Source organism: Populus nigra, chromosome 6, assembly GCF_951802175.1.
Source record: "Populus nigra chromosome 6, ddPopNigr1.1, whole genome shotgun sequence".
NCBI lineage: Eukaryota > Viridiplantae > Streptophyta > Magnoliopsida > Malpighiales > Salicaceae > Populus > Populus nigra.
Genome location: NC_084857.1, coordinates 15,779,292 through 15,918,510, shown reverse-complemented (window position 1 = coordinate 15,918,510; position 139,219 = coordinate 15,779,292). Strand labels below are relative to the sequence as shown.

At 31.5% G+C, this 139,219-nt stretch overlaps 8 protein-coding genes and 1 long non-coding RNA gene across 23 annotated transcripts; 5 read left to right on the top strand and 4 right to left on the bottom strand.

Moving 5' to 3' along the window:
• Nucleotides 1–4,237: 4,237 nt before the first annotated feature.
• LOC133696431 (DExH-box ATP-dependent RNA helicase DExH15 chloroplastic) lies at nucleotides 4,238–10,575 on the top strand. Its single transcript, XM_062118614.1, has 8 exons — nucleotides 4,238–4,813; nucleotides 4,889–5,064; nucleotides 5,157–5,270; nucleotides 5,715–5,823; nucleotides 5,911–5,997; nucleotides 7,454–7,572; nucleotides 7,764–7,941; nucleotides 8,103–10,575. Exons 1-8 carry the CDS (start codon nucleotides 4,316–4,318, stop codon nucleotides 10,356–10,358), a joined length of 3,537 nt encoding a protein of 1,178 aa, XP_061974598.1. The 5' UTR covers nucleotides 4,238–4,315; the 3' UTR covers nucleotides 10,359–10,575.
• A 789-nt stretch (nucleotides 10,576–11,364) lies between these two features.
• Nucleotides 11,365–13,958, bottom strand: LOC133696432 (uncharacterized). Its single transcript, XM_062118615.1, has 4 exons — nucleotides 12,985–13,958; nucleotides 12,581–12,772; nucleotides 12,411–12,502; nucleotides 11,365–12,280 (listed from the first exon to the last, which is right to left on the bottom strand). The coding sequence occupies exons 1-4, from the start codon at nucleotides 13,759–13,761 to the stop codon at nucleotides 11,563–11,565; spliced, it is 1,779 nt and encodes a 592-aa protein (XP_061974599.1). The 5' UTR covers nucleotides 13,762–13,958; the 3' UTR covers nucleotides 11,365–11,562.
• A 3,978-nt stretch (nucleotides 13,959–17,936) lies between these two features.
• Nucleotides 17,937–28,217, bottom strand: LOC133695668 (paired amphipathic helix protein Sin3-like 4). Of its 3 annotated transcripts, none has more exons than XM_062117591.1 (24): nucleotides 28,186–28,217; nucleotides 27,495–27,697; nucleotides 26,945–27,112; nucleotides 26,641–26,827; nucleotides 26,453–26,551; nucleotides 26,135–26,299; nucleotides 25,714–26,056; nucleotides 24,667–24,803; nucleotides 24,006–24,081; nucleotides 23,893–23,922; nucleotides 23,413–23,693; nucleotides 23,168–23,322; nucleotides 22,734–22,861; nucleotides 22,359–22,613; nucleotides 21,289–21,975; nucleotides 21,064–21,155; nucleotides 19,884–20,525; nucleotides 19,685–19,785; nucleotides 19,462–19,600; nucleotides 19,213–19,365; nucleotides 18,946–19,109; nucleotides 18,772–18,871; nucleotides 18,462–18,633; nucleotides 17,937–18,215 (listed from the first exon to the last, which is right to left on the bottom strand). In XM_062117591.1, the coding sequence occupies exons 2-23, from the start codon at nucleotides 27,572–27,574 to the stop codon at nucleotides 18,490–18,492; spliced, it is 4,326 nt and encodes a 1,441-aa protein (XP_061973575.1). In that variant the 5' UTR covers nucleotides 27,575–27,697; nucleotides 28,186–28,217; the 3' UTR covers nucleotides 17,937–18,215; nucleotides 18,462–18,489. The 3 variants fall into 3 exon arrangements, with proteins under 3 accessions (XP_061973575.1, XP_061973574.1, XP_061973576.1); XM_062117590.1 differs by lacking the exon at nucleotides 28,186–28,217 and adding an exon at nucleotides 27,831–28,177; XM_062117592.1 differs by lacking the exon at nucleotides 28,186–28,217 and adding an exon at nucleotides 27,831–28,177 and having other exon boundaries at nucleotides 17,937–18,201.
• Nucleotides 28,218–49,141: 20,924 nt separating this feature from the next.
• On the top strand, nucleotides 49,142–53,270 carry LOC133697926 (TORTIFOLIA1-like protein 4). Of its 6 annotated transcripts, none has more exons than XR_009842955.1 (5): nucleotides 49,142–50,129; nucleotides 50,360–50,468; nucleotides 50,667–51,241; nucleotides 51,610–51,705; nucleotides 51,848–51,966. XR_009842955.1 is itself a non-coding variant. In XM_062120759.1 (5 exons), the coding sequence occupies exons 1-5, from the start codon at nucleotides 49,329–49,331 to the stop codon at nucleotides 51,854–51,856; spliced, it is 1,515 nt and encodes a 504-aa protein (XP_061976743.1). In that variant the 5' UTR covers nucleotides 49,142–49,328; the 3' UTR covers nucleotides 51,857–51,990. The 6 variants fall into 6 exon arrangements, 4 of the variants coding, with proteins under 4 accessions (XP_061976743.1, XP_061976741.1, XP_061976742.1 ...); XR_009842956.1 differs by having other exon boundaries at nucleotides 51,782–51,882; XM_062120759.1 differs by having other exon boundaries at nucleotides 51,685–51,705; nucleotides 51,848–51,990.
• Nucleotides 53,271–64,452: 11,182 nt separating this feature from the next.
• Nucleotides 64,453–66,584, top strand: LOC133696137 (glycosyltransferase family 92 protein RCOM_0530710-like). Its single transcript, XM_062118199.1, has one exon. It carries the CDS (start codon nucleotides 64,717–64,719, stop codon nucleotides 66,502–66,504), a length of 1,788 nt encoding a protein of 595 aa, XP_061974183.1. The 5' UTR covers nucleotides 64,453–64,716; the 3' UTR covers nucleotides 66,505–66,584.
• A 4,606-nt stretch (nucleotides 66,585–71,190) lies between these two features.
• Nucleotides 71,191–74,686, bottom strand: LOC133696903 (uncharacterized). 7 transcript variants are annotated; one of them, XR_009842760.1, is made up of 8 exons: nucleotides 74,446–74,686; nucleotides 74,225–74,324; nucleotides 74,022–74,147; nucleotides 73,724–73,902; nucleotides 73,490–73,584; nucleotides 72,415–72,484; nucleotides 72,103–72,254; nucleotides 71,191–71,491 (listed from the first exon to the last, which is right to left on the bottom strand). It is a non-coding gene; the product is annotated as an uncharacterized LOC133696903 (long non-coding RNA). The 7 variants fall into 7 exon arrangements; XR_009842756.1 differs by having other exon boundaries at nucleotides 74,022–74,324; XR_009842759.1 differs by lacking the exon at nucleotides 74,022–74,147 and having other exon boundaries at nucleotides 74,148–74,324.
• Nucleotides 74,687–90,784: 16,098 nt separating this feature from the next.
• LOC133697724 (transcription factor MYB1R1-like) lies at nucleotides 90,785–92,806 on the top strand. The gene is made up of 3 exons (XM_062120474.1): nucleotides 90,785–91,432; nucleotides 91,609–91,817; nucleotides 92,027–92,806. Exons 1-3 carry the CDS (start codon nucleotides 91,153–91,155, stop codon nucleotides 92,471–92,473), a joined length of 936 nt encoding a protein of 311 aa, XP_061976458.1. The 5' UTR covers nucleotides 90,785–91,152; the 3' UTR covers nucleotides 92,474–92,806.
• A 22,440-nt stretch (nucleotides 92,807–115,246) lies between these two features.
• LOC133697251 (uncharacterized) lies at nucleotides 115,247–118,668 on the top strand. 2 transcript variants are annotated; one of them, XM_062119705.1, is made up of 4 exons: nucleotides 115,247–115,432; nucleotides 115,575–115,692; nucleotides 115,953–116,246; nucleotides 117,793–118,314. In XM_062119705.1, the coding sequence occupies exons 1-4, from the start codon at nucleotides 115,341–115,343 to the stop codon at nucleotides 117,835–117,837; spliced, it is 549 nt and encodes a 182-aa protein (XP_061975689.1). In that variant the 5' UTR covers nucleotides 115,247–115,340; the 3' UTR covers nucleotides 117,838–118,314. The 2 variants fall into 2 exon arrangements, with proteins under 2 accessions (XP_061975689.1, XP_061975688.1); XM_062119704.1 differs by lacking the exon at nucleotides 117,793–118,314 and adding an exon at nucleotides 118,331–118,668 and having other exon boundaries at nucleotides 115,252–115,432.
• Nucleotides 118,669–119,011: 343 nt separating this feature from the next.
• LOC133697250 (serine/threonine-protein phosphatase PP2A catalytic subunit-like) lies at nucleotides 119,012–122,408 on the bottom strand. Its single transcript, XM_062119703.1, has 7 exons — nucleotides 121,740–122,408; nucleotides 121,160–121,274; nucleotides 120,432–120,540; nucleotides 120,269–120,346; nucleotides 119,609–119,800; nucleotides 119,335–119,504; nucleotides 119,012–119,242 (listed from the first exon to the last, which is right to left on the bottom strand). Exons 1-7 carry the CDS (start codon nucleotides 121,993–121,995, stop codon nucleotides 119,239–119,241), a joined length of 924 nt encoding a protein of 307 aa, XP_061975687.1. The 5' UTR covers nucleotides 121,996–122,408; the 3' UTR covers nucleotides 119,012–119,238.
• Nucleotides 122,409–139,219: the final 16,811 nt, after the last annotated feature.

The following is a 139,219-nucleotide window of genomic DNA, read 5'->3' as shown; positions in this document are numbered from 1 at the left end:
TATAATATTTTTTTGTGTGAAATAATATCTATTTTAAAAATAACAAATCATAATAAACATATAACGGAGATAATAAAGATAGATCATTAACAATAAAAAAGGAAATTACAAGGAAAGATCATTAACAATTAAATAGAAAAGAAAAGAAAAGAAAAGAAAATCTAGCCATGTGAGCCTAGGCATTAAAAATACATCACAAGTGCATAAGCTTTTCAACCCAACCGAAGCACTTGGGTCTATCTTTTTTTTTCTAATTTTTTAAAGGGATAGACTATTTTTTTTATAAAAACAAAAAAGACAACAAATAATTTGTTGCCTGCTTTATAAGGGGTTTAGTTTTTTTTCAATTTAAAATTTATTTTTGACCCAAAACACTTAAAAAACACTGTAATATCTTGATAAATTTATTCATAACTACCAAAAACTCAAATTAACAAAATAAATCTAAAGTCAAAATAATTCTCACGATTAGATCTACTTTCTCAAGCAAATAAAAGAAAAAAAAACACTTAGATTAAACAACCTTTATAAAATAGAACTCTTTGACATCAAAACGACACCTAGACTAGCCTATTGACCAATGCTACGCATAAACCAAACAAAAAAAAATCTAAGTATTTGTAACGTGTTTTTTAAAGAAATAAAAATATTTTATTCATGAATTTAAAATATGTTGTTTATTAGATGATATTTTTATCTAACTTTGAGAAGGAAACACATGGGATCAATCTAGGTTATTCCATGTTGACATGCGAAAGTTGAAAGTATAATCTTGGAAAAAACAAAATGGGAATCTAGATCTCAAATTAATTTAATGTTGAAGGATAAAATTGACAAAAACAAAATCCAATTTGTATTTAAAAAAAAAACAAGTGAACATGAGTCGACCAACCAAGCCCTCGATCTAAGTCATGCAAGCCATCAAATTCAATAAATATTTTATTTCATAGATTATTTTTCATCTAATAGATTTATAAAAAACAAAGCAAATGTGATAGTTTCTAATGAAATATTTTTTTTAAAAAAAAAACATGAAAGACGCGTGGGACTGGGATTGCAAAAGCAAATCATTGATAACCAGGGGTGAAACAACAATTTTTTTAATTTTAAGTTAATTAAAAAATAGGTCATTGATATTAACAGTGTGAAATTGCATTTTAAAAAAAATTAAGGTACTAAAAGTGCATTAAAAAAATTTATAAGATGTTTTGGCTTAATTTGTCATACTTGCGACACAATCCAAGTCACGAAACTAACCAAGTTCATTTTTTTTTCTACATCTAATAAAAAAGGGCCAAAAAATCCCAGCAACGCTAGACTATGGCTAGAGCACTAGGCCTCCGAAAGGAACAGCCAAGGTTTGTCTGCCTTAGGCCTACTTTTTTTTCATTCAATTGGACGAATGATCTGTCATCCATCTTTTTTTTATTTCTTTTAAAATATATAGACCACGCATCGCTCACTAAGACAAAACGATGCGTAGTCTTCTAACCCAAATTTCAGCCACTATAGTGGTGGTCAGAAAATCAAAGCTATTGGTTTTTAACCTGTCAAACTCATTTCTCCACCCATTTAAGCCAAAAAATAGTCTTAGAATATATAGAAACCAACTTAACAACTCAATAAACCTAAAAAACAGTTAAAATCACAAAATCAAACAGGGTAAATTTTATCTCTCTTGATTTAGATCTGTTTTTTAAGCAAAATCGAGGCTGAAAACAACTGTTATAAGACTCTTCTCACCAGATACAACTCATTAACACCAATTTCAACTACTTTGGTGGTTGAGATAGGTATAAATGGTGAATTTCTCTTTTTAAACCAGAATTCGGCGAGCTTCTCTCTCTCCTCTAACAAATAAGGGCTGAAAAATAAGGGAAATGAACTTTGGTACCAAAATTGAGTTTTTAAAAACTAAAGGGACCGATCACCTATAAATAAAAAAAAATAGGAGACTAAAGTAAATTTTTTGTTTAAAATTCAAATCCACTTTCATTTTGGTTCCTTTATTTTCATCCAACCCTTCCCACAAGAAAAACACATAGTCAAGTGCAAATTTGGGCTAAAAATGCTCAATTGTACAAAAACAAAGTTTAAGGACCAAATTTAAATTTTTATAAAAAATGATTATTTCAATCCATAGTGATTTTATGAAAGAGTGCACAACAAAGATAGCTACAGTGAAAACCCCACATGCATGTTTTAGCTTTATACTTAACTAGATCATTGGACCGTGTTGTATTATAGGTCAGATTAATTTTTTTAACGTAAAATAAATCAAAGTACTACTAATATTTTTTAATAAAAAATAATCATGAACTAGAAAATATGATGTACAATGGCTGATATCTTTTTTAAATATTGAGATGGTGACATATTATATGATATATTTTTTTATAAAAAAAATAAGACGATAATATATTGAATCGACCTGGGTTAACTTATCAAATCTATTACCTAAGTCATGAGATCGTAGCAGCCCTATAGAAAGCATATCAAAATAAATAATGAAATTCAATTCCTAATTAATCCAATATTAAAGGACATAATTGAAAAAATATTAAATAAAAAAAACAAATAAAACTACCTGAGTCAACTCAGGTTAATTTATTAAACCTACAACCCAAGTCATAAAACCAAGATAACCTCATAGAAAGTAAATAAAAAAAAATGAAGCAATTTCAACTAACTTAATGTTGAAGGATGAGATAAAAAAAAACAACCTAGGTTAACCCAGGCTATCTTGTTATACTCGCAACATAGATCATGAGATTGAGATAAATTCATAAAAAAAATTTTGAAACTCCAATTCCAATAGATGAAATGGTGAAACTTGAAATCGAGAAAAAAAAACACATGAGACTGAGATAAATCCAATGTAAGCAAATTGAAAACATTAATGAAGCATAATTTTCAAATAACCTAATATAACTAGGATAACTACACTAAAAGCAAAATGAAAAAACAATGAAACACAATTCTCAAACAATCTAGTATTAAAATATGAGTTTGAAAAGAAAATAAAAAAAATAAGATTGAGTTGTTGGAGGGTGAGGTTGAAAAAAAACTCAATTAAAAAGTGAACCTAAAAAATAAACTGAGTTAACTTGTGTTAGCTTGCCAAACTCGCGATCTAAATCAATAAAAAAATAAAAAAAATTATTAAGCATGATAAAAAAAAAATATTCAATTAAAACGAACCTAAAAAAATGAACAAAGTCAACCTTTGTTATGAAATCTGGATAACCTCATAAAAAAAAAGCTAAAAAATATTACGAAACCCAATTCTAAACCAACATAGTGTTGAATGATGAAATAAAAAAAATAGTTTAAAAAAGCAACAAAAAAAAAACTCGAGTCAACTCGGGTTAACTTGTGAAACTCGCGGCCTGAGTCATGAAATCAATATGAATTCATAGAAAGAAAATAAAAAAATTACAAAACCTCGCTTCCAACAAATCTAATATTGAAGGTTGAAATCGATAAAAAAAATTAAATTCATGAGACTGGTGTATAACCCAACATAAAAAATAAAAAATACAATTATCAAAATAACATAATATTAAATGATAAAATTAAAAATAAAATAAATATTGAATTTCTAAAAATGATAAAGAAAAAAAAAAGCACAAAACGCTATTATAGATAATAGATAGATATAAGCATAATAATTTATCCATATCATTTAGGGTTTTGTTAATATAACCATGATTAATATTATTACGACTCTCTCTTACCAATATTATTAAGGCTATTTTGCCACCATTCTTCTTTTTTACTTAATATTAAGTATATTTTAATTTTAACAAAAAATTATTTAAATCATCATGTATTCATGTTGTTATCATTATTGTTGTTGCTATAGTTTTTGTCTAACCATTATAATAGTTAGTAATATCATATGTGTTTGATAATGTAATGTAAAATGCTTTTTAAAAATATATTTTAATTAAAAATATATTAAATAATATTTTTTTTAATTTTTAATATTAATATATTAAAATCATAACAAAATTACATAAAAAAACATCAATTACTTAAAAAAAACATTTTGTCTAAACTTAATATTTGTAGCTACTAAAAGAGGAAGTAATAACCTGTAATTATATATATATATATATATATATATATATATATAGAGGATAAAGTTTGATTTAGAACATATTTTAATTTTAATTCGAAACATTAAAAACCAATTAAAAAAAATAAAATCTTAGAGACATTGCAATTTGGACTCTACGGTGGAAATGATAAACCGTGGAGAGAGCGAGCGAGAGAGGAGCAGCGTATCCAAACAAAACTACTCCCGCGCGCCATGAACAACACTCTCTCTATCCTTTCCTCTCCATACATTTCCAAATTCAACCCCTCCCTATTCCCTCCTCATCTTCCTCAAACCCTAGGATTCTACTGCCTTCAAAAACCCAAACCCAAACCCAAACCCAAACCGAGATCATTTAATTCATTTCGACTCCTTTCCTTCTCCAACTCCCCAAACTCTTTCATTCCGGCCGAGTCGCAACTCTCCGATGCAGACAACGACGAAGAAGAAGAGTACGAAGATGACGAAGACGACGACGAAGAGGAAGACGAAGCTGCTGATGAATACGACGATATTTTGGAGGCAATCGAAGAAGAAACAGAAACCGAAATATCGGTCGATGCGAGTAGTAGTGAAGTATCAAATTGGCGCAAGGAATCCAAGTGGCAGAGAGTTGAAAAGCTCTGTAACGAAGTTAAAGAGTTTGGAAATGAAATTATTGACGCTAATGAACTTGCTTCCATTTACGATTTCCGCATCGACAAATTTCAGGTTCTTCTTCTAGATTTTTTTTTAATTTTTTTTATGAAATTGGTGAAAATTAGCTATATATATTGTTTTTGGCAGCGGTTGGCGATAGAGGCGTTTTTGAAGGGATCCTCGGTAGTGGTATCGGCACCAACAAGCAGTGGAAAGACATTGATAGCTGAAGCTGCAGCAGTTGCTACTGTTGCTAGAGGAAGGAGGATTTTCTACACCACTCCTCTTAAGGCTTTATCCAACCAGAAATTTCGTGATTTTCGGTTTGTGATTTCCACTTCTTCAAATAATAACAAGATTGCTTTGTTTTGCTTATTCACTGATAAGTACTATTTCTCTGAAACTACACTTACAGGGAGACGTTTGGGGATGAGAATGTTGGTCTTCTCACAGGAGATTCTGCCATCAATAAAGATGCCCAAGTTTTGATTATGACAACAGAGATTTTGCGAAACATGTTGTATCAAAGGTATGTTTATTGTTTTATACTGTAATGGTTAAATATTTTGATCCTACCAACAGATGGTGTATGGAACAATGTTACTTTAATTTAGTACAGCTGGGAGTAACAGATTGATATCGAGGCATTGACATTTGCAGTAAGAAAACAAGATTTTATTTTAAATCGGTCCCGGTCCCAGTCTCAATTTCAACTATACTGTACATTGGAAGGATGATAATCGCCTTGCTTAGCTTTTATAAATTCATCAGTATCACGATGTTTAAGTTTAAAAGCAGATTAAGTTGCCAGCAATGATTTGTAGACCTGAATTTCTTTTACCTGGAAATTTGGTTTGTGTATAGAAAATCTATTATCCTTTTCCTCATGCAGTTATGACCCACGTACTTCTTTTGTTACTTCAATTTATCTTTTGAATTAAGTATATAAATGGTGGTTGGACTTCTCATGCAGCATTGGGATGGTTTCCTCTGGGAGTGGACTTTTCCATGTTGATGTGATTGTTTTGGATGAAGTTCATTTTCTAAGTGATATATCTCGTGGTACTGTATGGGAGGAGATAGTAAGTATAATTTATATTTCAGTATCTCATTTACAGACCAAAATTTCATCGCATCGCATAGTGTGATGGACATTGTTAACTTTTCAGATTATTTATTGCCCGAAAGAAGTTCAACTGATATGTTTATCAGCAACAGTCAAGAATCCAGATGAGCTGTCTGGGTGGATTCGTGAGGTACAGTTATTTATAAATGTCCACTACACTACCTTGTATGGAGCTGTCTAACAGACATGGCAGTTACACAGTAATGCTTGCAGGATAATTACTTGCCAGTAACAAGATGCTCCATTTGGCCCATTTATTATTCGTTCTTCTACTTTTAACAAACTATTTGTGGAACTATTGCTAAGGAATTTAATGAAATGCTAAGCTTATTCCACTTCCTCTTATTGAAGAACCTCACAGAACCAGAATTTACTTATCATCCAGAGTTTGACTTTGGGAGGTTCAGTTTTATTGTTTTAATATCTTGTTTTAATTTTACATCTCCCAGAAACTTTCATCTTAATTATTTAGTTGCTAATGATCTTTAATGAAAATACATTTAAATTGTTCTTGATATGGAATAGATCAGAACCATTCTCATTCCAGCTGAGGCCTTTGACATGTTCGATTTCCATGGATACCTAGTATAAAAATGGTGGAAAATTGTTGGCCAAAATATATTGATGAATGATCTAAGCCAACATTGGTTTATTTATTTATTTTTGTATCATATTTAAGCATCAACTATCTTTAAAAACAACACTTTATCATCCTTCTTTCATTTTATATTTTCTTCTGCTTTGCTTCCCACAGAGTCCAAGACCACAGAAATAGTGAAATATATTTTGTGATTGTTGGGCAGAAGGATCACACTGACTATCAATCTAAAATAATTTTGTGGGTGTGCTAATAGAGTGTAAATTTTTTGTCTTGGTTAAGGAAGATGCCTTTTGTGGTTAATGTGGATGCATAAGCCTGTTGCTGCAGATTGAGTTCCTAATGGTTTTCATACACTCCTACCTTTAGGGAACCAGAAGTGATGTCTTCAATGCATTTGTTGGCTTCCTTTAGACTCTTAGGTTTGCAAATTAAGAATCGAAGTGCATGCACTATGAATGGTGGATGAGATTACTAGCAATTTTTCTTGTTACTTGATCAGTTTGCATCCTTAGCATTTGTATTGGTTTTGGATAATTAACATTCTGAAGGATTGGCTTTATCCAGCAATATAAAAGATGAACACATACATGAATGCACCTGCACATGACATGTGCCCGTCATCCCAAGAACTCACCATTGATTTGATAAGCAGTTGTTTTAGATTTGATAATTACTTTGAAACCTGTTTATGGAAAAAGTTAAGGTATATTGGAGTGATATGTGTAAATTAAGAGTGCACAAAACTTCTACCATACCTCCCTTATCAGATGGATTGAAATAATGATATGCTTCCATTTATATGTGGACAAAACTTCTGGATGCATCTTTTCTCAATGGGATAAAAAATTGTGACATGCTTGAACTCAATTCTGCACATTAGTCGTGCCAGCCATGGCTTCTGTATTGTCTTGTTTGGTGACCTATGGAAATAATATTTTTCACAGTGAGAATGGTAAATTGATATTTATTTCAATTTACTTTCTAGGTTCATGGTGAAACTGAACTGGTGACATCATCAAGGCGTCCGGTTCCATTGACTTGGCACTTCTCTACCAGGCATTCTTTGTATCCTCTTCTTGATGAGAAAAGAAAGCACATGAATAGGTTTGTCTGTCTTCTGTCATCTTATTCATCCTGTCCCCGCCCAAAAAAAATTCTCTCTTCGTCTGAACTCCAAATTCAATTTATGTCGCAGTTGTGTTGATGATGGTTGCATAATGTTCTTGCATTTATATAAAGAATTCTTTGTGATGGAATGATACTAATTTCTGGTTTTGACTTATAATTTGGAACAGGAAGCTGTCGCTCAATTATCTACAACTTTCTGCTTCAAGAGTTAAATCTTACAAGGATGATGGGTCGAGAAGAAGGAATTCAAGAAAACGTGGAAGCAACATGGGCTTTGATAGTATTGGTAACATGTCTGAAGAACCCCTTTCGAAGAATGATATAAGCAGAATACGCCGTTCACAGGCAATTTATTTATCCATTGTTTCTCTGATAATGTGACACTTTTCTTTTTCTTTCCTTCTTTCCTTTTCTTCTGAGTATAGTAGTTTGTTAGAGCTGACTTATAACCTGTCCTCTAGAATGGAAAAGGAGTTTAGTCATCTAAAGAAAATCATGATTTTCAGGTGCCTCAAGTTGTTGATACACTAGCACAGCTTAAGGCAAGGGATATGCTGCCTGCAATTTGGTTTATTTTTAACAGAAGAGGATGTGATGCGGCTGTGCAGTACCTTGAAGGTTGCAGGCTCTTAGATGAGTGTGAGGCAAGTGAGGTTGAGCTGGCTTTGAAGAGGTTCAGTGTTCAGAATCCCGATGCTGTTAGGGAGACTGCTGTCAAAGGACTTCTAAGAGGGGTTGCTGCGCATCATGCAGGATGTCTCCCTCTATGGAAATCTTTTATTGAGGAACTGTTCCAGAGAGGACTTATTAAAGTTGTCTTTGCTACAGAAACACTAGCTGCTGGAATCAACATGCCTGCTAGGACAGCTGTTATCTCGTCTCTCAGCAGGAGGAGTAGTAGTGGACGAATCCCATTAAGCCCAAACGAGCTTCTTCAAATGGCTGGGCGAGCTGGTCGTAGAGGCATTGATGAAAGGGGCCATGTTGTGCTTGTTCAGGCTTCCAATGAAGGTGCGGAAGAGTGCTGCAAGCTTCTATTTGCTGGACTAGAACCTCTTGTATCACAGTTTACTGCTTCCTATGGGATGGTGCTGAATCTTCTTGCTGGTGCAAAAATTACTCGTAGATCAAACGAATCAAATGAAATGAAGGTTCTCCAGGCAGGGAGAACTTTGAAAGAAGCCAGGAAACTAGTTGAGAAAAGTTTTGGAACATATATTGGCAGCAATGTGATGCTTGCTTCAAAAGAGGAGCTAGCTAAAATACAGAAAGAGATTGAAATGCTGACCTCAGAAACCAGTGATGATGCTATAGATAGAAAGAGCAGGAAAATCCTATCTGATAGGCCATACAAGGAGATTGCAATTTTACAAGAACAATTGAGGGAAGAGAAACGCCTGCGGACTGAATTACGCAGAAAGATGGAAACAAAGAGATTAAATGCCCTGAAAATTTTATTGAAAGAGTTAGGAAATGATCGTTTACCTTTTTTGTGCTTGAAATACAAAGATTCTGAAGGAGTGGAACATTCAGTGCCTGCTGTTTATTTGGGGAATGCTGATTCATTTGATGGTTCAAAATTTAAAAACATGGTTTCTGACATTGATTCATTAGCACAGGCTGTTGCACCCATTGAGTCAAATGTAAGTGAAGTTGAAACTCATAAAGATGTTGAGCCATCTTATCATGTAGCTCTTGGTTCAGATAACTCTTGGTATCTGTTTACAGAAAAATGGATCAAAACTGTTTATAGGACAGGCCTTCCTAATGTTGCCTTATCTCTAGGGGATGATTTGCCACATGAAGTTATGTGGATGCTTCTTGATAGGGAGGAGAAGCAGTGGGAAAAGCTTGCTGAATCTGAACTTGGTGGTTTATGGTACATGGAAGGATCTCTTGAGACATGGTCGTGGAGCTTAAATGTGCCTGTTTTAAATAGTCTCTCTGAGATTGATGAGGTGTTACACATGTCACAAGTTTACCATGATGCAGTAGAAAGTTACAAGGATCAAAGAAACAAAGTTGCACGTTTGAAAAAAACGATAGCACGTACTGAAGGCTTTAAAGAATATAAGAGGATCCTAGACTGGAAGAATTTTACGGAGGATAAGATTAAACGCCTCAAGATGAGATCAAACCGTTTGAGTGAACGGCTGCAGGAAATCGAACCATCTGGTTGGAAAGAATTCTTAAAGATCAGCAATGTTGTGCATGAAAGCAGGGCCTTGGATATCAACACACAAGTAATATTTCCTCTTGGTGAAACCGCAGCTGCGATTCGAGGAGAAAATGAACTGTGGCTTGCAATGGTTCTTAGAAGTAGAATCCTTTTGGATTTGAAACCTGGACAACTCGCAGCTGTCTGTGCAAGTGTAGTTTCTGAAGGGATCAAAGTTCGTGCCTGGGAAAATAACAACTACATCTACGAACCTTCTTCCGCAGTAATCAATGTTATCAACATCTTAAATGAGCAGAGAAGTAACCTTTCGAAGCTTCAAGAAAAACATGGGGTAGAGATAACCTGTTGTTTGGATAGCCAATTTTCAGGTATGGTTGAAGCCTGGGCTGCAGGGCTCACATGGAAGGAGATGATGATGGATTGTGCAATGGATGATGGGGATTTAGCTCGCCTCCTGCGACGAACAATTGATATATTGGCTCAGATTCCTAAATTACCCGATATTGACCCAGTTTTGCAAAGCAATGCAAAGACAGCATCCAGCATCATGGACCGTCCACCAATAAGTGAACTGACTGGATAGGGCATATTCCTGGGAGAAATTCATAAATTCCACATGCTTGCTCCTTTAAGGTGAACGCTTACCAAGATATCTCTTATTTAATCTTCAATACAATTCTACTCAAGAATGATCTCTACCGTAGTCCTTGTTAGACAATACAAATTAATGAAAATCTTAACCGTACAGATTCTGGATTAATGGTAGCAAATTAGTGACCAGACGGCGGTGCATTTGAAAATTTCCAGAGCTGGTCTCGTTTTCTTTTTCTTTTTCTTTTTCTTTTTTTGATGAAGATCTAATCGATAAATATTAAATCGAAGCCCGCCCCTGCCATTAAGGATTTGGCTGTGTGAGTCTGGAAAAACAAAGTTCATATTGCAACCATGCTACTACAAGATCACTCTCCCTCAAAACATCAGTGAAACTCAACTGATTTCAGAGCCGAGACAAGACAAGCAATGGAATTGAAAGTGCTCTGCATTTTCAATGGCCTGTCACCTGAGTTAGAGGGAGACTACTGCGCTAGTTGAATAAGGTCCAATAGATCAATCTGCCGACTCTTCCAGCCAGTGTCATATCATTTCGACAAATTCTACCACAAAATATACAAAACGTTGGTCAACCTGTGTGTTCATCAGGGAAGCCGATTTGGCCAATCATGGGGGTGGAGCTGCAGCTCAACTGAGCATTTAGTAGTTCCCCGAACACACCTGCCTCTCTGAGGGAAAAAGGTTAAAGGGAGACTAGCTGGGGGGTTTTGTGTTTGTGTCTTTGGCTCCTATCGCGTAACCAAAAATCGAACCTATTTTAATACCATACACAAATAGAGGAAGTAAGAACTCTATTTCATGTTCCATGAAGATGCTGCTGCTGCTGTGTTTCATGGTATGCGAGTTATGTGGCTGATGAGATCGGGGATTCGATAATTTCTCCGTCCTCAACCCCCTCAAAATCAAAGCTCTTTTCTGCATCTGAATGCCGACGCAACGACCTTTTTTTTATCTGCTTTTAGCTGGATACATGCGTGGAAGTTCAATCAATGCACTATCATTTCCAAACAAAATGTCCCAAAAATCTGAACACGCACAGACACACAGTATATATTTTATACACACACACATACAAAACGAAAACGAGTTGGAATGCTATTTCCGATAGGGAAAGCCAACCAGAGAGGTTTCTGAATTCTTTATGATCAAAAGATCTAGATTCGACAGTAGCCCATCTAAGGATTCTTCACCTTGATCCTCAACTTCCGAGCAATCTGTGCTGCTTTTGGATGAACTGGCCGCTTACTGCAGTTAGACTGCTCTACCTCCACCCAGTTTATAACCTTCAATATTAGAGATTGAGGAACTTTCTTAGCATCCCCATCTGCTGTTGTTCCTTTAGATTTCTTCATTCCAGTTTCCAAAGCTTTCTCTAGGAAGTCCATGAACCAATTTCCAGCTTCATTTTCAATCTGCTTACCCAACCTAATTGTATTGCTTAAGCTGCAAGAGGAGGTTGGTCTCTTGTTTTCATCATTCTCAATTATAGCTTTAGGTGGCAGTTTTCCCTGTGGAGTTGATGGCCCTTTTCTTTCTGGAAAGGCCTTTTGATTAGCATTTGATCTTTGGAGTTTCTCGAAATTCATCGTCTGATCACTTCTTTCATTGAAGCTACCAATTGATTTGTACAATGCTGTTCTTCTTTTTGATGAGTTTAATGCAGGATTCCCACATTGGTCCATAGAATTGTGTACAATTTCATGTAAGATTGAGGAATTTTCTCCACGCTGTTCGATATTTGTGCTCTGACCAACTTCAGCAGCTGAAGTAGCTGCTTGAATGGACACTATATCAGTAACTGCTCTCACAATCTGGTGATGGAACTCCAGAAACTGGTCAAAACAGGTTGCTGGAGCATCTGGTCTCGCTGTTCTGCTCAAATTCAAGATCATCCTACACAGGTAGTCATCGTTTTGATGTTAGCAAAACTTAGTTTCAAACTTCCAAATCATGATAACGTGATTAAAACCGAAAGGAGCCAAAAAATGCACAAATACAAGGGATAGGAGAAGGGGTTTAGTACTTGAGAGGCCGAACTAAAGTTTCAGTGGCTGAGGCATCTCTTAGCGCCTGGAGGGCTATCTTCTGAGCCGTTTCTCGTTGCTGCACAGCTTCCTGTTAGCCACAAAAGGTTTAGCAAACAAGAGAAAGCAAAGAGAATCAAGATTTCATCTAGAGGAATCCAGAGTTCACCTTGCCTAATAGGTTCAACTTTCCTGGTAAATTCATGGCCAGCTCGGTACTGGTATCAGAGGCTGCATTACCATGCTGACACTGTATTTCTGAGATGGCCTTTAAATTGCAAGAGTTTTGTGCTTCTCCGCCCATTCCGAGAGAAGCTACCGCCCTTCTTAAACTCGGTGGGGGAGTTGAGCTTTTATTTTCCTACAGAAAACAAAAACAGCAGCATTCAATTATATTTATATTTATATTTATATTTTTATACAGAAGATTTATAGGGCAATGAAAAGCTTTGGTTCTTTCCAAAAGCTAATTACTATATTTATTGTCAAGCAACCATTTCAAGCTCATCAGTAACTTGATGAACCAAAAAATAATAATTCAATACTTAATAAATGAGAGGAAAATGCACCTACAGATGATTTGCAGGGGCTAATTGGAATTCTAGCTTCTCGTTCACAGACACTCTTGCTTCTTGGAAACTTGAAATTAGCAGAAGGTGCAGCACAACTTTTCCTAAGCAATGCAGGGCTCTCTCCCTTGTTGTCCACCATCTTAGCCAGCAATCCACCACCAGCAAAAGAACACCTAACCACCCCATTAGTGCCTCCATCTTTGGCAATTCTCCCTCTCACCACCGGGGAGACTGATTTCACACAACTTACAGCCAACCGCTGTTTCACCGGTGTGCACTGATTAAAATCCAAAGGAACTGGCTTTAAAACCATTGGAGATGAAACCCCATCTGCCCCATTTTGCCCTGTTCCCCAAGAACCTCTCCTTTGACCATAGGGTGGTTTTTGTTCACTTCTCTCTCCCTTTCCTCTAAGACCCATAAGGGGTTCAGGGGTTCCTAATAATGGGTGTCTCCCTGGAAGTGGTTTTGCCCCTTTGACAACAGGAACAGGAGATCCTGGCTCCAGTCTGTCAACGTAAATGAACTGACCTAGCTGCATTTTGTCGCTGAGAACATAATCATCTTGATCAGAGGGAAGACTGACATAGATGGAGTGCGAAGAATCTGATACTTTAATGAAGAATCCTTGTTTAGGCCACAGATTTTTCTCGTCGAGATCAGCTGGTACTATGTCAGTTACCTGCAAAACTGAACTCCGGTGCTCGCTGGTGGGTTTAGTCCCTGTATCCATCCCATTTAGTAGCTTCAACAGAATTCCAGGTGCCAAAGTTGCCATAAAGAATGAAAATTGGACAAGAACTCTATACTTCTTTTTCCTCCTTGTGTTCAACTCTGGGGTTGGAATTTTAGATTTTGAGGGAGCGGCTGTTGGGTAATTGAGTGGTGCTAACGGTAACTAGGTGGTGATGGTGGTAAAGATTACTTTTTAAAAAAATATTCAGATTTTTTTTAACGTTGCTGCAACGGTCCTATGTTGGTCTCTTTTTTGAATGATCCATCTGCTTCTCCTATTTTGCTTTTGATTTTAATAATGGAAAATAAAAAATAAATTGTAGATTTCATTCAAAACCACGCGGCTGGTCACGTAGTTGCTCCCTCCTTAGTTATTGCTGTATTTATTCGATTTTTTTTCATTACCTAACCTCACGCTCAATTAATTCAGATCTAAACTGATTCATGTTTAAAATAAAATAAAAAAAAACTTATTAATTCGGTAAAAAAACTTGACTCTATCTACTGATCCTGTCAAAACTTGACTTTCAACTAATTTATTTTAATTTTAATTTTTTTATTAAAATAATATTATTTTAATTTTTTTATAAATTTAATCTTTTTAACCCGTGAACTATATACCTTATCTGAATTAATAACCAAATTGAATTTCATAACTATGTCCCAAAGTTATCGGTTTTTTATTTGAATTTATTTTTCTCCATCAAGTAATTCAAGTGAATCTAACATTTTATTCACCATGTTATTAATTGATTTTTACCTAAAATACTAAAAATATTGCAATCAACTAGTTAGAATTAGAACTGAGAAAAATCACACGTCCTCTAATTTTAAAAATCTAAAAATAAGATAATATTATTTGGATAATATAATTTTTTGTGGTATTAACTAAATTTCTCTAAAAACAAATTGGATTGGTTTTGATAAGTATTATTATTGTTTTTTTTATATAATATTCACCTTTGTAAATGACCTTTGAATGAAATAATCCATTTTTTTAACACAAGTGACATCTGAGCCACTATTTTTAATATCTTTTATTTATAAAAAGAATAACAAAGAAAACATTTATTTGAAAATTAAATATGGTTCCAAAAGACATGAGTTTTTCATTGTACATTGCTTTGTTGTTTAACCTCTCATGCATTACTATGGATGGACTGCGTAAAATATTATGTTTTTTCAATTTGATTCTCAAATGTTTTTTGGCGATTTAGTTCTAATTAAAAACCAATTAATTTTGATTTTTTATGAAAAGATGAAATTGAAAGAAAAGTGACAAAAATGAAAAAGATTCCAAACATAGGCGTATGCTATAAAGTTTCATAAAAGATGCATTTTGATCCTTAAACTTTAAAAATCACATAAATTATACAATTTCAATATCTTAATATTTTTTCAATTCAATTTGCTACAAAAATTTATTTTTGTTATATTTTAGTCTCTAGTTGAGAGAGGAGAGAGAAAGAGAGATCACCGGATTTTGACGGTAGAGAGAGAAAAGTGTCATTAACATCGATTTAGGCTATCAAAACAGATAATATTTGTGTCATATAGTTCTATTTAATGAGGGGATATCATATTATGTGTTTTTTTTTTACCTTTAAAGTTCGTGAAAAAAAAATCTTGGATTGATTTTGTTTTTTGAAGCAGTTTTTTGAGGTCATAAATAGATTTATCATGATTCTTATGGTATTTTATAGGTGTTTAGGGTCAAAAATAGGTTGAGAAACAAGTTTTAGGGTAAAAACATTTAAGCCTTAATTTTTCTGGCCACCGTAATAACTAGAATTTGGGTAAACTAGATAACGCATCGTCTAATTTTTTTTTTCAAAAAAATTTGGAGCGTACACCCCAATTGCAAACAAAAAAAAATTAAGGGTTCAATCACGCGCATGGGTCATGCGGGCTGGCCTGGTTTGCGAGGCTACGCAACGCCTAGCCTTTGTCTTTTTTTTTTCTATTTTTTTAATTAATGATTTTTTATGGTTTTTCTCTAAATATTTTTAATTTATATTTAAATTATTACCCTTCTCTCTTTTATTTTATTTGAGGAACTTCTTTTAAATGACGATTATTTTTTTAGTTATACATTTAAATTTGAAGAGTTTTTTCTGATTCATCTGTAATTTTTTTTTTATCTTTGTATTGATGAACTTTATTTTTTTAAATAATTTTTTTTATGTGTAGATGTTGTTTTTTCCTTCTTATTTTATTCAATCAATTTAATTTGTCTCTATTTTTTTTATCGTTTACTTATATAAAAAATTATTTTAATAAACAAATTTAACAACCGAATAAATGTCTCGTCTTTCAAGATTAAATATCTTAATTTACACTTGTCTCTCGATTTTTAAAATTTTATTTTTAGGTATTGTTAATAATTTTTTATTGTTTATTTGGACATATAGTTGTCGATTTATTTAATTACATGTATGTATAATAATTGTTTTTTAATTTAAATTTTTTAAACTATAGAAATGCGTTGAAAAAATCTGTATATATAATTTTTTTTATAAAAAATAAAAATATCTAACCTCTAACAAAGAAGTGTAGGTAACATACCCTAAACGATGTCATGGATAGGATGCATCAAAACGACAATTATAATAGTTGATCGAGGGAAAAAAATGACCCAAAAGCTGTTGATCCAAGAATCATAAGAGTGAGTAAGGAAATAATATAGGCTCTGGCATTGGGCTTCGACTCTTCTGCGGACTTGGGCTCTAAAGAGGCATTTTAATATAAAAAGTAACCTAATTCATTTTTACAAGGCATCTGATTCTTCTCAATCTAGCACAGCCACACCCCCTCCCCTCCCTCTCCATGTTTCTCTCCTTTTCTTCCCCAGAAGGTTTACTATAGAATATAAAAATCATTAACTTGCTAATATCAAACTCTAGATTCTAAAAGTTGCAACCCGACGGCTTTATTTTCTTTGCCTGGTCTAGGTTTTTTCCCTTCTTTTTTTTTTTTTATCATTAAACCGGTCAAGTTTTCACCAACTCTTACCGTGTCTACCGGCTCAGAAGAATCTCAGGCCATGTTTGTTTCCCGGAATTCATTTTTCGGGAAACCATTTTCCAAACTTTCCTGTGTTTGTTTGCCATTAGAAAAGTTGGTCAACGGAAAACACTTTCCGGTCAACGGAAACACTTTCCGGTCAACGGAAACACTTTTCGGTCAACGGAAAACACTTTCCCGTCAAAGAAAAATTTGGTTTGATTTCTAGAAAAGTGTTTTCCTTTTTGGCTGTGTTTGTTTTCCGGAAAGTGGTTTCCGGGAAACTACTTTCCAAACTTTCTTGTGTTTGTTTGCTATTGAAAAAGTTGGTCAACGGAAAACACTTTCCAGTCAAAGGAAAATTTGGCTTGGTTTTCAGGAAAGTGTTTTTCCTGAAAAATTTGGGCGGAAAACACTTTTCGGAAGCTGTGAAAAATTTAGAAATGTCATTATTTGCTAATTATATCAAATTTGATCCTCAAACTTTTGATTGCTATATATAATTTGTTTTGAATATTTATTTTTCAATTTCATCTCTTAAAATTTAATTTTTATATTAAATTTGGTCCTTATTTTTATAATTGCTATTTGCTTTTTTCTTATCATTTTTTTATTGAAATTTTTTATCTATCAAATTTGGTCCTTATTCTTTTGATTTTTACTTATTTTATTTGAAATAATTTATAAAATGTTAATTATTATTATTTTAATTTCTTCACCTTTCATTTTTTTAATTTTTTAGATTTGATCTCTATTATTTTGATTATTATTTATTTTATTTGAGATAATTTATGAAATTATATTTTTTTTCAATTTCATTCTCATTCAACTTTTTAATTTGTAAGATTTGTTCCTTATTATTTTAATAAACTTGAAAAAATAAAATATTAATAAGTTATTTTCCAGCTCATTTTCCATAACATAACCAAACACTAGAAAATGTTTTCCAACTTATTTTTCATTACACTACCAAACATCGAAAAATACTTTCCCGGAATTTACTTTCCCGGAATTCACTTTCCAAAAAAAAACTACTTTCCTGTAAATAAACGGGGCCTCAAGCAGGTCAGCCAAATTCACATGGGAGTTTGACTGGCCAGACCGGGCTTGTTTCTATGTGGTCATCTTGGATGGCTGCCGAAGTAGAGAGCCGCCTTACGATGGGCAAGGCAAATTACAGCACGGTGACTACAAAGAGTGGAGCAGAAATCCAAGGGAGAGAAACAAGACTATAAAAATATTGATGAATGGAATGAACATATATCTCAGATATTACATCACGTCAGCCCTATATACATACATGATGGTGGCTCGAAAGGCCACAAGCTTACACTATACTACAATCTTGCAAAGCCATATCTCCATGATTCCTTATTCACTTGGTGAGACAGCTATGAGAACAGATCAAAGCTAATTTGGCCGCGCCCGCCGCCACAATTGCATTTTTGGCGACAGCCCGTGAAATGCATTCCAAAGCCAGCTGTGGAACAAAATCTGAGAGCAAGTGTTAGAGAGGAGGTTAAAAAAATTAAAAAAACAAAGAGGAAGGAAAGCATTAGAGAGGTTGTCTTTTCCTGTTCATTTTAAGGGTACAAATGGAGGAACTGGAATAATATTAACCAATAAATCAGACTGGACTGATCGTTAACTTCTAATCAGTGTGTGCAGGCTTATGTGCGAAGGTAATTTTGATTACTGTGACAAGCAATCGCAATCAGTTAAGCAAAGATTAGTACACACCATATCCACTCCGTTGCAGGAAGGCATGTTATTTGCTAGATAGCCATCTGTGAAACCGTTGTACTCTTTTCGAAATCTTTTCATGGTTGTGGCAGGAGCCATTCTGCTGCAAAGTTCTGCTTTTCCTTCCCGTTCGAAACAAAAAATCTTCTGTATCTAAAACATAGGATACCTACATGCACACATCAACAGTTGTTAAACAGAAGAAAGAAGAGATAACGAACAAGAAAGTATATAGTGGGTCTTGCTTAATTACAAGTAAATGAATACAAACAAGCAAAACTAAAACGCGGCTTTTAATGCAAGATACCTTAGATGAATTGCATGCAATTTTACACTCTAAACCATTGAAAACCCGAAAACCTTCCATGGCCTGGCACTCATCAGAATTTGCATTTCTACGTTTATTCCTGTAAACAGTGGTCTTTATTTAGCCAAAGGAGCTCATACAAAGCAGACAACTTTGTCCATTGGGTCCACGTACCTCTTCAGGAAAATCCCTGGCTTTTCTTTTTTGTCAGGAACAACTGGGAGGAAATCATTAAGCAGATAAGATGCAAAATTAGGATCCATGGAAACAGCAGTCACTTCAGGTTTATCATGTCCAAAGTCCATAAGCTGAATAGACAAGTGTGTTGGTGCGGAAGACTGCAGAGAAAATTGTGTTACAGTTGCAGCAAAATCAAGAAACCTTCAAACTCATAACAGTCCAATAAAAACAGACACAGAAGCAAAACCACTAGAGACCTACACATTCAATGCGATATATGTTCTCATCGTGAAGAAGCACTCGAGCATTTTCGTGATAAACAATATCCACAAGTCTTCCAGGTTTCCTTGATTTTTCATATCCATATAGTTGGAGCAACTTGTTGTCCATCTCATCTGCTGCTACCGTTTGGAGCTGAGGGAAATAAAGAACTATTTGGTGAGAGGACAAGGGCAAGAAAGGCAGAAAACTGGAGAATGAAAATGTTGAAGGAAATCCTATGCCTTTTACCTGTTTGACAAGCTTATATATTAGTTTGTCCAATGTGAATAGAACATATGACTGTGTCCCAATAATAGCTCGGCAATCATCCTCAAATTTTGTATTATCAGAAGAACCATCAAGTAAGTTGTAAAGTGCACTCATGAATCTGCAAAGACACACACACTTAAATTAATAAAAACTGATCAAGTTCAAGTTGACAGAACCTCTTAAATTTCTGAAACTATGGCACCTGGCATAGAGATCAGTAGGGCTAGTATCATTTGAAGCTCTCCATTTCCTTTCGGCAGATGATGAATTCACCTTTGCAGATTGTATTCTCTCGTATAATGTCTGTCAAATTAATAAACAGAGATACCATGTTAATAAAAGCAGTCTTGTAATTAAATAAAAATCCAGCCATATAAACAGAATTCAAAAACAAGCCTTACTTGGTGAAGCCTAAAAAGAACATAGAAGGAATCATTTCCGTAGAAAACCCGAGAAACTTTTTCTTTGTCATGCAATGAAGGAGGGACATGCTTTGCCAAAGGCTTCACATTTAGAAGAAATCGTTCTGAAAATGGTAACATTGTTCCATCTCCTTCAACATCATGGGCATCAGCCATTCCTTCGGCCTCACCTTCACTCTCAGCTTTAATATCATGCTCATCATGGTCACCATCTTCCTCGTGCTCTTCCCGAGAACAATCTTCACCATCTCCAGACTCACTTCCAGAAACATCACCATTCTCAGATGCATTCTCACTATCCTCTGTTGACCTTTGAGCACTTTCATCACCTTCATCATCAGCATCAGCATCATTCTCTCCTCCAGCCTCTCCACATCCTTCTCCCTGTCTGGCTTGATATTGCCTACTAACAGCACTGTCCTTCACCTTATGCGCTGCCTCCAAACCAGCTTCTCCATAAAATGCAAAATTATCCTCCTCAAAATCTCCATTTGGAGATAATTCACCCTCTTCTCTTTCAATTTTAAATTGTGCAGCGGATTCATCATTATATCTGTGATTCTTGATGACTCCTGTTGCTACCCCATTTGTGGATACAGCGGGTCTTGAAAACTCACCAGCCTGTTAGATCAGCAATAGATACACATTCATCTTTCATCTCAAGTTCACTAGAAAAGAAAATTCGATCAAATAAGAAACCCAACATGTTGTTCATTTAGTTGATGTTTAATTCTCAACAACCCTTAGCCATATCAGGCGATGCAGTCAATAGGAGTATTTTTCTATAACTTTAATTCAATTGCAAAACCAGTAAAAGATGCTTGTCAAGCAACCATCATAACTTATACTGCTGTGTCTGGGCAAATAATTCAGCTTAAGAATCTACCAATATGATACCGAGGCTACCGAGGCTAATGGCTTAAAATTCCAATTGACTGGTAAGTGGTCTATCAAGAACAACAACAACAAAGCCTCAATGCCCAACTAGTTTGGGTCCACTATGTGAATCCGTTTGCACTATTCTGCAAGATCACAAACCAAATCAGCTTCAAAACTGGAAGATTTAAGATCCTTCAATACCACTTCATCCATGCTCACACAGTCTAATCAAGAACAAGCTTAGGAAATTGATATAAACTAATATATGAAAGCACCATACCTCTGTTGAAGGTAATATTTCATTACTCGAACCTATTCCAAGCCCTCCCTCAACAGTGCCATTGCTTGGTCTTGAAGGAGTAGCACTAAGCCCTTGAAACAAAATGTTACATTTCAGAAATCTAGCCATCAATTTCAAAGAAAAGGAGGTGGGAACTAGCGATAGAAGAGAGAGAGATGTGAGGAAATAATGCAAATTAGATAAGATTGGAAGCATCCAACAAACCTGATTGTACAAGAGTTCGCCCATTACTTAACTCTCCAGTGGCAAGAGATACATTTGAATTTAGCAGCCGGTCATTGGAAGCAGCTTGTTTAGTGATCCCTGACAATTCTTCAGCTGCAGCTGCAGATGCAGCTGCATTAATCACCACCTTATCATGTTGAAGAGCACTTGTGGAAGTATCACTTTTGCGAGCTACATGATCTGCATCAGGAGGACCATTTTCTTTAATCCTGTTATCTCCATTTAGCATCCAAGCCCTGCTAGAACTTGATTGTTCAGGTGGGATACTTTCATCTCCATTTCTTGAAGAGTTTGAATGTTTGGAGTTTGTGACTGCAGCACCACCACCACTAGGGCTGCCTTCGCTCTCTCCACTTTTAGAAGACTGATTCTTAGCTTTTACAACATCTTCAGTGTCCTCGGCACCTTGAGGTCGAGACGGAACACCAAGCATGGGTTCTAAAAAGGTTGTCCAAATCTTCATCACTTTATCTAACTGTTCAGATGTACAAACTTCTCCACATGAATATTTGATGAGTTGATATAAGTCCTCATGAATGTCAGTATCTGGGTACTCAAATTCCAAATTTGGTATAATAGGTCGTCTGTTTCCAGCAGCAAAAGCAAGAAGCACATCATCTTCCTTGCGCTTATTCTCACTAATTTCTTTGATCTCCAACAGTAAGGCTGTAAAATATGTCATATATAAATCCATTATGTTTAATGTCGCTAATTTGGACATAAGAACTATTGGATAAATAATGTCTGTTCGATGAGTCCATTATGTTTAATGTAGCTATGGATTGGTATGCAGTCACAAATTAAAATAAATCCATGATTTTATGACCAAGGGTGATGTAAGTTGGATGTTTATTTCCTTAACTGACAAGTATGGGATGGAACAAAACAGCTTTAAAATTATTCAGGACTCGTCTCTAGTTTTTTGTGGTACTCAAACAGCAGAAAGATTATGGTCAGGGATCATAATTCTCATTCACGCCACGACATCAAAATATTTATGTCTTACTTAATCTGAATCCAAACATACCAAGATATCAACTAGCAAATACCTTTTGTGCTCGAGCTCTTTGTATCCTGCTGCTTGAAATAGAAGCTGCGATGATCGAGTGATTTGTGATAGTTTTTGGCATAAATTTCAGCCCAAACTTTGTTAAAGTCAGCACGACACCTTGCCCACTCTTCTTGTTTCTGCTTCAAGCGGGTTAATACAACTGGCAAAGCAAGAGAAGTGTTCTTCCTCAATACATCCATTACATCAAGCCCATGATCGCCATATAAACGTTCAATACACCTCAGATTCAGAGCTACACCAGAAGAAAGGACAATCTCATCAGAAAAAAAGAAGAGGAAAGAACCTAACAAACAAGAATAGGACAAATTACATATTCTAATAACTTGATCAAACACCAATCAGTGTGTATGACCTGTTAAGTGCTCATCAATACGAATGGGACTATCCATTTTGATGGTGTTATTGTTGATCTTTTCTAATAATTCTTCCACACGCTTGGTTGTTACATTCACAGATTCTAACAACATGTCCAGCTCAAACCTGAAAACAACAAGAAAAGTAAAACACTAGAATCTTTTAAAGCAATAATTTATGTAGAGGAGAAGGAAAAAGATTGAGCAAACAGTCTCAACTTCCTACAAGAGACATAACATTATGACAGAATGTTATATTTTGATGTTAATCACAAGAGGAAGGTCAGGAAAAAGTAGGGACTCCTAGAATTAATAAGTTAAAAGCCAATGCCTAAAGAGAATATATATTAGCTACAACAAAATAGCCTCAATTTTTGTTTTTCAAAAAATGGAGACATAAAACAGAATATCATCATCTGAGGCAAGCTCCAACCTGTCATCTTCACATCGAAACAAGCTCTCTTCATACTGGTTTTTTCGCATATGTTTAAAAGAGTAATCTTCACTTCCTGAAGTAACAGATACCCAATGATCATTCAATACTTCAGCTCCAAGCTCTGTCCTCTGACTTGCAGAAGGTATCATGTACTGCCATCATACAATAATTAAGTCACTCAGTGAACAGTACCTATTGAAAGTGCTAAAATCAACTTGTCAACAATATAAGAAGTTGCATACACTCTTTGGCAGAAGCCGATAACTGGGACTGCAGCGCTCACAGTTAGACAAGTCAAGTTCATTAATGGGTTTTGCTGTAAACTTATCCTTGCTGGAAAATAAAGACATCTTGTGACCTCCTGTGTCCTTATTTCCAAAGGTTACACTTTTGTCAAGCCTATCCCTTTCTCGGATTTCACGGTCTCTATCTTTAACCCCATCATCTCTCTCACGATCCCGATCTCTATCCCGGTCCTCTACTTTAACAGCTCTGGGTAAATTACCTTCATTCCACAGGGATTCTGGAATAAGAAGTTGGTAAGCATTAATCTGATTGCGACAAAGGTCAGATCATTTTAGAACTGAGCCAAACATGGTTGGTTCGGTAAAAGTTGAACTAAGACTGAATACAAGTCCTTAAAAAATCAAATTAAACCAAACAAAATGGTGAGAGGCTCTCATCCAGCCTAACAGTAATAAGAAGGAACATCCATTACTTACTTTTACTCACAACACCGGCAAGTAAACCCTCTGCAGGACAAAGTTTTGATTAGAAAGTGTCAATTATGAAATCTCCAAAGAAAGTAAAATAAATACTTGCTTCGTAAAGGTACCATTTTTTTCACAACGAGCCAAAAATTCATTGAAATCATCCATGAGATCAGGATATCTTCCAAGCAAATCACCCACCTGACATGACCAAAAGTTTCATACTTTACTAGTTCTATTCCAATAACTTTTATGATAAGATCTATTCAACAACATTGACTATAAGTATGTAGACATATAGACAGGACCGCCACTACTATTTATTTATACACAATATTGAAGTGCACTCAATTCAATTCTTGTACATTCAACAAGAAGAGACTTACAAATAAAGCACCAAACAAGGAACATGAAAAGCAAGTATCTAATTCCTATCAAACAAAAGTAAAGAGCCTTAGAGTGCCAAGTTGAAATTTTGCAAACCAAAAATGGCTCAGTCAAACCTCCAAAAACTCTATCCCTTACAGCTCAAATAGATCTTAATGTGAAGTTTCAGTTCCAAAATGCCAGAGTCCAAGGAGAGTAAACAAAAGCTACTTTAGAAGTAAAATTTAATTTCAAGTAGCCCATGTTCCATAGGGAACATAAATGATACACATACATGATTTGACATAAGCTCTTCTCATATTCAACAGTAATAACAGAAGCTAATTAATAAATTAGTATGTATCTCTTTCAGTTAATATTGGTTGTTGTGGAGCAATGCTAAATTACTATCAGCCATACCAAAGATTGCAACTCTGATCGTGTGATTATTTCTCTGGTGTAGAGATGAAGACACCTCAAAAATTCCTGGTAATTATCAGGATCGAGCAACGTCTCCTTGACCTTGTCGCAAAAGGCAAGCTCTTGACTTAACGCACCTGGCAAGACACGAACCAAGTCAACATAGCAGAGAATGAAAGGAAAAGGTAAGCAGCTCAAAATATAATATACAAAGGGGGTTGGAACTTGACAAAGGAAAAAGGAGCTTTCCCTGGTGAAGAAGAAAAATAAAAGATGCCGCAAACTCAATTCAAATGTGCTAAGAGCACTAGAGCCCATTAAGAAAATATAACTGATACCAGCAATGATGATCATATGAGTTTGAAGCAGTATATAAAGACATAAAGCATGATAAGAACCCAAAAAGAGATAGAGATGGTGTTTTATGCTGTAACATGCACAATAACGAAATGTTTTCATTCAATTGACAGTTGATAAAGCACCAGGTCAAGCAGCATCAGATAAAAAAACTAGGCCCTAAAAGTTCATTAAAAAGGGGAAAACCTTGACGTGATATTGGAATTTGAAACCACAATAATTTCTTTGACTAGGAATGTCATAAGCATATAACTTACACCAGAAAGCTAAAAGAATGTGTACAAATACAGAATAAAACAGTAGAAAATGTGCCATGTGAACTATAAGAAAAAAATGCCTCTCAGAAAGAAAGGTTTAATGAAAAGAAAAGAGCAGCCCAACAACCAAAGAACATAAAATGTGACTTCATGTGCAATAAAAAAAAAAACCCTTGCAAACATGAAACTAAAACTCAAATCGACAAATGTGGAAGTTGCAGATGCACAAAATATGATGCAATCGAAAATTGAGAGCTACAAGAATAGTAGACAGAAGTTCACCAGCAAAATTATAATTTCCAGTTACAGCCAAATAGCCACTACCCCCCAAAACAAAAATAAAAAGTGCTTTTTCTAGAATTTTCTTGATATAAAACTACAAAAACCAATCACATCTACAAGTGTAAAGTGCTGAAAAAAACTAGGAACTCACTTTTTACAGTATTTTTATCATCATAAGCGGATGAAACAGGATTCATTCCTCCAAAGGTCTCATCACCATCCCCACCTTGTTCAGCAACTGAATCTTCAACCCTAGGAGCAGATTTCCGCTTGTGAGGGAGTCGTTGCATGTTGAAGTCTCGATTGCCATCATGATCATAATCTCTATCATCCCGCTCACGTTCCCTCCTATCTCTATCTTCTCTCCTCTCCTTTTCTTTTTCAGCACGCCTGCGTTGATCCTTATCTGCTCTGATCATAGATCTATCATGGTCTGGATCGGGACGGTCGACACTGAAGTCACGATCAGCATGTGAAGCAGTAGCCCTTTCTTTCTGGCAATTGATAAAAAGCCAAACATTAGCTTGGTGATTAACTAAAAATTGAAAGAAATGAAAAGGGGAAGGAGGAACCTTGTCAGCATGCATCTGGCGCATTGTAGGCATGGCAGAGCTTCTATCACGAAGAGCAGGATTCCTACCAGTTGGAAAATGAGCACTGGCAGCAGCTGAAGAATCTGGAAGGAAATGAGTAAACTCCAAGAGCAGATCATGGTGGTCTCGAAAAAGTGAAGCCACCTGCAAAGAAGTAGTTCTATTAATCCTGCTTGAAATTCAAAGGTCCCAAAGACAGACAAAAAAAAAAGTTATAACTAAACATGGTAGAAACAGAAAATGAAGCATTCAAACAAAGGGAAGAGTATTGAGGTGAGCAGATACGACAGGTATTACCTCCTGGTAGACCTCACTGATGGACTTATTTTCCTTTCTGTACAGGTTCAGAATGTCTAAAAATGATTTGTAAACACGATCATCACCTTGAAACCTTGTCTGGAAAAACAAAATTCATAAGATTAAAACCCTTGGGACCAGAACAATAATCCCACCCTCCAGTTTGGCCGTGAAACAACATTTTGTACCTTAATTTTATTCACAAAATTAATTGCTTCTTCAAATTCAACTGGCTTTTTCTGTGGAGGCTGTTCATCTTCTAGTGGGAGAGTGATCTCATATCCTTTTGGCAAGAAGGTATTGAAACCCAAAATTAAGTCACGGTGCCCTTTAAATAACTCCTTCACCCTCGCTATGACACCTGCAGTGTCAATTCTACAGGAAAAATAAAAGGCAACAAGTAGAAAAATTTCGTCAAAACATATACACATTCTTTTAAAAAAATAAAATAAAATTAGAATGGAGCTCAATGCATGCACATCAACAACAAACCTTTGAGCTTTAAAATCCTTCATGACCTCAAGAAACTCGTCGTATTTTTCTCTGTTGTCTTGAAATATATCCTTGACAGCCTTGAGGTATGCCAAGGCATCATTTGTTGTAAGTTTCTGTCCTCCCCCGCCACCGCCACCTCCTCCGATCATCTGGGGTTGCCCAGAACTTCACAGCACAAAAATATATTTAAATTAATAACTTAATTGCAAGATTCCAGAACACATCCAACAGATCATCGCCCTCGCCCCCCAGATTCATTCACATAAAAGTTACACAAGTACAGTTACCAGTGCCTAAAATAGAATAATTACCTTTTTTTCTATCACATCCAAAACGAGAATGAAAGGGATTTCCAAGAAAATTTAGGAAGAAGAAAAGAAAAATACAATTACTGAATTAAACCTAAGAAAATTACTCATCATCAAAAAAAAAAAGAGACAGTGTTAACTAACAAGTGATGTAATTAATCAGGTTTAACATAAATTATTCCAGAATCAAGCTCTAAAACAACAGAAAATTAAAAAAAGAATAAAATAAAAACACTTACGTTTCGCCTTTAGTAGAAGAAGAGAGCACCGGCCTTTTAAGCTGAGACCCCATGTAAACATCATCTCTTGACCTCTTCATCTTTTTTTCCTCCTTTTTTTTATTTTCTATTTTTTTTTTACGAATAATAAAACTATCTCTCTCTTCAACAACAACAGCGACGAATCATGCCTTGAACAACTTCAATTGCAGACATGAAGAAACCTGCAATCAAAGAATCGGTAAGCAGATCTAACCGATATTTTACTTTAGAATCAAAATAAAACAACAGATTAAGATGATGATGATAACAACAAACAGCAACAACAACAACAGCAACAACAATAATATAGATCACCTTATCGAAACACCAAGTAATTTTTCCATTTTACTTCAATTCAAAGCAACTTATCAGAAAATAATTTTACAAACATTTAGATCGTTTATTTCTCGCTGCTGGATTAGCAAACACACTTTTTTTCAACAACAAAAAAATAGTTCTTTTCTTGTTTTGAATTTAAGAGAGACCAGAGAGCACGAAGCTCTATCTACACGAAGAAGAAGAAGAAGAAGAAGAAGAAGAAGAAGTCTTGATGTAAAACAGGAAGAGAATACGATAAATGGAGCACTGACTCTGTCTTATGAAAGAAAGAAGAAGAAAAAGGAAGAGAAGAGAAGAGAAGAGGGGGAAGAGGAGAAGAGAGGATGCATACATATACATACAGCAATGTTATGTTTATTTGTTGAAGAAGAAGAGGGGGAGAGTTTAGAATGTTGATATTAATAGAGGGTAAATCTCAAATAAGTCCCTTAATTATATAGTTTATCTCTAATTAGTCCTCAAACAATTTTTTTTTACCTCACTAGATCCCTCATGCTTTCCATATGGTATTTTTTTCGTGTAATATCGTGTTTTAAATTACGTCTGATTTAAAAAAAACATTACATATTTTTTATTTTTTTCAATCCAAACACGTAGATAAACATAATATAGTTTTATATGAGTAAATAAACAATAGGGGTACAATTGAGAAATAATATTATTTACAGACTCGAATGAGGTAAGCTCCATAATTAGGGGACTTTGTTTTTACCCTAATGTATATTATAACCCATAAATATGTTCCTAAAAAAAAAATCGCTTGCAAAATGCAGAAGAGAGGAAATATAAGAATTGGTTCGTAACCTGGAGATAAAAGTCATTTAGATGAGTTTACAGGTGATAGCCGGTTTGTTTTACCCCACTACCCCTCCACGTACCTGCTAGGGCTTTCGTTCAACTTCAGAAGAGTAAAGTAAGGATTAGACAGTCATGTTCTTATATATGTAGGGGCAATTTGGGCAATTTAGCGAAACATGGTAGAGAGAGGGCTGAAATTGAAACTTAAGAGCGAAAGGGTGGTTATGTGTTTATCAGTTTATCTTGTCATGTGATTCCAAATCTGGGGGCTTTTCAGGAGGTCCGAATGAATCAGTTTTCTAATTAAATTACAAATTTGCAATTCCGGCCAAATTATTGGATTTTACTTTACAGTTAGTTTGATTTTTTTTCTGGTCTAGTAAGTCAACATCTATTTAAGTTAAAAAAATATAAAATAAAAATAATCTCAAGTAAAACTCAATAAAAATCAATTATTAATTTGTTGATTTTTTTTTATAAAACCCAAAATTGATTTGATAAGTCTATCCAAAACCCGATTAATCCAAGAACAAGCTATTTTAGTTTAAAAAGGTCAAAAAAAAATTATTGTTAAAAACTCAATCAATTTAAGGTAAAACTCAACACTAAACTTATTAATGTTTTTTATTTTTTAAATCAAAATAAATATTGTTTAGATATTTTTTTAATTGAAAAAAAAAAACTTGTGTTAATCCCACTTATCCTCCCAATAAGTAACCCAAAGCCTTACCGGATCAAGTTGACTTGGATTTTAAACTATGTTCTTTAGTAATTAAATATGAAGTAGAATCTACAAATTTTGCCCTAATTAGAAGACAGATTCATTGTGACGGTGGGGGGTCAGATGCAAGTGGAGAGATCCGTCTCGGGCTTTTACAGGATTTAAACCGCTGAAAGAGCCCAGTCTAAGACATACAAGAATCTGAGCTCTTGCTTTTGGGTCACTGAAGTTGAACCTGAGGCTCAAAGGCCCCCTTCAGCCTTAGGTTATCTTTCTTTCAGGGCTAGGGGTTGCTTAATTCATTCTACAGGCGGCGATTTTTGAATTGACGTATGAGAGTAAATCTAAACACCATACATGGACTCATATCAAGCCCAAATCCATAATAACTAATTATAATTATATAGAAAAAAAAACTAAAAAAGTTAATATATTAATATTTTATTGTAGATTCACACAATAAAATTATTATTTTATCTTTAATTAAAAAATTAACAGAGTTTAAGTTTAATGCTAGAAAAGTTTTTTCTATATAACCCATTAGTTATTATTAAAGAGTAGATTGATGGGTATGCTTTTCATGGAGTTTTCTCGATCCAACAACTAAGTTATAGATTTGATTTGATTTTTATTAAAGCTAAATAATAAAAAATTATTATGTTTAGTTTTTTCAAATGATGTATATTTTGAAATTCATTTATGTGATAGTTCAAATAGATTCAAGTTTTTTTTTTTTTTTTTGTAAAAAAAATTTTATTTTACCATTTATTATTTTTATTTGCTGGAAATATTTGTATTTTTTTTTTTATTTCTATACAATCATTCAATTATAATTTAATTTTTACTTTGTTAACAAATAAGATCATCAAGACATTTTAGAAATATTATAAAGATATATTTTTATAATATTACAAGTATTAATCTTTTACATTGAATTATTTTTTTTTTCATTTTATTTATTATTAATATTTTATTTTCTAATCATATTATTAAATTTATTAGAATATTTTAAAACTTAACTTGGAATTAAATATTTTCCTCCATCTCAAGAAATCATCTGGAAACTCTCACCTCTCCAATCGAGGTTAATCTTTTTGTATTATTATTTGTTTGCGCTAAGTCGAAGTAGGGGAAGGGGCACAGTTGCAAGACTAGCCTCCGGCGAACTTTCTAACCCCGGCGAGCTGGGTTAAACTCTAAAAAAGGTATCTTCAATCAACAAAACGTAAGGCGTTTGCCATTCGACAGAAGAGAGAAATCAAGGGTTACAAAATAAAGAGAAGCCAAAGATGCGTCGTAGATGAGTCGGGATTCACTCTCAACTAATAAAGATCTCTCTTACCAGTGGATCTCCTCATGCCCGTGAAGCGACCCAACGAAAGTTATCTGTTTGCTAGACTCTCCGCAAACAGTCAGGCTAACCCCCGTACCTCGTAGTTCTTTCTGTTGCTCGCGGTCCGTTTGGAAAGTAGGTTTTTTTAAAAAAATGGTTTTTTAATAAAATTAATTTTTTATATATATTTGATAGTATCATGAAAAATAATACGGAACAAATCTTACAAATTAAAAAGTTGAATGATAATAAAATTGAAAAAAAACTAATTTTATAAATTATCTCAAGTAAAATAAATAACAATCAACATAATAGAGATCAAATTTAATAAATAAAAAGTTGAAAGTAGATGAAATTAAAAAAATAATTATAATTTCATAAATTATTTCAAATAAAATAAATAACAATCAAAAGAATGATGATATATAAAAAAAATTCAATTAAGAAAATGATAAGAGAAAAGCAAATAAAAATAATAAAAATAAAGACTAGAGTTGACACAAAAATCAAATTAAATCAAATTTTAAGGGATGAAATTGAAAAAAATAATTCAAACAAAATATATAGTCATCAAAAGTTTGAGGACCAAATTTGATATAATCAGCAAATAACATGATCTTTTTAATTTTTTTATAACTTCTGAAAAGTGTTTTCTGCCCAAAATAAAAGAAAAACATTTTCTTGAAAACCAAACCAAATTTTTCTTTGACTGGAAAGTGTTTTCCGTTGACCAATTTTTCTAATGGCAAATAAACACATAAAAGTTTGAAATATAATTTTTAAAAAACCACTTTTCATGAAACAAACGAGACCTTAATCATAACTATTGGAACCCCAAACAGAAAGCTACTTATCTGGAAAGAGGAACAAAGCTTGGATTTTAAGTCCTAAGTCTTATGCTGCTAGCCGAAATTTTTTTTATGTTACAAAAAAATGATGTTTAAGTGATGATAATATTTTTAAAGAAATTAGAAGAATTTAGAAGCATTGGAATGAGTTAAAAAAATTCAGTTATTTTAATATAATTATATATATAAAAAACTAACAACAATAATAAAAAAAAAAGGCAATGACTAATAAAAAAATTGAATGCTTTTTATTATTATAAAAAGATATTCTTAAATATTATTAAAAAGTCTCAACTATCTTATTTATTAACAAATAAAAAATTAAATGAAAACGAGATAACCCCATAAAAAAATAAGAATATTGAAGTTCAATTATCGGCAATTGAAAAATAAATAAATAATTTTTTTCAAATGACAAAAAAACCTAACTTGAGTTAGCATGCTAAATTTATGGCCCAATTATGAGATCAAGATAATCCTATACAAAAAAAATTAAATAAAACAATGGAGATCATCTCTCACGCAAACTAAATAATAAAAGGCAAAATTGAAAATAAATCAATTAAAAAAAATAAAAAAGAAATCAACCCGAGTTTACTCAACTAACATATGATCTAAGATATAAGATTGGGATAACGCCATAAAAAAAAGGGACAAAATCTCAAAGCTGAAGGATCAATAACCTAATTTTAAATGATGAGATTAAAAATAAAATGAAGTTTTTTTAAAAAAAGACCGAGTCAAATTGGGCTAATCTTCAAAATCCATAACCCAAGTTAAGAAACCAAGTAACCCCATAGAAAGCAAACCTAAAAAAATCATGAAGCAAAATTTTTAACCATCCAGAATTAAAAAGCAAAAAAAATAACAATAAAAAAATGATGACCAAATCTGGTATAAAAATTAAATGAAATAAAACAATGAGGGATGAAATTAAAAAATAAAATAAAATAAATCAAGAAAAAAAGAATAATAAAAAGAATAAAGATCAAATCTGGAATAAAGAATAAATTAAATAAAATAATAAGAGATGAAATTAAAAAATAAACAAATCAAGAAAATGATTAAAAAATCCAAAAAATAGCAATAAAAAAATAAGGACCAAATATGGTTGATAAAAAAAATAAAGGAGGATAAAATTAAAAAAAAAATCCAATTGTATAAACTATATCAAATAAAATAAACAATAATAAAAAGAACATGGACCAAATTTCAAGGAAAAAACATTAAAGAGCTGTTTTAAAAAATTGAAGGGACATGCATGGAAATCAAGGGGGAGAGGGGAAAAAAGTAAAAAAAGAAGAAGTCACCAACACTAAACAAAAGGTTTGTTAGCCACTCGTGCCGTCAAGGGATAAAGGGGCCACCAAGTCAATTTGAACGCCACCTCGAAAACCATCATTTCGCCACCAGAAGATGCCCTACTCATTATCCAAATGGTGTGGGTGTCTCCCACACACGCCAACCACTTTTTAAAAATAATATTCTATATTTATTAAAATACAAAATTACTTCCTTTTCAACTTGATTATAACAAAAAAATTAACTTGAAAAAAAAAAACCTTGCACGCCAACTAAATAATTTTTTATTCCAAGGGCTATTGCCATTTCATTATGCTTACAAACGACGAAGAAGCCCCTGAATGCATGTTTAATAATTTTTTAATATGTAAAGACCAATTTGTCCCAAACAATCTGGTAATAACTAATAAGTCGTGTGGAAAAGACTTTAATATTTTGTGTCCTAGTTCATAGTGTTTTATTAATCTCTTTTATGTTTTTGTTAAATGTTCTAAAAAAAGGATAAACTTCATCTACTTGCTAGATTTAGAAATTCAGCAATAATATCCATGAAATAAGAACTTAAAAGACATTCCTTGCTACTGTGGAAACCATGTTATTAAACCCAACTCAGCTAAGGTAGTTGACCCGGTGATTTAGTGATCTAAAGCATGATTCAAGTTCGGTTTTATTTCAAATTGTTTTAAACATTAACCCAACAAAATCTTAATAACTTAATGAATTGACCCAAAACATAGCATAAGGGAAGAAACCAATCTCTTTTGGGCTCAACCAAAAGAAATACCTAACCTCTTTAAGGCTCAATCAAGGGAAGAACTCGTCTTCCTAAAGCTTAACAAAAAAAAAGGCTCACTCATTTAGATTTTAGACACAACTATATTTTGGATCTTATTTTTTCTACACCCATTAAGTGTATAAAAGCCCTTTAAAGACTCACTATATTTTCATTGATATTAATGTCATATAAAAGATAATGTGTAAAAGTTCTTTAAGAGCCCATCATATTTCCATCGATATATATATATATATATATATATATATATATATATATATATATTCATCAACATTAATACATATGTCATGTATAGTTTTTCTTTTTAATACTATTAGGACAATATTATACTTTAGTTTTTTCTCTCCATAAAAAGATTTATTAGCTATAAATAGATCATAAATCCTTTAAACAAAGGGTTCGGAATTTCTATTTTTTACTATATATTTATTTTCAGAGTATTTCTATGTAATATTATTGTATTTTATCTTAAAAAGTCATTGACTTAATTATTGAAGAATCTTCAAATTCACCAAAAAAAATCTTTTATAAGTATTAAGCCCCCAACTCCAGCTACTTTAGTTAGGAAAAATGGATCAGATTACCAGAATCAAGAGAATAACTGATTATCCAAATATAATTCTTGCTCTCAAGCTACTTGAATTTTTCAGGATATCATCTATTTATATATAATTCAAAACAATCTATTAGATATTAAAAAACTATTACATAAAATAGCATATATACAAGTCCTGCACTTCCGGATTCAATGACTATCTCCAGAAGTGCAATTACTCACAAAACTGGGGATAAGAGCTAGAGAGAGTCCCTTCTATTTATTTATTTATTTTGGTTATTTTTACTTGGTTGGAATAAGAAAATCGACCTTCAAATACATCCAAAACCAGCCGATCGTTGTCCTGCAGTTCCCACGTTGGAATTATGAGCATTTTAGCCGATGATAACCATAGCCATAAATAAGCTTATAATGCTAGCCGGCATTAATTATTGTTTTTAGATGAACCGACGTTATATATATATAGTTACATTATTGACACATGCTATGTTGTGAGTTTGGTTAAAATTTTCTTGTACATTAAAAAAAATATTTGGAGGTCGTTAATTTTTTTTTCTTTCTAGAGGAAAAAAAATCTAAACTATATAGGGGTTAACTTTATAGATCGAAAAGCAACTTGAAAATCCATAAAAAGATGATTTGACTAAAAAAATTAAAATAATATTAAGATAACAACATTTTTTATTGACTTGGAAAAACCAGATTTAACATGTCGAATTCACAACCTAGATTATGAGACTATAATAACTTTATAAAAAGTAAATCAAAACAAATTATAAAGCATAATTCCAAACCAACCCAATATCAAAGGATGAAATTGAAAAAAAAAAAATTTTAAAAGCAACTTGGGTTAACTTGTCAAACCTGCTACCCAAGTCTTAAGACCCAGATAACCTTATAAAAAACAAATCATGAATTTCAATTCTCATTTCTCAATCAGCTCAATGTTAAAGGATAAAATTAAAAAAATAAATCAATTAAAAAAAACAACTCAAGTCAATTTTTCAACCTCATGACCTAGGTCAAGAAACCAAGACAACCTCAAAAAAAGAAAATTAAAATAATAACTTTATTTAACTCGAGTTAACTTGTCAAATATATGACTCTAGTCGCGAGACTAATATAACCCTATAGAGAGTGAATCAAAATAAATTATGAAACTCAATCCTCAATCAACCTTATCGAATCCAATGTTGAACTATGAAATTTATATATAAAAAAATTAATTAAAAAATGACACAAAAAATAAGTCTAGTAAACCCAAGTTAATTTGTTAAACATTATTTTTAGGTCATGAGGTTGTGATGACCTAATAAAAAGTAAATAAGAACAAATGATGAAACTTAATTTCCAGTCAAACACATTATTAGATGATGAAAGTGGGGGAAAAAGTCAATTAAAAAAATTAAATCAACCGAGTTAACCTGTCAAACTCGCGACCTAGGTTATAAAACGGGACAACCCAATAACAAGTAAATTCAATGTTGAAGTACTCATGATTTAGGTTATGAGATCAAGATAACTTCTTAAAAAAAAATAACCAGATTTAACCTGGGTAAAAATACCAAAACATGCAATCTTGATCTTGAGACCAAAATATTCTCATAAAAAACAAGTCAAAATAAATTATGAAACTAAATTCTCAATTGACCTAATATTGAATGATGAGATTAGAAAAACTTCAATTAAAAAAAAGAACACAAAATGATCCAAGTCAACTCGGGTTAACATATTAAGCAATATTCTTGGGTCATGAGGTCAAAAATAATAGGATATAAATCAATAAAACAAATTATAAAATCTAATTATAAATCAACCTAATATTAAAGAAAGCGATTGTAAAAAAAAATTAATTAAGAAAAATATATCCAAGTCAACCGAGTTAACCAACCAAACCTGTAATTCGTATAATGAGAGTGAAATAACCTAATAAAAAACAAATTTGATATTAAAAAATATAAAAAAAACATTAATTAAATTTTTGTTTTCTTAGGTGAGATGAGGTAACCCCTCCTTTTTCAGCTTTTTGTTAATATATGGTAGGAGTCGAGACAGCCCACACCTAAGAAATAGACGGCCCACCATAAAAATAATATGCAGTTATACCCTATAACTCAAAGACAAGTTCAACAGATACAAACACACAGAGCTTTAATAACAATCATCCAAATGATGGATACTGTTGAATGCCTCATTTTTTTCTTTTTAAATGTGTTTTGTAAAGGTTAATTCCTTGTTTTTCTCTGTGGGCTGGTTTCAGATTCATACATTCAAGTCCAACTACTATGCCTCTGAGATTTTTCAAAGACACAGACGGGTTCATATGGGATTGAATTAGCTGCTTATAAATAAAACCTAATTATTGTCTAGAATCACTCGTGTTAAATGTTTCGACTACTCTATTAAAATAGTTTTAAAAAAGAGAGGAAATTGTTTTCGAAAACAGTGTTTCTGGTTAATTCCAGATGCATGTAGAAAATGCCCAGGACACCCTCTCTTGTTTTATTCACGTCAAGTTAGCTGTCTTGGTGATCTCGGGACTTCTTGGATAAATAGAAAATTCTTTTTTTTTTCTTTCTCTTTTGATGATAAGAATTGGACTTGATCCAAAGCCCTCACTGTCTCTTCTGTGATCGAGTATTGCCTCAAAACCATCACAGCTCTCGGATTCCCCAACACGAACACATGAGGATAATAGATTGGACCAAAGGGTGGCAAGAGGGGTGGCGTCCCAGAAGGGAATGTTTTGTGTGATTGGCTACTATGGTTTCATTTCTGATCTGTAGCTACATAAACAATGCCCAGATCCTCTTGGCTTCGCTGCTCCCAATGCTCGAGCTTGCATGTGCTACTGTCGCCTGAGAGGGAGAACACCCATGAAACACATGCCGGAGAATTCGATGGTTTTGGTCACATTTCAGCCTCCTCATGCGAAGGCCAGGCAATCCAAGAACATGCTTATCAAATGAGGTCTGCCTCTCAGTCAAACAGCATAAAGACGGTTCTCTCTGGCCCCATATATCACACCCCTTCGTTGCTCATATCCATGTTGCAAATTATGCCATGGTTTTAAACATATGTTTGTAAGCTTGTTAGTTCTTGAATTTTTGAACTTGTGGAGGGCCATTCTCGGGGCTTAAATGCGGATAGGCAATTGTTTGTAGGTCCGCTCTCATTCCAAATTAGAGCGTGGAGTGAAATATATGGTACTTCTATGCAAATCAAAGCAGTGCGACTGATTTGAAGATAAATTGAACGATAAAAGTAACCGAGCAGCGTTATTGACGAGTTAACGAGTGTTATTTCATGCCGACCGTTGGCTATTAATGGATACAGTAGATTGAGTTTTGCTCTATAATTTAATTGTATTCAATTTAATTTTTTATATTTTATAAAATATAAATTCAATTCATTTAATTTTTTTTTGACATGAACTGATTGGATATATCGGCATGGATTAAAATTTTTTAATATTATAAATATTCTTGTGTATATTGATTATCTTATTCTTTGATAATCTTAAAAAAATATCGAGTTGCAACTGTTAGAACTAGATAAAATGCCTAAAATACATATATTATAAACAACATAAAAAATATTATAATTTTTATATAAAAACAAAATAAAATAAAAATAATAGTCAAATATTTTATCAAATAATTAGGATATAATATGATACAAAAATAAATTAACAAGAAGAGACTATAAAGTGCTTTTAGATTCGTCATTTAACTTAAAAAAATAAAAGTTTAGTCTAAAATCTTGAATTTTTATTTATTTTTATATAGTCTATTGGTTGTCAAATAAAAGATATTGAAATTTTAAAATACACTAACACTTTATCATATCAAATTTTAAGAGTAATAACTATAATTTATGTGAAAGTAGAGAAGAGAAAGAAAAAAAAAGATTAAAGAGAACGAGAAATTGTTATGATTGTAAAAAGAGAGAGAAAAAAAAATAAAAAGAGGAAAAAGAAAATATTATTTATATTAAGAATTTGGGTTACTTATGTTATGTTATATGAGTTGGAGTTGGACTGTCTTCAGTGAATTTTAAAAATTCCAACCAGTACCTATTTATTTTTAAATTTTTTTGATTTATTATTATTTATAATATTTAATTTTAACGGTCCAGTTAAATATTATAGATGCAGACACCCCTGCTATTTATACTGCCATACCACAGTATCGAGTCAATCAAACGAAGCCGTTTGGCACTTATGAAAAAGAATGGTTATTTATCTCTTTGCCAACCCTGTTTTGTCAAAACAATATGAATAAGTCGTAAAGTTTACTAATCACGCAATAAATAAATAAAATAAATTTTAATGCTTAGAAGAATATGATTTTATTTTAAAAAATAAAATAAACTAAAGTAGTACTTAAATTATTTTTTTTACAAAACGGGGGTTATAATTTAGGGTCTTTCAGGTCCCCCCCCTCTTCCCCGAGTGAAGTTTAGACTATCTTGACATTGAATTTGAATGCTATTATCTTTATTTAGAGCGTGTTTGGTATTGCGGTTGCTGTTGTAGTTGTGATTTTAAAAACATTGTTTTATAAAAAGTACTTTTAGTTGAGGTTGGGTTGGAAAAATATATGTTTGGTTAAAACTGTGGTTGAAATTGAAATTGAACAAAAAATAGTTTAATGTATTTGGTTAAAAAAATGCTTTTCAAATTGAGGTTATAAAATAATTAAAAAATATTTTTAATTTAAATATTGTAGATTTAACAACTATTATTACATCATGAAATAAATAATATTGATATCAAATTTTTTTTATTATTCCATTAAACTATATGCAATGTCATCACAACGAAATCTATCCAACAATGATTATATTTTTCATGGTTTTTTAAGCACGCAACAACAAAAACTGAATTTTTTATTACGTCATCAAGCGATACCCTTCTAATTTTTTGAATAAAACACAATTAAAATAAAAATAAAAACTGAATTTTTTTTAACTGGGTCGGACCTGACAATAACATAATTGGAATTGCGATCAAATTCAAATGCTACGTCATCATACAATATCCTTCTAATTTATGTAGTGTTATTAAATACTAGTTTTTCGAGTAAAACTCAATTTTTTTAAAAAAAAATTACAATTTCATTACGTACAAAATTCATTCGACAAGAACTACAATTTTCATAATTTTTTGAGTGTGCAATAAAATTACGTAAAATATTATAAGGAATAAAATTAAGATTACAATACGAGTAAATTTAATTCACCTTAAACTAATTTTTTAAAAAAACAATATTATTCATGTTCACGTGAACAATACGAGTGAAATCAATTAACTGCACCGGTTTTTCAAGAAAAAAAAAAACTAAACTTTTCGCCCTGTTTTTCACAAAAAAAAAATAAAATTGTTCACTAAAGTGAACAATGCAACAATGGAGCATGGCTCCACTGTGGAGCCATGCTCCATTGTTTTGCTTTTTCCCCTATGAGAAGCAGCAAAACGGTGCTTCTCGTAGACATGCGATTCAGCTGACATTTTGATGGGTCTTACCATCAAAAAACAATTTTTTCTTCTTAACCAAACGGCATTTGGTGTGGCTACGGGTGAACCTCACTCGCAGCCATGTCACCAAACACCCTCTTAGAATGAGGTGATGGAAAAAATAAATAAAGAGTTAAATTGTTATTATTTTTATTATAAAGTAGATCATGTTCATTTAAATCAAATCTAATAATTTAGATTTAATGAATATAATGATTATATATATATATATATATATATATATATATATATATAATAAATTCAATCCACATCTTGATAAAAAAATAAAAAAAAAATAAAAATAAATACCATTTCTCTAAGAATTAATGACAAAATTGAAACTCATAACCAAAAGAGTTAACAAGTTTTCTATCACAAGTATTTGATATTGTGGTGTAATGTATTTTTTAAAAGTGTTTTTTAATAAAAAATACATTAAAATAATGTTTTCTTGTAATTTTTTTATATATTAACATATTAATACCAAAAAAATAATTTTAAAAAATAGAAATTATCACATTTGTAGTCATTAACATGAACTAAGGTTGTGTTTAGGAACACGGTGCAAACCGCGTTCCTTTAAATTTTGATTTTTTTTATTTTTTTTAATTATTTTCATATCTTTTTGATGTGTTGTTGTCAAAAATATTTTTAAAAAAATAATTTTTTTTTATTTTAATATATTTCTAAATAAAAAATATTTTAAATCGCAAATTATTATCATAATTCTAAACAAGCCTAAACCTTGTTGAAAAAAACTACTATAACTCAAAAATAAAAATTACTATTCATTATAATAATGGAGTGACAAGTTTGGCCAACTCACTCAAAATACAAAGCTTTTTATAAGAGGCGATCGGTCTTTTTAAGGGATTTATAGGTAATTATTTATTTAATTAGAAGTAGCTTGGTCTTTTCATACCTTTTAGCACATTAGAACTATTTGAATGCCCTATATCCGGGTTTAGGGGCTCTTTAATTTTTATAATAATAGTGTAGTGACTATGAAGTCCTTAGAATTTAATTTTTTTTAACCTTCTCTTCTAGGGTTTATTGGTATTTTCATCTTGATATTTTCATAATTTTTTTTTAGTTTTAGGGGCGAAAAAGTATTTTTATCCTTTTCCCTTCTCTCCACCTCAATCAATGTAATGCTCCTATAAAAAATCACAATAACCCTTTAATTTTTTTTTTGAGATTTAGTCTCTCTTATTTTAATTGCAATTCCTTTATCTCATTTAATTATTTCAAATTGAAAATTGTTTTTGTTTTCATCCCCCTTCAATTTTTTCATCTCTTAGATTTTGTTCTCTTTTTTTTTTTTAATTGTTAATCTTTATTTTTTTAGGTGATTTTCCAAGTTGATTTTGTTTTTGCAATTTCATCCTCCATCCTTTTTTTTAGGTTATTTTTATTTTTATTTTTCTTGATTGTTGTTTTTTTTTCTTTAACAACTTTTTGAATATATATATATATTTTTTATTTTATAATTCAACATTAAATTTACTAGTAATTAAACTTCTTTATTGAACTGGATATACAATTCATACATTGCAAAGTTAGAAGATTAACCCACTTATAGAAGACTTAATCGAGTTCACTTAGTTTTTCATATCATTAAATTAAAGTTGTTTTTTTTTATATTATTAAAATAACCAAACTTATTAAATCACTTGACTTAGTGATCCGAGTTTATGATTTTTCTTTAATTTCATTATTCAATGTTAAATTAGTTAAGAGTCAGGCTTTTTTGTTGAACCTAAGTCTAAGATTTCATGGGCTTTGAATTTAGAAGATTAACTCATTCTTAGAAGTTTCACATAGGTTTGCCTGATTTTTCATATTATTAAATTACAATTGCCTTTTTTTACATGTTATTAAATTAAATGATTTTATGAAATGCAAGCGACTCAATAATCCAAGTCTTAATCTTTTTTTTTAATTATATTTTTAGAAACACTTATGTTGACTTGACTGTTTTTTTTTACATTCGGTTAAAATTTTTCTAGCCTATAGGGTAATGCCGACTATCAATCTAGATTTACTTGTGTTATTTTTTAGATTCTTTTTTAGATTTAGTTTATTTTTAGCTTTTACTATTTGACCTTCTTAATTTGTTTTGGTATAGATTTCATAGGATTATTATATTCTCCTATTTTTAATAACAAGTTTTGCAGATTTATCATTGTTAACTGAGGTGAATTCAATGTTTTGTCATTTTAAAGATTGTTTTAAAAAAACAACATGCCATTCTATAGATCAATATTTTTAAATGTTTATTTTTTACGCAGCATATATCAAAATTTTAATTTTCTATATCTTTATATTTTTTTAAAAGACTAAAAAAAAAGGTCACGGGTAAAAAAAGAGAGTAAAAACTACTAGATAAAGAAGTTCGATGGCCACGTCCTTTGGCTGCATATCTTATCCATGTAATCAATGGAGGCTGAGCCATGAATTCTTGTGATTTTCAATATCTTCTCGGCAACCAAGCAAGCATAAGGCTGAATCTTCGAATCAATTAGTCTGTCTGAACTATGCTGGGGGGGTCACTAGAGAGTCTAATTGCCGTGCAGCCTATTCAGGTGATAAATGAATTCAAGCTAGCTACACCTAGCTGGTAGATAGGAAAAATCTCTCCATATTTGCTTTATTGCTTCACTCACCAGCCCTACCTTGTCTTTCCTTGATGTGATTGCAATATTTCTTGAGAAGATATCGAAATTAATTGTCAAGTTTCTTCTTGTTTCAGTTCATTGAATATCCATCCTCAGATGTCACGTGATACACTGCTAAGATCACTTGCCCAATATTTCCTCCCATGTCTCTGTCATATGCTCCACATTCATCCTTTCTTTTTTCGTCCCACATTATTCTTTTCTTTTTTTCGTTAGCAACAGATAAATTCAAATAAAATATATCTACTTTTTTTTTCAAAATAAACCTCACCCCTAAATAATTTCAAACAACACTTTTAAGCTTATGTTACCAAACCAGAGCCCAGTATATACTTGAGGCTTAAGAAAAATGAGCTCGAGCATTCCAACTCGAGTCCTTGTGAGCCTTTTTACTCTAGCATCCCTGTGAGCTTGAACTTATATGCTTGAATCTAATATATTTGGATTTAGACAGCGTGTTTATATTTATTTTTCACGTCTAATAGGATTGGACACCTTGTTTGAGCCAACATTTGCCAGAGAATTTTTCTGGAACCCTATACAGATCCCTCAATATTTTATACTGATCCAATATGTATTATTTTGAGTAGAATATAACTGAAAAATCTTCCCCATACTTGGCAATTGGGTCACCTCAGGATGTACAATCTTAAAAAAAAAATGTAATTTTGTTTTTGAAATAAAAATATTGTATCTCTAACATACATTTTTTATTTATAGATCTTCATTGTAGTCTTAGACTCATACATTTTGTAGGTGATGTCTAAACGCCTCTCACTGATTTGCTAGGGGTTGATTTAAGATCCTCCATTCTCCAAGTGATGTCTAAAGGTCTCTCATTAATTTATCATGGATTTATTTGGGATCCCCCATTCTCTAGGTGATGTATAAGAACCTTTCATCAATACGTCAGGGGATGATCTCAGACCTCCCATTCTCTAGTGTAGTCTTGAATGGGCACATTCTTTAGGTGATGCCAAAAATCCTTTCACCAATTCACTAGAGATTGATCTTGGATCTCCCGTCTCTTTAATGCAGTCTTGAACTGACATCACTCTCTAGTGGAGGGCTCTCAGGTCCCATGTCATCCCAGGAAGGTCACATACCTCTCACACACCATTAACCTCTCTTCAGTTGGGGGCTTTTAAACCCCCACATCATTACAATGGAGGTTATAGACCTTTAAGAAGCTCTCAAGCCCCCCACACTATCATTAGAGAGGCTATAAACCTCTTTTTTTTATGAGATCTTTTTTCAATTGAAGGCTTTCATGTCTCATGCCATTTTAAGGAGGTCACATACTCCCACACTCAAAGAGATGGACTTGGTTTTCCTGGTGCAATAAAACTACTCTCCATGGATCCTTTCCCTTCACCCTTTAGAAACTTTTTTAAGTATAGGTGTTGACATGAGTTCGCTCGTTTCAACCTTTTAGAAGCTTTTTTAAGTATGGTCATTATTATGGGTCACTTTCCTTGAGTTCCCCTCAAGTTTTTAAAATATTTTATAAGTATAGGTTCACCCTTCATTGTTTTCCACTAGCCACTTAAAATATATTTTAAGCATGAGTTACTTTATATAAGTATCCCCTTACCTCTTAGAAAAATATTATAAGTATGAAGTCTTTTATATCTCACATTATCATTCTAAGAATTTTTCTAAGTATTTATATACTTACAAATTTTTTCAAACATGGTACACACCCATACATACGGACTCTCAGGTTTATTACCCAAGGTTTTAACCCATCTTCTTATATGAATAGAATTCAACAAACTCACCATGGTAACCGAGTATTTTTACAAGTTTTTATGAGTTAATACCATAAAGACTTGAGGAGCTGTTGATAGATTCAAATAAAATGAACCCAAAACCCCTTAAAAATAAATATAAAAACACCCTTTGTGTTCGGGTTACCAAGCCCGAGCCCAACACCAAATGAGTATGGGCTTAGGTGTGGCAGCTCAAACTCATGTTAGGCACACACCCAACATCAAGGATGTTGGGTGTGCACCTCCGTATTCTTGTGGATCAAGCTTCTGCACTTGAGCCCAACATGCTTGGTTTCAAATAGCGTGTTTGGATTCATTTCTCTTATTTAATGAGCCTGGACACTTTGCCCAAGCCCAACACTCGTCGGATAACTTTTTTGAGACCCTACACAAATCCTTCATTATTTTATACTAATCTAATAAGTATTTTTTTTTAGTATAATACAACTCAAAATATCACAAGGGTGAGATTACACTTCAGTCACTTCTCTGCATAAAAGGACAAGACTCATGCACTATAAATATACCATGAATCTTTCAAGCTAAATGTTCATAATCTTTTTATTCTTAATATTTTTAGTATATATATTTTCAGAGTCTATCTCTCTAAAATATCATCATACTTTTTGTCTCTACAAAGTTACTGTTTTTACTATCAGAGAGTTCATATCCATCAAAAGGGAGTTTTTGCAGACATCACCTACTACTATCACAGCTACTAGCCACCTTCGCTTACCAAGCATTACCTGCTATTACCAACTATCTGGGCTTTGCATATCAAGCCGTCAAACACCTTAGCTAAGAAGAATATATCAGATTGTTTGAACTAAGAGATTAACCAATTATCCAATACATCAACTTTATTCTTAAGCATCTTGAATTTTGGGACTCATCAACAACTTATATCAAATAATCATTTCTATCTCCATTTTAGCTATATGCATACATATAATTTAATGCATAGTTTATTCTTATAATGCAATACACATTTTATATGACACATTACAATTTTGAATAAGTTCTACTGAAAATTATTTCTTGAAACCTTAGTTAAAATAAAAACTATAATTTATAACTTTTTTTATATTTACTTTTTTAAAATACAACCACAAAAAACTATTATAACGTCAAACACACACTGAGTATCTTTTGCTTTCCATTTTTCTCCTACAATCCTAACTCCAAAATCTAAGAAATATGCATTGAATCCATTTTTTTCCATTAAAAATTGTTTAAATAAGTTTAGAATTTCTTGCCTGACAATAAAATGAACTTCGAAAGCTAACCGGTCAAGGTTTTTCCATTTCTTTAGATTTTTTTCTCATTGCCATGAGTTACAACCCTGATTTCTACTCTCCCTCACTTTGTTTCCACTTAAATCTTTATTTGATGGATTGGTTGGTGTCTCACACTTCCTAACTCATAAATTTTACCTGATTTTTATTTTTCTCTTAAGGATTTTTAATGTTTATCTCTCACAATTCTTTTCTCTCTTTGTCTTGTTTATTTCTAGTTTTACTGGTAATTTAAGGAAGAAGAAAAGGCTGACTTTTCCAGCTTTTAAGTTCAATCGACTATTTTACCTTTAATAAGCCCTTTTAAATTTATGTTCGACTGTCAATATTTTTGCGTAGCCTTCCTAAACTCTGATTGTCCTAAAGTTTTATCATATCATAAATCAATATGTTATAATACTCATCATAAAATTTAAGTCTGATCTAATAGTCGAATTGAAAGTTAAACTCGATAACATAAAACTGATTGAGAGGTGATTTTACACTAAAAATCTGCATGTCTAGTTTCACTATTCTATGTATCATATTAATTATTACAATAAATCCTTATGATCATCATTTTATTCCAAAATATATTTATTTAACTTTTTTACTCTTAGGTTCATTTATGGCTTATTACCGTTTCATAATATCGCTATCGATTTTTAACCAATATTTCAACCAGCATTATTTTTTTATATTCATTATTTGTATGCTATTCGTTTTATTCTCATTTTTTCAAGGTTTATAAATATTTATGGTGTCAAACTAGTATCCTCACTAATTCCCTCCACCATAAAGCTATCTTAGTTCACAAGGGCTCTATTTTTGGATCTCACATTGTTTTGCAGTATTGTTGGCCCACTTTAATATCTATCATTCACTCATCTTAATATTTCCTATACTATTAACGTAGTTTGTCAATTCATGCATTCTCTCACCACTAATCACTGGAGTGATGTTACATAGATCTTATGCTATCTTAAAAACATAATGTATCATGGTTTACTTCTCACACGAAGTAACTTATCTCAACTACAAGCCTTTTCTGATGTAAATTGGGCTAGTTCTATTGATGATAGATGGTATACTAATGGTTATTGCATATTTTTTGGATCAAATCTAATTTCTCGAAACTCCTACAAGCAGCCAACTATTTCTCGCAACAACACTAAAATTGAATATCATATTGTTGCCAACACCACTATATAACTTCTATGGATACAATCTCTATTATTAAAACTTGGTTTTCCCCTTTTCTCATCATTTACCCTATGATGCGACAACATCAAAGCCACCTTTCTGACTACTAACCCTGTGTTTCATACACGAACAAAACATATTGAAATTGGTTTTCACTTTTTCTATCATATAGTAGCTTCTAATGCTTTTTATGTTAGGTTCATCCCATCACGTGATCAACTTGCAGATACCTTCACTTTTCTAATCCCAAGTTCAATCATATGTGAAGCACTTTCAACGTTTGTGAACTCTCGTTGCGACTGCGAAAGACTATAAGACAATAATTATAAAACTTGGCTTGGCCCCATGAGTTAACCTGAGTGACCCTGGACCTTAGACCAGGTCTCAAACCATAAAATCTAAAGATGAAATTGACCTGGTCAAACTTGGGTGACTGCTGAGTCAATCCAAAACTCAGGTGACTTGGTGTAACCTAGGTAAGACCTGGATTTTTTTTATTTTTTTTAATAAACCTAGAAAATGTAAAATTAATTATTAATTACTTAGTCTCATATTTTTTTATAGCCCACATTAACATGTATTATTTCTTAACCTTTCGATGTAGGATAGCTATACTAAACTTTATGCTGCATATTTCTTTTTTATAGCCTACGTTTACATGAATTATTTTTTAATTTCTCGATGTGGGATAACTATATATAACTTTTATCCACATGGATTGTTTCTTAACTTTTCGACATGAGATAACTATATTATACTATAATACACTTCACATTTCTTATTTATAATCTACATCCACATTAATTATTTTTTATTTTTTCAATATGAGATAACTCTATATAGCCTACGTATACATGGATTGTTTTTTAACTTTTTGATGTGGGATAACTATACTATACTTCATGCCTCATGTTTTTTTTTTATATAGCTTATATTTATATGAATTGTTTTTTAACTTTTCAAAGTTGAATAATTATATTACACTTTATACCTCAATTTTTTTATATAGTTTACATTTTCATATATTATTTTAAAATCTTTTTATATAAAATATTAAAACTTCATACATAACCCTTTTTTTTATTAAATTGATTCAGGACTAGATCCTATAGCCCTGTCAACCGCCGGGCTGCCTGTAATAATAATGGTTAAGACATCATCTATTTCTCAGCAATCAAGTGCAAATTCAACACCTCATTCAGCAGAAAACCACAGCAGCAAATACAGCCAATGATCATGCAAAATTCAAATCAAAACAACTTGCTGAATCAACAGTCAATCCATTTGAAGATAATGCTGATATATGATTGTGTTTTCGAATATATATATATATATATATATATATATATATATATATATATAATACAAATGCGACGAACTTATCTATAAATAGAAACACTTCACGCATTCAAATGCATTGAAGTCATTTGCAAAATATTCTTTTTTTTTTTTTTTTATAATCTAACTCAGGTTTGACGGGTAAAAATTAATCGGGAAATAATATAAACAAGTGAAAGAAAAGACAGATAGTCATAGAGCGAAGCTGTTTTTGTTTGTTTATTAGATGTCTGAACTCTGACCCTGCAGGTCTGAAGACCTCCCATCCCATGTGCTTATCCCATGTGGGCGTGGCCTAGGGCGAGGGCCAGACCTGAATCCTTATCATTGCTTCTCTTCTCTCTCTTTTATTAAATTACTTTCCACCAGCAGTTAAATTCTACGGGCACACAAGCTTTATTTAAATGTGTTTAAAACTTTTAAATGTGAATTTCAATCTATTTTTTATTTTTAAATTATTTCTTAATATTTTTAAATTATAATAATAAGTTGATATTAAAAATAAAATTTAAAAAATAAAAAAATATTTTAATAATTTTTTAAAAACAAAAAACTTTAAAAAACAAACATTATCATATTTCTAACAATAAAATTCTGATTGTTTAGAAAAATTCTCTTCACTGTTATGTTTTAAAAATATGTAATATATTTTATAATTTTTATAATAATTAACATTAGCACATTTAAATTATAAAAAAATATTATAAAAAATGATAATTTAATATTTTTTTAAATAAAAAATAATTTCAAGCACATTATAAAAAACAGAAGTTAACGTGACACCAAACAAATCATTTCTCTTTTTATTTTATAATTCAACCACAGCTACACTCCAACTCATATATGTTTGTCATGTAAGTCTAGAAAACAACGTGGTACCTAGAAGTCAACCCGGTTCAAAGTTTGCAAATCAGATAGGTTAATTTAATTCTTAAAAATAAAAAAATCCTAAATAATATTAATTTTTTTTAATCTGGGTTTTTTTCACTAAACCGGCCCGGGGCTAGATCTTGACTCGGGGATTGAGACCGGGTCTTATAATTATAGAAAACATTGAGACCAATGTGCTTAAAAAGTAAAGTAAGAGGAGTGAAAAAACAAATTGCAACTAAATGTGGGAAAGTGAAACATTTTAAATATGAATATCGATTCATTCATCCACAAACATTGCACCCGCACCCCAGAGTCTCACCTTTCTGAAAATTAGTATCAACTAACTTGCACAGTTGCCTGCCACCATCTCACCACCACCTGCTCACCCGCCACAGCCACAGCCACAGCCACAGCCACAGCAATGCCAAGATAAACACCAAAAGTAGAAAATTAATTACCAAACAAAAATGTCTCCTCTCCAAAAACCACCGGTTGCCAATGATCTCAAGCACCGTGTCATAATCTGTCTCAACAAGCTCTCCGACCGTGACACTGTCTCCGTTGCCACCACAGAGCTCGAGTCTATAGCTAAAAACTTGTCTACTCCCGACTCCTTCTCACATTTCCTAAACTGTATTCACAATACCGATTCCTCCTCTAAATCTCCTGTCCGAAAACAATGCGTCTCTCTTTTAACTCTCCTTTCTCGCTCCCATGGCAACTCCCTCTCACCCCACCTCTCCAAAATGATATCCACCATCACTCGCCGCCTCCGCGACCCCGACTCTGCCGTCCGCTCTGCCTGCGTCGAAGCCACCTTCGCCATGTCTTCCCAGATCACGGACCCCCCCTTCTCAACTCTCTCCAAGCCTCTTATTGACCTGCTGACTATTGACCAGGATCTCAACGCTCAGATCGGGGCAGCCTTGTGTTTGGCGGCGGCCATTGAGGCAGCGCCAGAGCCAGAGGTAGAGCAGTTGAGGAAGGTGCTGCCGAGGCTTGGAAAGCTGGTTAAAGGAGAGGGGTTTAAAGCTAAGGCGGCTTTGTTGAGTGTGATTAGGAGTATTGTTGGCGTTGGTGGGGCGTCAAGTAAGGGGATTTTGGATTGGTTAGTGCCGTGTTTGGTAGAGTTTTTGTGTAGTGAAGATTGGGCCGCCAGAAAAGCCGCTGCTGAGGCCTTAGGGAAGGTGGCATCAATAGAGAAGAAGTTGGCGAAGGAACATAAAGCTACCTGTTTGACTTCTCTAGAGACCAGGAGGTTTGATAAGGTATGGAGTGCCGTTAATATTGTCTCTGTTTTTATTTCCTTGGGACTTGCTTGGTTGCTGAGAAAATGTGTACAGATTATAATCTTCTTCTTCTATTTTTTTAATCAGAAGAGATTGCAGTTCGAAGGTAAAAAATTAAATTAAATTGCTGGCAATAGATCAATGAGTGTTTTGATTCTGAAAGTTGCCAATTTCATACTGATATAATTTTCGTGTATATAAAAAAAAAGGTGAAGGTGGTCAGGGAGACTATGAATCGTACATTGGAGTTGTGGAAGGAAGTACCAGGCATTTCTCAGGAAAGTTCAGTTCCATCTCAATCTACATGTTCTTCTATAGGTATCATCATCTTCTTTTCTCTCCTTATAAATCTTATTTATTATGATTGATTATTTCAGAAGGGTTCAACGATCTGGTAAGCACGACATTAAAGTTGAAGTTAGTCTACTATTACTAGTCTTTGTAGTGAAGATAATCAATATCGGAAATTTTGACACCATCAATTTATGTTCTTGTTGGATTTTGCCATGGGACCAGATAATGTTGTTGGTATATGCATCTCCTCTGCCTCCAAAAATTCTAAAGACGTTGGTTTCAGAACTCCTTTATCTAAGAAAACAGTCCCTGCAATTAGGTTCCCTCCTTCCGATGCTTCATCCGTGACAGCTTCCAAAAAACAAAGCCCCGCAAAGAGCAATGACCACAATTCAAAGACAGGAATGTTACATAAGCTGGGCCATGATAGACACTCTGCTTGGAAAATTGAAATTGCTACACCACAAGGAAAAGTTAGCGGTGATGATACAAGGAATGATTCTGAAGTTTTGGGATCAGGGCAGAATGGGGATGGAACAAGTTCTATGCGAGAAACAAGACGTGTCCTCTTCGGTAGCATCCGAGATGATAAATGGAACAAGTTCGGTGGTTTGAAATCTGGGTCACTCGTGGTTCCATTTCAGGAGGATGAAAACTGTTACAACAAAGTTGTTGAAGTGAGCAGTTCTACGGAAGATTTTTATGAGAACCACAAAGATTATGAGGATCTGTCTTTAATCCGTGAACAGCTTATTCAGATTGAAAACCAGCATTCTAGTCTTTTAGACCTTCTCCAGGTACAAACAACATTTGAATTTTGATCTCTCCTTCCGTGTCTTCCCTCTCTTATCCATAACTAACAAGTCATTCATGCCAATTGTGAAGAAAGGCTTTCATTTCCTCAGTTTGCCTACAGCATATTGTTGCTTGCTACCGCTCTATTGGGACCATTTGCCTAGATGAGATAAAGCATGTTTTCTCTGTATAATTTGTGATGGGGTCTTCAATTAATGGTCACATTTTCAACCCCCACTCAGTAGAGATTAAACCCCTTGCCATGCATCAATATTCCACCATCCACCTACTTTTTTATGCAATCCTGCCTTGAACACCCAATTATTGCGTACTCTATGGTTTACTAATGCTTTCTTGGCGATCACTTCAGTGGAAAGTACTGTGGTGCTCAAATGTTGAAAAGTAAATGCTGACTTCAATCGTCCCATCCTTTTCTTGAATTTAGGGATACATCGGGAGGTCCCAGGTTGGTATAAACTCTCTCGAGACACGTGTTCATGGCCTGGAGATGGCAGTTAATGAAATTTCATATGATTTGGCAGTATCAAGTGGAAGAATTCCTAAAACTAACCATGCAGAGAACACATGTTGCAATCTTCCTGGTGCAGAATTCTTGAGTTCGAAGTTTTGGAGAACAGAATGCCGGTATGTAAGCAATGTTCCTGTTAAGAATGCTCGCATTGAAACATGCAACCCAGGAAGCCAAAGATATCAGCATCAGAATAGGGGTGGATTTGCTGTGAACACATCGGCAGGTTTTTCCAGCATAAATGGGCGGAATTCAGGATTCTATACAAGTCAAATGGCAAATAACACAAGTCGAGATGAACCTATGCAGCAGGTGATTAAATATATGGTCTTGCACTAGGTTTACTACATTCGATTTTTCTTGTTACAAGTTGATGCTATTTTTTTTTTCATTTTGAACATCAATCAAATAAATCCTCCATGGTTGTTGGTATCATGACTAAGTGTTGTGATGGCAATGAACTACAAACTGCAAAATATTTATGTTAGTGAATATCTGAAGTGCTGCAAATGATTCCCAGTAGTTCTTTTGAATAGCACCATATGCTTTCCCATTCCATATCGATTTTCCACCGCTAAAATTTTCTCATTCTATTTGTCAAACCAAAATTCATCATTCAATTGATGCTTGCATTGATACTTTTTCTTCATACTATCATTATAGCGTATTCTTGAAATTAGCATGGCTTCCTGTTGGCAATATCTTGAATATTCATCATGTATTTTTTACATCCAGTGTAGAACTGCAATTTAACTCGAATGCATTGTTTATATCCAGTGAAAGAGTTGCTATTTCATTGGTGATGATGTGTTGGATTTAGTGGTCCAGTTTAGTTTATTTGAATAAAAGAACTGGTTAAGATTTTGCTTAAAGCCAAGTTTTTTTTGAACCCATGCCAATTCCATGCTTAAAGAACTGGTTATCATTCTACTGCACAAAATAATTAGTATCTGAACATTACGGATCCTTACTGAGGTCCTCATAGCATGTATTTGAGGAGTTGATAGCACTAAAGTTCACAATTATTAGAATTTTACGTATGGTCTAGTTCATTCATTTGCACAGTATGAGCTGACAAGTATGGTTTTCTGGATACAATCTTGTTAGAGTAGGAAGTTGCTATGGTTAATACCTTATGCTTTCCAAACCAACTTTCTATTTATCTGCATTTGTGTCATCAGGTTTCCTCCTAAATCAAAACAAGAGTAATTCTCGACAGCAATCCAGCCGAGAGACAAGTGCATAAATATGAAAATTCTGGAATTCTGCCACCTTCTCACTGATTATACTACAGACTTTGGGAGACAATATCCAAATTTCTCCATTTAGAGGTGGCATTTTCTTTTGAAACACGCCACCTGAGCTAGCTAGTCTGCAATGATTCTTATTTAACATGAGTTGCATCATTTGCTGATATAGAGAAGTAATATCTGTACAGAGATTAGTTTTTTTTCACGCTGTGGCTGCTTTGTATGTGAATAAAGAATATTTTTGTGGGATAATCCACCCTGTGCCTAGAACCATGATGTATCTATCCCATTGAACAAATCATGCAAGATAGAACAGATGCGAGGTACAGCTACCAATCCTCTGCTTGCTTATATTGCATGGAGTTCCAACTTGGCTTGTGTGAAGGCTTTTGGAGCTTAGTTAAGGCTGTAAAACAATTGGGATAACTCAACTCGTTCTACAGATCGTTGCAGCTCGTTCATGGAGAATGTGAATAGAGTTGAAACAAGTATCTCTCGTTACTAGACTTGTTTTATTTTTTTGTTTTTAATTATTATTATTAATATAAGTGTTTGGATTAGCTTGCATGTTTCTCCATTAATTAATTAAAATTAATAATCATAAACAAATTCAAAACTGATTAATCGAGTTACCGGCATGTTAGACTTGCATGCTTGCATTGTTGATAAAGAAGCAATTAGATAGTATTTTATACAAAAATTATAATTTCTCTTAACAAATCTCTTACAAGAAGATTCTATGGAATTTATTTGAGTGCTTCGGTCCGTGTATGTTGACTTTGGGAGAATTCAGTGTCAACACACCTAGAAATTATTTTCAGTATACAAAAAAACCCTAGAAATTATCGTGTTTACCTGTGGGAGATTTTCTAGTTTTCTACTCTTTTTTTTTTTCAAGAAATAGAAAACTAAAGAAAACGTGTTTTACTAATTGAAAAATAAATAAATCTTGTAAACACATTTTCTAATTCTCTGAAAACTGGAACACATCAAAACAATTGTTTTCTAAATCTTTTATAATAAAAATTAAGGGTATTGTTTGGTTCATCTGATATTTTATATCCATTTCTCTTATTATTTTTAAGGTAAGCCAAGCACAACTAAATTGTTTTCTATTTTAGAAAATCAGTACTTGGTAAACATGTTTTCTTAATTTTTAATGGAAAATATTTTAAGAATAAATAAAATAATTTTCTAAAAATAAACAAAATAACAACTCCAGCTTAGTCAATTTGGATATTAGCTAAATAACCCTACGATTTCTATGAAACTATGATAGATATAGCTATAAAACATAGATGGTTGTCTTATCAGACAACGTGATTATAAAAATTAACAGAAAATGATTTTATTGAGATTCAAAATAGAACGTAAACTACAGCTTGTATAGTTTATATTATATATAAAAAATAAAAAATATATATAAATTTGGTAAAAACCTCTAGTATGCTAAGACACTAGTCCATTGACTTGCATTTCGATGCAAGCAGCAAATTGTTTTTTATTTAAATATAAAAAAATTGTTAAAATTGTGTAAGTTTTTTTTTAACAGTATCATTAAATTTGATAAATTAAATGACTAATAATAATATTGTTTGGATTTAAAAAATAATCAAGATGATAAAAACACTATAAAAAGAAAATTGAAACCAATTAATCCTACAAAAACCAAAACTAAACATATCATAAAAACCAATTCAAAATAAACTAAATGCATAAAAAACTTTTCAGTATTGCATTTAAAAATAAAATTGAGACTAATATATTTGATTGACTAAGATTTCACAATCTAACTTGTCAAGCCCTCAATTCGAGTCATGATGTTTAATGAGTTTGATTTTTTTTTATTTAATTATAGAAAAAAATATTTTATGAAAAGCTAAAGGATGAAACTGGAAGAAAACAAAATAAAAAAACAAAAAAATAATACAAAATGACTTTAAAAAAAAAAATTGATGTTGTGACATACTGAAGCGGCCCGAGTCAACTTATGTTAATTTGCTACAACCATGACCGACATCTTGAGACTGTGACAATCATGTAAAAATCAAATTTGAACATATTAATCCCACAAAAAAGAAAATACTTCATGGAGACAAATTCAAAATAAACCAATTGCTAAAACAATAATAATAATTCACTATGACATTTTTTTAAAAAAAATTTAAGTGATAAAATATTGGATCGATCCGAACTTTGCGAATTAACCCGTCAAATCTATTACCTATGTCATGGACTCAACTAGAATTAATGATTTTTTTTATTAAATTGATCTTTTAATTAATTTAAAAAAAATCCTAAAAGGAGCTCAAATGTATGGGCTTATGTTTTTTTTTTAAAAAAAATAAGTTGACAACGCGTTGTCTGTTTTTTTTTTTAATTCGACAACTATAGGGTCACCCTACAAATTTTTGACCAAAAAACTAATTGTCAACTAATTTTTGACCAAAAATACTTAGGAAAGACCTTAAAAATCTAAGTAAACTTATTTAAGGCCTGAAAAAACAAAAACAAAATGGTTTAGAAACCTAAAATCAACTCAAACATGAAAATCTTCACGCGGGCAAATCCATCTTCTCAAACAAGGATAAGGAAAAATAACACTTAGGTAAAACTCTTCTCATCAAATAGAATTTATTGACACCAAGATCGATCTTTTTAATGTTGAAATAAGCGTCAATGATGACTTTCTCTCTCTATAATGGAATTTGACAACTTTTTCTTTCTTAAAAAAAAGACTAAAAAATAGAAAAATAAAGTTTGGTATCAAAATTGCATTCTAAAAACTAAAAAGGCTGACCATTTATTAATTAAAAAGTAAAGGAACCAAATTGAACATATATAAAATTCTAAGTTGCCACTTATTTTACATATCCTTTTCATTTTGGTCATGTGTCTTTTAATTTCATTATTTCTTAACAAATCAAAAGTAATTGGACTTTAATTTGGTCTTGAAAGACTGAATCGAAGGATCGAATGTTTGAGAATTGAATTGAAAAATTTAAAAACATGCACTATTCTAACCCACAGTAAAACTAATGACAATCAATAGTAATGGTTGCTATAGTAAAATCACAAGAGGACTTACTGTTTTGTTATTTACTTGGACAATGCCATGATTTTGACCAAATTATGAAAGACATGGCTATGAAACTTAGATGGAAGAAAATAGACATGCAAATCAACCTTTTGAACTTATGTTTAAGAAAGGAAGCTGAAATATTATGGGGATTAATTTGTTAAATCGAGCTAATAACATTGATTTTTGATGGGGCGGGGGGTGGTGAAGGAGAAATTCTATTTTGGCCGTGTTGAAGGAAAAAAAGTGAATACTTGGAACTATAGATCTGTTAGGATTTGATTTAAGCTTAATTTTTTTTTGTTTTTGAATTTTAAAATTATGTTTTTGCTCATTTAATTAGATGAGAATAAGTAGAAATCATGATGAAAATAGACTTTTTTTATACTCAGATTGTAAACTTCATCCAGGTGATCAAAATCAAAGCTATAAAAATCAACTTGATTTGTGACCTAATTTAAGGCTTGAATTATGGGTTAAACAAATCAACTCAATTTAAAACAATATTATTTTAAGATTTGTTTTTTGAAAAAAATAATTAAAGTCAAATTGAGTTTTGCCTAGGTTTTGATGGGGTTAACTATGTTAAGAGTTGACCTGTAGGGTCAATCCAGTCTAACCAAGTCAACTTTTAATCCTGTTTGAAATAAAACTCAACCCGAGTTAAGTCCTACATCGACACGTCAATGAGTTGACCTACCATGCTACTTTTATGTAGGTTGCTTGATGTTCAAGATGGCATGGTTACAATTTATTCCATAAAGATTTAAGCTCTATTTAGCATTGCGGTTCAACCACACTTTTGAAAGTTTAAATTTTTTTTAGCTTCAAATTATTTTTTTTTTGTATTTCTAAATTGTTTTGATGTGTTTATATCAAAAATAAATTTTAAAAAATAAAAAATATATTATTTTGATGCATTTTCAGGTGAAAAAACACTTTGAAAAGTAACGTTTACCACACTCCCAAATAGTCCCTTAGCTGCGTTGAATTTCATTCATATTATTGAAGATGAAAAAAAATACTAATTTGAACATGTTTTCTAGTTTTTGGTTTTGCAAAATATTCTACAATCATATAAAATTGATATGTTTTCTAATGTTTATATATATAAAAAATGACAAATAGAAATGGATTTGAAAAATGAAAAATGTTTTTTATATTTGAACAAGTCCTTAAAACCACTTCAATATTTACAAAATATACTAAAACATTTAGATAAAACATGTAGCAATCCACTATAGCAATTTGTTTTTCATTTTTAATCCTCATATTTATTTTTTATTTTTAATTGCAATCTTCTACGCCTAAATTAATGAACAATTTGCAAAAATTTGTTTAGGAAAGAAAACAAATTCAACAACAGAGAACCAAAGTGTAAATCAATGAGAAATTTCATGAGCAATCTTAAATTCAATAGAAAAAGTTATCCTTAGTCCACCTCATTTCCTTTTTCTTACTCCACAGTCCTTTTAATTTTTAAAATTTTAATTATGATCTAAAAGTTTATTTTTTAATATTTTAGTTTTTGTGTTTAAGAGGGGAGAGAAAAAGTCGTCTAAAAATGATGAAGCAAAGAAAAAGTTAGTGAATAACCACTTTTTTGTGACAAAACCCATTGTTATTGGTGTCAAAAGGTTCCATTCAATAGGAAAAGTTTAATGGTGGTGGTATTTTTCTCTAAAAATACCTAAAAAAGGTAAATCGAGCTCGGTTTAGATTGTTTTATTCGATCAATTGTTTTTTCCAAGTAATTCTAGAGTGTTTTAAGGTTGGTAATAGAGGCTTCTATGGTGTTTCTGAGGTGTTATGGATGAAAATGGCTTCAAAAGTGGTTTTTTGTTTTTTTTGGGTGAGGTAAAAAATCATAGTGATTGTTAGATTCTGGGTAATTATATGCAACGCGTAGCCTGCTCTATTTTTTTTTCAATTTCATATTTTCAACATTTGGTTGCTTTTCAATTGGACTTTATAATTTGTTTTGTTTTTCTTTTTATAGATTTATCATGGTCTCAAACAAACATCTCGATATTTTATTGATGTCAGCATCTATTTTTCCCATATAATTAAATAAAAAATATTTTCAGAAAAAAATCATTAAATTGAGTGGAGTCTATGACCTAGATTGTGGGTTTGACGAGTTCAATTGAGTTGATTGAGAATTAGATTTTTTAATGTGTTTTGCTTTGCTTTCAATAGGGGTTGTCAAGGTCTCAAACAAACACCCCGATGTTGGATTGGTACTTAATGTTATGAACATCTATTTTTAGTATCATATAATTAAGTAAAAAAAATAATTTTATAAAATGAAGTTATTAAACCTAGTGGGATACGTGACTCAAGTCACGAGTTTAGTTGATTAACCTAGATGGATCTTGGTCGATCAAATATATTATCATCTCAATGTTTTTTTAAAAATTCATCTTGAAATATTTTTTAAAATCAAACTATATTTTTACTAGTTGTTCAGGTTGTCTTTAGACAATTTAAGCTGACTGGGTTATATTGAGATAATTTTCTAATGGTTTGATTTATAGCCCAAGTTAGGTAATTAAGAGATTTTAAGATTGACCAAGTAGGCCAAATTTAATAATACTATCAAGAAGTTTTCCATTGCCTAGACATTGTTTTCTTTTACATTTATTTTTTTTATCCAATCCATGATATAGCTCCAACCAATAATCTCGAGGTGTACCACTCTAAATAAAATAAATTATGTTCAAATAAACATATGTTCAAAATAAAAAATTGAGTTGGACTTGTTTTTCAAGTTATTAAATTAAGTAGAGTCAACACTGGTTATGAAACTTATTAATTAATTTTTAAAACTAGGGAGATTTTTTAATTTATTTTTTCAAAACTAATTTATAATTTTTTTCCACCAATAATACTTATGTTATACCATACCACATCGGCATGTTATGAAATAAATATTGATACAATAAAATAAAAAAATACCAACATGATCAAATTGCTAAAAACAATGTTACTTGGGAATAAAGAAGGTGTATAATAATAGTGGAAAGATTGAAAAGTATTTTAAAAAAGAAAACTATACCATATGGCAAAAGTATTGCTCATCTAGACTGCTTTAACTATGGATTGTAATAGTTTTTTGTGTTGTTGCTTGGTTATGTGACTAAATATGTGTCTTGCGCTATATTGTGGGCCTGTCTGTTGTTTTTTCATTGCAGAAAAAATATCGAGACGAAGCAAATATTTTCTTAAAAGAAAAAAAATTTAAGATTATGATCATTGACTCAAGATTAGAAAATATTAAAAAGCAATGAAAAAAAAGGTGGAGCTAAACTTGGTGAACTTGTCGAGACATGATACCAAGATAACTTAATAGAGAAAAAAAAATATATAAATAAAGAATACTAATTTCCAAAAAATTTTATTAAAAATACAAAATTCTTTCAAGTATTGCCTCATATTAAATGCCAGGGACGCAATAAATAAATTTAATTTAATAAAAAACTAAAATAGAACCAACCATTTTTTTCATCGTAGAAAAGATATCAAAATGATGCAAACCTTATAAACCTGTGTTAAATTCTAAAACCCGCAATTCATTAAATTCTTAACTTGAGCTCAACCTGGGAGCTCAAAGAGGACGAAACCAATTAATTCAATTCAATTTTAAATCAAAATTCCTTTAGAAAAGCTAAATTTAACAAAGATTAAAAAAAAAACTAAAAGTAAGATGACTTGTGTTATTTTAAAATTGACTAAAAAAATCTCATAAAAAGCTAATAAAAAATAACAAAATGGTAATGGATGAAAAAAAAAAGCAAAAAAAACCACGAAAACTCGTGTCCATGTCAACTTTGTAAACCAGAGTCAATTTTCTAAACCTATTAAATGTTAAATTCTAAACTCGGACTCAACTAAGAAGCTAACTTCCATCCAAATAAATGTTGGATGATGAAATAATAAAAAAAATTAATTTAAAAAAATCTTGCAAGGTAAAAAAAATACATTAATAAAAAAGGATTAGATTTGATAGGAAAAAATTAGAAAAATGATGAAATTTCCAAAAACAAAAAACAATTGCAAAAACCATATAAAAAAATAGCAATAAAAATAATAAGAATCAAATCTGATATGTGAAAATATCTATTGAGATTTGAAATACAAGATCTTAATTTCTTAAATTATTCTTAATTAAAAAAAATTGCAATAGAGATAACAATGGCAAAATTGAAAAACCGCCTTAATTCTATAAATTATTTTAAATATTAAAAATTGTAATGAAGAGAATAAGGATGAAATCTTAAATATAACAAATATTAGGGGTTGATTTGAATTTTTTAAAGGCTAACATGAAAATCAAGTACGACAGAGGGAAAAGAATAAAAACAAAAGATTATACATGCCACTTCGGTCACCATTAAGCTAGATGCGCTGCTTATTTGTGGAGGGGATGTTGAGATGTTTGACCATCCCGCACCCAGGATAATCCCGCGTAAAGGAAGGTGGAAAAAATGACAATATTCAAGGGTTAATAATTGGATGGCAAAGGATAAAACTGAATAAAAGATTAATTTAAAAAAACTGAGTCAACCCATGTTAACTCGACTAACTTGCAACTCGAGATGTGAGATGAGGATAACCTCATGAAAAGAAAGCTGAAAAAATAAAAAATCTTAAGGCCCAATAAGTTAATGTAAAATGATAAAAATGAAATTAAAAACAAATTCTAAACAAGATTTTTTTTTTAAAATATCGAACTCAAACTAGGTAAATTATTGAAACTAGTTGATCGAGTCATGAGACTGGGACTACCTTGTTAAAGGCTGACATGGAAAAATTACAAAGCAAAATCTCAATTATAAAAAATAAACAATAAATAACGAGGACTAAATTTTGCATCGAAAATAATTGAAACTAATCATGGATTAAATTGAAAAAAAAAAACCAATGAAGAAAATGGTAGAGAAAGAGTAATGAAAAAAATGAGGACCAAAATTTTTTAAAAAATGAATTAAAATTTTAAAGTACAAAATCTAAAAAATAAATGAATGTAAAGGATAAAAAAATAACAATTAAAAAAATAATGACCATATTTGATAAAAAATAAATTAAACTAAATACGGAGAGATGAAATTGAAAAAAAATAAACTTTAAAAAATATTTAAATCAAAATAAATAGAAATTAAAAAATTAAAAATTAAATTTAAAACAAATATGAAGTAGATAACTCAACTAAATTTTAAAAAACATGACATAAATATCAAGTTTCATTAAAAAAAAAATAAGAGGAAAAATATTCATCGTTGTCGAACCGCCGCCCACCGCGTCAGCTCAACAGCTCTGCCACAACCTTGCGCATCAAATAAGACGGTAATTGAGTTTTTTTAGCCACCATAATTGTCCTCACGCGCATTCTCAGTACAGCGCGTAAACTCTACGAGCATTCTTTGATTGTTAATATCTTTTTGGTTGAATTTACAATTTGATTGAATTGGAAGGTTGATTTAACTTTCCTTCATGGACATTGATCAATGGCGGGCTTGCTACTTAATCATCTTACATTTTGATTATTCTTAAGAATAATTAATGATAAAAAAATTCCTTTTTTGTTTAATCTATGAATTCTTTGTAATCACGTTTTTCAAATTTCTTTTAATGCTTCCCTTTCATTAAATAATAAAATGTGATGTATGACCTGATTTGTAAGTTTGTTATTGTGACCCGAGTTGTTTTTATTTCATAGTTTTTATGTTTTTATTTCATAGTTTTTAAAAGTATTTTTTTTAAAATAATTTAATTTAATTTTGTTTTATTTTTTTAATTATATAGTTAAATAACATTAGTTTAGAAATAAAAATATATTATTAAATTTTAGAAAATTCATGGGTTTGACAAGTTTAATTTTATTTTTTTATTCATTTGTTTTCATTTTATTATTTGATATTGAGTTGATTAAAATTGAATTTCATAATTTATTTTATTTTTTATAAGGTTATTGTGATCTTTAAAAAGAAAAGTCGATAAACAAGTTTTAATCTCAGTTGAATCTATGACCCGATTCTCGAGTTTAAGTGTTGACCTGAGTTATCTAATTCATGAGTTTGACGGGTTAACCAATTAGATCCTATATTTTTTTATTTGAATTTTTATATTTCACCTTTTTTTAATGTTGGATTGGTTTGTAAATAGACTTTATGATTTATTTTTATCTACTCTATAGAATTATTATGGTCTCAAATAAATATTTATTTTAGAATTAATGTTTGTTTTGCAAACATAATTTTTTTCCATACAATTAAATAAAAAAATAACAAAAAATTTTATGTTATCAATTGTTTAATATCTTTTTTTAATGCAAAGTTATTCAACCTAATTGAATTTATTACCTGGATTTTATTTTTATCAAACTTTAAAAAATGTTAAAAACATGAGGAATTATTTAGCTGTGTCATTGAGAGGGATAAAATAGATCAATTTAAAAAATTTTCATCCCATTTTCTTTACTTGCTTGAATTGATTAAACGTGAATGAGTTGATTGAATGCTAAAAAATAACCTAGTTTTTTTTTAAAAAACAATCAAGAAAATAATTATTTAATAAAATATTAAGACAAAACATCATTCATTCTAAACCGCACAATTAACCTAGTTGTAACAACATGCAGCTTCCTAACAACCCCCGCAGTCCACACGCACACGCACACGCACACGCACAAATATATATATATATATATATATATATATATATATATATATATATATATATATATATATATATATATATATATATATATATATATATTGTGTTGTCGTGGCTCGCACCTTCCCACTCCTTAAAACAAATAATGAGGAGCAAGTTGTAGTGGGTGGGCACCAACAAATTTGTCATCCGATCAACTGGATAGATTCTCCATCCTTTTCCAAAGATTCTGCCATGGTTAATTTGGGATAATTTCTCCCTTTTATTCTGCAAAATATAATGCAGCATAGTTGTTCAACTTGGTTCAATTTCATGGATTGACTCATAAAATTTAAGATTTAAAACTTTATTCGAGTTTGATTTTTAATTAAATTATATTTTATATTCACTTAATAAAACTTGGTTTATTCCACCAAATCTAATTAATTCAATACCATGAAAATTAAAAAAAAATTGATGTTATTTTAATAAAAACAATTCATACTATTTCCCGTATTACTAGACAAGAGAATTATTTTTATCATAAGATTGAGGAATTTGACTAAAAATCTATTACTTAAATAATTTAGTTAATTAACAAAACAGGATGTATCACTAAAGCAACACCTGCAAAATACTATAAATTAAAAGAGTGTTTTGTTTTTTATATCATCCTATTATATTTTGAGTTTATAATTAAATATTTTTTATTGAAAAACACGTTTGAATTTTTTTTCCATCAAAGTAAATTGATATTATATATATAAGTACAGCAGTAACATGGTAATAAAGTTCAAAGGGATGGGATGCATTGATTAATGGCTAATTAATTAATCGAATGCTAGCTAGAATGCCAAAGACCAAAGACACCACCATCGAAGAGGAATGAATTAAATAAAGGAAAGATGAAGTCACTTCACTGGAAAATTGTAATTACATGACGTCCTCCAAAATTAAATAAAACGACGCCATCTCGTCTGGTTGCCACCATAGTGAAGAGCTGGGGCCCTCTGTGTTTCTTTATTTTTATTTTATTTAGCTATTCTTAAAATAATATTAAGAACATATTCTCAATATATTCTCTACATAGATTTAACTAATACATTAAAAAAATGTATTGTTAAATAATCCAAAATTAGAAGGTCAGAAAAGATAAATGTGGATAAAACCAACTTATTAGATTTTTGTTTAGCTTATTTAGGTGTGTTGTTGTGGTTGTTTTTTAAAATGTTTTTTAATTATAAATATATTAAAATAATTTTTTTATTTTTAAAAATTATTTCTGATATTAGCGCATTAAAATGATCTAAAAATATAAAAAAATATTAATTTGAAGTAAAAAATAAATAAAAATTTATTTTTTTTTAAAATATTTTTAAAATAAAAAAATAAACATACCTTAATTAAAAAGTTTTATAACTTCAACCTATAACTTTTTTATTGTTATTAAGGGATTTTATGATATGAGAGAAATATATACAAAAAGAGAGAGAAAATTATATATAATCTCATATATCTCTCCTTTTATTTTATTTTTTAATTTCTCCTTCTTATCTCTCTTTTTTTATTATCTCTTTATCTTTCACTAATCAATTTATTATTAAGATACTTATTAGCAATCATCAAATTAAAACAAGACATGTGGCTCAATTTCACTCGCTAAAAGAGCGTAAAAAAGTAAATAAAAATTCCTCCTCACCATCATCTTCTTCTTCCTTTCCTCCTCAACGAGTCAAAAAAGAAACAGGAGTAGTAGTATATTATACTGTAGTATTATTCTCCCTCCTCCAGTCAAAGCATAGCTGCGTCTCTTCCCTTTCTTCTCCCTTTTCCGGCCGACCACAACGCCAAATCTCACCGTCAGCTTCTCCAGATCTGCACCTCACAAATTCCAGGCCCATCTCCTCTCACTCATTCGTTCAAGATCCAGAAATCTCCCTTTTATTTTGGTTTTGAAAAGAAAAAATGGATTCTGAGCAAAGGCGGAAGAGAAAGCAGCTGGGAAGAATATATAGACCAGCATGTGCCAAGTTGTTATTAGTAAGGTCTCTAACTGTATGCTTATCTTTCTTAGTATTTCTTTTGTTCATTTCGTCGGATCGTTTACCAATCCGTAGGGACGGGTCGTTTCGTCCAGTTCTGAGGACTTCCACTATGTCCCTCTTGCCTGCTTTTCTAACCGGTGGTGGTGGTGGTGGTATATCCCAGTATCAAAATTTAGTAGTAGAAGGCAGGGTGTTGTTGCCTGACCACTTAGTGTTAATCGTTTCCAGTAAATTAACTCCACCAACTGATAATTTAGACTGTGTTTACTACGACAATATGCTTGAACGAGTTGTGTTAAAGCCTGTTATATCTGTTGATGGATATCATCAACAGTTGAAGTCCGTTGTGAGGTGCCACCTTCCGCCTCTTAATTTTTCTGCTTCAGTTAATTTGCGAGGGCGAGGGCGAGGGCGGAGTGGCGATGTTGTGGTGGAAAGACGTGAATGGTTGTTGCGGCTTAATCAGAGTGTGGTTCCTTCCTGGAACAAGGTGGTTTATGAGGCAGTTTTGGATTCGAATGGTTACACTAGTAATGTGGTTGTGTTTGCTAAAGGATTGAATCTTCGGCCGCATAGAGAAGCCGATGCTAGGAAATTCAGGTGCCACTTCAGTTTGACTGATTTTGATCAAGGATTATTTGTGTTCAATACTCGAGCAATTGCAGCTGCTCAAGAAGTTTTTCGGTGTTTGTTGCCTCCTAGTATTCTAAACAATCTAGATAAGGCTAAGGACATTCGAGTTAGTGTTAGCCGTGTTGATTACAATGTTGAAGGTGCAGATGAAGCTCCTCTGCCTTCGGTCGCCAAAGTTCAAATTATCAACTCCCATGAGCACAAGAGTAACACTGGGAAGTATGAGCTCTGTGCTTGCACCATGCTGTGGAACCAAGCCTCTTTCCTTCGGGAGTGGATTATCTATCACGCCTGGCTTGGAATCGAGCGATGGTTCATATATGACAACAATAGCGATGATGAGGTTCAAGAAGTTATTGATGAACTTAATTTGCACAAGTACAATATCACTAGGCATGCTTGGCCATGGGTTAAGACACAAGAGGCAGGCTTTTCGCACTGTGCTTTGAGAGCAAAACATGAATGCAAGTGGCTTGGATTCTTTGATGTTGATGAGTTTTTCTACTTCCCACATGGACGGGGACGATATAAACCTGGACCAAATTCACTACGAGCCCTTGTCATGAAATACTCAGATTCACCAAAAATTGCAGAGATAAGAACGGTTTGCCACAGCTATGGGCCATCTGGATTGACATCACCTCCATCACAGGGTGTAACTGTAGGTTATACCTGTCGGCTTGAGGCTCCGGAGAGACACAAATCCGTTGTGCGCCCAGAGCTCCTTCATACAACTCTTCTTAATGCGGTGCATCATTTTAAACTACGGGATGGATACAAATACCTGAACGTGCGAGAGAGCAAGGTTTTAGTGAACCACTACAAATACCAGGTGTGGGATTCCTTTAAAGCCAAGTTCTTTAGAAGAGTTTCGACCTATGTCACTAACTGGCAAGAGGACCACAATAAGGGATCAAAGGATAGAGCGCCAGGTCTAGGGACAGAGGCCATTGAACCTCCCGATTGGCGGCTTCGGTTCTGCGAGGTTTGGGACACTGGCCTCAAGCATTTTGTTATGGCCAATCTTGCCGATTCGACGTCTGGGTTCCTTCCCTGGGAGAGGTCCCTCTCGTAACGGATTCGCATTTCGATGTGCAAATTACAGCTAGGCACCCATGTATAACAACAGAGCAATCACACAAGCAGCATTCTTTATTTGTTTTTATTTTGCAATTTTTTTTATCCTGATTTTTTTTATACCACAACCGACCAAATTTATATTTCTCGACAATTACCAAATGTTACTATAAAAATGCAAATTACTAGGTTGGAAAGGTATCCAAGTAATTGATTCGAACCTTGTAATCACATGGTTACGTAATCTATAATTAAAATTGAGATATGATTATGGAAAGCTGAAATAGATCTGATAGAAGTGCGACATAATGAAAACATGTCTCAAGGCATCAACACCATTAGAATGAAGTAGAATGATACCATAAAACCAGTTAATCTTTGATAAGTTAGATTTAGTTCGTTCAAGAATTAAAAAATGCAAGAATCTTCTTACACGTTAAAACTAAAAAATTCAAAAGTAATATTCATCAATAGCCGCTGAAATTTTAGTTACATGAGTTTAAATAGTTCTTCAAAAATTAACCATAATGGGTTTACCCCTGTGGCCTGAACTGACCTACATACAAAAATGGTCCAAAAACCCTAAACTGAAAAGCCCATAACTTGATTCAAACAAGCCTTGGATTCTAGCTCAAAACAAAGTTTTAATTAAGCCCAAACATTAAAGAAAATAATAAAAATAACTAATCTGTCATTAAATAGCATTAGCCTTTTTTTTTCCTTGTGTAGCTAGGATGAATAAGAAAAGGATTCTAGAACATTAATAAATCATTGTCACTCTTGAAAATTATGTTTCAGCTCATTAAGATTATTGCGGAACTAGAAAATCTCCAAAACAAGTTATCACATCCTTTTAAAAAAATGATCTTTATCAAATAGAAAGTCCACAGGTCAAAAGGAAGTAAATAACAAAATTCATACAACATGTTCTGACTTATATCGCAAGTCCTTTCTAAACTCCGATTCACCTGAAAATTTACTCGAACATAGAAAAATACCTTTAGAATCTTCTGGTAAAGTTTCAGTTCGATTCAACGGTTGGATTTGGAGTTATGCTCAATAGTGTAAACTGAATGGTAGAAAAGTTTACGCCAAAATCCAAATCCGACCTTGCTTGGGTCGTATCACAAGGTTGAACTGTATCATTCCCTCCCTCTTCAAGAAGATTCGCCCTCGAATCTTGAATAGGATTAGTAGTGACTTTATTAGCCTTTTGTTTAAGCCTTCGGAATTCTCTTATTGCTAACATCTTTCTCTAATAACATTGTATGGAAGTAGTGACTAACAAGAATTTTAAATAAGCACGTTGTACTAACCACTTGCATACATACTTTTGAATGATAATAACAACGACTCTAATTTGTCTTTTATTTTTTTGGCGTTGTACCTCCTTTTCCCATGAAGCTTGAAAATCATAGAATAATCTTCTACACCTATCAACTTCTTGTTCTAAAACCCCCAAACCATGGCTTAGTTTTTCGCATCTTTGAGCTAGAATCCTCTTTCGTTCCCTCTCCCTTGCTGAATACATGATACAAATAGAAAAATAAATAAAAAAAGATGAAGTCACAACAAGAATAGAGTTTACGACAGGAAGAACACTGATTTAGACTTGAAATTACAAATTTGACTTTTGTTTGGACCAAAACTGATAGAAAACAAACAAATATGAAAGTGATGAAAATGACTCAAACGACAGCCAAATATTTCAAATATGATGATAATATACTGGTAGGAACAAAATCAACAAAAACAAAACAAGTTTTGAAAGATAACACAAAACAAACCTGTTACGGCAAGACAAAACCCGATTCTAGAACCTAAAGAAAATGCTATCCAAATGACCTCGAATTTAATATATAATATTTGAATACCAAGAAAACAACAAATCTCAGTTTATAGGTCGTTCTATTATGTCTAGGTACCCAAACTCCTTGTATGATCAGTTTGCGGCAGAATTGAACCTCCAATTAAAACCTCAAGAAACCGATATCCAAATAAGCCCAAATTTAATATATGGTGTGATATCACCCCCAATACACATAATATGAAGTTTCAATTGATTCTAAGGTGGTTTGCTTATGGTTCACTAAGAGTAGTGTTTTTGCGGCAAAATTGAATCTCGAATTAAAACCTCAAGCAAACGATATCAAAATAAGCTCAAATTTTATATATCTTGCAATATCACCCCCAATAGATAAAATATGAAGTTGCAATTGATTTTGATGTTATTTTCTTATAGTTCATTAAGAGTTGTGTTTCTATGGAAAAATTGAACCTCGAATTAAAATCTCAAGCAAACAATATCAGAATAAGCTCAAATTTGATATATGATGCAATATCACCCCCAATAGATAAAATATGAAGTTTCAATTGATTCTGAGATAGTTTGCTTGTGGTTCACTAAGAGTTGTGTTTCTGTGTCAAAATTGAATCATCTTTCAAATTTCATCTAATCTCTCTCACTCTCTCTCTCTCTCTCTCTCTCTCTCTATATATATATATATATATATATATATATATATATATATATATATATATATATGTTACTGATATGATTAGAAACAATAACAAGATGAATTATAACCTTTTTTTTTCTTAGATGACGCAGACACAAAGATTGATGCAAACCTCGTGAATCCATATAGTGTAAAATACCTTCGGAATCTTCTGGTAAAGTTTTAGCTCGATCCAACAGTTGGATTTGGAGTTATGCTCAATAGCACAAAACTGGACGGTAGAAAAATTTACATCAAAATTCAAATCTGACCTTGTTTTGGTCGTATCACAAGGCTGAACCGTATCAGTGATGTTTTTCTTTAGCTTCCTCTTTCAATAACAATAGTATAACAAAATTGATAACAAAATGGCAGGTCGAAACTGTGACCAAGTTCTTGCCAGTTTGTCTTACTAGTCATGTTCTTACGACAACATGTAGTTCTGCCACTTGTTACACCTATAGAAACTGCAACCAAGAACAAACAATTATTGTTCTGATATTTTATTTGTTTTTCATTCCAAAAATGTTTTTTAAAAAATTACTTTAAATTAATTTTTTTAGTATTTTTAGATCGTTTTGACGTGTTAATATCAAAAATATTTTTTTAAAAAAAACATTATTTCAATATATTTTTCAAGCAAAATGCACTTTGAAAAACAATCACTATCATAATACCAAATAACTCGTAACATTGCTTGAAAGAAAAGTTCAATGCAAAAATTAATTTTTCTTATTTATCCTCACTATTTAGCAATGAAACTAGTTATTTGATTGTCTTTCTTTATGGCTGGATATTTTTTTTCTAATAAAAAAACAAGATATACAGGCTTTTAAAACTATTTTTTATATAAAAAATCATGAATGTGAATTAAGAAGCTTAATCACAAATCTAATTAAATAGGTTGAAAATCATGTGTAAATATATAAAAAATAATTAACGATAACTACAAATAAAATGAAAAAAACAGAGCAGATGATGTGTTATTTGCGAGCTCAAATTCCAGCCACCACTGTGGTGACTGGAAAATCAAAGAAGTGTTTCTTTTGCCCTAAAAACCCAATTTTTATGTCATTTCAAACCAAGGAAACCTCACTAACAGCCTTGAAACAACTACAAACCAATCCATCAATCCAAAAAACCCAAAAAATATCCAAAAACCTGGAATCAAACTAGGTTAGATTTATTTTCCTCAACTTAAATATGTTTTTTCATGCAATATTGAGACTCTAAAACATCACCATCGAACTTCTCTTATCATATAGAACTCATTTTTCTTTTTCTTTTTTATCCTTATAGTAATGAAACTAGTTATTTGATTGTCTTTTCTTACAAGTCCAATATTTTTTCTTCTAATAATAATAATAAAAAGATATACATGATTTTAAAAGCATTTTTTATATATATAAAAATCATGAATATAAATTAAAAAGCTTAACCACACATTTAATTAAATAAGTTGAGAATCATGTATAAATATACAAAAAAAATCATTAACAATAACTAAAAATAAAATAAAATAAAAAAAGAGTAGATGGCATGTCATCTGTGAGCCCAGATTCTAGTCACCACTGTGGTGATCGAAAAATCAAGACGGTGTTTTTTCCCCTCTAAAAACCCAACTTTTAAGTCATTTCAAATCAAGAAAACCTATTAACACCCTTAAAATAACTACAAAACAATCCATCAATCCAAAACACCAAAAAATCAAAATAAAAAACCTGAAATCAAACCAGATTAGATTTATTTTCCTAAACTTAAATCTATTTTTTCAGGCAATATTGAATCTCTAAAACATCACCATCAAACTTTTCATAATATGGAACTCATGAAAACCAAGAAAAACTATTTTAACGGTTGAAATTAGCATAAACAGTGACATTTTTTCTCATTGTCGAAATTAAACGATATCTCTCTAACCAGTAACTGAAAAATAATACAAATGAATTTTTGTATCAAAATTGATTTTTTTTAAAATTTAAAAGGACCTAAATTGTATAAATTATGTTATTTTTAAAGATGAAAGATCCAAGTATATTTTTATAAAAACTTTGCATGCCACTCATGTTTAGTGTCTTTTTTATTTTAGTCCTTCTTCTTCCAATTCCACCCTTGCTTAAGAAACCGAAAGCAATTGGCCTTCAATTAGGATAAAATCGTCCAAAATAAAAGTTTGAGGACCAAAATTGAAAAAAATAAACGGTGTATCCACAATAATCTGAGTGGGTGAACAGTATTTAGCTACAGTGAACATCCCGCGCCTTTTAGTGTTTTCTATAACTATAATATAATAATTTGATAATTTGACAAATTTTGGTGCTTCCTTCTTGTTCTATCTCCAACTCAGAAGTCAAGGTGAGTGGCATCCCTGGAAACTGTGTTCACCTATGGCATGAATTGGGTTCAAAATGCTATGCTGCCTCCTTGTTCTCACTCCATCTTCGTTTTGCCACACTATGATTTGGTTCGATAACAATTTGCCTCCTCCTGGTTCACAAAAGCATGCATGACATCAGAGACTTGTAAATGGATTCACAAATTTTAAAATTGTATTGTCTAAAGAATAAAATAGATGAAACTGTAGGTTTCAAATCCATGTGTAATTTTGATGCTTGGTGCTTTGTGAAACATGTTCTTAAATGCGCATCAATTTCCCGTTAGCAACATCAACACACATTCTTCTCCATCCACATTCTCTTGTAAGAAAAACAATTTCATAAAATGCTCCTTGTCGAAGCTTTAAACGAAACATGATACATATAATTCATATGGTTAACACTAACAGCTTATCCAAAAGGAAAAGAAAATATGATCTATATAATTATTACCCGACAGAATTGTTTGGCATGGGGTATAAAACTGCTACCTAGACATTACAACACCCAACAACCCACAAGACAGGGGGGGGGGGGGGGGAGATAGGCTCCAGGTCATCAAAATTTACTCTCTGAGTTCCCTAAAGACAATGGCATGGAACCATAATTTTCAAAAAAAAAAAAAAAAGGGACAAAACACCTCAAGCTTACGTTCTCAAAGCAGTAACAAAAACAGTTTGACAATATCATAATGCTTAAATGCAATTCAAAAATTGAAATTACCTTGAACAATGGACGCAACAAATGCTATGCACATGAGAATCCAGACGTCCGCATAGTTATTATCAGACTCTATCTTGCACTGCCTATCATTTATTTACAAAATGTTTTGCTAGAGCAGCATCCAGTTTTTCTCCAATAAGAGCAATCCATGCCTGCAAGCGAAAGAAAATTGGAAACCTCAAATCTAGTGAAAGATGATTACAGACAAAAGTGATGTCTAACACTAATTTTGATCCTTTCGCAATCCATGACCAAGTGGCGATAGAATATTGTGACATGCATGTATATGTTATAACTAAAAGAAGAACAGACCTGGTCGGAAGATGTGAACCCCTTAATTGTGTCACCACAAATTATTGCAGTTCCTTCATCTCTTCATTGCCTGAAAAATTCATATCGACTCGGTAATTCTTTGATGTGGAAAACTTGTGCAGGTAAATCAACGAAAAATGTGTTGCAAGTTCAGAATTACAATCCAAAGCAGAACAGTATTCTTCACGATATAAATATGAATTAAACTTTTAGTTTATATTTCTATTTAATCACATTTTGTGATTTCATACAGTAAGCTAGAAGTACAAATGATGGTTCAAGAATTTCTGAGACAATGTCTTTGAAACCATGAAAATGATCCTGTCCAACAAAGCAACCGTGCATTCTATGATGAGGGAAATTTTTTTTGTTCATGAGTCAAAATATTATTACAGTTCGTGACCAACTACCCTTGATATGTACTAGCTCAATTCAACTCAACTAAGCCTAAATATATATATATATATATATAAACATATGAGGTACGTTACCAGAATCTGCCGACCCCTCTCTATTCAGTACTGCCATGGACTCAAATTTTTATAACCCTGTTGTGATTCAAGATCTTTCTTTCACTTCGGCACATGTCATTTTTTATCTACCTCTCCTAATTCTCCATTAACATTTCAAGTTGATCACTCTTTCTCACTGGTGCAACCATAGGTCAACATCAGATATAGCCAAACCATCTCAAATGACCCTCGGTTCACTTTTCTCTAGAGATGCCACCTCTGGCTACCTACAATGTACTCATTTTCTTAACCAGTACTTTCTTGTGCTTCTACATGTCTCTAATCTTTTTACAAAAAAAGTTTAAAAAACTACACATTTAACCTTCAAGACTATTTATTCTATTCTCAATAATACCCAGACAATCCATGTAAAAGATGTAGCGACCTTTATTCAGACGAGAAAGAAAAGATCTGTTTGCAGTTTAATTCAAGCATCCAATGCAGCTAGAATAAGCGAAAAGTCAACAAATTAATAATCAGCAAAAGTGGTGATTTGCCTTTTTAATGTGAAGCGTGTTACAGCATCTCCACAAAAGTGCAAAACAAAGTCAAATTAAACTTACTGGGAAAAAGTGAGCTAGATCACCTCTGTGTTCAAAGGTAGAAATGGCAACTCAGATATCCCAGTGTAGAGAGAAAAGGTTGGCCAAATAGCTCTCTGCAAATAGAATCAGCAAACAATCATCTTTTAGTACTTTTTCAGCAGGCATCTTTTTCTTTTTTCTTTTTTTAAGATCATCACATGGCAAAGGATCCAAAACAACAAAGAAAGCTAACAAATCATGGAAAATACTTACGAGATGCAGATTTTATAGCAGCACGGTAAAGTGATCCTTGCATCAACTTGGCAGCATCGACAGCCAGTGCTTCATTATCGACAGATTAAGCTGCCAAGCCAATTTGTAGGATACAACAGTAATCATAAATAACAACTAGAGACCTGCAGCATGTAACACCTGACAGAGATTCCCATGCCCTAAAGTTGAGCAACAAAAACAATGATAAATAGCCAAGAACACATTGCCTATTTCCCAATTCCTCCTAAAAATGTTGATGATTAACAAACAGCTGACAAGTAAGCAACTAATATTCCACCTCAAAATCTTTTCAACTACAGTAGTAGTAACGTAAGCAGAAAGGGCAGTAACATAATAGCTCGGAAACTACAAAATCAGGAAGGTGGGAACATATAAACTGGCATTCCACGCCTTGAGGTTTTACCTAAAAAATGAAAATAAAAATCACACTCTCCAATTTGCAATCCAATTAACCATGGAAAGCAAGTGCGTAGCCCTTACCACAGAGATAGATTTAGGGCGAATTGCCAGCCATACCAGACCAGTTAATATATTAGTCACAGCCAATCCAAGTGTTAACAAATCAGCACTAGATTGTGAACTGCCATTAAAAAAAAAGGACTTAGCATCATTACCTTAATAATCAACAAAAACAATATATTAAGGATTAAAAGATAAAATATTTCAAGTCTGAACCTAGCAATAGCAATGAGAAATTTTACCTGCTAGCATCGATAACGGGAGCTACGCCCAAAACGGCGCGATTGGCGAGCACGGCCAAGAAAGAAGCACCTCCAACAAATATGGGCAAGCTACGTGATGTCCAAAATTATTAAGTAAAAATCTAAAAGGCGTATGGCGTCGGATTTTAACTGATTTAATCCTTGAAGTTCAATTACTTTTGATTTTTTTTAGTTAAGAGTAGAATTGGAAGAACATAGACAGGAATAACAAAGGTGTCAAATAGGTGGCGTGATAGAAATTTTGGGAAAGATACGTTTTGGTCTTTATACTTTAAAAATAACATAAATTATATAATTTTAATATTTTAATATTTTTCAATTTAATTTTGATATAAAAATTTATTTTTGTTATTTTTTAGTTCCTAGTTGAAAGAAGAGAGAGGTCGTCAGATTCTAACATTAGAGAAAGAAAGATGTTGTTGACACCGATTTAAACCATCAAAACAGTTAATATTTATGTCAAATGATTCCATTTGATGAGTGAAGTTCATATTATATGATTTTTACCTTTAAAATTTGTGGGAAAAAAAAATCTAAGCTTGGGTTGATTTTTAGTTTCAGGTTGATTTTGATTCTTGGGATGGTTTTTTTGTTTTTTTATATAAATAGGTTTATCATTGCTTCTAAGGTATTTCTAGGTATTTTAGGTCAAAATGGGTTGAAAATGTGTTTTGGAGTCAAAAAAACATTAAGATCTGATTTTTCAGCCATCATAGTGGCAAGAATCTGGGTAAAACCAAACAATGTGTTGTCTGCTTTTTTTCCCATTCTAGATGTAAAAAACCAAAAAAAAACAAATAAAGGTCTAGTCATGCAGGTCTGCCAAGGCAAGCTCGCGTGTGAGACCTCACAAATGGGCAAGCGCGGGTTGGCCTGGCTTGGCAAGCTCAGCAGTGTTTGACATTTTCTTTTCTTTTTTTATTTTTTAAATTAATCCTTCTTTTTATATGTTTTTTTTTCAATTTTTTAAATTAATGCTTCTTTTTTATATGTTTTTTTTCAATTTTTTTATTTATATTTAAATTAGTACTCATTCTCTCTTTTATTTTGTTTAAAGAGCCTCTTTTAATTTATGATTATTTTTTTGTTATGCATTTAATTTTTTAAGAGGTTTTTCTGATTCATCTATAATTTCTTTTTATCTTTTTTATAGATGAACTTTATTTTTTAAAATAAAAAAAAATTATTTTTAGATAATATTTTTAATATGTGTAGCCTTACATGATATATTTTTTATTTTTTTATTTTATTCAATCAATTTAAGGTATGTGTATATTTTTATTATCGTTTGATTGAACAAAAAAATTATTTTAATAAAAAATTTAGTAAACACAACGTGGTAAATGTCTTGTCTTGCAAGATTAAATATCTTAATCTGTATTTGTCTCTTGATTTTTCCAGTTTTATTTTTGAGTTATCGTTTATGGTTTTTTCTTTCCATTAAGACATATATTTTTTATTACATGTATGCATAAACTTTTTTATTTTTACTTAGAATTTTTTAACTAAAAAAATATGTTGAAAAATTCTATGTATAAATTTTTTTGTTGAAAGAAATATATTTAACATGCGGCGAAGCACTGGTCAAGTATCTAGTAAATAATTAGACAAGTAAGCATAAAAGTTTAGTTTACGAACTAGATTTGTAGTCAACGTTTCGCCGTGGGTAGGATAAAGTTTTCTTAATGTTAAAAAGAAATGCTAAGTAAAAACAATTCGAGATTCGAGTTATTGGTTTATTTGATAATTTAAATAATATGATTAAAATAATATAAAATAATAAATAAACAAATAAAAATGAAAAATAAAAAATGAAAAATGAAAAAAAAGTTAAAAGAACTTGATATAAGTTGCCCAGATTATTGAACAATTTAATGGTAAAAAGACAAAATTAAAAAAATAATAAAAATAAAAAACAATAGTTAAACCGGGTTAACTCATAAACTTTGTGACCATGAATATAAAATTAAGATAATCTCGTAGAAAAAATGTGTAGAAAAAAAAGTTTGAATACCAATTCCTAATAAATCAAATGAGAATATGATAAATTTATAAAAAAATAAAAAGAAAAAAAAAGATGAAGTTCAATCTCTAGCAAAGAAAATGTTGAAAAATAAAAATTAAGAAAAAAATATAATTTAAAAAGGTAAAAAAAATTCGATCCAAGCTCACTCAGATTAAGATGCGAAATCTCTTAACCAATTGTGATATCAAGGTGAATGTGTTCGAAAACAAATTGAATAATATCATGAAGCTCAATTATTGATCAACGTAATGTTAGAGGATTAAAAAAATAAAATAAAAAACAATGGAAGAAATATATGAGTCAACCCGGGTTAGCCCGCAAACCTTGCAGTCATGTAAATCATGAAAATCCTTGAACCGAGTTCAATAAAAAGGCTTAATTCCTAATCAATTTAATTTTGAAGGATGAAATAGTAAAAAAAATCAATTTATAAAACTTGCAAAAGAAAAAAAAGACAGCAATAAAAAGAATAGAGATCAAATTTTATAAGAAAAAAACTCATAGATGATGAAATTGTAAAAAAAAAATGATCGGGATAACCCAATACAAAGAAAATAGAAAAAAAAAGGACAAAGACCAATTTCCAATCAATCGAATATTAAAAGATAAAATTGAAATAATTCATTCTTAAAAAAAAAACCCTAAAAAAAGTCAATCAACGTTAATTTTTGAAATCAATAACTCTAGTTTTAAACTTGGAATTAACCCTATAGCAATGAAAAAAAATCTTAGTTAACCTGGGATAATCCGCAAACCCAATGATCATGGGCACAAGATTGAGATAATCCTATAGAAAGGAAAGAAAAAAAAGATAGGAAGACTAATTTCAAATAAATCAAATGTTACAGGATAAAATTGAAATAAATCAACTTAAAAAAAAACACAAAAAAGTCAACTCACGTTAACCTTTAAAACTAGTGACTCTAGTTATGAACCTGAGACTAATCTCATAGAAGACAAATCTTAAAAAATAATAAATCAAGTTTCTATATAAAAAAAAAGTTAAAAAACAAACATTAGCTTTTAAAAAGAAAAAAAAAACTCAAGTCATCCCGGACAAATCTCTTAAACCCAATCTAATTTCTAACAACCCGTGAAATTTTTGAATTGAGTTCAATCAAGAAGCTTAATTTCCAATCAATTTAATTTTAAAAGATGAAATCATAAAAAAAAATTTAATTTAAAAAACTTGTCAAAGAAAAAAAGACACTAATAAAAAGAATGAGGATCAATTGAAAGACAAAAAAAACATGGAGGATAAAATTATAAAATAATACAAACTAAAAAAATTATCCCAAACAAAATAAATAGCAATAAAAAAATTAGAGATCAAATTTGAAAGGAAAAAAATAAAATAGGATGGAATTAAAAAATAATTGTAATTTTATAGTTTATTAAAAATAAAAAAAATAATAATCAAAAGAATGGAGACCAAATCTAAAAGATTAAAATTAAAAAGGAGTGATATTAAAAATATTTATAATTTCATGTCTTATTCAAAATAAAAAAAAATGTACTTAAAAGGACAAGAACCAATATGAAGGAGAAATAAAGTGTAGGGTAAGTATGATTTTTTGAAGGGGCTAGCATGAAATCTGAGGGTAGGGAGAGAGAAAAAGGAAAAAAAAATTGTTATTGACACCAAACCCGATGCACGTTAGGGTCACGTGTCACCTTAAAGGACGGGGGGGTCGTCCACACACTAGCATCTACTACGCACATGCAAATAATTTTTTTAATTATATTTAATAAATATAATTTACAGAAATGTCTCTCAGTACCCTTGGAATTTTTAATAAAACCAAAGTAAAATGACAAAAAAAACCCTTGGATGATAGTTTGTTGGTTTTGTCTTTAAAAGCATCAAAGTAATTACACTATTCTAAAAAACTAAAAATACTAAATTATCTCTGAGTAATAGGCATTAAATTATTTTATTGTAAGGTTAAATTAGTAATTTTATTATGAAAAAATGAAATTATCAATCTAACCTCAACAATTTGTAAAAGATAATTATGTCATGGTAAAAAGACTATCTTGCCTCCAATGCTTAGTTCAAAGGTTTTTTGTCCAAGAACAATTTTAAAATTATATTATTATAATGAATAGTAATCTGAGTCTTGGTAAACAATACTTTTCATAGGATAATTTTTTTTAACTATAACTACTTTTTTTATGCATACTAAAACCTATATTAAAACTATACTTAAATTAAAAGTATATAAAACACATAAAACACTTACTAAGCTCTTAAAGTTTGATCAAGTTGAAATTTTACTGTTGTTGTCGATGATTGATTATTTATTCTTAAAGTTTCATTGCTCTTCGTTTGGTGTAAAATAATTAACCTTAATAAGTCTTTTCATATTCCAATAACATCACATTAATTTGAGTGTACTTCTAATCAATATACGACAAACACAAATGAGTTTAAACTCAAATATTTCTTAACGCGAATTGACCATGAACTCTAGATTAGAAAGAAAACAAGTGGAAAACCAGAGCTTAAAACAGAGAAGTAAGACTATAAATTTAAGTGAAAATATTTTTAAAAAATCTATAGAGTTCGTACGAAAAACCAATCACATAACATATGTATTTGACACCTTTTAAAGAAGATTTTGGAATCAAAATTGACATAGAATTAATTATGATAAACCATAATTAATCCTAAATTTTTTGCTTTAAATAAGATGTTTTTGAGTTGAAGAAACTGTTCAAGTTTCTTAGAAATTGTTATGGAAAAAACTGATTAGATTCTTATATTTATGACGTGGATAAATTAATGGATTGAGAGATAATTTTTCATGAACCGGACTCAAACCTAAATTTAAATTTCTAGAAAATAATCTTTTGTAGTTTTAAAAAATATTTTATAATAAACTAAAACTTAAGCCCAAGCCTAAGCACAAGGGTTTAAGCACAAAGCCTACTTTGTTGAGTTTCTATTCTCTCTAAAAACATGGTGTATATAGGCTTAATTTTAACTTTATGATATATTTTGATTTAATTTAATTTTTTTATATTCTTATTAAACAAACCACCAGGATAATTTGTTTTTTTTTTATATGCGAGATAGAGTTTTTTTAGGCTTAAAGATTTCTTTGAAACATATCACCTAAGAATATTTTGAGATTATTTATTTTATTTATCTATAATTTATTTAAATCATGTTAATGTTCAACGTTAAAGAATGTATATTAGAAACTAAAATTCAATAAAATTTTAACTCAGACGGATCTATTTTTAATTTAATATTAAATATATTTATTAATCATATTTAAATAATCTATAAAACATTTTGGACTTGAGAGTGTTTGTTTTTGCTGTAAAAGTTGTAGTTGCGGTTGGAAAAAAGTGATTTTAAAAAAAGCACTTTTTCTATGGTTTGTGTATATATTTTGTGTGTTTGGTTAAAAGTGTGGTTTGATTTTATTGTGGCAAAAACATGTTTGGTTAAAACTATGGTTGTGGTTGATATTGTACCTAAAATGACTAAAACAGACATAAATGAAATAATTATTTGTGTTAAGAGGAAATAAAATATTTTGTCCAAATACAGACCAACAAAAAAATAAAATCGTTATTTGTTATTACAAAATAAACATTATTGCCCCATCAAACTATTTGCAATGCCATCACGAATATAATCCATACGCGACGCCCTCTGGTGCTCACTTGGTTGTGATTGTGTAACGACATCGGGAAAAGTATCAGGAGGAACAAAATCAGGATGGCTATCAAACTCGTTGAATGCAAAATCTTGGCCCGACTTTCGCCGAATGTAGTTATGCAGCGCCTTTGATGCGACAACAATTTTAACCCATGATTCGTAAGGAAACTCAGGCATGTTTTGCAAGATTTGCCGTCTTTTCTTCCACACTCCAAATGTACGTTCGATTACACATCGTAAGGATGAATGGACTTTGTTGAATAGTTCCTCCCGACTTCGTGGTTGTCCTCGTTGACAAAATTCTGGAAGATGATATCTCTCCTCTTTATATGAACCCAAGTAACCATACTCATTCGTATATCCCAAATCAACGAGATAATACTTCTCTACATAAAATTAATTATTGTTTAAAGCTTACTTCCTATTTCATAGAAAACAAATTAGACCAGCTGAACAACAACCCTATTTTTTACGGGTGAATACCTTCGGCTGGCCTCAGAAATTGTATGTTTGTATTTCCAATCACCTCATGAAATATTCTTGTATTGTGTGCACTACCTTCCCACCCAGCCCAAACAAATGTAAATTGCATGTCAAAGCTACATGCTGTCATTATATTTTGCGTCGGTACACCTTTTCTACCAATAAATGGGATTTGATTTTCTTGTGATACACATGCACGTACATGTGTTCCATCAATCGTTGCAATACAATTCTACAAAAATTAAAAATTTGTTGTCGAATCAATTTAATTGTACTTAAATATTTGATTGTAACCTTTTCAAATATTTAACAACTTTTAAAAAGTATTTTTTACCTTGAAATGGGGCATGTATCTCGAATTCATTGTAATTTCCAGTGGTGTTGCTGTGAATTCTGGATCTACTAGTCTGATTAAATCAGCAGCTAGCACGCACACAGAATGAAGAACTTCGTTGAAATTTCTGGAAATAGTTTCACCTGAATGTTGAAATCTCTCATGAACTTCCCTGTTCGAAGCGCCTAGAGCTAAAGTGTAGAGAAACATCCCTACCTTTTCAATAACACTCATCCATCTAAACGGTTTCAACCGTACATCGTTTCCAACTCAAAAGAAAAACTCTTCAATGTGTCTGCATCCATCAGAAACATGTTCACACAACGCACCCAATGCCCATTTGAAATTTCAATCAACCATCGCATTCCAATGTTGTATGAAACCATGCATGGTTCTTTATAAATATACGTATTGTGATATAAAGCCAGTGCTCTAGGAGTTCATATTGCTAATTTAGTGCGATCACACTCTCTATACCAAAATAAATCGCCAACGTCATCATCATCCTGTTGATTTTGGTCATCGTCCTCCACCACATTGTTATTTTTCCTATAACCAGCACCGAAACTACCTCCAAAACCACGTCCAGAACTTGTACCAGCAAACCCATCAGACACATACCGAACCATATTATTCATAACATTTTCATACTGGTCATAAAAAAGCGCATTAAACCAATCCGTATCCATATCTACAAACACAACTTAATATCAATTTTGAACCTGCAGAGTACCGGTAAAAGTACATGTTCATGGAAGAATATGTTTTGAATATTTTTAACATTAATGGCAACCTTAACTTAACCCAAAACATTTACGTTGGAGCAATCTCTAATTATCAAACATATTTTACTTATAAGTAACTCATTCAATATTTTAAACACAACAATAATTTTAATTTTCAACCTGCAAAGTAACGGTAAAAAGACATCGTTCATTGCAGAATTTGTTTAGAATATTTTTAATGTTAATGACAACTTTAACTTAACCCAAAACATTTACATTGGAGCAATCCCTAATTATCAAACATATTTTACTTATAAGTAACTCATTCAATATTTTACAACACAAAAATAATTTCAATTCTTAAAACAAAGCAATACACGTGGGAATGCTTGAAATATTTGTTAGCAGCCAATGAAACTGTTTTGAAATGAGAATGCAGCTTATAAATAGAAACATACATAAATGAACTTGCTTTATTTACTAGACATCAGCCCTATCAGATTTAACCTTATAATTTATTTACAAAACATAAGGATCAAGCTTTATTGACTAAACAACAACCCTCAAATCAACAACTAACCTTCTAAATTCAATGTACTTTACATGGCAGTGTCAAACTAGCAACAAAACCTTCTCTAAACAAAGAAATATAAGTGGGAATGCTTGAAATATTTGTTGGCAGCCAATGAAAATGTTTTGAAATAAGAATGCAGCTTAAATAGAAACACACACAACACAAACCACTAATCTTTACTGCCATTCAACTCAGCAACCCCAACTTGTACTATGACCAACCATTCAACTCAGGAAACCCCATTCAAACCATTATCAGCCATTCAAGTCAGCAACAATCATTCACAGTAGTATCAGTCATTCAAGTCAGCAACAATCATTCACAGCAGTAACTAACATTTTATGAATTAGCAGCCATTCAACTCAAAAACAACCATCAAATCCGAGAAATTACAATATCCAATTCAAGGTTGAAACAACAAACTCAACACAAAGTTTTTCAGCCATTCAAACAAGTCTATAGAAGTCAACACGAAACCTAAAATTACAGCTTGTAACAGGTACAATAACAGTTGTTATAGACATCTCAAACATAACCCATTATCCTACAGCTACAATTACAAAGGAATTGCTCAACATATCATACGTTACAAATTAGAAATCTGGAAAAAACAGCAACGACATAACCATTTGCATCAACCATTTTGCAACAACACAACCGCAACAACACCTCATGCAATGCACCTCACTATAAGAATTGGTATTGTAATCTTTTAATTGCGAAAAACACATAACCATACAATATGTTAACGACTCATTGAAATAAAAACCAAACATGATAAGTGTGTTATACATTCAAACAACACTTCAAACATGAAATGCATGCAATACTTACCAAAACATATAACACACAATAAAATTTACTTGCTACTAGATATAATATACATAACTTAAGTGTTCCCTATATCAAATGTACACTTACATCAAGGTCTATAGTTTGCCCTTCGATCGAACACTAATTTTAGCCACTGAAATTTTCGGTCCATATCACCAATTGCTGCCCACATTTCCCTCCTACTTCTAACCATAAAAAACTCAGTTGCAAAACAATACAGCTCACTACCAAAAACCACTTCCTTAATGGAGTGAAACTCATTAATGACCTCTTCTATGCTACATCCTTTTTTTATCCAAACCATTTGATGTGCATTCACTCTTGGTAGATACATTATGAACCAACTTATCTAAACGCGAAAACAATTGCGATCCCCTTCCAGCACCCTTTTTTTTCTTTTTTTTTTATGAACTTTGTTGCACACCTTTTCTCTTCCCACTACTACCAGTGGGATTACTTGTGCTGTTGGCAAAAGTGACACCAGCAACCATATTATTGACATCGTTAATAAAATTTGGTAGACTATTCTTCTCAAAAATCTCCACTACCTTCCTCTAGATAAGGGTCCTCATTTACTACGTTAGTTCGCCTTTCATTGACACCATCTTCATCAGAATTTAGACCCTGTGATGGAGCCCAAGCATACTAACCGGTAGCAACAATGTTCGTAAACATGATATCATATTTACAACACAATGTGGGATCGATGCCAGCATGCCTAAACTTTCTTGCTCTGCGTATCTCCTATAACAAGGGACAATCAAGATAAAAATGCATACAAAATAGTGTAACAACACTCAATTAAACAGTTTATTACAGCTTTACACATACTGAAAAAAAACAGACCTTGATTTTAACTATCCACCACTCATTAGGTGCCGAAACTGTTCCAAGTTCAACAATCCAACCTACTCCTGTTTCAGAAATCAACCTTTTCCATATTCTTCAATCTTTTTTAATTTCGTCCCGCTTATTCTTTAATTGTGCTTTCGTTAATGCATGACCAGTTTGATCCTTAAAGCAATTCATAATATATTTCCAACCAGCTTTGTCGAAATGTGTGTTGAGTCGCATACCTTGTTCAATTGCTTTAATACATATGTCACAAAAAGCGTGCAACATCTCTCTAGTCCAAGAAGCCTTATCTTGTGATTGAGAATCGTCCATGTTCTCAGTTAAAATATAATTAACAGGTTAATTTTCTAGAGGCAATGTAAAGGACATGGAATGCACAATATATCTTAATTAAATCGCCAACTTAAATAAAACATGCAATTTAAGAACATAGACTTAACATAATCAGCTTACCACTTTAATTGCTATCTATATTTACATTTCTGTTTCTACAAGCCAATGTTTTCATTTCCTAAGCAGAATCTGTCAATTATGTAATATAACATTAGCTGCTGAGATGTCTTAGATATAATTTTCTCATGTGTTTAATTACATAATCAAACGTGATATAGAGCAGATAAATGTCTTCAGTGCCATTTTTGGCAGCTTAATATTCACACAGGTTTTATGTTTATACCCGTTAAACCAAGATAATAAATCTAACAATTACACACATGTAAAGTCTAAAAACACACAATAACTGACATTGATGCTAATTGTTGAACCAAAACAGAGATAAAAAATCTAACAATTACATAAATGTAAATTCAAAAAACACACAGCAACTAACATTGATGCTACATGTTCAATCGAAACAGACATAATAAAATATAACAATTACACACATGTAAATTCTCAAAAAACACACAACAACTAAAAATAAAAGATTATTTGTACTTGTGCAACTGAAACAAAGCAACTGACCTTGAAGTTACTTGTGCAGCCGAAACAAAGATTGGTAAGATTGCTTGTGCTTGAGCTTTCCAGGAGACTGATTTTGATGCCCTCTTTGGTTTTGGCAAACAAAATAGTGTTAAGAGGAAATTATAGTTAGAGAAAGCCGTTTTGTATGTTTGTGGCAGCAGATAAGGCATGATATATGCAGTTTTTTAGGTACAATGACAAGATAATTACCTTAGTGAGTGCGTGTCTTCTTCAACCGTGGAAGGAGTTCATAAAGGCAGCAGATCGGTGGCATATGGGCTTGATCTACACTCGGCTATAAACACTGGTGCTTGAGTTCAGTTTGTGTGAGAGCATGAAGAACAATGTAGGGAGCAGGGAATCGGCTAGTTAAGGTGAGTGTGTGAGGTTAGGGTGAGTTTGGCATTACAGAGGCAAGCACAGTAGAGAGAGCACAGGAAGCTTGCAGAGAGGAAAAGCAGCAGGGAGGAAATGGTTTGAGGTCTGTTTGAGGTTGAGATAGGGAAGCTGCGGGGAGGAGGACAAAACGACGAGACGAGGGAAGCTGTAGAGGAGGAGATACGATTGCAGCTTTGCTTTGGAGGCAAATGTGGAGGAGAAAAGACGACAGTGAAGGAGGAGACACTAGTGGAGGAGGACAGATAGGGCTAATTAATGTTTTTGGGTAAAGGAAGTTATTGTTTGCAGCGTTTTCTGAACAACAGCCACGACAAAAGCAAGGCAAAGTTGCTTTTGCTACTCCTGCGTTTGGAACACAATTTTGTGTGGGCCCAGGCGGTTAAAAATATGGTCAGCTGTTAACCAAACAACTTGCAAAATGAAAACGCAGGAAATGTAGACGCTACCACGTAACCAAACGGGGTCTTAATCTCCAATAGAGTTAGCAAAAATGTAAAGCCAAAGCTTCATCGGGACAGGACGAGAGTCAAAATGTGTTAGCTTTTCTGTAAACATGCATTATTCAAACCCCTCACTGTCTTATTTGCAGCAGCTTGACACTACAGACAAAACAAGATGGGCATCACATTAATTCTCTCTCTCCACTCATCTTTAGATAGCACTGGCGTAGGTGATGTTAGCATGCGCAGCTAGAGAGTTTTTGAAATTTATATTTTTTATTTAATTATATAATAATAAAAATAAATATTTGTAGGAAAGATAATGGATAAAATTATGGAGGAAAATAATTTTTTATCAAAATTCTTTTTTTTCTTCAATTCATGTAATTAATTTTTGTTTTGACAACAAATCAACATAGTTCATTGAATAAAAGATTCACAGTGATAAGAAAATATTTGCAAAAACTATAATAATTTAAAATAAAAAGGGAAAAAACATATATTTTTAATCCAAAATCTATTTTTCTAATTTATACATCTTCCTTTTATCTCGATAAAAAAATATGTCCTTTTTGTATGAGTGGTGTTATTTCTTAAATAACAAGAAAGCAAATTTCACTAAAAAAAATAAAAAAAATCATGAATAAATCATTTTTACACACCAATATAAAAAAAAATATAAGAATAACATATTTTATTTTGAAAAAATTATATAAAAATCAACAATAAAGTAAAAAAATATTTTATTCTCATTCAATGCTAAAGAGCAAATTATTTTATGTATTTGGCTAATGCATAATTATTTATAAAGAAATCGATAACATTATCATAGAAAATGCTCAATCTTCTTAAAAAAATTAACATTAGAGAATCACTTAAATATTATTTTAATAAATTGATTGAAAGAGATTCATTGTCCAAAAAGTTTTAAAAATATAAGGGCATCTATGAAAAAGGTCATGCTCCATTGGGTCTAAAAGGCTAGGTCCATGTATCTGGATTTTTTTCAATGATGCAATGACACACATCCATTTTCATTTTGGGGTTTGACTTTTTCATGCTTTGGCTTTAAAAGAATTTTAAGATGATATTTTTTTAATATTGAGATGATGATATATTTGATTTACCCAGGCTTTTTAACTTGGCCTGTAAAACTCATTATCTAAATCATTCAACTCTACAAGATTTAACAAAAAAAATTTAAAATATTTTTATTTAATGATATGATAATAAAAATAAACTATTGTAAAATTAAACACCTACTAAATGTTGAGACTTTTTGTTTGAAATTGATTTAACCTCATAAAAAAACAAACTAAAACAAATTATGATGAGCATATAAAATCAATTACATATTGAAGTATAAAAAAAACCAATAAAAACATAATATTAAATGATAAAATTAAACATACTAAGGCCTTTAAGAAAACCTAGTGGGTGGGTTTACTAGCCCAAGTCATGCTTGGTTTTTTTTTGTTATATTTTTTCCTCATTAGCAGACGATGCATTATCAACTTTATATTTTTAGATGAGCGACAAATCGCCTGCTGAAAATTTGGGTAGGGGGGCATTTGCCCTAATAATTTATTTTTCAACTTATTTTCACTTAAAAAAACATTAAAATCTATATAAATCATCCAGTAACCCCTAAATCACTCCAAAAAAAAAACAACAACTGAATTTTAAAAATCAAAACTGAATTCGTTCTGTTTTTCCTTGCCATGTTTAGAGAGAAAACCACATTCAATAAACTCCTTTCGAGAAGTGAAACCCGTGTATATAAATATCCTTTTTTTATTGGTCGAATTGTGGCTAACAATCGATCTTATTATTTCCGAACAAGTTTCTTTATTCTATCTCAAACTCATGAATTAAAAAATGAAAAAAAAAACAAACTTTTGAGCAATAATAAAAAATTTAAAACTTAGAGGCTCGACATGTATTTTGTTCGTGTTGTAGATCGAGCTCCTTTCAGTTTTAATGTAGTCTTTCTACACCAATTTAGAACCTTACTTCATAGAATTAGGGCAAAAGAAGATCAAATAAAAAAGATAAAAAATCCAAGGATAAAATTAAAAAAAAAACAAAGGGACGAAAATGTAAAAAATAGGGGAATTGCTTCACTGTTAACAAGTAATCGGAGAAAAACTCCAATTTTTTTAATGCATCGTACGAACATGATATGACTTATAATGTTAGACAAATACAGACTACTAATCTGAATCTCAATGTTTAAGGATTTAAATTAATGGACGGTTAAATCTTTTAAAATTCCAGAGGTACCCTTTTTTCTCATAATAAAATCCAAATTGGAACATAGTGGGTAAATACTCTTACCGCGGAGAAGGACCAGGGACGGAACTTCAGCCGCCAGAATTTGTTTGGTGCGTATCGAAGTGGCCGAACAACGTACGCGTCGACTCAGAGAGCATGTGACAAAAGACACGCGAAACAAAAGGTGCAACGATTGGTTCGCATAGAAAATTGAAAAGAACTGACGTTTTGAAAGCAGCAAAAGCAAGTACGGAACACGTGCTCCGAGTAAATTAATAACCAGTATGTATCCCGTCTAATCATATTTTAAATTTATTTTTTAAAAATTATTAATTTACCTGCTATAAATTTTAGAATTATTAAAAAATAATCAATTTATTTTTTATTTTAAATTTTAAAGTATTAAAAAGTTAGTTAAGATACATGTAAATTGATCCGGATACCTAACCAGTTTATTTTTCATTTTAAAAGAGTTTTTATAAAAAAATTTTCAGATCAAAACAGTTGATGTCAAAAATAATTTTTTAAAAATAAAAAAAATATTATTTTAATGTATTTCGAAACAAAAAAATACTTTGAAAAACAATCATTACTATACTTTCAAATACCCTTCAAATATCTCGCTGATTTATTAAATAGCCTAATTTTCCTATATATATATATATATATATGTATTCCTTGTACGTGTTTGATGTGTTAAATGAAATAAATTATTTAAATACTAATAATAAAATTAAATTTTAAAATAATAGAAAATAGATTTTCTTAACCATTATGGGATTACTATACACAGTTTTACTCGTGAGTTAAGGATTGTTAGAGTAAGAAATGGAAAAAAAAAAAACCAATCGAACTATAAAAAGAAAAAAAAAAAAAAATGAAGATTGAAAGCAAAAGGCATATCCACGACCACATGCCACCAACAAAGGTTGAGGTAAAGAGAAGGCAATGAATGGGTGGGCGTTGAAGTGAGAAGATGGGGTTCATAGATGATGAGGTGGGGTCCATGTTCTCTAATCTTCCATAAGCTCTCTCACCATCGTATGCTTATCTTTTTGGGGGAATCCACGTATAGTTTTATTTTTTTAAAAAAATATATATTAAAAAATAGTTTTTTTTAAATTATCACATAGTATATTAAAATAATTAAAAAACATAAAAAAAATTAATTTAAAATTAAAAAAAAAATCAAAAGTTTTTTAAAATATAATTTAACCACGATGACAACCTTAAACAAGAAAAATCTTTCTCAGCGAATATGCCAAGTTGACGGTAGAGAAGCACTTTGCTCCTCCACCGTCCCTTTTTTTAAGTACTGTTTCCGATTTAAGTAAAAAATCACCTCATAAATTTCCATTAAGGCGCAGGCATTACCCAATCATTATTATACCTCTCAACATCAAAACAACCATTAACTAATAGTTTATTACACATTGGACCAAATAATTACTAGAAGCATCTTTGAATTTGCGGTCCAAATTACTTTTAATTTATAAATATTTTAAAATAATATTTTTTTTAAAAATTTTTTTAACGTCAAAACAATATAAAACATTAAAAAATACTGAAAGATAGTTTAACCGGTCAAACCTTGAGTTTACTCTTTAATAATTAGGAGTTCGAGTTCCCTCCGAGTCATTAGAGATTTACATAGTTGTTAATTTTAAGGCATGAACAAGTTGGTTTGGACATTTATATAAATTAAAAAAAATATAAAATACTAAGATAATAATAATTTAAAGTAAAAAATTATAATTTCATCACAAAAATAAACACAACCTAAACCATGAAATGATGTTCAATAGCTATTGGACGAACATAAAAAAAAAAAAGTCTCACATGATTTTTAAATCCTGACCAAAACAACAAACCAATGACTGGAACCAGATTGATGGAAACATTAGAATAAATCCACTTGTAAAGCTAAATCCATTGGACGGTCGCAAGATTTTTAAGGTGGGATATTACTAGGTGTTTGGTCTTGTTTATATCGGAGCAACATATAGATGTAATGCCACGGCTACATGCCCTCGGACGCGTTTTGCTGTAATGTCGATGTATGATCTTTTGATCGGCAGTAAATGATGATATTTCATAATATACGTATTAATTAAAATTAAATATTTGAATGCTCTTAAAGATATTGAATAATTTTTTTTATTTACTCAACCGGGAGAATTGAATGGCAATGCTGATAGCTGGTTTCATTAATGCAGTGGTGAAATATCTAAAATATTTTGAATTTTTTATTATTTTGAATTAATTTTATTTTGGATGTTTTTGAATATAGACTAATATCAAAAATTAAATTTAAAAATTAAAATAATATTATTTTAAATAAAAAAACTTTAAAATACAAATTCTAAATACTGTATACGTCATGATAACGTAAATTTAGAGGTTGCTTTGTTGATACAGGCATCGTTTGGGAACGCAGCTGCGGCTGTGTTCTCAAAAATTTTGAATTTTTTTTTTGTTAAAATTTAATATGGTTTGTATGTTTTGGATCGTTTTGATGTGTTGATGTTAAAAATAATTTTTAAAAAATAAAAAAAATCGTTGGCATGCATTTTAGCACGAAAAGTTATTTGAAAAGCACCCACAACCACACTGCCAAACACGCTCATTATAGTCAACAACGTCAATAAATTTATTGACCTAAATCATATTGACTGGTCTAGGAGACGCGTGCTTCCTGCTAATCACCGATCATATATAAGTGTCAGAAACATCATCTAAGCAAGATTCATCATGATTATTCTCTGATCTAAATTTTTTTTGCCATTTGATAGAAGCACAACACTCGACCATCAACACCTACGGAAGCAGAGCACCATAGCTTTTCTTTTCTTTTTGTGAATAAAAAAAGTCCACGCTTTGCAAGGACAGATTTCTTAAATACAGAAGAACCCCGCGATTCCTTGCTCTGGAAACAACAACCACTCCCTCACCCTCCTGCTGCCTTCCCTCAAATTTTCCATTACAGGCCGTTTTTCATTTCCTCTCTCATCTCTCTTTTTTCTCCCCTGCCTCTTGCATGGACTAATAATAGAACTAGTATTGTTACTATAATATTTCTGCCTCTGATTAGAAGAAGAAGTCAAACATGATGTCTCGCAGTTGCTCACAGTGCGGAAACAACGGCCACAACTCGCGTACATGCGGGGAGAGTCCGTGTTGTGGAGATCAGAACGTTACTCCTACTGGTATCATGCTGTTTGGTGTGAGAGTCGCTGAAGGAGCTGCTTCTTTTAGAAAGAGTGCCAGCATGATCAATCTCTCCCAGTATGAACAGCCTCATGAGGAACCCAACGCCGATGGCGCCGCCGGTTATGAATCCGACGACGTTGTTCACGCCTCTGGCAGAAGCCGCGAGCGCAAAAGAGGTGTGCGTGCATATATACTTATTAATCATCCTGCTAGATGTCATCCTGGATTGATCTTCATGCATATATAATTATATAAAGAAAAAAACATCTTTAATTTTAAGATTTTTGGTTCTGGAATTTGATTAGAAAAAAAATATCTGTGATAACTGGGTTTGATGTGTGTTGATTAATAGGGGTTCCATGGACTGAGGAAGAGCACAAGCTTTTCTTGTTGGGGTTGCAGAAAGTAGGGAAAGGGGATTGGAGAGGAATTTCAAGAAACTTTGTCAAGACTCGCACCCCTACGCAGGTGGCTAGTCATGCTCAAAAGTACTTTCTCCGCAGAAATAACCAGAATCGCCGACGACGAAGATCTAGTCTCTTTGATATAACCACTGATACAGTAAGCAAAATCTAAAATCCAATTAAATTAAATCACAAGCTAGAATTTCCAATTTTAATTTATAGCTGGTTCTTTTTTTGTTAACTTTGTACAAAAATCTTCTTCAAATCTATAGCCTTCTATTTATTTATTTATTATTAGAATGGACTTTTTCTGCAACAATTTAAAAGAGAATAAAAAGACTTTGCTTTTATAATTTGGAATTGCAGTTCATGAACAGTGGCGTTTCATCTATGGAAGAAGATCAAGTCCATCAAGAAACTCCAGCTCTAGCATTGCCACAGCTACAGCCACAGCCACAGCCACGTTTGAACAATAACAGGCCTCAAGGCCTTCCCATGTCAACTTTTCCTGTGATGAGTCCTGTAACATCACCTCTCAGTGGTGACAACCCAATGGAGAAGCTGACATTAGGACTGACAAACGTGGATAAAATGTCATCCAAGCTCATTCGTCCAACACCAATTATTCCAATCCCTCCATCTTCAAAATTGGCTGATATTAACTTGAACCAGAAAGGCCCTAAAGATCAATTAACAGCTCTATCACTCAAGCTATCTACTCCATCGTCCGAGGAGCAGTCAACTCCTGCATCGACACATTCGTCAGTATTTCAGGCCATTTCGAGTAGTGATAGCATCATCAGTGTTGCTTGAAGAATATGTATATACATTTGCCTAATCTATATGATATTATATTAATGGGGGTACCTGTAAAGGTTGGAAAATATTGGATTGATTAGAAGAGAGAAGTTAATTAGGGTTATATTGGACTGCTACTACTAGGTGATTCTTGTTTGTACATGTTAGAGAGAGATTTGAAGAAAAAAGATGGGTTGTCATTTTCAAGTTGTGGGGAGATTTGTGGACTCTTGTTTATTTTGTATGCTTCCTTTTGTGGTGAAATGATAGGGCACCCAGTACTCTATGCCAGCTCTTGAGTTGTCTGTCTTGGAAAAAATATATGTGAAGATGAATATTCCATGGCCATTTTATCTTTGATGCTTTGATGTTGAGCCTCTCTGCTGATACGATGTTTTACAGCAACACCAATTCCCTCTAATGGCAGCAATTAGAATATATAGCTAGCCAGAGCTGCTAACCATGTTATAGACACAATTCTGTGGCCATCGTTCATTCAGCAGCCCTCTCCTACCGTGGGGTCTTTTACTCGTGCACGCACAACAATGCATCAACGACCACCTAAATACAAAAAGTATATACTAGGATTGTTTGTTAGCTTAAAAAATATATATATTTTTTTTAAAATAAATTTTAAAAAAGTAAATTTAAAGAAAGCAAATTATTTTTTTGATATTTGGTAGTGTAATGAAAAATAAATTAAAAAAATACTTTCTAGTATTTGTTTATGTTATGGAAAATGAGTTAAAGAATAACTTATTAATGTTTTAATTTTTTCAAGTTTATTAAAATAATAAGTAACAAATTTTACAAATTAGAAAGTTGAATGAGAATGAAATTAAAAAAAATATAATTTCATCAATTATCTCAAATAAAATAAATAATAATCAAAATAATAGAGATCAAATCTAACAAATAAAAAAAATTAAAAGATGAAGAAATTAAAATAATAATAATTATCATTTTATAAATTATTTCAAATAAAATAAGTAACAATCAAAAGAATGAGGATCAAATTTGATAGATAAAAAATTTCAATTAAAAAATAATAAGGGAAAAACAAATAACAATTATAAAAATAAGGACCAAAGTTAATATAGAAATCAAATTCTAAGGGATGAAATTGAAAAAAAAAATATTCAAAACAAAATATATATATAGCAATCAAAAGTTTGAGGACCAAATTTGATATAATCAGCAAATAATATGACATTTCTAAATTTTTCATAATTTTCGGAAACTGTTTTCCGCTTAAAATAAAAGGAAAACACTTTCCTGAAAACCAATCTAAATTTTCCTTTGACTGGAAAATATTTTTCGTTGACTAACTTTCCTAATGGTAAACAAATATAGAAAAGTTTGGAAAGTGGTTTCTAGGAAACTACTTTCCGCCAAATAAACAAGGCCTTTCCTGAAATAGTTTGTTTTTTGCCCTTAAACTAGAATCATAAAAGAGAGGATCTTTGGTGTCCTTGACATACATGAAGTTGCTTGGGTTCTTACCGATCCCAAGACTAGTGACAATGTTAAAGCATGGACGCATGAGAACAAAGTTTGTAGACCCTTCATTTTAAACACTCTCTCCAATTAGTTATTTGATATATATTGCAGGTACAAGGAAGAAAATGAGATATTGAATAATATAGCGATAAAGCATACTGCCGAAGATGTGGGGAAACAAAAATTTATTATTGGAAATTTTTAACAAATAACCTTGTGTTGAGGAAATATCCTTAAGAACATTGTCTATATACACATCGGGTTTTGTTTTCTGTTTTTTTTTTGTTTATGTTCTTCACCATATTTTATTCAATAATATTAAGGATATTTTAAACATGGGCGGAAACACTACTGCCGACAACACTGCTACCAAAAACATTGCTGCTATTGAGATTTCTATTGTTGTCATGCCTAATATAATCTCTTCTGTTGTTCCTCCACTTGTGTCATTTTCTAAGCCTTTCCCTGATATTTTAAAAATTGAGGTTTTTGCCGGAGCACACTTTAAAAGGTGGGAAGAGAGGATCTTTAGTGTCTTTGATATGTTTGGAGTTGTTTGGGTTCTTATTGATCCTAAGACCAATGAAAATGCCGAAGCATGGACGCATGATAATAAGGTTTATAGACACTCCATTTTAAGCACTCTCTCTAATCATTTATTTGATGTATATTGCAACTATAAGCAAGCAGAGAAGATATGGAGCAATATGGTGACAGAGTATATCGTCGAAGATGTGGAAAACCAAAAATTTGTCATTGGAAAAGAGATGATATTTGGTGTCCTTAAAATGCATGGAGTTGCTTGGGTTTTTACGAATCCTAAGACCAATGACAATACCAAAGTATGGATGCATGTGAACAAGGTTTGTAGACACTCCATTTAATCACTCTCTCCAATTAGTTATTTGATGTATATTGCAGCTACAAGGAAGCAAATAAGATATGGAGCAATATATTGACAAAATATATTGCCAAAGATGTGAAGAATACAAAATTTGTTATTGGAAAAGAGAGGATCTTTGGTGTCCCTGACATGTATGGAGTTGTTTAGGTTCTTACTGATCTCAAGATCAGTGACAATGCCAAAGTATGAATATATGTGAACATGGTTTGTAGACACTTCGTTTTAAACACTCTCTCCAATAAGTTATTTGATGTATATTGTAGCTACAAAGAAGCAAATGAGATATGAAGCAATATGATGATAAAATATACTGCCGAAGATATGAGAAAATAAAAATTTATCATTAGAAAATTTTACCAATAAGAAATGGTTGAACAAAGACATCAAAACTCAATAGTAATAAAAAAAAAATTCACAGAATAAGTCTGTAATGAAATGCGAGAGGAAACACAATATTAGAATCTAAAGTGCCTCTATTGGAATGTATTTAAAATGTATTTGGCACAATTCTAAAAAGAAAAGAATTTGGCAGAGGTCTCTATATGGTGGGGGTGATTAAGGTTATTTTTGTTTTGCACCTGCTTTTGCGTTTGTAGTGCAAAAAACACAGCAAGGTATTTGGTAATTGTAAAAACTGTGTTTTATATTGTAAAACCCACTAAAAAATTAAGTTTGAAACACATTTTTCGTGAAGCAGTTTTTACATGCTTTTTTAACTGGGTTTCGTAAAACACTGTTTATTTTTTCGTTTCAAAAGAACATTTGAAAAAATTTGATAATTTTTTATTTTTTTCTTTGCTTCAAATTAATATTTTTTTGGTGTTTTAGATCATTTTGATGTTCTGATATCAAAAATAATTTTTTTAAAATAAAAATATATTATTTTAATGTATTTCTAAGTAAAAAATACTTTGAAAAGCAACCGCAACCACACAACTACCAAACATTTTATATATGATTTTTGATGCATATAAACTTTAACTATAATTTTTACCAAATACGTATCTAAATCCAACTAACCTTAACTAACCACATTTTTTTAAAACTTAATTTTTTAAAATTACAACCACAAAAGTTATTTAAAAGACAAACACACTCTAATAAAAAAATAAAAATAAAAAATTACTTTGCGTGTGCACTGTATATCCTCAGGAGCTTTCATAATGAAGCCTGGACACAGAGAACTTTAAATATTGAGCCTTCTGCATGATGGAGGTTTTGTTATTTTCTTTCTTAGTTTTTTTGTCAACATCACACATCTGGACGAGCTTCGATGTTTCAACCGCCAACGCATTGCAATATTTGACTCGTGAATATTTTGATTAAAAGTTTACTCTTAAAGCATGGTGTTCAATATACATCACCCAATTAATCTTATTGAAGTGTTCATAACATAATTAATATACAAGCAACATTATTGGCTTTCTTTGATCTAAGCCATTGTTTTAATTAGTGCTAATTTTTTATTTAGTTTTTTAAAAGGTAGCTACCAGGTTAATGAAAAAAAAGGGGCAAAAACTGCGTACTATATATATATATATATATATATATATATATATATATAACCTTAGCTCAACACTTTGCATACTACCTTTATGAATTAGAAGTATAACAAGCTACAGATGTCTTAAATTATCATCTTTATTTATTATCATCATGACACTTTAAAAAATTATACGAAATATATTCAATCCACCCAACGGGCATGCATAAAGCTTAGAATGTATTAAATCTCAAGCTTTTTATTTGCTCTAGGGAATTTTTTAAACTTTCTAGATATTTTTTTTTTAAATTATGGTGGTGTAAATGTAAGATATGTGAGTCACACCCACAAAAAAAAAAAATCATTCTAAAAATGTTTTGTGTTTTCTTACTTGTTTTTTTTTTTAAATTAACCCTTCATATATATATATATATATATATATATATATATATTAATTTCATCATTCATAATAAATTGTTTTGGAAATTATGCTTTCTATTTTTAAAATTTTTTTCTGTCAGGTTATATATTAGTCTCATCCATTTATATTTGTTTTTCTTGATTTCAATCTTAAATACTAGATCTGTTAAAAGAAAAGATTTATAATTTTTTTTAATTTGTTTTCAATAAATTTATCTCAATCTTATAACTCAGTCACAAGTTTAACACTAGGTCAACCTAAGTTGGTTTGAGTTATTTTGTATGGGCCTCTTTTCTAATTGATTTTTTTTCCTGATTTTATTCTTCAACACTAGGTTAGCTGAGAATTGGACTTCATATATATTTTTTTATTTTGCTTTCTCTAAAATTATCTCGATCTCACAGGTTGACTTTATTTTTAATTGATTTTTTTCAATTGAGCTTCATAATTATTTTGATGTGCTTTCCATAAAATTATCTTGATCTTATAATTCAAGTTGTAAGTTTGACATGTTAACCCTGTTGATTTTATTCATTTTTTTAGGTCACTTTTTAATTGAATATATATATATATATATATATATATATATTTAATTTCACCCTTGAACAATTCAATATTTATTTTTTAAAAAGTTAAACTTCATAATTATTTTTCAATTTACTTCTTGAAGTTATTCTTATCTTATGAAATTTTTTCAATTCACCATTCATCAGCAAATAATATTCCTTTTAATTAGGAGAACTATTCGTCGTTCTTGGCCAGCAAATAATATTCCTTTAATTAGGAGAACTCTTCGTCGTTCTTGAAAGGAAATGAAACTCGTGGCAAAACCGTAACCTAACATCTAGAATAGTATAAGAACACACACCCCTCTCTTATTGAATCATTCAGACAAGTTTCACTTGACGTTCATAATTTAAAGAAGAGTTTATTTCATAAGTAAGCTAGGTTATCATGTCCTGAGTCAGGTTATAGATTTAATAAATAAATTCAGGTTATTTTAATATGTTGTAATTTTAATATTTTTTAAAAAATATAACTTAATATATTACTATATTAATATTTTAAAAAAACATCATCTATCATGCATCATATTTTGAGTTCTTGAATAAATTTATTTTTGTTAGAAAAAACATTACCAACACCTGAATAATTTTTTTCATTAAAAATAATTCAACTGACTTGCTTTGCAGTGTAGAGTTAAATACTATATAGTAATTAACATCAAAATATAGAATCATTAGGTGAGGTCATATAAAGAAATCAATTTTTAATTCTAAACAAAATATATAGTTTTCTCGTTAGAATTGTTTTGGTCTTTCAAGAATGGTTGAATTTGAATAGTTAATACTATTTTATTGGTTATTCTCTCGCAACGGGTTGTATAAAAAATATTTGAATGTAAAAAACTAATATTTAGATTGTCAATTTTTTTTAGTATTGTTACGAAATTTAGTATAACGGTTCAAACTTGAAAAATTCTAATTCGACTATTTGTATAATTTGAATTTTAAATTAAATTATATGAAGTTGCCATGACTTTGTTTATTAGATAGGTCCAAAGAAACAAGTCAACCCAATATTAAATGATAAAATTAAATAAAAACTTTATTTTAAAGAATAAAATTGAAAAGAAAAAAACTAAAAGATAACAAAAAAAGAGTTCAAAAACCAAAATGAATTAAAAGCCTCGTATTAAAGGATGAAATTGAAAAAAAAATAAAAAATAAAAAAAGTATTTTTTTATTATATGATAAAAAATATAGAAATTAATTTATCATCAATCTAATACTGAAAGATAAAATTAAATAAAATTCACATATTAAAGGATAGAGTTGAAAAAAAAATAAAATAAAAACTAAAAAAATAAAAATTCCACATGGATAATATTAGAAAACAAAACCCAATATATATAAATAAATGGCTAAAAAAACCAAATGGCCGAATAAAAAAGCTACAGGCTTGTTAAAAAAAAATCCCCAGCTCATGGGCCTAATGAAATTTAAATAATTTTGCCCTCAATATGGATTGAACTCGCGATATTTCAAAATCCAAAAATTACTTTCGCATCAATTGCTTGGGTATACTACAGGTTTCAATGAATGGCACAAATTCGGTTGCAATAAAAGTTTATATTTGTGAGGGCCTTTTTTATTTTCTTTATTTTTTTTATTTCTTAAAATTTTTATTTTATTTTATTGAATCTTTTGAATTTTTAGTGCTTGAAATAATGATTATATATATATATATATATGATAGTATAATAATAATAATAATAATAATAATAATAATAATAATAATAATAATAATTTAAGGAAGCAGCGCTGGTTGGGTTGTCAGCCAGCCCAAACGAGATTGGCTAAAACAACATTCCGGTACATCTTAAAAATATCTTTATTTTTAAAAATGCACCACCCAATATGTAAACTCCCACATAAAAGTAAGATCGAAGGTAGTGAGATCCTGATGAGTAAAGGAAGCTTGAGATTAAAAGAAATACATAAATGACAAAAATAATAATTAATATGATGTGAAATGGAGAGGATGATCTTTATGAATAAATATAAATGTATTATTGAAGTTGAAATAAAGATTATGAATTTTAATTTGAAAATTTGTAATGTTGGCAAAAACCAATAATAGGTTTTGATGGATAGAAGAATAAAAAAGAGAGAGAAAATGATTTTAAAAAATTGTTATGATAATAAATAATAAAAGATAAGAAATGATAGTATAGCGAAAAGACAATAGTGAAAGTGCAAACATCAATTACATATCATTAGTGTTATTGAGAAACAATAATAAACTTGATAAGGAAATGAAAAGAGAAAAATATGAAATAAATATATTTTGATGAAAGAAAATTATTTTTAGTGTTTATAAGAATAATTTATGTGATTAATGTGAGAATCAAACAAGAAAAGTCAGATTGTTTGATGAAAAATCATAAATTAACCAGTTTTACATTAAAAAATAAAACTCTTAATCTAACAATCAGATTAAACTAAAATTTCTCATGAAACCTCCTAGCATATTATTTTACCCTGGGTAAAAGTTTTAGAATGATTGGAGATTAGGAAAGCCCTGCATTTTAAGTACAATAAATGGGTAAAATGCAAGAGACATATTTAGAAAAAGAAAATAAAACAAAATTACTTTTATAAAAAGGGTTGTCCAGCTGGATAAAGGAAAGAAAATGAGGAATGTAGTGGGACTACTTGGAATTTATGAAACATAAGGCTTAATATGCAAATAACAATAAATGGGACTTATAAATGCCCTACTCCTCTCTTGGCTGACAAGTTCTTTTTCAAAGGGGCTAGGGTTTTTTTGATGATTTCTTTCCACTTCTAGATGAGTTCACCCAGGAAAAAATGAATTAGAATGGTTAAAAAAGGGTTATCAAGTGATTAGAAGAGGATTTCAGTTGTTTAAAGAAAGTTTTTAAATTTAAAAGTTTGGATAAGAAGATTGAACGATAAAGGGAAAAGTGGAAGAAGCTTGAATTACTCTTTCATTTTCACTTGCTTAGTCATCCATTTAATGTAAGGAACTCATCCAAACATGAGTTATTAAATGTAAGGAAATCTGGTTGTTTGGGATAATGCTCTTGTGATGGAATGTTGCTTATAGACGTGAAGTTAGTTTGGGTAAAGTGTTGATTTCATGAATTTAGAAGAAAAAATTCTCCCCCTTTTTTATTTTATTTATTTTTATCTTTATTTCTTAAAATTTTTATTTTATTTAATCTTTGAAATTTTTAGTGTTTGAAATGGTGATTATTCTTACAAGTGAATATATATATATATATATATATATAACCCTGGTTGGGCGGGTAGCCAACCCAATATATACTGGTTAAAATAACATCCCTACTCAGCCAACCTTAGATTAGGTAAGCAAGCTCTCTCTCCTCCTTTTCTCTTTTCTCTTCCTTTTTTTTTCTTATCCTTTTTGTTATCCATATGTTTTTAGCTTACCTATGAGGCACACACCTCAAAAATATTTTTATTTCCAAGAATGCACCACCCAACACACAGATATGTAAACCCTCGCATAAAAGTAGGATTTAAGGTAGTGAGGTCCTGATAAGTAAGAAATGCTTGGGATTAAAAGAAATACATAAATGACAAAAATAATAATTAATGTGATGTGAAATGGAGAGGATGACCTCTATAAATAAATATAAAGGTATTTTTGAAGTTGAAATAAAGATTATGAATTTTAGTTTGAAAAACATGTATCGTTGAAAAAACCAATAACAGGTTTTGAAGGAAAGAAGAATAAGAAAAAAAATGAGAAAATGATCTCAAAAAATTGATATGGTAATAAATAATAACGATAAGAAATGATAGTATTGCGAAAAGATAATAGTGAAGGTGCAAGTATTAATTACATATCATTAGTGTTACCGAGAAAAAATAATAAACTCGATAAGGAAATAAAAAGAGAAAAATATGAAATAAATATATTTTGATGAAATAAAATTATTTTGAGGGTTTATAAGAATAATTTATGTGATTAATGTGAGGATCAATAAAGAACTTCAGATTGTTTTATGAAAAGTTATAAATTAACCAGTTTTATATTAAAAAGCATAACTTTCAATTTAACAATCAAATTAAACTAAAATTTCACATGAAACTTTGGATTAAAGTTTTAGACTGATTGGAGATTGGAAAAGCCCTTACATTTTAAGTACAACAAATGGGTAAAATACAAGAGACAAATATTTAGTGGAAAAAGGGGAATATAAAAAAATTACTTTTATGAAAAGGGTTGTCCAACTGAATAAAGGAAAGAAAATGAGGAATGTAGTGGGGAATACTTGGAATTTATGAAACATGAGGCATAATATTGAAATAACAATAAATAGGACTTATAAATGCCATACTCCTCTTTTGGTCGACGAGTTCTTCTTTAAAGGGGTTAGGGTTTCTTTGATGATTTCTTTCCACTTTTAAATGAGTTCACCTAGGAAAAATTGAAGTAGAATGGTTAAAAAAAATGTTATTAAGTGATTAGAAGAGGATTTGAGTGGTTTAAAAAGGGTTTTTAAATTTGAAAGTTTGGTGATACAACCATATTATTCGATAGTTTCACTCACATTTAACTAATGTTTTGTCTATATATATAATGCCTTGATATTCTTTGTTTTATGTTTTGAAGGCACTTTTGGATTAAAGATGCAAAAAGGAGTAAATCGAAGGTAATTGACAGATTTGACCTTCAGTCGATGTTTTGTGCAGAGCGTGAGCTCTAGAGGTCGAAATGAAATGATTCCAGTTGCATTAGAAAGCTAACATCTATACCTTAATGGAAATCTAAGTCAAGAAAATAAAATAAGGAAGAGCATGAAAATTGCAGCCTTCAAAGTCAAATCTCGCAATCTGCCAGTGTTGACCTTCGGCCATTCCAACTTGAATATCTGAAGCTATAGAAGTCCAATTGATACAAACTTAATTGTTTTGGATGAATGACTCAAAGGTCTATAAACTCTCCAAATTTCAGACAAAAAGGATTTCATATGAGGGAGATATGATTTTTCAAAGATGACATCTGAATTTTGCCAGCAAACAGGTTTCGTGAAGAAACGAGTCCAAATTACGTTCCAAAGCATCTAAACCGATATCCAAGTTTTTATTTCAGAAATTTAGCTCCTCTAAGTCAAAGCTTGAATATTTCATGGAAGACTATTTCTTTTTTTTTAGAAAAATAGTTATTGAAATACTTAAATGTAAACAGTCTACTTAATGGAGGACTATTTTGTAAAATAGAGACCTAGGGTTTCCTAGGATATAAAAAGAATGAGAGAAGAAAAGGGGGGCAGCCAACCAAGAAGATAAAAACACCCCCTTCCTCTAAGAAACCCTAAATTATGCATTCTTCCTTCTTTTTTTTATTAGTTGTTCAATAAACATGCAAGGCTAAACACTTTTTCTTGGTTGCAAGGACACAGGAACCTTCAGATTTCAAGAACTGTGAGATTTATTTTACCTTTTCTTTTCAGTTTATATGATGAATATTTTTGTTCTCCTATGCTTATTTTTCCTATGATTGTTTATGTTAATTGCTAGAGCGGACTCTAAGTTATTATTGTAGACAATCTATTGCTAAGTTTGATATCAAAACCGGAGTTGTGGTATATGAACTTGTGAAGCAACTGAGTTTAATAATTGTGGTGGATTACGTTATTAATCTTAGGGAGAACATTCAATCAAATCAAACATAGACTGCGGACAGTTATGTTTTCTTGATTAATCAACTTATCTAGTTCTTAAGGCTACCATTGAATTAAATTACTAGTGCGGACACTGTGGTTGTTTGATGGTTAGGGTTAGTTATACGGCGAATTCGTTAACTAACCAATGTTAAGAAGAGATAAATATTCAAAATATAAATTGATGTTTCGTTTCCATGTCATTTCTGATTTATGTAGGTGGATGTGTGCTTGCGACCAAGGTTTGTTCTCTTGATAATTTTCTGATTTTATTAAATTTTGTTTGATAGTTTTCTGTTTTCTTTTGCTTTAGCCTAGATAACGTCCACCCCCCCTCCCCAAAATTGCATATCATCTAGCATACAAATCTGACTTGAATCTTGATCGTGGGATCGACCCCTTGCTTGCTCTATACTATCTTGTGTGTTGTGTTTGAAGTTAGGGTAATTAATTTATGCGACCGCGACATCACAACATTTGGGTAAGAAGATTGAAAGGCATAGGGGAAAGGTGGAAGAAGCTTGAATTAGTTTGGGTAAAGTGTTGATTTCATGAATTTAGAAGAAAAAAAATTCTCCTGCTAGACCTAGTAAGTTTTAGACTAGGAGCATGTTGAAGGGGAGGAGCTGAATTGGTTGAATTATTGTGTAAACTTGATGGAAATGTGTTGTTTTAGTTATAAAATAAATTGGTAACCTTTGATTATGGGAAATTAGTGAAAAAATCATGTTTCCTTTCTAGTGCATGTTTCAGCCAAGATAGGAAACAAAAGTGTGAGATTATTTGATTAAGCTATAACCATTTATGATTAGGATTGTGTAATTAGAACAACAAATGATTGAGTGATGCTTGAATTTGAGGAAAAGTTAAAAGAAATCACCTTGTTTCTTATTGGACTCCATTCGGCCAAAGCTCCATGGAATGGAGAATTTAATCCTGAATTTTATTAGTATTGAAACCTACTTCTAAAGATATGAAGTAAAGAATGTTGGGTAAAGGGATGTATGAACTTGTTAACCTTAACAAAGCGAGCATGTACTTTGAGAAAGAGATTTGGCCACTTTAAATAAAGAATGAATTTAATTAGTTGATTGCTATGAGATTTTGTGTTTAATAATGTTAAAGGATATAGTGAATAAATATGGTTGCCTTGAATTGTGAAAATTGCATGAAAAATATATGGTTGTTCATCAAATTGATAAATTGGAATCTAGATTGTTGATTTTTAATTGAAATTAGAACTAGTAAATGATAAAATTTCAAACAAGAATGATTTCACTTAATTTTGAGTTATAAAACCCCACATATGAGTTAAGAACTGAAGAAGGTTAAACCGAGTCTTATTGGACAAATTGTGTATGTTACTGAAATAAGTAATTTTGGGTGTATTAAGGGCAAAACTGAGTTTTCTTCCCTCATCAAAATTGTAGATTTGTATAATAGCTTTCTAAATACGCAAGCCACACTCAAAACCAAGTTTTATAACTTTAGTTATGATTAAAATATTAAACAATGTTATGGAGTGATTAAGTTAAATCGACTAGAATTAGTCAACTTCTAATGTTGTCTAAAATTGTTTTGAAAGTAAGACTTTAATGATAGAAGTCATAAGAATAAAGAGAAAAAAATATTTGTTTAAAGTGTACATAGCTTTTGCAATTAGTAATGGTAGATTATATATTTGGGATTAAGCATTGAATTGAAATGAGTTGGCGATAAAAGAAAGAAAAATGTACTAGCCAACTACATAAGTCCTTTTGACTAAAGTTAATTTGTTAAGAAAAAAATGTGGGTTTGTGTAACTCCTTGTTCATGAAGTTGTCAATATAAGAGATTAAGAATATGTTATGATGGTTTGTTTCCTCTAAGATGGAGTGATGGTCTACAAACATGTTGATACATGAGAGACTACAGGATCCACACAGCAGCAGAGGACCACCTTTAAAGCACATGCACTAGATGGGTGTTTGGCACCTTGACATTTTTTTTAAACAAATTTATTAAGTCAAGTAACTTTAAATTATTTAAATGTGTTATTTTTCTATTTTGATTGTAATATGTGTGAAACTAATTACCTGATAAAGATGCTAGTGCTCGTAATAGGTGGTGAAACTAGTTACTCGGTAATAGAGTTAATGCCCGGTTATAGGTGAAGGAACTAGTTACCTAGTAATGAGATTAATATCCGATAATGGACAAAGAAACTAGTTACCCGGTAATGGGGCCAGTGTCTAATAATGGGCTAGTGACATTAGTTTGTTTGATAACCGAGTACGTAATTTTATTGAACTGATTTATGTGGAGTTAGTATTACTTGGATGACCGACTTATCGGACTATAAATGAAATGTTGGATGAAACCCAACTGTTAAACAAAAGTGGTAAAATGTGTTTATGTTATGGATTGTTTAATTAATAAAATTAAATTGATGAAAATCTAATCCTTGTGAAGGATGGAGATGAAGACTGTACTGTCTGGGAAGTAAGAATAAAAGCTCATTGACCATAATTGGTGTTGTGTAACTGAGGAATTTAATGGTGTATGTATTTTATATTTTGAATTATTTAGATAAATTGTAATTGATATAATTTGAAAATCATGTACTATGCACATGCAGGATGTCAAAGAAATTATGATTAATAATGTAAATATATTGTATTAAGGGGTTGTGTTGTTGCTGACATGATATGAATTTCTTGGCAATTATAACAGTGTAATGAGATTCTAATAGCAATAATGAGACCGCGTACAATCATGATTACCAATTATTTTGTCTAATGTATATGAGCGTGGAAGGCTTGCTTTAAAAATTTAAGATGCACATAAATAATGTGTTATGATATTTTAAATCTAAGAAAAATGAATTACCATATTTAAAATTTTGCATGCACTAGATACATGGTATGTAGTGGCAAGTAAACTAGTTATTCTGTAGAATGTTATGAAAAAGTAAATAAGGGGGATTGTAAGTTAAGCTAAGGATATAAACATAATGATTTGAACTAACACAAAATAAAAGGATAATACCTAAAAGCATGGTACATAAATTGTAAACCCTGACCTGAAAGAATGATGGAACTCTTCAACTATGCATCGATTATAGATAGTTGAATCGGGTGATTGTAAAGAATAATAACCCACTTTAATAGATTGATGATTTGTTTAATCAATTGAAAGGGAGTAAAGGTGTTCTCTAAGATTAACTTAAGATTGTGATATCATCAATTAAGAATAAAGGAGGCAGATGTTCTAAAGACTACTTTTAGGATCCGGAATAGGCATTATAAATTCTTAGTGATGCCATTTAGGCTAACTAATGCCCCAACCATGTTTATGGATTTGATGAATTGAGTATTTCGACCATATTTGGATCAATATTCTGGTATACACCAAGGATCGGGAGAAGCATGAGCAACATTTAAGGATAGTGCTACAAACCTTAACGAAGAATCAATTGTATGTGAAGTTGGATAAATGCGAATTTTGGATGGAAAAAATAGTATTTTTAGGACATGTAATATGGATAGGAGGGATTTGTGTGGATCCTAGGATGAAGGAGGATGTGGTAAATTAGGAAAGGTCGACCAACATGGGACCCTATTTGAATGAAGTGTTGGTATCTATTCTCTTTAATTGGGACCCCTGCTTTACTTCTCAATTATGGCCGAGTATACAAAGTATTTTGGAAACGAGATTAAAATTGAGTAAAACTTTCTATTCTGAAATGGACGGACAATCCGAAAGAACTATACAGATTTTAAAGGATCTGTTAAGATCTTTTGTGCTAGATTTTAAAAGGAACTAAAAGGAGCACTTACTGTTGGTGGGATTTACTTATACCAACAACTATTAGGCAACCATAGGTATGGCACCTTTTTAAACATTATATAGGAGAAGATTTTGTACTCCACTTTGTTAGAAAAAAAAATAGGTGAAAGAAAACTAATGGGATTAGAATTAATTCAAATGACAATTGACAAGGTGAAATTGATTAGGGAAAGGATGAAGGAGGCATAAGATAGACATAAAAATTATGTTGATAACCGAAGGAGACCATTAGAATTCAAAGAAAGAGACCAAGTGTTTTTAAAGGTTGCACCTAGAAGAACACGATCCATTCCAGGAAGAAAGGAAAACTATTGCCTAGATATAATGGATATTTTGAACTTATTAAGAGAATTGGATCTGTAGCCTACAAGTTGGTATTGCCCTTTTATTTGTCTAGAATCCATGATGTATTTCATGTGTCAGTACTTCAAAAAGCCAAGCTGGACCTGACACGAGTTCTACAATCGATACCATTGGAAATTAGAAAAGATCTAACTCTAGTGATGAAACCAATAAGATTGTACATCGAAGCAAAAGTGAACTATGAAATAAAGGAAGGTGTTCCTTTGGTAAATATTCCATGGAAAAATTCCCAAATCGAGGTGGAAACTTGGGAAATGAAAGACAAGATGAGGAAGAGACACCCTCACTTGTTTCAAATTGACAATATGAATTTAAATTTTGCGTATGAAATTTTATAAGGGGGAATGATTCTTTTAGGTTGGGGTGTGTGTGTGTGTGTATATATATATTAACCTATGAATTTAATGAAGAAATTTTTTAATTCAAGGGATAAAGTATTAAGATTTAATATTTAACTAAAATGTGGAATTCTAGTACACATTATGAGAAAACACGGATGAACGATAATGGAAAAATGACAAGTAAAAATACCCGTGATTATAAATTTATTTGGGCCAAATATGAAATTAATATAAGGAGGGGAGTTTTTTATGAATTGAACAAAAACAACCCCTCTCTTTTTTTATGTTGCAAGGTTAACTAGAATTAAAGAAACATGAGGGAACATGCTTAATTTCTCTTCATTTCCATATATTAAATTAATGAGAGAGAATAGTGTTTTTGTAAATTGAACAAAAACAACCCCTTCTTTTTTTATGTTGCAAGGCCGGTTGGAAATAAAGAAATAAGAGGGAGCTTGTTCAATTTCTCTTCATTTTTCTTGTTATTTCAAATCAACACAAAATGGATAAGATTAAGTAACTAAGCGAGGTCTATAGAGAGAGAGAGAGAGAGAGAGAGAGAGAGAGAGAGAGAGAAACATTGACAATAAGATAGAGAGAGAAAGGATCATTTTGAAAGAGCAAGGAGAAAAGTTTTGGGAAGAAATGGTGCGAGGAACAAAATAAATTTGTTAAAATTGATTGTGGTTAGGTAATTGCTTGATTTAATTTTTTTTTTAAGCTATAAAGTTTTGATAAGGGGTGGAAATCCCTAATTTAATTACAAATTAGAGTTTATTTTGAGTTAATGTAGGAAAGGAATAATGGTGTCTGGGTAAACTAATTTTTGTTCACATAAAGTAGGTAAAAATAAAAATAAAAGAAAAAAAAATTACAAATATAATATGGGTTTTTAAGTTATGCATGGAGCCGATCAGGTGTGAAAGAAAATGAAGAATCTGAACTCTCTAGCTTGTGTAAATATACTATTTTAAGGTTAGAAATGAAATCAATTTGGGTTATACTAGATGCAAGTAAATTAGTTAAGGCAAATTTGTTACAATTTAGTTAAAAATAAATGTTATTATCTTGGTATAATGGAAGGAAGATGATGGTCTATAAGTAAATTGGTTAAAGGAAATTAATTATATTGAATTAAAATAAAATAGATGTTGATGTTTTGGTTGTATTGGAAAAAATATAAGTACATGAAAATAATTGGAACATGAAAATGTAAAGTTTATATCAAGCATAAAGAAATATCTCAATGAATGATTAATGTTCAGAAAGGTTTAAATGACAAAATGGTTATTGATTCGAGGCGAGATAATAACTTTTGAGAATTGAATTTTCTTTGGGGCGGGATTATACATTATAAGGATTTATTTGTCTTTAGGGTAAGACATTAAGTTCTTAAAGATTAAATTGCCTTCTAGAAGGTTATTATAAATGTTGTGAAGATCGATAATATATGTTATTAGAATAAAGATCTTATATAAATTTAATCTAATATTTTCTGAAATGATGATTATTTTTCATGTTTGAAGGAGATTAAGGGTAACAAGTAGAAATAAGGATTGTGTATTGTGAATGGTAAGGAGGAATATATTTGTTTGTCGATATAAAGAGTACAAATTGAGGAGATTAAAATGTATTAAAGGTTTAATTGTAATAGCACATGCATACTTATATTTCGTAATTTAATTGTGTTTTACTGGTACTTCACGTGCACCTCCTCAGTAGTCCTTGGATCATCCTATCTTCATTTACTTATATAGGTTGTCTAGGAAATGAGAGTTTTTGGCATGTAAACTTTTAAATATTAAAATTAATTAATGTAATCTTTAACTAAGTTGATCCTTAAAAATGCTTTTTTTGATTTTCATCTATTTATTAGTTATGTAATGCTAATGTATCGTATGAATTGTGTGGAGGGTGTATTGCTGAAAAAAAGAAAATCTAGATTTAAGTATGTATTTGGACGGAAGGTGAGCCTGAGACCATTTTGAATGTTTTGAACAGAATATGTATACTTTGCTTCCTATAACATTAAATATAGAAAAATTAAATTTGAGTAGTGTTCTGTATAGAGAAAATGCTGCCAAAATGTTATTGAAATGAATAAATTTTATAATTGTACAGTCTTTACCATGATGATAAGTTCACAAAGTGAACTAATATGGTTATCTTTACATGCTAGGGCTACGTTTCTGAATCGATGCTTGTTAAAAATTAGAATATAAATTAAGTTTCATTACATAAATTGATAAAATGAAAAGTGAGATTTAAAAGATTAAATTTTAGATAACTATTAAAATTAATGATACCTTTGAGTAGATGGTGAAGTTACCCTAAGAATTAGAATATTTCATTATGTGTGTGTGTATAACCTCGAGGAAGAGGTATAAAGAATGAAATGCAAGTAGATATTGAAGTTGGAAAGACTGTGTTATTACAAGTTTATGTCATTTAGTATAATGAATAATTTAATGAACCGGATAATAAATTGTATTATTATGAATAGTGTAATATGACTTCTTGTTGAGTTGAAATGTAAAGATTAATGTAGAAATTAAATTCTTGCAAGAAACTAATTTATTAAATTGTGGCTAAGTCATGAAAGGTCTCAAATATAAGGTGAAATTTTAAAATTAATTTTAAGTGTTATAATAAAATCTTTAGTCAAGATAATTAGTAATGGTTATGTTGTAAAGAAAGTGGAAAATATTTTTTTATGATGGGAACTAATGATATCAACGGGATCATGTTGATATTGACATTAACATGAAATTGATTAACCATTTCATGCTATGGAAGCTAATGACACTAATGAGATTACACTGGTGTTGACACAATAAAAAAATTGATTAACTATTTAAGGATTGGAAGCTAATAATACCTGGGTAATTGGTATTGGAAAAACCTTGATTAGTTGTTTTTGTGCTGATGAGTAATGATATCAATTTGAAATCAATATCAACAATGAGTCGTTGAACCAGGTTATAGGTGGTAAAGGATATCAAGGTGGCTGATATCGACAATTAAGCTCGTGTGCAAGGATTTAATGAAAAGAAAAACATTGTTTAACTAATTTAATGAGAAACAATAATTTACACCTTCTGTTATTATGATTGAAATATATAATCTTGATATGTGAATTTTATCATGTATGTTTGCTTACAAGTTCATCTCATCCAAGATAGGAGTAATTCGTCAGTTGAAGCTGCATTTTTTTTTATATATAGATTAGGTAGAACTTTATTAAAGTTGAAAAACTTATGTTTTCTGTAAAGAAAACTCTACTGAAATTCTAGCAGGGTAATTTTTTATTACCCAGTTTTTCCTGAGTTCAAAGCTTATGAAAAATTTATATCATTAAGAATTTAAAAGGTGTTACACCACACCACCCTCGTTCATCAATAAACAATATCTCTCTAACTTCTGAGGCCAACCTTTTCATTAAAGGCTATCCTTAAGCTAGCTTAACCACCATCATTAGTGTCGTCTAGAAAAAACTAACAAAAGCTAGTTTATTCCTTTTCACTCCTTATTCTTTCCATAGCTGAAAAACTCTAGGATAAGAAAGAGTAACTGATCTCTTCATCACAAGAACTCTATCTCCTTTAAATTTCCATCAACTCATTCATTAAATATAAGTGCTCAACAATGTTATTTGAGCCATATAAGAATAACTTCACACTCTCTTATTTCATCAACAGGAAATGCAACACAACTTTATTACATGCACCAAATGCATAAAAACAACTTCAATTCCATTAAAGGACATGAAAAAAGAATATGCAAAGTAGACACAAGACTTGAACTCTATGAGGAGTTATTTTCGCTATGAAGAGCACTATTTAACAAGTACTAACCATAAGCGCGACTATGACCATCAATCTTTATTTTGAGTTTTGCTTATATGCTCTTTGTTGTAAAAGACTTAGATGTAAGACAGCACCAATTCTTAAGAATAAGAATGAACATAATTCTTACTAGGTAGAAGACTCTTTATTTTATCACAGAACACACTCACCTCTTCAAGATTATGTCTCTGAAGAGACCAAATTGTACAACTATGATGGTATTATAGATCTTACAGAGCACATCCAAAATATTAGAAGTATCATGGAGCTTGTGACCTAAAAGAGTGAAGTTATATGTAAAATCCTCCTAATGACCTCCTGAGGGTATACTCGGGTGTGACATCACTGTCTTGAGCCTGATTCCATTATTGGTCTTTATGATCTTGGCGTTAAGCTCATCTCTCGTTTAACACTATTATTCTAGCTAAAACAAGTATGATTGAGCTCTTTGCCATTATTCAATGAGAAGATGAAAGTACTAAAGAATACCTTCATAGATTTAATGAAAAATGCTTAATGTGGAAAATCTACTATAACTTATTGTCATTAAGGCCTTGATTAATAGAGTCTATAACTACTTATTATGGGAACACATGTATACTGTTTATGAGAAAAGTCTTGTTAATATTAAACATGTCATGAAGAATCATATTTGAGTAGAAGGAGAAAGCATGACGAGACAGGGAAACCTATGTTTCCAAATAGCAGAGTATTCGCAATATCATCAATCTCCTATTTGAGAATCTCAAAGAAGCACAAATAGATACATTTGTGATCACTTGACATTCTTTAAGCTTCTAACCATGCCTCTAACCACTATACATACCAAGGTGATAGATGTTATCTAAGGAAAGAAGATTATGTAATATCCTCATAATATAAAAAATAGAATAACATGTGAAACTCTAATAAGTTTTGTTTTTTTTTTACTATGACAATAGACATAACATTGATGAGTGCCACACACTAAAAAATAGATAGAAAGATTGATTATGAGGATTTACCTCCAATAATTTATAAGAAAACAAAAGTAACTAGAATAAAGGAAGCAAATATATATACTTGACGAGTTATATGAAATCAAATAATCTCTAAATTATCTCCAGAAATTGTATCTCTACCCTTTCAATTTCTCAAATAAAGTTCTCTATGATAAGATCTCCAAGTCTTCATTAAAATTCTTTAGGTCTGTGTGACTAATCTCCAAAAAAAAGATTAAGAATCATTCTTCAAGTCTTCGCGACCACTTATATATATAAAAGATTAAAGATCTTTCTTTATTCTCTGTGACTACTTATGGGACACTTCCCTTAAAATTCATTTATGGATACATAAATATCATTTATCTTTATACTAAATTTTTTTAATTACTTAGAGTGCTTCACTTAACAAGCAAGACAATTAAACTATCCTCTCTCTCTCTCTCTCTCTCTCTCTCTCTCTCTCTCTCTCTCTCTCTCTCTCTCTCTCTCTCTCTCTCTCTCTCGTATAAACATTAACAAAAATTTGAAGAAAAACTCTAATACAGGCATGTAAATAAAAGCCAAAGATAACATTTTCATGCTACATAGCTAAGAAGGTAATATAAGTATTTTTCTCCTCTAATTTTAGTCAAAGTCTTCCAAACATATTTGTTTAAAAGACTTAGAGGGCAAATGATGGTATAATAATAATAATAATAATAATAATAATAATAATAATAATAATACGAGGAAGCATCTCTGGTTAGTGAGCTCTCCCTCTCATTTTCCTTACCTCTCAACCTTTTTTTTTTTTTTTTATCATTTTCTCTTATTTTCTCTCATATCATTTCTTTATTCAGTTGTCCACGTGTTTTCAACCTACATGTCAGGAATCAAAAATATTTTTATTCCTAATAATGCACCACCTACCGCATACCATACCACCCCCCCTCTTTCTAGATCCAACCTCTGTCTAACATTTGAGGCCAGCCTTTCCACCAAATGCTATGTCTAAACTTGACATGATCACTTTCATACCAATGACTTAATCTCAAGCACCAACCTACTCATTAATAGCAAGCATGACACGCTAACCAATGCTTAACCTTCTGAGAAAGCATATATTCTCCATCATTGTTTTCTCTTTATCAGGTAAGTTTATGTGACGATTGATATTTATAAATACCACAAATCACTAGGTAAGAAAATGGAAGACTCAAGCTGACTTTACTCTATTACTCTCTTATCAAACACACCCTTACTCTTTTATTTCATACTCTTTCTTTTCACATATATTTCACTTCTTTTACATTTATTAACTTATGTTTCCATGTTTTGATAAGGAACCTTTTTTTTTCCAGGTGAACACTCACTAGACAAGACCAAGACTAGACATCTCAACCCAAGACATGACCATGGAAAGCCCAAATCTAGTATGGATTTTTTTATGACTTCATCCATATACAATTAAAAAACTAAACTGTTAGTATCCCTATTACCTACAATTCTAAAAGAATTAGGATTCCTTATGGTGCTTCTTTATTTATAAAAATAGTAAAACAAGTTAATATATTTGTTTAATCTATATGATAATAACTTTTTGTCATGGCTTAGTTGGTTAGTATTTGTATCTAAGCCTATAAGTTGCGGGTTTGAGATCTAGGTGAGGTAATATTTTTCTTAAGGCGACAAACTATTTGTCATTTTTTTTTTTGTTCCTTAGAAAAATATAGGGTGGAAGACATGTTGTTCGCCCCTTTAATAAATACAAAAAATAAAGCAATGCTAGGTGTGAGGGCTTGCCTTGCTATTAGCAAGCTAAGAGTTAAGCCTGACAATGTTTTATTTATTTTGTTTTTCTTTTTGCTTTGGTTTTTTTATTAACACTCTAGAAAAAAAAATTATCAGATTCACATATTTTTTAGTTTAACATGATTTTTAAATGTTATTAAAAAATTTTATTTGAATTTTAATAATTTGTTTTCAATTATTATGTATAGTTTATGAAAATAATAATACTAATAATAAATTGTTTATGAAAATTCTATTCAAATCATTTATTTATTCTTAGAATTTTTAAATATGTTTTGAACATAATTTTTTAAAGTTTATAATTTTTTTAACTTTCAATCATATATAAAATATGGATATACTATTTTGATACTTCTTGTTAATTTATTGTAAAAATCATAAAATATATTTTTTTATCAAAGACAATAATTACAGTTAAAAACCTTGTATTTGTAGAGATAAGTAAGATATCCATCAATAAAAATATTTATCTCAATAAAAAAACATTTTAAAGTAAATATATTTTTAGATTTAATAACAAAACCAAAAAATTTCATAAGATTTAAATATTTTTTTAGGGTCCGCATATAAATTGGTATATTCTATTTCTTAGAGATAGTGATACATTATAACCAGATAAATAAAAATATACACAACTTTCTAGTTGTGGACATCCTTTTTAGTAAATTATTTCGAGGAGTATTATATTTTTTTATTATTTTGATATATTAATATTAAAAATAATTTTTTAAAAATAAAAATAATATTATTTTAATATATTTTTAAATAAAACTATTTTAAAAAATAAATATTTTCAAAACTCTCCTGTGATGTACATGGAATGCAAGAAATTAAAATAATAAAAAAATCAAAATAAAAGGAAAGAAAGAAATTTTTGTACAATATTCAAAAAGGATATGATGTTGAATTTATGGAAAAAGAAATTACATATTAAAAACCTAAATGAAAGTGATAAGTAATTTTCTACAATAAAGAAATATTAGAAAATTATTAATTAAACTGATCCCAATATAAATTCATGTAGAATAAAAAAAAAGAAAATTATTAATTAATCTACTAGTCAGTAAAAAAAGAGAGAAAAGAATTAGCATTTTGTCCATTAAATAAAGCCCAGAAATATTTTTAATCAGCAAAGCGAGGTTGGTGGAGGAAGAAAAATCGGTAGAAATTAAAAAGAAAAAAAGCAGTAGGAAGAAGAAAACGATGGGAAGTTGGGATTCAGCACCAGCGGCGATCCTTGCAGTATGGGCGCTGCTTTCTTCCATTCACGCGTTGGACATAGATCACACGACTGAGTGAGCACAAATCTCTCTCTCTCTCTCTCTCTCTCTCTCTCTCTCTCTCACACACACACACACACACACACACACAGATTCATTCTGTTTATGCATGTATTTTTATGAAATTAATATTGAATAATTATAAAATTTGGAGCAGAAACGGAGGCTTAGGGCGTAGAGTATTACTTAGTTTCAAAGAAACACCTCACGGCACTAACCTTACCTTCGATTGCTCTCCTTCGGGTCCCTGTGTTCCCTGCGCCTACTCTGAGAAGGTTTATTAATATTCTCCTTTTTTTATTTTCTTTTCTTTTTCTAATGATAATATTAATAATAATTCCTTGAATTTTGTCACTTATTTTGGTATAATAATTGCGGTATTTAGTTTCTTAATTTGTTTCCCAATTGTTAAATTCCTTCAGTTTATAATAATAATAATAATAATAATAATAATAATAACAACCACCACCACCACCACCATCATGTTGTTAAGATTTGAGGATTTGGTGGTATCTTGCTTTTCTTGTTTTGGTAGAGTGATGAAAAATATCGATGCAGCGAGACTGGCCATCGAATCCCTTTCAAATGTGTTGAAATTAATCATGATACAGAGAATGAAAAGGGGAAGCAGCATTCTCCAAATGGTCGATCTGCTGTTGAAATCTCTGATGCGAATCCTCATGTAATGTTGCAAGAGACCACTGCCTCAAATGAGGGTAGAACTTTACTGGATGATTCTTCTACAGCCAAGGGTGGATCACAGGCTTATATCACTTACAGAAGCTGTATATCAGTTAATACAGAGAAATTGTCAGTACTTGGTTTTGAGGTATGTCTGTGTCTTTTTAAATATCCTTTTTCTTTGTTGTTTATGTGATTGTGGCATGTGATAATTGAATCGTTGTTTGTTATCATTATATAGCAATTTAAGTGATGTTAGGTAAGAAATATAGATGATTTACAAAAGGCTTTGGTACTAAATTCATGTAGGACAACTTTAGATGCATGTCCCCTAGAGGATTTGTCGCAAGTTACGGTTGATATAAGCGAGTTTGGATATTAATATTGCTATCAATGGTAATCCAATGCTATTGTAACAATGAAGTATGAGAAGAAGAAAATAACGTTTGGAGAAAAGAGAAGAGAAAGAACACTCAAGGTTGCAGCTCTGAAGCTAAACCAAATACTTGTAACTCCATTATCAAAGTTCTTTGATTATACAATATAGGAGCTCCTGTTATAGGCACCAAAGCATTAGTAGTCCAGAATTTAACAGGATATTGGAATTCAAATAAGAAAAGCTCATAGGCCTGGATGTTTGGTTTTATATTTTCCACCACTCAAAGAAGGTTTAAGTACTGGTACCAACAACAAATACATATTAGAATTCATTGAATTAATATTATAGTTTTCAAATAAACTATTATTCCTAAATGGTGTTAAGATTCCCAAGTAGACTACATTTACAGGAAAACTTGACTTCCGTCTGAAGTGTCAGGACCTGTGATAATCATATCATCTACATGCAACAAAAGAATAACCGGTTCACTAGAAGAGTGACACGCAAAAAGAGCAGAATCATGTGGACTAGAAAAAAACCCATTCCTAGTAACTGCAGACTGATAACGTTCATACCAGGCACAAGGAGACTTGCCCATACCTGGCTGATAGTCCACATAAAAGGCAATTTCCAATACATTTCAGAATGCTTCGAGTGTGAACCCGATAGAGTGGACTTCTAGAGTAGTAAAGCACCGACTAACACCCCCCTTAAAGGCAAGAGAAGGAGAAAAAACAAGGAACTAGAAATGTTGTTAAGATTCCTAAATTTCCTAACTAGACTGGATTTACAAGGAAAACTAAAACATAGACAAATAAAAAATCAAATTAAGATAATTTATGTATCTCTTTTCCCTTGGCTGCATCACGGAGGTCCTTTGACTGTTCACTGTTTTGCCTCAATCCTTTAATTGCAAGAATGATGCAAATTGAAAATTCAAGAGGTTTGCTACTTGTTTGCTAAATTTCTGCCTCCTTTGTTTCGTCATACTTGTTTTGTCTGGGTACTGCAATTTATATTTCACTTACTTAAACTGAGTTGAACATGCATTTATCATAAGACTAACGCGGTTCATCCTCCTGAATTTTATGGCTAATAAGAAGAATGATTAAATTCCAAATCTATATGTAATTGGTTCAATTTGTTGATATGCTGGTCAATATAGATTTAGATCCAAAGGTTTCAAACTCTCACTATCTCGAGAGCAGTCCCAACCTTGCTGAGTGAGAATTAATTCGTCAAAGCCCTTAGGAGTTTGCTTGAGGAATTATTGCTAATGCTTATTGTTAATACTTAGTATTTTTCTTTTCTAAAGTATAGTGGTGCATGTTCTCAAGAGATGTGCTACTCAGCACTGTAGTCAGAATTTTGTCTGGGGAATATTGAGCCTCAAAATGGGAGCCTTGAGGTTTTGGTTAGTTAGGTTCTGTATGGGCAATGCTTCTTGTTGATGTCACAAGAACAAAATACCATCACAGGACTTCAATTCCTACTCTGAAGAAAGAAATGTCTTCTGATTTTATATGTATTAGTAAGTTTGATGATTTTTTATAGAAGACAGTTCAGAAAGAGAATATAGATATATCTTCTCTGTATGGCATGCATACCATGTCTTTCTATCTGAGAATGGCAGTGAATGAACAGTACAAAGTGTGCACGAGAGAATCAACTTTCTGAATAGATTCAAGGAGGTCCATATTTGAATGGAATGTTATGAGCCACAGCTTCATTGTCTAGTTTCTTTCTTTTTTGTATTTATTGTGTGAAAGTTGGCAAGAAGAATTGCAAGCACTCTGCTTATGTAGTATTCTAATGCTAGCCTTCATTCTTATGGTCTGAATCACTTTGGACAGGGGATTATTTTGTGTTTGCTACTCGCAAGTGGTTCAGTTGTGTACTTCCGAAGAAAGCAGACTGCTACTGTGGTGGCCGGAGCTGGAGCAGGGAGGATCCAGATGAATAGATTTTAACTCTGAAATTTTCTCGGGTTTCGTGGTTTTCTCCTCCACATGAAACCAGTTTTTAATGATATCTGAGGTTCAGAAGCTATTAGACTTTCATGTAGAAAAGGGTCAAGTGTTTATCATTTGCAGTTTTTTGCTCTAAAAATGTATTGTAGTGTAATATTTTTCTGATTTGTAACCTCAACAAAGCCTATGAATCATCGAGTAAAAGCTATGAAAGTTCTTTAGATGGTAAGAATGGCAGAGGTTCCTTGTATATCATGACAGCATTAATGTCTCGTGCTTTCCTTAATGGCATCTGTCCCATCATCCCTTGGACAAGGACTATATTTATTTATACATGTATGCACCTACTGTTGAAAGTGAACAAGGACTGCGTGGAGCATGAGTCAATTTTGTTGGAACATTACTATGTAGTTACTGGCCCTCTCTCAACCCTTTTCAAAGTAACTGTTATGCAGCATTCCCTGTTTCTTTTTTTGAACGAAAGCCATGCAACATATTCTAGGCTTAAGCATCTCTTTTGCCTGTGGTTTTGTTCATAAATCAGAATAACGTAGGCAACATGCATTTTGCTCACAAAAACAAAACCTGCACTCTAACTTGAATTTGTAAAATTACAGAACAAGATATACCATGTTATTGCTGCTTCCTTCTTCTGAGAATATACAAGACATAAGGCCATTGATGCCTTCTCAGTTTTTCTATGACTTGAGCATATCAACATCCCACCAGCATCGGCGGCGGCGGCGGCAGCAGCACAAACTCCAACTAAAGAATGATGTTGTCGATCAACCTCACCTTAAACAACAAAAGCTTCTTTTTAAGACACATCTACAGTTATACAGCAACAAACAAGGATTCCAAACAGCTGGCAGGAATATGAAAATTACAAAAAATAATCAGGGGTCTTGCGAGTGGTGTCAGGTTCAATTTGCCGGGGTGCTGGATCAAATTGAAGGAAATTCTGGTCCATATTCTCTCCAATCTCTAGAATTGCAGCCATATTACCACAACGGTAGCAATAGTTTGGAGCACTAAATACAGTAACCACATTCTTTTCCTGAAGTAAAAATGAAAAACATTGATTTAATAATCAGCATGCTTCGTATAGAAAAAAGGCACATGGAAAGAAGAAAAAAAGTTGTCTTGTCCAGGTTTAGTCACCTGACACCAATTGTACCCTTCCATGACAAGCTGATGAGCCCGTGAAATTAAAGTGAGTCCATTAGTATGGTTGAACAGATGAGCTATATCCTGTCCAAATGTATATCCAGCACCACGAGGAGATATTCCCCACCCACAACGATCATCTGGATCAGACCACAAGAGATCACACATTGGCCCTTCATGTGGAACCTACTTGTGCAGAGAATGACAAAGATGTGATTGTTTAACCAAAATCAACAGAAGAATACTATAATCTAGCAAAGTTAAAAAGCTGTTGGCAATGCACTGAATAATGCACAAGTGTATAGCCCTAGAAAGAAGAAATGGCTGACACGATAGAATTGCAGTGCAATAGGGTAGAAGGGAATGCTGCTATCATTATTTTAATCCTTGACCAGAAAAGAAAATGCTAAAAATTAACAAATGTCATTGATATAACCAAGTTTTAGATGTAATAATAATTTTTATGATAGTTACTTTCCATGACTCTAAAAAAACTTGCATGAAGTTCCAATAACAGAGAAAAGGCCATCATGCTTGGTTGTATTGCCTTCAATTACTAACTGACTAGCACACCATAACCATTAAAAACTTAAAGTTCATATTCCAGCCTTGATAATGTTAAGACTTTGAAGAATGAGAAGCAGCTACCCATACCTCTTGTATGCGGTCTAAAGCTCGGATGTTATCTAATGTATCAAGAGATGGTGAAAGTCCTCCATGCAAACAGAAGATCTACAACAAGAGATAGAAGCAGTAAGAAAGAAGGTAGCAATTGATTACACGAAGCAAAAATCATGAAAACACTTATGACTCAAACCTGGCTCTCAATGAGGGCTGTAAGGGGTAGATAATCAAAAAGGTCAGTGAAATACTTCCAAACATTAGCATTTCCATATTTTCTCAAGCACTCATCATAAAAACCATACCTGAAAACAAATAGAAACAAAGCACATCAGTAATCAAAGTGAGTTAACAGAATGATTACCAGCATGTGTTTGCATATGCATGTGCAATTATGCCTGCATGTGAGACAGACAGAGGGGAGGGCTCAAGGTAATAGAACATTCTTAGAACAAAGTTTAGCCTTCGAGGCTACGAGCTAGCTAAGATGTTCTTTTGGAAGGGAAAAAACATGTGGGTTTAATGTCTATAGTGCAAAGAATAGGTCTCGGACTACTGGAAATATTAGCAGCGTATACTTTTGGAAGGGAGGACAAGTGAACTTAAAGCTTGCTGAGTACGGTGGAGAAGAGACAACTGCAAAGGCTTCATCACTTAGTTGATTGTTGAGCAGCAAGTCCCCAGAATATCATCAAATGACATAATAAACCATTGCAACAACACTTTGTATCTGAAAAACAAATCAGTCATCATCCTAGATCTGTGTAGCCTGCCTTATGACTTGAGACACGAAAATTGTTTTGCATAAAGATTCCAAATAAAGATTCAAACAAAAATGGCTCATTGTGCTCTTTGAGCAGTATCAGAATTCATATTACTCAATCATAGGCAAGCTTCCATCAAGAAGGAAAAACAAAATCTTACACTTGAGTAATCTGCCTGCTCTCATGGTTTCCTCTAAGAATTGTAATTCTATCTCTATAACGAACTTTCAAGGCCACTAAGAGCGTGACCGTCTCCACTGAATAGTACCCACGATCTGCATTGATGTAATCGACAATATTAGAAAATGATTGTGTTGTAAGTGTAAAACATTGAAAGAATTCCAGAAACCATTCCCATTCAACATCCCATAAAAAGAAAATCTTAACAACGGAAGTGATTACTATATATAAAAAAACCCCAAAACCTAACCACATACATAATGTGCAATGGTCAGTATTTCTATCATAAACTAACCATATCCCTAGCTCCATCAGCGGAAATTCAGCCCCGCCCGGATTTCGTCCAAGCATACAACTTAGTTAACACAAATGCTAATGAAATTCAAGTCCTAACAGTCAAAATTTGCAGCTCAATCAGAAATGCATTCAATTTTGTTATCAGCAACACACACACACACAAAGAGACCCAACAAAGAGATAATCGGTATCAATTAAAAATAGCCGTAAATCAATTTTAATAACATAAAAGAAAGAAAGAAAAAAAAGGAAGAGAGACTGACCTACGTAATCTCCCATGAAGAGATAATTGGTATCAGGTGCATTCCCTCCTATCTTAAAGAGCTCGATGAGATCGTAGAACTGGCCGTGAATATCGCCACAAACGGTGACCGGACATTTCACAGGCTGCACGTTCCACTCCTCCACCAGAATCGCCCTCGCCTGATCGCACAGCGTCTTCACCTCTGCCTCTCCCAAAGGCTTGCACTCCATCAGCTGCTCGATCTGGCGGTCCAGATCCCCGTGCGACGACGGCATCCTCTCTCTCTCTCTCTCAATCTTAATAACCAATATTTTTACAAATAATAATAGTAATAGTAATAATAAAAAAAATAATAATAATAGTAATAATAATTGCTTTAAAGTTTGGATGGATTTTTGATAGGGTTTCTAAAATAGAGTGGAGAGGAGCCTCTCTGTCCTTTATTTTCTCTTCTCCGTGAGCCGTGAGGTATGAGAATAATTATTTAAAAATAAATAAATAAAAAATTATGTGTCGTTTTGTACTGCTACTAATAATAATTGTTATTGTTATTGGAAAATTAAAAAAAGAAAAGAAAAGAAGAAAGAAAGAGGCGGCAGCGGCAGCAGCAGCAGCAGCAGCAAGAAAGAAAAAGGAGAGGAGATCTGAAATGGAAATGAAATGGAAGTGAAATGCAAATGAAATTGGAGATTTTTCTTTCTTTTCCTACTTTGTCAAAGAAATAAGTTATTTTGTAAGCAATGAGAAACTTGTTTTCTCCGGTGCTCCGCCGAGTCAAAATCACAAAGGGGAGACACGTGTCAGTAAAGCTCCGCTTTTTTGAATCACCAACAACTACTGTTAGGAGGACGACGGAGAGGGGTGGGTGCTGAAATTATTTAATTTAATTTAATTAAAGGAGGCTTTGCGCGTGGACTGTGTTTGCGGCCTTGTTCTTGATGAGTTTTAAGTCTTAACGAGTCAAGATTTTATTTATTTATTTATTCGGTCAAAAAGAATATCACAAAAATAAACTATATATAATATATATATATATATATATATGGTAAGGTGGCATAACAATATGGTATTTTATGTAGATTTACTTAATATTTTTTTCTGGTCCAAAAACAAAATGAATGCTGGTATGAAAAGGCAATGAGGCTGAAAGCCCAAACAAAAGCACCTAAACTTGAGCCCGAAACCATATAACCTCAAGCAGGCGACCTTTGATGTCCGTGGATTTGAATTAGAACCAGTCTTATAAATTTAATTTAATTTCTTTCTATGAATCATCTAATATAATTTTGACTTTGGATTTTTATGTACTAATTTAATTATAATTTGACTAAACTTCAATATAATACTTAAATTAAACTAAAAAGAGTATTTAAATTATAATAATCATCACTTAAGAGAGATTTATTGATAAATACTAAATATATTATCTTACCTTGAAAAACTTGTACTTGCCAAAACTAAAAAGACTTCAACCGATTTTTCTCCTGTATGACATTATAGAATATATCTCAATGCTAAAATGTAAATTAAACTCTATATCTAATTAATAAATATACTAAAATATTAACATAATTCCTAATAAATATATTAATGCTTTTTTATATTATATTTTTATTTATACATCACATAAAATCTTAAATACTATAGAATAAATTGCTTAAATCACACTAATCTATATAGTACCTTATTAGAATTTTATTTTGACTAGTAGAATTCTAGAAAATATTAAAAATACGTTACCAAAAGCCATTAATTGAAACATAATAAATAATTAAAATTCATAAAATTCAACAAATATTTTAATCAGACTTTTTTTATAAGAGATTCTTGATTGTTTTCTTATATTTTTTTAAACTTCTTTTGAGAATAATTATACATTTTGACATGCTCTACTAATATTTAAAATAACTTCCTAAAATTTGTTTCAATATCTTTAATATTTGTCTTTTTTATGTTAAAAAAATCAACTCTTTGACATGAAATTTTTTGTAAAAACTATAATACTAATTTTATTTTGTTTTACAACATTGTATCTGAATACTAATTTCTCTCATCTTACTATATATGCTATTATCTATAGTTTTGAAACCCGACCCGGTTATCGACCCGGTCCAGTGATCAGGTCACGGGTCAGATGGGTTGACCCAGGTAAAAAAAACACCTATATAAAACACCTAACTAGTTACAATACAACACTTACATAAACTAAATTTAAATTTTAAACCAATAATATAAATTTAATTCAATATCCAAAACACAAATCAAATATAAATTCTAAAATATTTAAAACAAGAGAACTGATACATTACCCGAAGAACCAATGCCCAATCAAGAACTGCGAATAGATAATAACTTCATGATTTTCTAAAAAAATGATTATCAAGTTTTTTTTTTAATTTTAGAAACACCCTTATATGTTGGGATGCAAATTTAATAATTTCTTTTAAATACTAACTTTAATATTAAAATAAAAATTAAAAAAAGGATAAATATCTTTAATTACCAAAACCAATCTTTGAGTTAAAAATGGTTGTGAGCAAACAAGAAAATATCTAACTACTAGCCATTGGGAGAAGGAGAGAGAAGCCGCTTGTATCTAAAGAAATGGACGGTTGGAGGCGATGTGCACGTTCAGAGGCAAGAATAAAAGGAGAAATAATAAAGACATGGAGGGAAGTTGGTCTTTTCTGCATCAGTGCATCGTTCATCTTCGTCGTTTGACCTCTATGCATATAAAAAAAATAAACCGGGTCTCAGCCGGATTTACCCGAGTTGGTCCGGGTTTCAAAACTATGCTATTATCATGTTTTCATTAAATGGTTTTGAAATTAGGGTCTTATGTTATTTATAACTTAACTAGATTGATGACTCGCACTGTAATGTAAAGCCAAGCTAATTTTTTCTCAACGTAAAAAAAAGATGAATAGGTGACATTATTGTTTTTAAATAAGTAAGACAAATCCGAGACTCAGGTCATTGACTCGACTAGGTTCAAAAAGCTCAGTTAAATCAATAATATGATTAAAAAAACATGAGTGACAGTAAATAAACCAAAATAAATAAATTACAATGATTAATTAAAAAAAATTCTTGCCAATATTATGAAAAACATATTCCCCCAATATTGTTAAAATATTTTCATGATTTTATTTAATAATAAAATAAAAATCAAATGAGAATGAGATAACTTTAGAGAAAGAAACACAATCAAATCCTAACTCCTAACAAATCAAATATTAAATGATAAATAAAAAAAATAATAAAAATAATAAAAAAGCTGATCTAAGTCCACTTGAGTCAGCCATGCAAATACATGATATGATCGTGAAACTGAGATAATCCTTTAGAAAACAAATTGAATAAAAATAAAACGCTCAATTCTCAAACTAACCTAATATTGAAGGATAAAATTGAATTTTATTTTTGAAAAAAGGAAAGGAAAAAAAAAAGATCCAAGTCAACTTGGGTTAAACATCTAAACTTGCAACTTAAGATTAGGATAACCCTATCATAACCCAAATTTAGGTCCCAAAAATTGTTTTATATTTTGCTTTTTTTATTTAAAAATCCAAAAAAAAATCATAAATTCAAAATCCAAAAATATTTTTGAGACACAAATAGATGACATTAAATGTTGGTAACAAATGTATAAAACCAGATTTGAGCTCAAAGTTTACATTATTGTCAATGTTTATGCATAATGGTTGATTTTCCACATTAGGAGCAGCAAGCTCCTTGAGTGTTTGTTGTCGTGCAACCGCCATGGTGTTGAGGCGAGCTTCCTTTCTTAACCTACGTAAAGTGCTTTCTATTTCAAGATCAACCTGCACTTGAATTTGATTAGTAGAACGGGTCACATGCATAAATTGCTAAGAAAACTCAAAACAAAGTAACCACACAAGAGATCGAAAACAATGCAAATTGTACGAAAATCCTACGGTAGAAAACTAAAACTGTCTAAAAACACTAGAAAACAGTGGAATTTGGCCTCAATAGGGTAAGGCTAGTGATTTATCACTAGTCCTGTTCAGAACGTCGTTTCCCTTCAGGAAACAAAAGGCTGATATCTAATTCCACCAAAAACTCTGTTTTGAACAGTACCGCTGCCGCAAGTGAACAGTACCGTCGCAAGCAAAAAATCTGTTTTTTTTTTTGAATCACAGCAAATAAAAAAAACAGTACAAGCACAAGAATCAACTAAAATTACCTCCCCGGCAACGGCGCCAAAATTTGTTGCGATGTCGCGGTCGCACAAATTAATTACCCTAGCTTAAAATACACAAGATAATATAGAGCAAGCAAGGGGTCGATCCCACGAGGAAGTTTCAAGTCAGATTTTTATGTTGTAAGTTATGTAATTAGGGGGATTTGGTTTGTGATTATCTAAACTATGGCAGCAATTAAACTAGCAAACAAAATCAATTAAAACCGAAACTTATCAAGAAAACAAACCTTGGTCGCAAGCACACATCCACCAACGGAAATTAGAACCGATCCTTGAAACGAAAGTTGCAGTTTATGTTCTGAAATTTTATCTTTTCTTAACGTTGATTAATTAACGGATCCGCCGTATAACTAATCCTAACCAATAAACAATCAAAGTGTCCGCACTAATGATTCAATTTAATGGTAACTTTAAGAACTAGATAATTTCATCAAGATTAACATACAAGTTGTCCGCAGCTTGTGTCACTTTGTTCTAATGTTCTCCCTAAGTTCAATAACATAGTTCCGCCACAATTATCAAGCTTAGTTGCTTCACAAGTTCATATATCACAACTCCGGTTTTGATATTAAACTTAGCAATAGATTGTTCACCACAATAACTTAGAGTCCGCTCTAGCAATCATCAACAACAATTATAGGAAATATGCATAGGAAAACAATCATACTCATTCATAACATAAACTAAAAATAGAAGGAAGAATAAATCTCACGGTTCTTGAAATCCGAAGGTTTGTTGTGTCCTTGCAACCAAGAAAAGAGCTTAGCCTTGCATAACTATTGAACAACTACTTCTAAAGAATGAAAAGAACATGATTTTTTTGAGTTTGTAGAGGAGAGAATTTGTGTTTATTCTCTGCTGGCTGCTGCCTCCTTCTGCTTTCCCTCTTTTCTGCTAGCTGCTGTTCCTTCTCTCTTTCTTTTTATATGCTAAGAAACCCTAGTCTCTATTTTACAAAATAGTCCTTCCTTAAGTTGACAGTTTACATTTAAGTACTTCAATAACTATTTTTCCTAAAAAGGAGAAATAGCCTTGCATGAAATCTTCAAACTCTAACTTAGAGGAGCTAAATTGCTGATATAAAAACTTGGATGTCAGTTTAGATGCTTCGGAATGTAATTTGGACTCGTTTCTTCACGAAACCTGTTTGCTGGCAGAATTCAGTTGTCATCTTTGGAAAATCATATCTCCTTCATATGACATCGTTTTTGGCTGAAATTTTGAACGTGGATAGGTCTTTGAATTTGGAATCCAAGAAAATTGAGTTTGAATTAATTGGACTTCTTGTAGCTCTAGATATTAAATTTTGAATGACCAAAGGTCAACACTGGCAGAATGCGAGATTTGACTTTGCAGGATGTGATTTCCATGATCTTTCTTCTTTTATTTTTCTTGCATTACATTTCCAGAAAGGTATGGATGTTAGCTTTTTAGTGCCACTGGAATCACTTCATTTCGATCTCTAGAACTCACGCTCTGCACAAAACATCGACTGAACGTCAAATCTGCCAATTACCTCCAATTTACTCCTTTTTGCATCTTTCATCCAAAAATGCCTTCAAAACATAAAACAAAGAATATCAAGGCATTTTATATATAAATCATGGACAAAACATTAGGTAGATGTGGGTGAAACTATCGAATAATATGGTTACATCAACCCGGTCCAGTGATCAGGTCACGGGTCAGATGGGTTGACCCATGTAAAAAAAAAACACCTATATAAAACACCTAACTAGTTACAATACAACACTTACATAAACTAAATTTAAATTTTAAACCAATAATATAAATTTAATTCAATATCCAAAACACAAATCAAATATAAATTCTAAAATATTTAAAACAAGAGAACTGATACATTACCCGAAGAACCAATGTCCAATCAAGAACTGCGAATAGATAATAACTTCATGATTTTCTAAAAAAATGATTATCAAGTTTTTTTTTTTAATTTTAGAAACACCCTTATATGTTGGGATGCAAATTTAATAATTTCTTTTAAATACTAACTTTAATATTAAAATAAAAATTAAAAAAAGGATAAATATCTTTAATTACCAAAACCAATCTTTGAGTTAAAAATGGTTGTGAGCAAACAAGAAAATATCTAACTACTAGCCATTGGGAGAAGGAGAGAGAAGTTGCTTGTATCTAAAGAAATGGACGGTTGGAGGCGGTTTGCACGTGCAGAGGCAAGAATAAAAGGAGAAATAACAAAGACATGGAGGGAAGTTGGTCTTTTCTGCATCAGTGCATCGTTCATCTTCGTCGTTTGACCTCTATGCATATAAAAAAAATAAACCGGGTCTCAGCCGGATTTACCCGAGTTGGTCCGGGTTTCAAAACTATGCTATTATCATGTTTTCATTAAATGGTTTTGAAATTAGGGTCTTATGTTATTTATAACTTAACTAGATTGATGACTCGCACTGTAATGTAAAGCCAAGCTAATTTTTTCTCAACGTAAAAAAAAGATGAATAGGTGACATTATTGTTTTTAAATAAGTAAGACAAATCTGAGACTCATGTCATTGACTCTACTAGGTTCAAAAAGCTCAGTTAAATCAATAATATGATTAAAACAACATGAGTGACAGTAAATAAACCAAAATAAATAAATTACAATGATTAATTAAAAAAAAATTCTTGCCAATATTATGAAAAACATATTCCCCCAATATTCTTAAAATATTTTCAAGATCTTATTTAATAATAAAATAAAAATCAAATGAGAATGAGATAACTTTAGAGAAAGAAACACAATCAAATCCTAACTCCTAACAAATCAAATATTAAATGATAAAATAAAAAAAAATAAAAAAAATAATAAAAAAGCTGATCTAAGTCCACTTGAGTCAGCCATGCAAATACATGATATGATCGTGAAACTGAGATAATCCTTTAGAAAACAAATTGAATAAAAATAAAACGCTCAATTCTCAAACTAACCTAATATTGAAGGATAAAATTGAATTTTATTTTTGAAAAAAGGAAAGGAAAAAAAAAGATCCAAGTCAACTTGGGTTAAACATCTAAACTTGCAACTTAAGATTAGGATAACCCTATCATAACCCAAATTTAGGTCCCAAAAATTGTTTTATATTTTGCTTTTTTTATTTAAAAATCCAAAAAAAAAGTCATAAATTCAAAATCCAAAAATATTTTTGAAACACAAATAGATGAGCTTTTGCAACATGTCAAAACACCAGAAGGATAATGCAATTGGAATATTGTTGACGAGATAGGATAAAGAATCAATTAAGTTTAAAGATTTAATTAAACTTTTAATGGGTTCAATTGACTTAACTGATGTCTTAATTTAAACAAAAATAAGTTTTCAAGTCATTTGGATAAAATTGAAAGAATTAATTAGGTTTAATGATTCAAATCTCTTGATCTCACAGTTAAGCAAGCCAGACACAAATGATTCAACTCTCAAAAAGTTAAGTAAATAAAGTTTGATAGGAGTGTGACTCAAATATAACTCATACATAGGCACCGACACTATTGGAATTGAACCCCTACCCAACAAATAACAATTCATGAGAGAGAAGTTTATTGGATTAACACCACAAAGTTAGTTGCACTTTGATAAGTTGTTTTTAGTCCTTTAGAGAACCAAGAAAGAGAGAATATATCACCCACACACCTAACAACAAGTTGCAACAAAACAAAGTAATTTTTTTCAATAATCCAAACATGAATCACATTTCAACATAAGTGTTTTTATACTCACCTAATATGAAATAAACCTTAGTGGACCCTTTTTGTGAACTTATATGAGACTCACTTACAATTAGACATGAAACCCTAAGTGTTTAAGCCCAAAACATTAAATTAAAATTAATAGGTTTGATGGCTGCTGCACAAATACAAAGAAAATTAACGTAAGATAGTATGATTTTTCCTAGTTTAGAAGTCATTAATGCCGAAATAAACTTTCTTGTAGTTGTAGGAGTGTTTTTCGCCCTTAAAGATCCCTTGTTAGCTAGGAAAACCTGATTTGATTTGGTCTGCAACGTTGCTGCCCATATGTTTCCTTGTTTAGCTTGGATTTCCTTGTAAGATTTGGACAAATAACAATGCAAATTTCATCATTGAGTTTGCTGACCTGTAGTTTTCCCTTCTTAGCCAGGAGAATCAATTTATTTGACTTAACTAATCTTTCCTAATTTAGAAACTAGATCTAGCCGAAATTCCTTGTTTCATTAAGAGAATAATATGCTGACTTGGACTCCTTGTTATATATGGAAAATAAGCCAAGTCAAGGCTTACTTGGGCCCGAACACATAAACCCTCTATGGAACTCGGGTTGAGCCCTTCTTAGATTTGGATTAAAGATGAATTAGAGGTTTCCATTATACTTCTTAGGTGTCTTTTGCTCTTTTAGGTCCATCTTGCTCCATATATGCTAAACTAGCTCATTCAATGCCTCTTTAAGTCTCTTAGCCCCAACCCTTGTAATCGGCCCACTTGGCTCCTCCAATGGGTCAATGGTGTGTCTAGGAGTGGTGTTGAGCTAGTCCTCATTATTCTCTCTATTAGTTTAATATGCTATGTAAGTCTCTTAGCCCCAACCTTTGTAATCGGCCCGCTTGGCTCCTCCAATGGGTCAATGGTGTGTCTAGGAGTGGTGTTGAGCTAGTCCTCATTATTCTCTCTATTAGTTTAATATGCTATATAAGTCTCTTAGCCCCAACCTTTGTAATCAGCCCGCTTAGCTCTTCCAATGGGTTAATGGTGTGTCTAGAAGTGGTGTTGAGCTAGTCCTCATTATTCTCTCTATTAGTTTAATATGCTATGTAAGTCTCTTAACCCTAACCTTTGTAATTGGCCCGCTTGGCTCTTCCAATGGGTCCATGGTGTGTCTAGAAGTGGTGTTGAGATAGTCCTTATTTCTCTCTCTATTAGTTTAATATGCCATGTAGCCAATCAGTTGGTTACACGTGGTATTATTATATTCATATAAATACATATGTATTATTAATAAAAGCTTAATTTATTTTTAATATTCATATAATATTATATTAATAAATCTAGAGCAAAGATAAAGTCTATGAAACAAAAATGCTTTGCAAAAAAAATTATAAAGTTATAATTATAAAATTTATATTTCATCAAAGTATTGTTCCTAAAATGTTCCTGATCGATGCTCTTTTAAATACCAGACACTCATTAGAACCGTAAAGACTAGTACATATTATGTTATTTCTTTTATAAAAGGAAACAATTGTTTTCATAAGCTGACGTATAAAGGATACATAGAACTAATATGTAGGTACTTGTAATAAGACATGTACACTGAATCGACCTGCATGAGAATTTAAAATAGAGAGATCATCTATGTCTATGGAAAGGCTCACATAACGGTTGTATAAATGATCCTTAGACTTGAGATCACTAAGTTCAAGTTTAAGGCTAATAAAAAAATGCATTTGGGATTATAACAACTTAAAAACACACAAAAGAAAATTTGAAACATCGATGAAGCCATTGAAGAAATCAAATGTCCATTGACACTGTTCGCTCACATTCATCATAAAGTTATAGAAGGTTTGGGCATTTCTGATAAAATCAGCGACAAAATAGTTCATTAGGAATTAAGGTACTTTTCCGTTGACGATTCCTTTAGAATGTTTACTCACACCTTATTAGAAAGTTACAAAAGGTTTTAGCATTTTCAATGAAATCAGCGATGGGATAGTTCATATGAAGTTAATATTGCCGATGGACTTCTTGACCGAATATGGATAGTAAAATCTGGTTTTTTTAACCTAAATATTCCATCGGCCATTCTATCAAAAAAATTAATTATTGAAGGAAAGAAAATCCCTGACGAGAACCTTGCCGATGACATGGTTCAGTAAGCAAATTTGTTGGTATATTGATTATTGATGAAAGTTTTTCCTAAACACCGATAAAATATTCTTTTGGCATTCTCTAATTTTCTAGTGATAAACCATATCTATCTCTTAACTTTCCAATTTAGTTCTTGTTTAAATATAATTTATTTTTTTTACTTGATTTTCACATAAAATTATAACATTTTTTTTTTGAAAATGTGCAACCTTGCATAATATTTTTTTCTTTGATTTTATTCGATCACTTTCATATGTGTGTCTGTTTCTATTATCATTTGATTAAATAAATTCTAAAAAACAAAGTTATTAAACACAATTATATACATGACCCGTGTTGTAAGATCAAATAACTTGATCTATATCTATCTTTTTTTTTCAATTTAATCTTTATTTATTTTAATGACTTTTTTTTATGTTTTATTAGAACAAATAATTGTTTGATTAAATAAAAAATTTATTCTAAGAAACAAAGTTATTGAACATAACTTGGTACATGGTTTGTGGTGCAAGATTATACATTTTGATTTACATTTATTCTTGGTTTTTCTAGTGGAATATTTAGTTATCGTTAATGCTTTTATATATATATATATATATATATATATATATATAAGACACAGATAATTCTTGATTTATTTAATTACATACATGCATAAGCTCGATTTATGATTTTGAATTTTATCTTTAAAAATATTTTGGAAAAACCTGCATATTTATTTTTTTAGCTGAAACAAATTATTTGACTCATGGCAAAGCTTGGTAGCTAATAGTTAGTCAATACTAGAATTGATTACTTTAATTCTAGTATTTTTTTTGTTTTTTGATTTTTCATTAACTCTACTAAAATATTGTTTAAAAAAACATGTAGAGAGGAGGAGCCACATTATATTATACAAAACATTAAAAGTCATGGGAAAAATATTGTTTTCCACCTCATTGTTTAACCAAAGACATATTATTATAGATTGGCATAATAATTTATTTTGTTGTTAGTCCCTTTTTTTTTTTTTTTCCTGTAGCTGGACCTTTATAAGCCCAAATTTAAAGCCAATTAAAGCATACTTATTGATGGATGGAAAGATTCAAAGATAGGAGACCAAACTGGAAAAGACAGTAAAAAGAAGTGTTTTTTTAACTTGGGAATAAACGTTCATTTTGGTCTTTCAACTTTTCAAATGATAAACTTTCAATCCCTATAAATTTGAGCAATTTAATTTTGGTGTCATACTTTATTTTTCTTGTTTTCTAGTCCCTAGTTTGAGAGAGTAGAGAGAAAGTGGCCAAATTCTAGTTGTAAAATGAAGTCTTGGTTGAGACTCATTCCAACCACAAAAAAGGGTGATTTTGATGTCAATAGGTTCCTTTTTATGGGAAGAGTTTGTCCTAGGTGTTATTTTCCATTAAACTTGCTTGAAATAGTAGATCTGAGCTAAGAAAGAATTTTGGTTTTGGGTTGAGTATGGGTGTTCAGGTCTTTTTTAGGTTGTTCGAGACTATGAATATGTTTTACAACGTATTTAGAGTGTTTTTTTTTGTGTTTTGGGTCGAAATATGGTTGAAATGAGTTTTTCATGGTCTGAAGCAGAGCAACTTGAATTTTCAACTACTAGAGTTCACTAGAATTTGAGTAGGGCAAACGACATGTCGTCTCCTTTTTTTCTTCAAAAAATTGAGTAGATAACAAGTCCTCTGCCCCATTAAGAAAATTAAACAAAATGAGTCTCATGCATTTGGGCTGCTCCAGGCCTATACACCTAGGCCTTTTTCTTTTTCTTGTTTTTCCCTTCATTTTTATCCATTATAATTGGATCCTTTTTTCTCTTGCTTTTTTGTTTTCAATTTCATCATTTAATATTTGTTTGATTATTATTTGGGCAACGTAATTTTTTTTATTTGATTTTTTTCCAGTCGCCTTAATATTTGGTTGGCTCTCAATTTTATATGTGTCTATTTTGGATAAAAAAAGAATTATAAAAAAACTTTATTGAACCCAATTGAATCCATAACCCGGGTTATAAATTTGACTAATTAACTTCAGTTGTATAAAGATTGGACTTCATAATATTTTTTTGTTACATAAATAGTTCTTGATTTATTTAATTAGATGTATATATGAATTTTTTTTATTTATACTTAGAATTTTTTTATGAACAAAATATGTTGAAAAAGCTTGCATATATAATTCCTTTTTTTTTAAAAAAAAATATCAAACTCATGACAAAACACATGTAAACTACCTGGTATGTCCTATGCTGTGTATCCTGTATTTATTATAGTATTTGACCAGTAAAATCAAATTATCATCTTTGTTCATACAGTCCCTTAAAAAATCAATATAAATCACATCGATCATATTAAATTGTCAAATGGATAAGTACAAAGCTTGGGAACGGAATCGTAGGAGTGAGAAGCAACCTATGATTAATCTAAAAAAAGGTTTCTCTTTTAACAAGCAGCATGCTATATAATTCGGAACATAACATATTATATATATAGATTTCAATAGAATTGTGTATACAAATTAGAAGTTTCTACATAATATATATATATATATATATATATATATATATATATATATATGTGTGTGTGTGTGTGTGTGTGTGAATTTTTGTAAGTTTTTAAACAAATTTGATTAGAAATCACTTAATTTGGACGAGCCAGACTAATTTTTTTGTTGCATGGAAAATTATGTTTAGGTGTTGGAAATACATATAGAAAAAGAAAAATACGTGATTATAGACCTAAACTAGATAAAATAAGTTGATTTTATTTAAATTTGACAATAAAAAAAAAAACAATCGATTGTTGCTATCTTTTTTTACCTTAAAAAATATGTTTTTGATATTTTCGTGTCATTTGTAATGTTGTTTTTTACACGTTTAATTGTTAATGTGTTTTTTAAGTCAACATTAAAATTTCTTTTTATAAAAAACTAAAAAATTATAAAAAAATCAAATATAAAAAAAAATAAAAAAATCAAATTATTTTTAGATTACTTGGTCACCAAGTAAGTTTAGCAGGAGACCAAATTAACACTTAAAAAAAAATCACAAAAGAAAGAATAGAAAAGCCAAAACTGTCTCCCACATTCTCTCTTTAAAAAATAAAAAATAAAAACCAAACCCGTGAGAGTGAAGAGGGAAACATAACTCTTCTCTCCCACACTCTTCCTCCCCATAGCATCGTGACCTCCACCAGCACTTCATCTTCTCTTTTGCAACACCGTGAGCAACAAACACCACCAACATCCTACACACAATAAATCAATCCCCAGAAGAAGAAAACTAGAGAGAAACCCGGGACCCTCATTCTTGAAATAAAAAAACGTTATCTCTCCTTAATTTTCTCCACGAAAAAGATTGTTCGACCTTCTCCCCTTTAGCAACCAGCAGCTAAAAATAAGCTTCATAGCCACCAATAAAATAGCATCATCAGCAGTGTCGAGCTCCTCCATTAAAGATCGATCAGTGTTGGCTCTTCAGCAAGGGTGGCAGCTCCTCATCAACACTATAGGCACCAGCGACGACCACACCTGCACTTCCAGCGGCAACTTCTTCTCCAGCACCACAATCTCTCCTTAATTCAGATCCAGCACTTCATCCTCCTGCACCAGCTCCAGCAGCAGCAGCATAGGGGTTTCCTCCATCTCAGCCATAGGTCACACCTCTTTTCCTCCTCATCGAGAGCACCAACTGCCTGCACCAGCTACACCCTTGCACTTCCAGCAGCAACCTTCTCTTCTCAACAGTGGCAACACTGATTTCAGCAACTTGAGCAGCAACCTCCGTGACCAACAGCAACAACACCGTGAGCAGCAGGGATCCCCTTCTCAGCCACGCCAACCTCCACCTCAAGCCACCAAGAACACCACTAGTAGCGTCACTCCCCTGGCCAGGCAAGTCCTCTTCTCCTTCCTTCCTGCTTTATTTTTTTTCACATGCAAGACGTGAATTCTTGCTACTGTGGAGTAAAGTTTGCTGGATCCTCAGCCCAGCTCATCCTAAAAAAAAATTGTTGTGTGTTTAGTCGGCCCAACTCAGTTAAACCGGGTTAGTCTTGACCTCGAGCCCAATCAGCCCACACCTCTTTAAGCTAAGGTTGTGTTTAACAAACATACTTTTATGTCTTAGTTTTTAACTTATTTTTATTTTAATATCTAGCCAAACATGCCATATCTTATAAAAAATATAAAAATATGTTTTTTTATTATTTACATGTATATGGTCAAGTCTTTAAAAAAATAGATTATATTTGCATATATATATATATATATATCACAAAAAAATATAAATTTTAATTTTGCATGTATATTTTAGATTTAATAACTAGTTTATTAAAGTCATGAGAATTTAGTCTATATTTCAAAAAATAACAAAAAAAATTATTTTGTTTCTTTTTAACATGTTTGATTACAAACTTATACGTAAGACATATTCTTGATATTAAATTCAAAAACACCAAAAAATTATTTTGTTTTCTGTTATTATCCGATATTATGAACTTATACCTAGGATGTATTCTTGAAATTTAATTAAAACGATAGTTTCTTATTTTTATTTTTATTTTGATATAAAATAGTTAGGTTTTTAACCTAGTAAGATAAGTATCTCCTTACTAATGAGAATTTTTCTTCAACCTTAGACAGACCAACAATTAGAATTCACAACAATACCTTAGTTTATATAAGACACATAAACAATGTAGTTTATCTTAAGTAAAGTGTATTAGGGGTGCTAATACATTCCCTTGACGTAATCAGTTATCGTATCCAGACTTGAAGACAAGTTAAGGTTCGTAATGACCAAAATACTAGGTGGCGACTCTTATTTTTTTTTTTTTACTGATAAAGGATAAGAATTCCTTATCTTTTTCACTTACATCATTCTCAACAATCCTGATCTGGAAGGACAATCACCGTGATTTTTCACACATGCGACAGAATAACGACTCCATTAGGGAGTTCCCATGGACTAAGCTTTGTTCTTTTTGTCTGATTATTGTGTTTTATTGTTTGGTATGTGTGCTTATTTTAACATGCATTTTTTTATTTGCTTATATGCTTTAATTTTTTTACATATTGTTCATGCATTGTATAATATTGTCTTATGCATCACATGTCTTAATTTTTCAAGCACACGCAAAGTTCTAAGTTAGATGGGGCATTAACGATCTTCTCTATGACTATCGGTCAGGGTTCAGATGCGTGAAACACCCAACTCATATCTGATTGTCTGCTTGGTAATGGTGGGTATACATGCTTTAACCATTCCTCGCAATGCCTCCATACTGTCTTTATGAGGATCATCACTGGGCAGATCTGAGACCCTTTTGAGACTAAGTAGAAAACCTACCCATACTCACTTAATGAATAGAACATGTTCTTCGATTGTATGCGCTACCTTTATTTTGCATCAAAGCAAACCCTTCTTGAAGCATCTTGAGCTTAGGACTTACAGGTGACACAATGGCCATCACTCAAAAACTTCCCATTGTAGAGTTTGGACAAGAATCAAAATTCTTGTTCATTATACAAGAGTTATGACCATGTGTCACCCGTTGAAGGGCGAGTTCATTGTATAAAAACATACTCATACATTTAACATGCATGCTCATAGGTTGAAACGTAGGTGGAATCTCTCCCTTATTTCTTCTTCGATCCTAGGCCATATATCCTCTCTTGGAATATTACATAAATGACGAAGGTGAAAAGAAATGGAATAAGATGCAAATGAAGAGTTAAATTACTTTGAACATTACATCTAGAAAACTTTCTTTGTAGTTGTAGTAATAAAGAAAATGATGTCCAATGTTTTTGGTGACTTTAAATTCTTTTTTATAGAGATGTTGAATTATTTGTCAATTGACTAACATACTAATTGGTGGATGCAAATGGTGGTGATAGAACATGAGTCCCCAATAATTTTACAAAATAGGCGGTAAAATATTGGTTTTTCAAGCTGATATTAAAGATGAGCATTTGAAAGAGGGGTCAGAATAATATCCAAAATATTCCAACAAAATAAAGATATAAATAAGAGTGATCTTAGCCATGGACTTAAGGAGTTAGAGAAGAAGTTGAGAAGAGTATATGAGATAGAATTTATGAGTATAATAGGAGGCTCAATTAATGAGTAAGCAACCATCCTTTTATATTTATATATCTAGGGTTGTCTATAATAACTAGTATGCAATGCACTACACATAACGACACCTGACTGAGAGAAAAGATGAAAAACGAAGAAAGGGCTCAGATATAGACTCATTGAGAGCATTAAAGGTGAAATAACTAGACTCATAAATCTGCTCGAACAAGCGCTGAGTTTCAAGAATGGAAAGGGATCGTCTGTGCAATAGCCTTTCATAGAAGCACCATCAGCCCACGTCCTTCACACATCTCAGAAATTTAGGGCAAACTCAGTAATTGAGCGACATTTTATCCTCTTCCCCCCCCATCCAGCCAATTCAAGCTCAAGTCATCGCGGAAAGACCTTCTGACAATAGGTGTACCGGTCTTATGAACCATGACAAGTGTCTGCTCTAGAAAATAAATTGAGAGTGGTTGAGGAAAATGATTGGTATAACCCCATACGAGCAACTGAGATATGTTTGGTGCCAAAGGACTTTAAAGTGCCCGACTTTGTCAAGTACACCAGGTTAGAATGTCTGAACACCCATCTCTGGTTACACTACAACAAGATAGTTGAAGTGATCCATAATGATAAGATGTTGATCTATTTTTTCTAGGATAGTCTCATAAGATCCGCCTTGAGCTAGTAACCTGGTACATGAGACTAGATAATACCAGGATCAATAAATGAAAAGACTTGACAAACACCTTCTTAAAGCAATATAAATTCAATTTGGAAACTACTCTTGATAGAACCAACCTGATGGCCATAAAGAAGGGAAACCAAGAGTCTGTGAGGGTATATGCGCAAAGATGGCAATATAAGGCAACACATGTCCAACCTCCACTGATAAAAATAGAAATGATGATGTTGTTCACCAACACCTTCCAATCCCTATATTATGAGTATTTGATAGGAAACTAACTCAATATTTTTATGATACCATGAGGATTGCTGAAAGAATTGAGCAAGCTATCAAAATGGGAAAAATTGGAGGTTCTACCATGGGTTCTAGAAGAAAGACGAGAGATGAATAAGAAGATGGCTCTCAATTGAGAAATCTTAGTTGTGTTGTCTAGTCAGGTCTCGATGTAGTATCAATTAATCAAATGCTTTTGTCAAAGATTAACATATTTTTGCCACTCGAGTTTGTCCACTAGCATCTATTAGATTCCGGACTTATTGCCCCGACTCCATCAAATCATATACAACCATTATTTTCTATATGGTATAATCCAGATGAGAGATGTGAATATCATGGTGGGGTCCCAAACCATTCGAT

Bases quoted from the DNA above. Each gene is read 5' to 3' on its own strand.
- LOC133696431 (XM_062118614.1), top strand. From the start codon at position 4,316: ATGAACAACACTCTCTCTATCCTTTCCTCTCCATACATTTCCAAATTC. The intron at 4,814-4,888 runs GTTCTTCTTCTA...TGTTTTTGGCAG, and splicing joins TCCGCATCGACAAATTTCAG to CGGTTGGCGATAGAGGCGTT. The intron at 5,271-5,714 runs GTATGTTTATTG...CTTCTCATGCAG, and splicing joins CGAAACATGTTGTATCAAAG to CATTGGGATGGTTTCCTCTG.
- LOC133696432 (XM_062118615.1), bottom strand. From the start codon at position 13,761: ATGGCAACTTTGGCACCTGGAATTCTGTTGAAGCTACTAAATGGGATG. The intron at 12,773-12,984 runs GTAGGTGCATTT...TGTTTTCTGTAG, and splicing joins TTAGCCCCTGCAAATCATCT to GAAAATAAAAGCTCAACTCC. The intron at 12,281-12,410 runs GTACTAAACCCC...CTACCTGTGTAG, and splicing joins ACTTTAGTTCGGCCTCTCAA to GATGATCTTGAATTTGAGCA.
- LOC133695668 (XM_062117591.1), bottom strand. From the start codon at position 27,574: ATGAAGAGGTCAAGAGATGATGTTTACATGGGGTCTCAGCTTAAAAGG. The intron at 26,552-26,640 runs GTACAAAATGTT...TTGTTTTTCCAG, and splicing joins ATTTTGTGAATAAAATTAAG to ACAAGGTTTCAAGGTGATGA. The intron at 26,057-26,134 runs GTTCCTCCTTCC...ATCAATTGCCAG, and splicing joins GCCAGATGCATGCTGACAAG to AAAGAAAGGGCTACTGCTTC.
- LOC133697926 (XM_062120756.1), top strand. From the start codon at position 49,329: ATGTCTCCTCTCCAAAAACCACCGGTTGCCAATGATCTCAAGCACCGT. The intron at 50,130-50,359 runs GTATGGAGTGCC...ATAAAAAAAAAG, and splicing joins AGACCAGGAGGTTTGATAAG to GTGAAGGTGGTCAGGGAGAC. The intron at 51,242-51,684 runs GTACAAACAACA...TCTTGAATTTAG, and splicing joins GTCTTTTAGACCTTCTCCAG to GGATACATCGGGAGGTCCCA.
- LOC133696137 (XM_062118199.1), top strand. From the start codon at position 64,717: ATGGATTCTGAGCAAAGGCGGAAGAGAAAGCAGCTGGGAAGAATATAT.
- LOC133697724 (XM_062120474.1), top strand. From the start codon at position 91,153: ATGATGTCTCGCAGTTGCTCACAGTGCGGAAACAACGGCCACAACTCG. The intron at 91,433-91,608 runs GTGTGCGTGCAT...GTTGATTAATAG, and splicing joins AAGCCGCGAGCGCAAAAGAG to GGGTTCCATGGACTGAGGAA. The intron at 91,818-92,026 runs GTAAGCAAAATC...TTGGAATTGCAG, and splicing joins TTGATATAACCACTGATACA to TTCATGAACAGTGGCGTTTC.
- LOC133697251 (XM_062119704.1), top strand. From the start codon at position 115,341: ATGGGAAGTTGGGATTCAGCACCAGCGGCGATCCTTGCAGTATGGGCG. The intron at 115,693-115,952 runs GTTTATTAATAT...TTGTTTTGGTAG, and splicing joins CCTGCGCCTACTCTGAGAAG to AGTGATGAAAAATATCGATG. The intron at 116,247-118,330 runs GTATGTCTGTGT...CACTTTGGACAG, and splicing joins TGTCAGTACTTGGTTTTGAG to GGGATTATTTTGTGTTTGCT.
- LOC133697250 (XM_062119703.1), bottom strand. From the start codon at position 121,995: ATGCCGTCGTCGCACGGGGATCTGGACCGCCAGATCGAGCAGCTGATG. The intron at 121,275-121,739 runs GTCAGTCTCTCT...ACATCAATGCAG, and splicing joins CTTCATGGGAGATTACGTAG to ATCGTGGGTACTATTCAGTG. The intron at 120,347-120,431 runs GTTTGAGTCATA...CTCTTGTTGTAG, and splicing joins CAGCCCTCATTGAGAGCCAG to ATCTTCTGTTTGCATGGAGG.